This window comes from Rhynchophorus ferrugineus, unplaced genomic scaffold (assembly GCF_030347505.1).
Source record: "Rhynchophorus ferrugineus isolate W39M unplaced genomic scaffold, kcgeb_rfMv2 rfM9, whole genome shotgun sequence".
NCBI lineage: Eukaryota > Metazoa > Arthropoda > Insecta > Coleoptera > Curculionidae > Rhynchophorus > Rhynchophorus ferrugineus.
Window position 1 is genome coordinate 153,342 of NW_027472588.1, and position 122,518 is coordinate 275,859.

Consider the following 122,518-nt stretch of genomic DNA (forward strand, 5'->3'; position numbering starts at 1 on the left):
CAGATTTTCCAAGCAAATGGTCGGAAATTTTGCGATTTTTTGCCATTTTCAATGTTTTTATTCCCATTTCTGATCAAGTAATCTCAGGTTAATATAAATTACCAGGTTTATAAAGAATTTTACGCTGAATCGAATGGTGATATAATAAATTGTGCACAATGTTTAGTTTTAAGATATATGATAAAATAGAAGATGGATCTCGGTTTTTCTTACATATCTTTGAAACGGTCAGTTCTAAAGCAATATAACATGGATTTTCGTTTTTCTCACCCCAGAATACATATATTCTGAGAGTTTAATCTTTATCCGAGAGATTAAAAAATATCGCAGATTTTCCAAGCAAATGGTCGGAAATTTTGCGATTTTTTGCCATTTTCAATGTTTTTGTTCCCATTTCTGATCAAGTAATCTCAGGTTAATATAAATTACCAGGTTTATAAAGAATTTTACGCTGAATCGAATGGTGATATAATAAATTGTGCACAATGTTTAGTTTCTAAGATATATGATAAAATAGAAGATGGATCTCGGTTTTTCTTACATATCTTTGAAACGGTCAGTTCTAAAGCAATATAACATGGATTTTCGTTTTTCTCACCCCAGAATAAATATATTCTGAGAGTTTAATCTTTATCCGAGAGATTAAAAAGATATCGCAGATTTTCCAAGCAAATGGTCGGAAATTTTGCGATTTTTTGCCATTTTCAATGTTTTTGTTCCCATTTCTGATCAAGTAATCTCAGGTTAATATAAATTACCAGGTTTATAAAGAATTTTACGCTGAATCGAATGGTGATATAATAAATTGTGCATAATGTTTAGTTTCTAAGATATATGATAAAATAGAAGATGGATCTCGGTTTTTCTTACATATCTTTGAAACGGCCAGTTCTAAAGCAATATAACATGGATTTTCGTTTTCCTCACCCCAGAATACATATATTCTGAGAGTTTAATCTTTATCCGAGAGATTAAAAAATATCGCAGATTTTCCAAGCAAATGGTCGGAAATTTTGCGATTTTTTGCCATTTTCAATGATTTTGTTCCCATTTCTGATCAAGTAATCTCAGGTTAATATAAATTACCAGGTTTATAAAGAATTTTACGCTGAATCGAATGGTCGTATAATAAATTGTGCACAATGTTTAGTTTCTAAGATATATGATAAAATAGAAGAGGGATCTCGGTTTTTCTTACATATCTTTGAAACGGTTAGTTCTAAAGCAATATAACATGGATTTTCGTTTTTCTCACCCCAGAATACATATATTCTGAGAGTTTAATCTTTATCCGAGAGATTAAAAAATATCGCAGATTTTCCAAGCAAATGGTCGGAAATTTTGCGATTTTTTGCCATTTTCAATGTTTTTGTTCCCATTTCTGATCAAGTAATCTCAGGTTAATATAAATTACCAGGTTTATAAAGAATTTTACGCTGAATCGAATGGTGATATAATAAATTGTGCACAATGTTTAGTTTCTAAGATATATGATAAAATAGAAGATGGATCTCGGTTTTTCTTACATATCTTTGAAACGGCCAGTTCTAAAGCAATATAACATGGATTTTCGTTTTTCTCACCCCAGAATACATATATTCTGAGAGTTTAATCTTTATCCGAGAGATTAAAAAATATCGCAGATTCTCCAAGCAAATGGTCGGAAATTTTGCGATTTTTTGCCATTTTCAATGATATTGTTCCCATTTCTGATCAAGTAATCTCAGGTTAATATAAATTACCAGGTTTATAAAGAATTTTACGCTGAATCGAATGGTGATATAATAAATTGTGCACAATGTTTAGTTTCTAAGATATATGATAAAATAGAAGATGGATCTCGGTTTTTCTTACATATCTTTGAAACGGCCAGTTCTAAAGCAATTTAACATGGATTTTCGTTTTTCTCACCCCAGAATACATATATTCTGAGAGTTTAATCTTTATCCGAGAGATTAAAAAATATCGCAGATTTTCCAAGCAAATGGTCGGAAATTTTGCGATTTTTTGCCATTTTCAATGATATTGTTCCCATTTCTGATCAAGTAATCTCAGGTTAATATATATTACCAGGTTTATAAAGAATTTTACGCTGAATCGAATGGTGATATAATAAATTGTGCACAATGTTTAGTTTCTAAGATATATGATAAAATAGAAGATGCATCTCGGTTTTTCTTACATATCTTTGAAACGGCCAGTTCTAAAGCAATATAACATGGATTTTCGTTTTTCTCACCCCAGAATACATATATTCTGAGAGTTTAATCTTTATCCGAGATATTAAAAAATATCGCAGATTTTCCAAGCAAATGGTCGGAAATTTTGCGATTTTTTGCCATTTACAATGTTTTTGTTCCCATTTCTGATCAAATAATCTCAGGTTAATATAAATTACCAGGTTTATAAAGAATTTTACGCTGAATCGAATGGTGATATAACAAATTGTGCACAATGTTTAGTTTCTAAGATATATGATAAAATAGAAGATGGATCTTGGTTTTTCTTACATATCTTTGAAACGGTCAGTTCTAAAGCAATTTAACATGGATTTTCGTTTTTCTCACCCCAGAATACATATATTCTGAGAGTTTAATCTTTATCCGAGATATTAAAAAATATCGCAGATTTTCCAAGCAAATGGTCGGAAATTTTGCGATTTTTTGCCATTTTCATTGTTTTTGTTCCCTTTTCTGATCAAGTAATCACAGGTTAATATAAATTACCAGGTTTATAAAGAATTTTACGCTGAATCGAATGGTGATATAATAAATTGTGCACAATGTTTAGTTTCTAAGATATATGATAAAATAGCAGATGGATCTCGGTTTTTCTTACATATCTTTGAAACGGTCAGTTCTAAAGCAATTTAACATGGATTTTCGTTTTTCTCACCCCATAATACATATATTCTGAGAGTTTAATCTTTATCCGAGAGATTAAAAAATATCGCAGATTTTCCAAGCAAATGGTCGGAAATTTTGCGATTTTTTGCCATTTTCAATGTTTTTGTTCCCATTTCTGATCAAGTAATCTCAGGTTAATATAAATTACCAGGTTTATAAAGAATTTTACGCTGAATCGAATGGTGATATAATAAATTGTGCACAATGTTTAGTTTCTAAGATATATGATAAAATAGAAGATGGATCTCGGTTTTTCTTACATATCTTTGAAACGGTCAGTTCTAAAGCAATATAACATGGATTTTCGTTTTTCTCACCCCAGAATACATATATTCTGAGAGTTTAATCTTTATCCGAGAGATTAAAAAGATATCGCAGATTTTCCAAGCAAATGGTCGGAAATTTTGCGATTTTTTGCCATTTTCAATGTTTTTGTTCCCATTTCTGATCAAGTAATCTCAGGTTAATATAAATTACCAGGTTTATAAAGAATTTTACGCTGAATCGAATGGTGATATAATAAATTGTGCATAATGTTTAGTTTCTAAGATATATGATAAAATAGAAGATGGATCTCGGTTTTTCTTACATATCTTTGAAACGGCCAGTTCTAAAGCAATATAACATGGATTTTCGTTTTCCTCACCCCAGAATACATATATTCTGAGAGTTTAATCTTTATCCGAGAGATTAAAAAATATCGCAGATTTTCCAAGCAAATGGTCGGAAATTTTGCGATTTTTTGCCATTTTCAATGATTTTGTTCCCATTTCTGATCAAGTAATCTCAGGTTAATATAAATTACCAGGTTTATAAAGAATTTTACGCTGAATCGAATGGTCATATAATAAATTGTGCACAATGTTTAGTTTCTAAGATATATGATAAAATAGAAGAGGGATCTCGGTTTTTCTTACATATCTTTGAAACGGTTAGTTCTAAAGCAATATAACATGGATTTTCGTTTTTCTCACCCCAGAATACATATATTCTGAGAGTTTAATCTTTATCCGAGAGATTAAAAAATATCGCAGATTTTCCAAGCAAATGGTCGGAAATTTTGCGATTTTTTGCCATTTTCAATGTTTTTGTTCCCATTTCTGATCAAGTAATCTCAGGTTAATATAAATTACCAGGTTTATAAAGAATTTTACGCTGAATCGAATGGTGATATAATAAATTGTGCACAATGTTTAGTTTCTAAGATATATGATAAAATAGAAGATGGATCTCGGTTTTTCTTACATATCTTTGAAACGGCCAGTTCTAAAGCAATATAATATGGATTTTCGTTTTCCTCACCCCAGAATACATATATTCTGAGAGTTTAATCTTTATCCGAGAGATTAAAAAATATCGCAGATTTTCCAAGCAAATGGTCGGAAATTTTGCGATTTTTTGCCATTTTCAATGATTTTGTTCCCATTTCTGATCAAGTAATCTCAGGTTAATATAAATTACCAGGTTTATAAAGAATTTTACGCTGAATCGAATGGTCATATAATAAATTGTGCACAATGTTTAGTTTCTAAGATATATGATAAAATAGAAGAGGGATCTCGGTTTTTCTTACATATCTTTGAAACGGTTAGTTCTAAAGCAATATAACATGGATTTTCGTTTTTCTCACCCCAGAATACATATATTCTGAGAGTTTAATCTTTATCCGAGAGATTAAAAAATATCGCAGATTTTCCAAGCAAATGGTCGGAAATTTTGCGATTTTTTGCCATTTTCAATGTTTTTGTTCCCATTTCTGATCAAGTAATCTCAGGTTAATATAAATTACCAGGTTTATAAAGAATTTTACGCTGAATCGAATGGTGATATAATAAATTGTGCACAATGTTTAGTTTCTAAGATATATGATAAAATAGAAGATGGATCTCGGTTTTTCTTACATATCTTTGAAACGGCCAGTTCTAAAGCAATATAACATGGATTTTCGTTTTTCTCACCCCAGAATACATATATTCTGAGAGTTTAATCTTTATCCGAGAGATTAAAAAATATCGCAGATTCTCCAAGCAAATGGTCGGAAATTTTGCGATTTTTTGCCATTTTCAATGATATTGTTCCCATTTCTGATCAAGTAATCTCAGGTTAATATAAATTACCAGGTTTATAAAGAATTTTACGCTGAATCGAATGGTGATATAATAAATTGTGCACAATGTTTAGTTTCTAAGATATATGATAAAATAGAAGATGGATCTCGGTTTTTCTTACATATCTTTGAAACGGCCAGTTCTAAAGCAATTTAACATGGATTTTCGTTTTTCTCACCCCAGAATACATATATTCTGAGAGTTTAATCTTTATCCGAGAGATTAAAAAATATCGCAGATTTTCCAAGCAAATGGTCGGAAATTTTGCGATTTTTTGCCATTTTCAATGATATTGTTCCCATTTCTGATCAAGTAATCTCAGGTTAATATAAATTACCAGGTTTATAAAGAATTTTACGCTGAATCGAATGGTGATATAATAAATTGTGCACAATGTTTAGTTTCTAAGATATATGATAAAATAGAAGATGCATCTCGGTTTTTCTTACATATCTTTGAAACGGCCAGTTCTAAAGCAATATAACATGGATTTTCGTTTTTCTCACCCCAGAATACATATATTCTGAGAGTTTAATCTTTATCCGAGAGATTAAAAAATATCGCAGATTTTCCAAGCAAATGGTCGGAAATTTTGCGATTTTTTGCCATTTTCAATGATTTTGTTCCCATTTCTGATCAAGTAATCTCAGGTTAATATAAATTACCAGGTTTATAAAGAATTTTACGCTGAATCGAATGGTGATATAATAAATTGTGCACAATGTTTAGTTTCTAAGATATATGATAAAATAGAAGATGGATCTCGGTTTTTCTTACATATCTTTGAAACGGCAAGTTCTAAAGCAATATAACATGGATTTTAGTTTTTCTCACCCCAGAATACATATATTCTGAGAGTTTAATCTTTATCCGAGAGATTAAAAAATATCGCAGATTTTCCAAGCAAAAGGTCGGAAATTTTGCGATTTTTTGCCATTTTCAATGATTTTGTTCCCATTTCTGATCAAGTAATCTCAGGTTAATATAAATTACCAGGTTTATAAAGAATTTTACGCTGAATCGAATGGTGATATAATAAATTGTGCACAATGTTTAGTTTCTAAGATATATGATAAAATAGAAGATGGATCTCGGTTTTTCTTACATATCTTTGAAACGGCAAGTTCTAAAGCAACATAACATGGATTTTCGTTTTTCTCACCCCAGAATACATATATTCTGAGAGTTTAATCTTTATCCGAGAGATTAAAAAATATCGCAGATTTTCCAAGCAAATGGTCGGAAATTTTGCGATTTTTTGCCATTTTCAATGATTTTGTTCCCATTTCTGATCAAGTAATCTCAGGTTAATATAAATTACCAGGTTTATAAAGAATATTACGCTGAATCGAATGGTGATATAATAAATTGTGCACAATGTTTAGTTTCTAAGATATATGATAAAATAGAAGATGGATCTCGGTTTTTCTTACATATCTTTGAAACGGCAAGTTCTAAAGCAATATAACATGGATTTTCGTTTTTCTCACCCCAGAATACATATATTCTGAGAGTTTAAACTTTATACGAGAGATTAAAAAATATCGCAGATTTTCCAAGCAAATGGTCGGAAATTTTGCGATTTTTTGCCATTTTCAATGATTTTGTTCCCATTTCTGATCAAGTAATCTCAGGTTAATATAAATTACCAGGTTTATAAAGAATATTACGCTGAATCGAATGGTGGTATAATAAATTGTGCACAATGTTTAGTTTCTAAGATATATGATAAAATAGAAGATGGATCTCGGTTTTTCTTACATATCTTTGAAACGGCAAGTTCTAAAGCAATATAACATGGATTTTAGTTTTTCTCACCCCAGAATACATATATTCTGAGAGTTTAATCTTTATCCGAGAGATTAAAAAATATCGCAGATTTTCCAAGCAAAAGGTCGGAAATTTTGCGATTTTTTGCCATTTTCAATGTTTTTGTTCCCATTTCTGATCAAGTAATCTCAGGTTAATATAAATTACCAGGTTTATAAAGAATTTTACGCTGAATCGAATGGTGATATAATAAATTGTGCACAATGTTTAGTTTTAAGATATATGATAAAATAGAAGATGGATCTCGGTTTTTCTTACATATCTTTGAAACGGTCAGTTCTAAAGCAATTTAACATGGATTTTCGTTTTTCTCACCCCGGAATACATATATTCTGAGAGTTTAATTTTTATCCGAGATATTAAAAAATATCGCAAATTTTCCAAGCAAATGGTCGGAAATTTTGCGACCTTTTGCCATTTTCAATGTTTTTGTTCCCATTTCTGATCAAGTAATCTCAGGTTAATATAAATTAAAAGGTTTATAAAGAATTTCACGCTGAATTGAATGGTGATATAATAAATTGTACACAATGTTTAGTTTCAAAGATATATGATAAAATAGAAGATGGATCTCGGTTTTTCTTACATATCTTTGAAACGGTCAATTCTAAAGCAATTTAACATGGATTTTCGTTTTTCTCACATCAGAATACATATATTCTGAGAGTTTAATCTTTATCCGAGATATTAAAAAATATCGCAGATTTTCCAAGCAAATGGTCGGAAATTTTGCGATTTTTTGCCATTTTCAATATTTTTGTTCCCATTTCTGATCAAGTAATCTCAGGTTAATATAAATTACCAGGTTTATAAAGAATTTTACGCTGAATCGAACGGTGATATAATAAATTGTGCACAATGTTTAGTTTCTAAGATATATGATAAAATAGCAGATGGATCTCGGTTTTTCTTACATATCTTTGAAACGGTCAGTTCTAAAGCAATTTAACATGGATTTTCGTTTTTCTCACCCCAGAATACATATATTCTGAGAGTTTAATCTTTATCCGAGATATTAAAAAATATCGCAGATTTTCCAAGCAAATGGTCGGAAATTTTGCGATTTTTTGCCATTTTCAATGATTTTGTTCCCATTTCTGATCAAGTAATCTCAGGTTAATATAAATTACTATTATGAATTGTGCACAAATTTTGCGATTTTTTGCCATTTGCAATGATTTTGTTCCCATTTCGGATCAAGTAATCTCAGGTTAATATAAATTACCAGGTTTATAAAGAATTTTACGCTGAATCGAATGGTGATATAATAAATTGTGCACAATGTTTAGTTTCTAAGATATATCATAAAATAGCAGATGGATCTCGGTTTTTCTTACATATCTTTGAAACGGTCAGTTCTAAAGCAATTTAAAATGGATTTTCGTTTCTCTCACCCCAGAATACATATATTCTGAGAGTTTAATCTTTATCCGAGATATTAAAAAATATCGCAGATTTTCCAAGCAAATGGTCGGAAATTTTGCGATTTTTTGCCATTTACAATGTTTTTGTTCCCATTTCTGATCAAATAATCTCAGGTTAATATAAATTACCAGGTTTATAAAGAATTTTACGCTGAATCGAATGGTGATATAATAAATTGTGCACAATGTTTAGTTTCTAAGATATATGATAAAATAGAAGATGGATCTCGGTTTTTCTTACATATCTTTGAAACGGTCAGTTCTAAAGCAATTTAACATGGATTTTCGTTTTTCTCACCACAGAATACATATATTCTGAGAGTTTAATCTTTATCCGAGATATTAAAAAATATCGCAGATTTTCCAAGCAAATGGTCGGAAATTTTGCGATTTTTTGCCATTTTCAATGTTTTTGTTTCCATTTCTGATCAAGTAATCTCAGGTTAATATAAATTAAAAGGTTTATAAAGAATTTTACGCTGAATCGAATGGTGATATAATAAATTGTGCACAATGTTTAGTTTCTAAGATATATGATAAAATAGCAGATGGATCTCGGTTTTTCTTACATATCTTTGAAACGGTCAGTTCTAAAGCAATTTAACATGGATTTTCGTTTTTCTCGCCCCAGAATACATATATTCTGAGAGTTTAATCTTTATCCGAGATATTAAAAAATATCGCAGATTTTCCAAGCAAATGGTCGGAAATTTTGCGATTTTTTGCCATTTTCAATGTTTTTGTTTCCATTTCTGATCAAGTAATCTCAGGTTAATATAAATTAAAAGGTTTATAAAGAATTTTACGCTGAATCGAATGGTGATATAATAAATTGTGCACAATGTTTAGTTTCTAAGATATATGATAAAATAGCAGATGGATCTCGGTTTTTCTTACATATCTTTGAAACGGTCAGTTCTAAAGCAATTTAACATGGATTTTCGTTTTTCTCACCCCAGAATACATATATTCTGAGAGTTTAATTTTTATCCGAGATATTAAAAAATATCGCAGATTTTCCAAGCAAATGGTCGGAAATTTTGCGATTTTTTGCCATTTTCAATGTTTTTGTTCCCATTTCTGATCAAGTAATCTCAGGTTAATATAAATTTCCAGGTTTATAAAGAATTTTACGCTGAATCAAATGGTGATATAATAAATTGTGCACAATGTTTAGTTTCTAAGATATATGATAAAATAGCAGATGGATCTCGGTTTTTCTTACATATCTTTGAAACGGTCAGTTCTAAAGCAATTTAACATGGATTTTCGTTTTTCTCACCCCAGAATACATATATTCTGAGAGTTTAATCTTTATCCGAGATATTAAAAAATATCTCCAAGATCTCCAGATTTTCCAAGCAAATGGTCGGAAATTTTGCGATTTTTTGCCATTTTCAATGTTTTTGTTCCCATTTCTGATCAAGTAATCTCAGGTTAATATAAATTACCGGGTTTATAAAGAATTTTACGCTGAATCGAATGGTGATATAATAAATTGTGCACAATGTTTAGTTTCTAAGATATATGATAAAATAGCAGATGGATCTCGGTTTTTCTTACATATCTTTGAAACGGTCAGTTCTAAAGCAATTTAACATGGATTATCGTTTTTCTCACCCCAGAATACATATATTCTGAGAGTTTAATTTTTATCCGAGATATTAAAAAATATCGCAGATTTTCCAAGCAAATGGTCGGAAATTTTGCGATTTTTTGCCATTTTCAATGTTCTTGTTCCCATTTCTGATCAAGTAATCTCAGGTTAATATAAATTACCAAGTTTATAAAGAATTTTACGCTGAATCGAATGGTGATATAATAAATTGTGCACAATGTTTAGTTTCTAAGATATATGATAAAATAGCAGATGGATCTCGGTTTTTCTTACATATCTTAGAAACGGTCAGTTCTAAAGCAATTTAACATGGATTTTCGTCTTTCTCACACCAGAATACATATATTCTGAGAGTTTAATCTTTATCCGAGAGATTAAAAAATATCGCAGATTTTGCAAGCAAATGGTCGGAAATTTTGCGATTTTTTGCCATTTTCAATGATTTTGTTCCCATTTCTGATCAAGTAATCTCAGGTTAATATAAATTACCAGGTTTATAAAGAATTTTACGCTGAATCGAATGGCGATATAATAAATTGTGCACAATGTTTAGTTTCTAAGATATATGATAAAATAGAAGATGGATCTCGGTTTTTCTTACATATCTTTGAAACGGCAAGTTCTAAAGCAATATAACATGGATTTTCGTTTTTCTCACCCCAGAATACATATATTCTGAGAGTTTAAACTTTATACGAGAGATTAAAAAATATCGCAGATTTTCCAAGCAAATGGTCGGAAATTTTGCGATTTTTTGCCATTTTCAATGATTTTGTTCCCATTTCTGATCAAGTAATCTCAGGTTAATATAAATTACCAGGTTTATAAAGAATATTACGCTGAATCGAATGGTGATATAATAAATTGTGCACAATGTTTAGTTTCTAAGATATATGATAAAATAGAAGATGGATCTCGGTTTTTCTTACATATCTTTGAAACGGCAAGTTCTAAAGCAATATAACATGGATTTTAGTTTTTCTCACCCCAGAATACATATATTCTGAGAGTTTAATCTTTATCCGAGAGATTAAAAAATATCGCAGATTTTCCAAGCAAAAGGTCGGAAATTTTGCGATTTTTTGCCATTTTCAATGTTTTTGTTCCCATTTCTGATCAAGTAATCTCAGGTTAATATAAATTACCAGGTTTATAAAGAATTTTACGCTGAATCGAATGGTGATATAATAAATTGTGCACAATGTTTAGTTTTAAGATATATGATAAAATAGAAGATGGATCTCGGTTTTTCTTACATATCTTTGAAACGGTCAGTTCTAAAGCAATTTAACATGGATTTTCGTTTTTCTCACCCCAGAATACATATATTCTGAGAGTTTAATCTTTATCCGAGAGATTAAAAAATATCGCAGATTTTCCAAGCAAATGGTCGGAAATTTTGCGATTTTTTGCCATTTTCAATGTTTTTATTCCCATTTCTGATCAAGTAATCTCAGGTTAATATAAATTACCAGGTTTATAAAGAATTTTACGCTGAATCGAATGGTGATATAATAAATTGTGCACAATGTTTAGTTTTAAGATATATGATAAAATAGAAGATGGATCTCGGTTTTTCTTACATATCTTTGAAACGGTCAGTTCTAAAGCAATATAACATGGATTTTCGTTTTTCTCACCCCAGAATACATATATTCTGAGAGTTTAATCTTTATCCGAGAGATTAAAAAATATCGCAGATTTTCCAAGCAAATGGTCGGAAATTTTGCGATTTTTTGCCATTTTCAATGTTTTTGTTCCCATTTCTGATCAAGTAATCTCAGGTTAATATAAATTACCAGGTTTATAAAGAATTTTACGCTGAATCGAATGGTGATATAATAAATTGTGCACAATGTTTAGTTTCTAAGATATATGATAAAATAGAAGATGGATCTCGGTTTTTCTTACATATCTTTGAAACGGTCAGTTCTAAAGCAATATAACATGGATTTTCGTTTTTCTCACCCCAGAATACATATATTCTGAGAGTTTAATCTTTATCCGAGAGATTAAAAAGATATCGCAGATTTTCCAAGCAAATGGTCGGAAATTTTGCGATTTTTTGCCATTTTCAATGTTTTTGTTCCCATTTCTGATCAAGTAATCTCAGGTTAATATAAATTACCAGGTTTATAAAGAATTTTACGCTGAATCGAATGGTGATATAATAAATTGTGCATAATGTTTAGTTTCTAAGATATATGATAAAATAGAAGATGGATCTCGGTTTTTCTTACATATCTTTGAAACGGCCAGTTCTAAAGCAATATAACATGGATTTTCGTTTTCCTCACCCCAGAATACATATATTCTGAGAGTTTAATCTTTATCCGAGAGATTAAAAAATATCGCAGATTTTCCAAGCAAATGGTCGGAAATTTTGCGATTTTTTGCCATTTTCAATGATTTTGTTCCCATTTCTGATCAAGTAATCTCAGGTTAATATAAATTACCAGGTTTATAAAGAATTTTACGCTGAATCGAATGGTCGTATAATAAATTGTGCACAATGTTTAGTTTCTAAGATATATGATAAAATAGAAGAGGGATCTCGGTTTTTCTTACATATCTTTGAAACGGTTAGTTCTAAAGCAATATAACATGGATTTTCGTTTTTCTCACCCCAGAATACATATATTCTGAGAGTTTAATCTTTATCCGAGAGATTAAAAAATATCGCAGATTTTCCAAGCAAATGGTCGGAAATTTTGCGATTTTTTGCCATTTTCAATGTTTTTGTTCCCATTTCTGATCAAGTAATCTCAGGTTAATATAAATTACCAGGTTTATAAAGAATTTTACGCTGAATCGAATGGTGATATAATAAATTGTGCACAATGTTTAGTTTCTAAGATATATGATAAAATAGAAGATGGATCTCGGTTTTTCTTACATATCTTTGAAACGGCCAGTTCTAAAGCAATATAACATGGATTTTCGTTTTTCTCACACCAGAATACATATATTCTGAGAGTTTAATCTTTATCCGAGAGATTAAAAAATATCGCAGATTCTCCAAGCAAATGGTCGGAAATTTTGCGATTTTTTGCCATTTTCAATGATATTGTTCCCATTTCTGATCAAGTAATCTCAGGTTAATATAAATTACCAGGTTTATAAAGAATTTTACGCTGAATCGAATGGTGATATAATAAATTGTGCACAATGTTTAGTTTCTAAGATATATGATAAAATAGAAGATGGATCTCGGTTTTTCTTACATATCTTTGAAACGGCCAGTTCTAAAGCAATTTAACATGGATTTTCGTTTTTCTCACCCCAGAATACATATATTCTGAGAGTTTAATCTTTATCCGAGGGATTAAAAAATATCGCAGATTTTCCAAGCAAATGGTCGGAAATTTTGCGATTTTTTGCCATTTTCAATGATATTGTTCCCATTTCTGATCAAGTAATCTCAGGTTAATATATATTACCAGGTTTATAAAGAATTTTACGCTGAATCGAATGGTGATATAATAAATTGTGCACAATGTTTAGTTTCTAAGATATATGATAAAATAGAAGATGCATCTCGGTTTTTCTTACATATCTTTGAAACGGCCAGTTCTAAAGCAATATAACATGGATTTTCGTTTTTCTCACCCCAGAATACATATATTCTGAGAGTTTAATCTTTATCCGAGATATTGAAAAATATCGCAGATTTTCCAAGCAAATGGTCGGAAATTTTGCGATTTTTTGCCATTTACAATGTTTTTGTTCCCATTTCTGATCAAATAATCTCAGGTTAATATAAATTACCAGGTTTATAAAGAATTTTACGCTGAATCGAATGGTGATATAACAAATTGTGCACAATGTTTAGTTTCTAAGATATATGATAAAATAGAAGATGGATCTTGGTTTTTCTTACATATCTTTGAAACGGTCAGTTCTAAAGCAATTTAACATGGATTTTCGTTTTTCTCACCCCAGAATACATATATTCTGAGAGTTTAATCTTTATCCGAGATATTAAAAAATATCGCAGATTTTCCAAGCAAATGGTCGGAAATTTTGCGATTTTTTGCCATTTTCATTGTTTTTGTTCCCTTTTCTGATCAAGTAATTACAGGTTAATATAAATTACCAGGTTTATAAAGAATTTTACGCTGAATCGAATGGTGATATAATAAATTGTGCACAATGTTTAGTTTCTAAGATATATGATAAAATAGCAGATGGATCTCGGTTTTTCTTACATATCTTTGAAACGGTCAGTTCTAAAGCAATTTAACATGGATTTTCGTTTTTCTCACCACAGAATACATATATTCTGAGAGTTTAATCTTTATCCGAGATATTAAAAAATATCGCAGATTTTCCAAGCAAATGGTCGGAAATTTTGCGATTTTTTGCCATTTTCAATGTTTTTGTTTCCATTTCTGATCAAGTAATCTCAGGTTAATATAAATTAAAAGGTTTATAAAGAATTTTACGCTGAATCGAATGGTGATATAATAAATTGTGCACAATGTTTAGTTTCTAAGATATATGATAAAATAGCAGATGGATCTCGGTTCTTCTTACATATCTTTGAAACGGTCAGTTCTAAAGCAATTTAACATGGATTTTCGTTTTTCTCACCACAGAATACATATATTCTGATAGTTTAATCTTTATCCGAGATATTAAAAAATATCGCAGATTTTCCAAGCAAATGGTCGGAAATTTTGCGATTTTTTGCCATTTTCAATGTTTTTGTTTCCATTTCTGATCAAGTAATCTCAGGTTAATATAAATTAAAGGTTTATAGAGAATTTTACGCTGAATCGAATGGTGATATAATAAATTGTGCACAATGTTTAGTTTCTAAGATATATGATAAAATAGCAGATGGATCTCGGTTTTTCTTACATATCTTTGAAACGGTCAGTTCTAAAGCAATTTAACATGGATTTTCGTTTTTCTCACCACAGAATACATATATTCTGAGAGTTTAATCTTTATCCGAGATATTAAAAAATATCGCAGATTTTCCAAGCAAATGGTCGGAAATTTTGCGATTTTTTGCCATTTTCAATGTTTTTGTTTCCATTTCTGATCAAGTAATCTCAGGTTAATATAAATTAAAAGGTTTATAAAGAATTTTACGCTGAATCGAATGGTGATATAATAAATTGTGCACAATGTTTAGTTTCTAAGATATATGATAAAATAGCAGATGGATCTCGGTTTTTCTTACATATCTTTGAAACGGTCAGTTCTAAAGCAATTTAACATGGATTTTCGTTTTTCTCGCCCCAGAATACATATATTCTGAGAGTTTAATCTTTATCCGAGATATTAAAAAATATCGCAGATTTTCCAAGCAAATGGTCGGAAATTTTGCGATTTTTTGCCATTTTCAATGTTTTTGTTTCCATTTCTGATCAAGTAATCTCAGGTTAATATAAATTAAAAGGTTTATAAAGAATTTTACGCTGAATCGAATGGTGATATAATAAATTGTGCACAATGTTTAGTTTCTAAGATATATGATAAAATAGCAGATGGATCTCGGTTTTTCTTACATATCTTTGAAACGGTCAGTTCTAAAGCAATTTAACATGGATTTTCGTTTTTCTCACCACAGAATACATATATTCTGAGAGTTTAATCTTTATCCGAGATATTAAAAAATATCGCAGATTTTCCAAGCAAATGGTCGGAAATTTTGCGATTTTTTGCCATTTTCAATGTTTTGTTTCCATTTCTGATCAAGTAATCTCAGGTTAATATAAATTAAAAGGTTTATAAAGAATTTTACGCTGAATCGAATGGTGATATAATAAATTGTGCACAATGTTTAGTTTCTAAGATATATGATAAAATAGCAGATGGATCTCGGTTTTTCTTACATATCTTTGAAACGGTCAGTTCTAAAGCAATTTAACATGGATTTTCGTTTTCCTCGCCCCAGAATACATATATTCTGAGAGTTTAATCTTTATCCGAGATATTAAAAAATATCGCAGATTTTCCAAGCAAATGGTCGGAAATTTTGCGATTTTTTGCCATTTTCAATGTTCTTGTTCCCATTTCTGATCAAGTAATCTCAGGTTAATATAAATTTCCAGGTTTATAAAGAATTTTACGCTGAATCAAATGGTGATATAATAAATTGTGCACAATGTTTAGTTTCTAAGATATATGATAAAATAGCAGATGGATCTCAGTTTTTCTTACATATCTTTGAAACGGTCAGTTCTAAAGCAATTTAACATGGATTTTCGTTTTTCTCACCCCAGAATACATATATTCTGAGAGTTTAATCTTTATCCGAGATATTAAAAAATATCGCAGATTTTCCAAGCAAATGGTCGGAAATTTTGCGATTTTTTGCCATTTTCAATGTTTTTGTTCCCATTTCTGATCAAGTAATCACAGGTTAATATAAATTAAAAGGTTTATAAAGAATTTTACGCTGAATCGAATGGTGATATAATAAATTGTGCACAATGTTTAGTTTCTAAGATATATGATAAAATAGCAGATGGATCTCGGTTTTTCTTACATAACTTTGAAACGGTCAGTTCTAAAGCAATTTAACATGGATTTTCGTTTTTCTCACACCAGAATACATATATTCTGAGAGTTTAATCTTTATCCGAGATATTAAAAAATATCGCAGATTTTCCAAGCAAATGGTCGGAAATTTTGCGATTTTTTGCCATTTTCAATGTTTTTGTTCCCATTTCTGATCAAGTAATCACAGGTTAATATAAATTAAAAGGTTTATAAAGAATTTTACGCTGAATCGAATGGTGATATAATAAATTGTGCACAATGTTTAGTTTCTAAGATATATGATAAAATAGCAGATGGATCTCGGTTTTTCTTACATTTCTTTGAAACGGTCAGTTCTAAAGCAATTTAACATGGATTTTCGTTTTTCTCACCACAGAATACATATATTCTGAGAGTTTAATCTTTATCCGAGATATTAAAAAATATCGCAGATTTTCCAAGCAAATGGTCGGAAATTTTGCGATTTTTTGCCATTTTCAATGTTTTTGTTTCCATTTCTGATCAAGTAATCTCAGGTTAATATAAATTAAAAGGTTTATAAAGAATTTTACGCTGAATCGAATGGTGATATAATAAATTGTGCACAATGTTTAGTTTCTAAGATATATGATAAAATAGCAGATGGATCTCGGTTTTTCTTACATATCTTTGAAACGGTCAGTTCTAAAGCAATTTAACATGGATTTTCGTTTTTCTTACCACAGAATACATATATTCTGAGAGTTTAATCTTTATCCGAGATATTAAAAAATATCGCAGATTTTCCAAGCAAATGGTCGGAAATTTTGCGATTTTTTGCCATTTTCAATGTTTTTGTTTCCATTTCTGATCAAGTAATCTCAGGTTAATATAAATTACCGGGTTTATAAAGAATTTTACGCTGAATCGAATGGTGATATAATAAATTGTGCACAATGTTTAGTTTCTAAGATATATGATAAAATAGAAGATGGATCTCGGTTTTTCTTACATATCTTTGAAACGGTCAGTTCTAAAGCAATTTAACATGGATTTTCGTTTTTCTCACCCCAGAATACATATATTCTGAGAGTTTAATCTTTATCCGAGATATTAAAAAATATCTCCAAGATCTCCAGATTTTCCAAGCAAATGGTCGGAAATTTTGCGATTTTTTGCCATTTTCAATGTTTTTGTTCCCATTTCTGATCAAGTAATCTCAGGTTAATATAAATTACCGGGTTTATAAAGAATTTTACGCTGAATCGAATGGTGATATAATAAATTGTGCACAATGTTTAGTTTCTAAGATATATGATAAAATAGCAGATGGATCTCGGTTTTTCTTACATAACTTTGAAACGGTCAGTTCTAAAGCAATTTAACATGGATTTTCGTTTTTCTCACACCAGAATACATATATTCTGAGAGTTTAATCTTTATCCGAGATATTAAAAAATATCGCAGATTTTCCTAGCAAATGGTCGGAAATTTTGCGATTTTTTGCCATTTTCAATGTTTTTGTTCCCATTTCTGATCAAGTAATCACAGGTTAATATAAATTACCAGGCTTATAAAGAATTTTACGCTGAATCGAATGGTGATATAATAAATTGTGCACAATGTTTAGTTTCTAAGATATATGATAAAATAGCAGATGGATCTCGGTTTTTCTTACATATCTTTGAAACGGTCAGTTCTAAAGCAATTTAACATGGATTTCCGTTTTTCTCACCCCAGAATACATATATTCTGAGAGTTTAATCTTTATCCGAGATATTAAAAAATATCGCAGTTTTTCCAAGCAAATGGTCGGAAATTTTGCGATTTTTTGCCATTTTCAATGTTTTTGTTTCCATTTCTGATCAAGTAATCTCAGGTTAATATAAATTACCAGGTTTATAAAGAATTTTACGCTGAATCGAATGGTGATATAATAAATTGTGCACAATGTTTAGTTTCTAAGATATATGATAAAATAGAAGATGGATCTCGGTTTTTCTTACATATCTTTGAAACGGTCAGTTCTAAAGCAATTTAACATGGATTTTCGTTTTTCTCACCCCAGAATACATATATTCTGAGAGTTTAATCTTTATCCGAGATATTAAAAAATATCGCAGATTTTCCAAGCAAATGGTCGGAAATTTTGCGATTTTTTGCCATTTTCAATGTTTTTGTTCCCATTTCTGATCAAGTAATCTCAGGTTATTATAAATTACCAGGTTTATAAAGAATTTTACGCTGAATCGAATGGTGATATAATAAATTGTGCACAATGTTTAGTTTCTAAGATATATGATAAAATAGCAGATGGATCTCGGTTTTTCTTACATATCTTTGAAACGGTCAGTTCTAAAGCAATTTAACATGGATTTTCGTTTTTCTCACCCCAGAATACATATATTCTGAGAGTTTAATCTTTATCCGAGATATTAAAAAATATCGCAGATTTTCCAAGCAAATGGTCGGAAATTCTGCGATTTTTTGCAATTTTCAATGTTTTTGTTCCCATTTCTGTTAAAACAATGTCAGGTCAATATAAATTACTAGGGTTATAAAGAATTTTACGCTGAATCGAGTGGTGGTATATATATATATATATATATATATATATATATATATATATATATATATATATATATATGTATAATATATATAAAAGAAATGTTATCAAAGATACAGAATAAGTATAAATAAGTATAAATCCAGTTTAAAGCTCGATGGTGAAACTAAAAATGTCCAAGAACAATCTCAAGACGAAAAATGTGGCATGATTTCGCTCGATATCGAAGATTGATGGTCGGCTGTCGAGAATTGTGAAAACAATCATGTACCGGGCGTAATTGTAATAGTAGAGCCGTGAAGGCGAGAAAGAGTATTACGATGTGTAATAACCATATATAGTTACAGATTTATTGCATTTTTGACCAAGAGAGGCGTAATATCTGGTTTATTATGACCCGTGGTTGCATAAACACTTGTTCTTCCATAAATTTGCCACCTAACATATCGGTTGAACCTTCAACGAGCTCAATAATAGAAAATACCAGCTGTACCGGAGAGTCGTTACCGCTTTTTTCGAAAAAAACTTCATGATTTTCAAGAAAATTGAAAAAGGATTGCTCCAAACTATTGGTCATTTAATTATCAGGCTATTGTGGATGCTATCCAACAAAAAACTGTTTATACGTTGAGTAAAACCATTCATCGTGCTATTCTCTGACTTCTTCAATATTGACGAAGTGCTGTTCTGCAAGCGCGTGTCCCATTGATGCGAAAAGTGTATGGTCGAACGAGGCAAGGCCTGGAGAATACGGCGGATGCGGTAATATGTCCCATCCAATGCTTTCAACGCTTCCTTGGCCGGTTTTACTTTATAAAACTGTAAAATCACTTTACCGTGTCTTCCGTCCCATCCTGGACGTTTTTCGATCAATGCATGGTTAAAAGTGATCATTTGTTGTCGGTAGCGATCACTACTAACTCTTTCAACAGTTCGTAATACACCACGCCATTCTGGTCCCACTACACACAGAGCATTGTCTTGAGACCAACACAATTTGGTCTTGAAGACGATCGGCAAGCTTCGCCAGGTTATAACCATGTGTTTTAGTTCTTAGAATTTTCAAAATAAATCCACTTTTCATCGCCCGTCACTATTCGATGCAGATATTACTTCCGATCAAACCTTTAAGACACCATTTCACAGATGATTATTCGATTTTCCATCTGCCTATCATTCAATTGATGTGGCACACCTCTCCCCATCTTTTGGATTTTTCCTCATAATAGGTTGCTAACCATTTCTTCAGCCACATTTAACGCTTCTGCTAGTTGGTTTTTAGTTTGGATTAGGTTTTCAAAGAGATACAAATATATGACGGTGTTACTTTCGCAAAATATAAAATATTCACCAATAGTCTTTCAGAGTATGACTCGCAACACTTTATTCTGGAACCTCTGAATGATATCTGTGTTAGATTTGTTAGTAGTATCCCATAGTTCAATACCATAGATCCAAATGGGCCTAAGTATCGACTTATACAACAAAACCTTGTTATCTAAAGATTTACGCCCTGTCAGCCAGTATATTTGGTTGTTTTTTCCATGTCAAACGTCGATCGAAATACATCCCCAGATATTTGACGTTGTCTGCTTGCGGAAGTTCGTGATTATTCAATTTTACTGCGGGACATGTTCTTCTACAAAGGGTGAATGTCACATGGTTAGATTTTGTCTCATTTGCTTTGATACGCCACGTTTTCAACCACAATTGGACATTGTTAAGATGAAGTTGGAAGTTTCTTGTGGCTGATATTGGATCCTCGTGTAATGATAAAACCGCTGTATCGTCAGCATATATTGCGACAGTAGTGTTTCGAGGGGTCGGTAGGTCAGCTGTATGTAATAGACATAACAATGGACCAAAAACACTGTCCTGCGGAACACTCGAATATATTGGGTGTAGGTCAGTTTATTCGTCACCCTGACAATAAGATGTCTGTCTGTGAGGTACGATTTCAGCAGTTGATAGTGCGTATGGGGAAAAAGCTTTTTCAATTTAACGTGCAGTCCAGTGTGCCACACCTTGTCAAAGGCCTGAGAAATATCAAGAAATGCAGCAGAGCAATATTTTTTATCGTTCATTTCTTTATGTATTATATGTCAGCAGAATAAAAAGGCATATATGTCAAATCATAACATTGCATATTTCAGCCTATCGACATCTATTTAAAAAACCGGTAATTACTTGCCACAGTCTCTCGACCTCACTCTCATCGACTGTACGTCATTTGGATGATGTATAGTAGCCAGAAACGGTGTCCTTCTTCTCGCCGTTATGTCTATTGCGTTATTTTAAATATCATAGATATAGGTTAGTTCTAAGAATGTCTGTATATCACTCCAACGTAAATTACAATATAAATATGTTAAGAATCAAGTGAACGAAACAAATGAAAAAATACATATCCACGGCACTCTCTACGAAAGAAGGTAACATTCATAAAATAGCTTCGACAATGAGAACTAACGCCTACCGAAAATGTCACACGTTTTGCAATTATGACTGTTCAAAATTAATTTAAGAAAAAACTCGATGAATTTCAAGCGCCATATTTGGGTCAAATTTCTTCGACGACTTGATTGGGTCATTCTCACAGTCGACTGTTTCAAATCAACTTTGTTACAGTTCGGTGAGAATTCATCTTTGATGTTTTCTGGAAAAGGTTGCAGACAGAATATACATTATGCATCTAGGGAGTTAGCCTAGAGAGTAGGCATATTATGGCATCTGGCTCAGTATCTGAATGAAATTCCTCTCCACCTTCACTGTCTATCACTTCATCGTAGTTTTTCTTTGTTTTATTTTCATTTTTCAAGTCATTTTTATACGGACGTGATTTTATAATTTGGTTGTACATGGTTTCGTTCGTTTCATTCTTGTTTATTTGGCGCTAATTTGGTAAAGATATGTTCTGCTGATATGCAAGAGAATTTGGTATTTCTTCTTGCGTTCACAGTCATGATTCTGAACCTTTAAAACTACCTTGATGTCAGATTTTTATATTATATATCTGCTACAGGCTTAAATTTTCTTTTCAGCGACAAAAAAAAATGTAATCATAAACCAAATACATTAATTTATGCAATTAATAATATTCTAAAAAATAACGAAGATTATATTCATCTTAATAACAAAATTAAACGTTATATACCATTCGGAATCGAACGCTTTACAAAGAAGTAACCACGTTTCGTTCTAATAAAGCGCCAATATCGATTAATTGAATAAAAAATCGACAGACAATGGCTTTTAAACATCATGGTGCGTTAATATTCGCCGACCGAGACTGCTAACAAAACTGCGTCGTCAATCGCTTAATATATTCATTGCAAAACCGCTCTATGAACTTGTGATCACAATGGGACAGTTGAAAAAGTATGCAATACGACAACGGTGACGAAACCTATTATGTTCCGATGATCCACCGTCCCAAATTAGCAGAAACATCGTATAGCATATGTTGAAAAACTAATTAAATTGTTTCAATTGGCCGAAAATGCGTTTGCAATAGAAATTGGCGCCTTCGCCATGTACCTTCGCCAATTTCTCATTAGTTCATAAAATATCAGTAGATAGCGTTTTCTTCTCCCATATTACTTGTTCGTAAATCACACCCCTAATAATTGTAATGTTTCAACAACGATATACAACAAATGTATCTAAGGATGAAAATCGAATAATAGATATAAATAATGAAATAAATAATAAAATAGATATAAACGAATAGAAATAATAGAAAAACCCCATTAATTTATGATATAATTACAATTTAACGGTTAAAAATCCTTTAAAATAAATTAAGTCGTCCTTGAAAAAAATTAGTTTCAATAGAAGCGCATTCGCCATCTACCTTCACCAATTTACCATAAACCTTACTAAACACGCCCACTATTCTCACCATCGTTTCGTATGACACGGAAAACGTCGACTACGGTCCTGCACGTCTGGAAAACACAATGGTGCGTTCCGAAAACGGTGGAAAAGGCGACACTCAAAGAGCCTTTTGTACCGATTTCCCGTTTTCGTTGCAAAAAGCGCAACGAAGCTCGCGACGAGTCAGGTCAGTGCCGCTATTTCGGTGCGAAATTGCCGAATTAATTATCGCGAGACGGTCGAAAATAGCCGACCGGCCGGTCTTTTTCGTTTAGCTGGAAAAAGAGATTTTCTGTTTGTGGCACGGAATGCGATTAGTCTGGGAAAACTAACGGAAAAATACGTTTGGCCGGCTCGCTCATCTGACACTTGTCGTCGTCTGTAAAACTCACTTCGAAATACGAGGCCAGCAGACGCGTTCGCAAAGAATTAACAGCGACAAGAACTAACACCACCCAAATATTGTGTTAGCTTAATTTAAATAATTATCAAAACGTCAAAAGTAACATAAGTGTCCTAAAATAATAGGAAATTAATCAAACTGACTCTGACAACATCGTTATCACTTCTTAAAAACACATTAAAACTAGCTAAACCGATAAATTGAATGAACCGAAAAAACAGATTTAATAACATTTAAAATTACTCGATTTTGTTGAAACTATAAAATAAAGGAGCATATAAAAACTCTGTTCTGTTAATATTCAACGTTTTGAACAAATTTCAAGAAAATCTGTTAACTATTTTTTAAGTTTTGTGGGCACAAACCTACGGAAGTTAAATTTCTATGTAAATTTCTGTCACCAGTATTTTTTTTTATTTTAAGAATATAATTTTTAATGTAATACAAATATTTTTAAGTATATATATATACAGACTGCTTTTTTAGAATAATATACCTATTAGGTTTATTATAATGTAAACATGTTTATTGAAGTCATTTTGTTATATTTTATGTTCAATCAGCATGGATATAGTAAACCCCACTTACAGAGGACTTCATAGATTTTATCAACAATACTCAAAAAATTTTCTAGCCACTATTGCATCTTCAAAAACAATCTTTACTAGTATCGTTTGCATACTAAGGTATATGTAATCAGCCTATTTTTTAATATCAGCAAGAATTGCACAGAAAAGTCGCGCAAGAGCGCAAATATGCCAAAAATAATGTTCAGAACGCAAATGTTATAATCTGAATCTATTAAACAAAAAATATATTTAACTATAAACGAGATTAGCACGAGTTTCATTTTATAAAATACCTGTTAATGGTTTTAAATATAAACTATAATAATCCATAATAATATACTACACTACACACATATTATGACATTAACAACTTTGATTTTATTCATATTAAAGGAGGTTCATAATAAACTATATAGATTAGAATTAACGACGATTTGCAAATAACGAAAATCCGACCCTGCGCGCTCTATTTGTTGTCTCTAGTAATCCCAAAAAAGAATTCACTGAATCTCAATTTTTCCGATTTTTTAAAATACCCAAACCTATTTCTATCGATAGCAGACATCTTAATTGCATTCTCTTTCTTGTTCCCTTTGTCTTCTATGTGCCGACCTCTGGCAGACAATAGTTACCAACTATTTCGGACTAGAATGAAGGAAGTCGTAAAATCATCGAAACCAGATTGTTTCGCGAGACAAATGAGATTTCGTATTGACACCGAACGAAAAAAACGACCAGATTCTTCATTAAAGCGTTCCAACAGTTTATAGAACGATTTTTTTAAAGTGAAACCACCTAATGTTGACATCTCTTGACGTGTCATAGAACATTGTGCATTAAAATTAAAATTCACTGTACCGTAGAATGTGTATGCAACTGAACATACAGTTCATTAGAAGGCAGTGACATTTAATGAAAATATAAGTAACACTAAAAGATAACCTAAACAAGAAAACAACAACAAAAGCCTGCGAAATAATGAGCTGTGAAATGATTAATTTTGAAAAAATCTGCCGAACATGCCTCAGCGAAACCCCCGGATTTAAACCTCTCTCTTCATTCGAAACTGTCAGAGATGATTCTATGAAGTTGAGTGAAATGCTAAGAATCTGTACTACATTGGAGGTTGTCTTTTATCTGTTGTTATAACATAAGAACGCTAATTAATTTTATGTTTTTAGATTTCGGAAAATGATGATTTACCTGGACAAGTATGCTATAGATGTGCGGATCGAATTGTGGCTTCGTTTTCCTTCAGGCAGAGCTGCTTTAAGGCTGACTATGCCTTAAGGGGTTTGCTTCAGTCCAACCTAGTTGAATTAAAACCAGTAGATTCTCTGATAGGACAAACTCTGAGTCCATCCATGACAATACATGAACTTTGTGATAGTTTTGATAGTCCCGTAAGGCAAGACACAAGTCCTTTAAGCGGTATACCCAAAATTGGTAGTAATTTAGAATCAAAGAGTGATAATGTCAAAGGAAAAGGTGATTTAAGAGTAGCAGATGATACTATGACTGATGAAGATGAGACTGAGCAACCTTTATTTGCTTGTGAAAACATTGACTGTTTTGCATGTTTTACTACAGAAAAGGACCTAAAAGTAAGGTAGTATAGATAGTTAAAGGTGAGATATATTGTAGTTTTCATTATTTAGAAGCATCAAAAAACCCATGCACCATTACCCATAATTCATGTATGTAAAAAATGTAATCAGAAATTTTCAAGTGCAAGTACATTATCACGACATATGTCAACCGTACATCAGGAAGGAACCAAGCGCCATATGTGCAATGAATGTGGTAAAGGATTTGGAAGGTTGATATAGGATACATCATGTCTATGTACCTATAGTGTTTTGGTAATTTTCCTATTGTAGGTCGGATGATTTGAAAAGGCATTTACGGACTCACACTGGAGAGAAACCATTTCAGTGTAAGACTTGTGGAAAGGCTTTTGCCCAGTCATTTAGGTATAATTTAATAATCATGTATCTCTCCTATGCTGAATGATAATTTAATGTTTTTAGATTAGTAGAGCACACCAGAGCACATGCTAATGTAAAAGATTTCCTCTGTCTTGTCTGTGGTAAAGCATTTGCTAGATACACTAGCCTGATGGCCCACAATAAAACCCATAGCGGTGTTAAAACTCATGAATGTACAGAATGTGGAAAAAAGTAAGAACAATCAGTATCTTTTAATTGTTTTTTAATATTTGTGTCTATTAGATTATGTGGATCTGGGTCTTTACATATGCACATGAAGACTCACACAGGAGAAAGAGACTTTGTTTGCAATTTCTGTGATAAAGCTTTTACATCACAAAGTAATTTAACCATTCATATCAGGACTCATACTGGGGAGAAACCATATACTTGTAATACCTGCGGAAAAGCATTTCCAGATCATTCCAGGTTGAATGTTCACAAAAGGACCCACAGGTACGTTGAGATATAACCAGAAATCAGCGAGTCTCAACATACTCTTTGTCCTCAGTGGTGAGAAACCATATATCTGTCCGTACTGTAACAGGGGCTGTGTTAGTTCCTCCCAATTAAAGAAGCACGTTCGAATCCACACAGGTGAGAAACCATATGGCTGTAATTTATGTCCAAAAAAATTTAGCAGAGGAGAAGACTTGAAGATCCACCTCAAAATCCACAAAGGTAATTTCTTTCTCTTAAGATTGAAGCGAACTATTTATTGATTTTTTAGGTGAGAGGGATTTTGTGTGTTCATTTTGCAACAAGGGTTTCTACCAGTCCAACACTTTGAAAGTTCACATGAGAATTCATACTGGAGAGAAGCCCTATTCTTGCCAGATATGCCATAAGAGCTTCTCACAAACCGGCCCTCTGTCAACGCACATGAAGACCCAACACCAAACCAATTACGAATCATCACCAAATCTAGAAGACAAAGTGGTCCAGTATTTATGATGAATGAACAGTTGTTTTATTGATTTTCTATGTACATTTTAATATATTTACGTTCTAGTATGTATGAAGTGTACTTTTATTTATAGTTCTATTATACTTATATATTGAATAGATAAAAGAATCATAGGAAAAAATAATGTCAGAAACTGACTCACTTTTGTTTTTCCAAAATCGAATGATATACTTACTACAATTTCACATTTTAATATTTAAAAACAAATTAATAAAAATAGCTAGGGAAACAATATATTGCCATTTGTCAGCTATAATTTGATTATTACCAATTTTCAATCAAGACTCAACTGCAAGTTCCTTTTCCATTGAGATGCGAATTTTAATCAAGACTGTCTTTGTCTATTTTAATTACAATGTACAATTTGAATTTAGACCATAACATAAGAATTGTGTACTTTTAAAATCGAAGTATAAATTTATATACGTAGAAAAATCAAGATTTTACCAAGATAATAAATTTGAATCGTGATGAATTTCTTGGGTAACGGTTACCATGACAACGTAAGTACGACAATTTATAATTCAACTTAAAACATTCAGATTAGAAATTCCCTTTGAAGTTTGTAATAAAAAGTATATCGATAAAAAAGCCTGACCAGCTTAAACTCTATCACACTTTGCTATGACCCAATCTTATAATTAATTATAATGGGAATAAAAAAAACTCACTTTTATTCATTGAAAATCAGATAATTAATCAGTTTATAATTTGACAAATTTGAAAACAAATTAGAAACATCGTATGTATATAGCAAAGGGCTATATAGCCCTTTGACAGGTATTTTCTGTTTGATGCGAGTGAATTTATTTTAATCCTCCCAATCTTTTTAAGTACTTACCTTTCGAGGGTGTTGAGAATATGGAATCGTTTCTAATGGTTTTGTGTTTTCAAATGGTCTAACATTCCAAAAGAACTTTCCGTTTTTGTTAGAACCTTGAAATAAAAGGTATATAAAAATAGCTCTCTTTAAAATGTATAACATCGCACCAATCTATCAACCACTTTCTTAAATTTGTAGATACAAATATATGGAACAAATCCACTCACAGCATTCTTTCTTTAACTGCCGGTTGTTGTTTTCACCTTTTGTCAAGTAACGACATTTCACAACCAATTGTTAAGGATCAGCCACCCAAGATTTTAGAGCAAATAAATTATGAAAGGTTTGACTTCAGAATTTGCTAAATTAGATTGAAACATGACAATGAATAGTCGCATGGAGCATATATCTGGAATATATGGCGAATAACGTAAAACTTGCCAAACCGTTCTCATTTTTGGAAATGCAATGTTTCTTTGCCAAAATTTTTTATATGGAAAAAGTGTCAACATGTTTCACATCTCGTAAGAAGATAAACCTAATACTGTAATAACGTAATTAATAAGAAAAAATGTATTTTGAGGCAAAAGACACGAAAATCCATATTAAATTACTTTAGAATCTATAATTTTTAACATATGGGATAATAATCCTCATAGTTTTCATTAACCTGTAGTTGTTTGAATAGGAATGACAACAAAAAAAAAATACAAAAAACAAGAAAAATGTAAAATTTTCATTTCAAAAACACTTTTTAGTAAAGAACAAAGAAAAAAAACATTCAAAATATATATTTTGGGTAGAAAAAAAAAAGAAAACCTATGTTAAATTGAATTATAAGTGATAATTTTTAAAATATGTATTATATCCACTCATTTTTCGAACAATTGTACCTCTTCTTTGTTAAAACTAATGATATGATTGATAGTTTATTGCAAAAAGGCGATTATTTTTTCATATATATAAATAAAATCTGAATAACAATAACAAAATTGGAAAGATTGAGGAGATTGATCTGGGATTTAACAAAAAGCTTTAAGAAGCAGTTTCGTTCGCTTTCCTTATGTACTCTGGCTCTAGAAAGTCACATACTTTGGTCTCCAATTCGACCGTAGGTTAGAGTAGTCATCCCAAATTCAGCACGGCATCTGCAGAGCACACGTGTGGTACAGGTACGTCTCTGAGCTCCAAATTGTCCTAAACTAAAGACAAGGATAAAACAATATCAGCAAAATACCACTTGGTACTAGCTGGACAACCTGATTGAAAAAAATAACTTTTCTTCTGGTAAAGGCGGAAATCAAGTGGGTGCAAACATAAATCAAACAAAACCATCGTGTGTTAAATTTAAATATATTAATCATATAATATATATACAAATAGACAGTACATTTATATCAAGTCTGGTTGTTTCTCCATTTCCATTCAGTTTAAGATCGCGATAAAACAGACAGAGCACCCGGGACGGTAAAAGTTTCGTACCAGTCATCGTGATCATCACCATCAAAGTGGGTTTTCAGGCCATTTTCGAGCAATATTCGACTTTATTGTCGGCAAATGAACGAGGATCATTTCCACCCTGGGATTAAATGTTGGATTTTATCACAGTACAATTTGAATAATATCCCTGTTGATGTCGCGATGGCACCGACCTGGCACGGAGGGTACTTATTTCTGCGTTATCCATGTATGCGAGAAGGAAGCACGCTCCGCGGTCACCAGGAGATCGGTCCCGAGGACATCGGTTCAAGGTTTTGGTTTCTGGTAGCTTGTACAAGCGACGAAAAAAGGCCACAATTTCCGATAAGCTGATTATAATATAGTCTTCGTTAAGTGTATATATATATTTTTAATGTAATGAGTAATCCAAAATACATTTTTTATATCCGATACTTGCCTCTATGGCCTACAAATTAGTTTCAATGTAAATATATACAATTCTTGGATCCACCACTTCTAAAACAGTGAGGAAGTGCACGACAAACAGCGCGAAAGCGCGCGTGAACGACAGATTCATGTAAACCTTACGAATTAAATCATCCTCGTCTTACTCCTACAAACTCTAGAGAGGGCCTTCGAGCGACACGACGAAGAAATAAAACCGCGTAAAAAACCTTAACTAACGTTACAAGGATCCGAGATTCTTAATTAGTAATCGATTAATTAAATATACACAATCACTACCGGTAGATAACATCGTTAAAGAAGAAGATGCGAACAAAAAGGGAGACACTTAAACTGAATAACTTTGGTTAAAATTAATTGTTTTACTATTATGGCATATAATCATCATTCTCTCAACTCCTAACCCTTACCTAGTGCGACTTGATCCTTGTAACTTAACTAAAGACCACATCATCAGAGAGGGAACACTCCACAAAAATAAATATACATCAACATATAACAAAAAAAAACCAATAAGTTACATCTTAAATAAGCTAAGGGCCGGTCTCTTCCCTCCTTCTCCCGGTTAGTGGTCCACTGTGTCTTGAGCCTGGAGGAAGGCGGCCTTATACATGAAGCATCTTTGTTCTGGCGGGTTTAAAGCTAAACATAAGAGATAGAGAGAGAGAGATAGGGAGAAGGTATAAGAATCAGGATTATGTAGGTTTTTTTGTATTGTGTACAGTGCTCTACCGAATGGGTAGATTAAGATTAGGGGAATACGGCGTAAGAACCCTGCTTCATAAAAAGGGATTGTTGGCGTTCGATGATACTGTCCCCATCTGTAACAAAAAATCATTCGTTACCCACCAAACGTCTGAAAGAATCACGTCGGAGACGTACCTTAAACGGATTGCTACCCCACCCGCTACTGAATCCATTACTGGCCCCGTTAGTGGCGAGAATGGGCTGTAGGATAGTGGCGCCCTTGGTCTGTTCCCTGAACGGGTTAACGAAGGGCTGTTTCGGAGCCCACGGGTTCGAACCGAACGGGTTGTTCTCTTGGAACTGTGCGAAGGAGGTCATGAACTGGCCTGCGCAAATCGAATTGGTGAGAAATGCGGATCGGGGAGCCGCGGGGGGGACGTTCGAGTTGCTACCTTGACTAGGGGATCCGAACAGCGAGCTCTGGGGCGACGGGGAGCCGTACACCGAACCGGTGGTGGGGGTAGACGAACTGTAAAGGGATCCGGTGGATCCCGTGGTGGAGCTCGACCATGCGTCCTGAAAATTGACAGGAAAAAAAACGTGTTACTAACTGATAATTTCAAATAACAATGAGCTCATCCGCCATTATATAATCAATTTAAACGATGTGTGGTTTATAATCTTGGAATATTTATCGAATGTGGGGTAATTATACCCGGTGAAAGTAAAAAAACAGTATTTTAATGATGTTTCTTTTTACCAAATTAAGTAGTTTCATGCGATAGTAAAAGTATAAAACCGTCAGGACTGGATATTAATAATGTTCAGTGTAGCTTTATTGATAACATATTAACTGTACGTAATTTATTCAAACTTTCATATCAAATTTTAAACAAAAAATTGCATATTCAATACTCCGAACACAGTAAAACAATCATCCATATTTTTAGAATAAAAACAATATTATAATATAACGCGAATATAAATTTCTTGTTTTGGCTTAAATTTTATTCCCCGTATGTGGTTTTTGATCTATCACATATTGCCAAATTTGATGAATATTTTTTTTGTTATGTTTGAATTTCCTTTTTACCAACTAGAGTTTATCTGGACTAGACTCGGTCCTCGGCATCTGAAGCAATATCAGAAGACAGATCTTACCCAGCTTGATTACTGATTGCTGCTTGATTGCCAGTCAATTTTACATTCTTGACGCATTATAAATGCATTTGTTTTTGGACAATCATTCGTATCATTTTTTGTTCTTTCCCATAGGGCTAACCTAACCTTACTTTTACTAACAGTAAGACAGATACAGTAAATAAGTGACATTGTAATAAATACGGTTTTTGTGTTGTTTTTAGGAAGCTTGTTCTTCTTTTATTGGAGAATATCAAATTAGTATTTGAAATCCATAAAATTATGGTTGATAATTTAAGATTAACTTAATCTATTACTAATTTTTTGCAATGACTAACTTAGCGACAAGGTAATTAAATGATTGACATCGAATGAATTGACGTAATTAAACATAAGTGATATTAACGAAAATGGATCGGATTAAACTACAACTCGTTATTACAAGTATTTAGCAAAGTTAATGCGATAAAGTTTACTACAGGGAAGTGAACAAAATGTATTATGATTTCTTTGTTGCGCGCTCTATGCGCGTTCGACAACTTACTATATAACACTACAGTGTAAATTGTAAAATCGTTTTAAAATCAGTTTTCTTTCTCGTTTTATTGTAGTTATAAGAGATAGAGAGATATAAAGAGATATAATGCTTTCTGGTAGGTTCGAACATGTAACGGAATTAACCTACAAAATTCGCATGGTTGCCAAACGTCTGCAATATTCTTTATGATAACATCACTTTTCTTTTATTAGTATTTTGATATATGTCAAAGCAAAAATTCAAACTTGATGCCACAACATCGCGATAACATAATATATTTAGATGATGTGAGTTCACTGTTTTATTGAAATGACTACAGGTAAATTAATCTTATTTCTTAAAAATTACATAAACGGAGAAACTTAAAATATTTTGGAACAACTTCTACGTCCTTATACCACAAAAAAAATGGTTCTAATCAAAAAGGGTCTTTACCTGTTGTTGTAGCTGCTTCATTTCATTATCTAGATCCTTCAGGGCGGCGTATTTATCCTCGACAGGTGGCGGTGCGGAGTTCACCAACGGTACGGTGTTGTTCAGACCATTTAGGACCCCGTTCTGGGGACACAGTGGCGTCGTCCAGGCGTTTAGGGCCGCCGGGGTTGGCATACCTGAAAAAAAAACGGAGCGAAATTAGATGCCGAAATCGGTGCCGGTCGGGGTTCTGGGAAGCGCGAGCCGAGTGACTGTGGCGGTATAGAAGCCCTAGAGTAAGATACGATGCACAACTGTTACATGACGATGGTGATGGTCAGTGGTTGCTTGCACTGGTTGCCGGCTTGTTCGGTTAAAGCTTTTCGATTTGCTCTCAGTCGTTTGAAATTCGAACAAAAAAATTAATAGAAAAAAAAAGTTTAATGATTTATCAGGCCCGTAAATTAATTTTAAATGATTCAAGCAAAAACTCGCCAATTTTCATGACTATATATATGGAAAAAATTCCAAAAAAGTTTACCCCTCGGATAATTATAAAATTCTCAAAACATATGTATTTTGGGGTGGAAAAAACTAAAATCCATAATTTTTTTCAATGTATAACTCAAAAACTAAAGGTCCTACAAAAATTATTATACTACCATTCGATTGAGAATTAAATTCTTCATAATCACTGTCCTTCATTAACCTGCAATTATTTAAAAGAAAAATAACTACTAATAATTCACAACTAAATAATCAGAATTACATTTCAACTTATATAAAAGTACTACTATATGAAGTATATATAAAAAGGCAAAAGGAAAGTAAAATAAGAGTTTATTGACGACATATATTTATTATATATTATATATCACCCTACAAGATTTTTCTGTAGATATATAATGTATATTTAAATACAGATAAAGTTGTTAAATAGAAACGATGTGTAGACAGAGTTAATGTAAACTTATATGATAAAGTCGACAGTAAGATAAGGCTATGAATAAAGAGAAAAGCGAAAAGCAAAAAAAACAGAAAGACAAGATGAAATCTATCTGAAGATAAAGCATATGTAAACAGAATAGTTGTCAAACTGATATATTATAGATACACAGAAAAAGAGATGAAAAATAATTAGATCACAACACATATGGGATAAAATCAAACTGGAAGAAAGCTTGAATGTTACTTTTGTCATTATATTAGAACTTTGATCTGTTTCGAGAGTAAATTTTCGAATTTTTATGGTCAACGACCCGTCCACATCTCCGTTCATGTGAACAATTCACCGGTGCGCGAAATAATTGACTATCCTCGAATCATTTGTATCACATCAACAGCCAAAAACTGATAGTCGATATTCTAGACAAGAATTTTGTATTCAACTACAACGGGCATCGACTCAGACAAACTGATACAAGCTAGGTTCATTCAAAGTATTTCCCGATATTATCTACGATTTTCCATGTAAAAATAAATGAAAAATTCACGGTGCTCTACATTTTCTTCAAGTCACAAGTTGTCTAGCAACATAAGAACGAACTCATTAAATCTGTAAAAATCTATTACAAACCTCCGTATTAACAAGAGCTTAGTACTTCCGATTAGGGATGCCGAAAAAATAAAATATATTTCTTAAACATCATAAAAAATCATTTAATTACTTTTCAAATTGGTACTTATTTTAATATACGTACAATTTTCAACAACTGGCAACGTTGCAACTTCAAATTCTTGTGCGCATGCCAGAGTTTTCCAGAACTAAGCTCTTGTCAGAATTAGTAAATAATAAACACAATCATATGACATCTTGTTCGCATCCTCGTAGTCCATGGATGATAATAAAAATAACTGACAAAAATTAATTTCTCGTTCCAACAAGGTAAGACCTTAACTTAAATGAACAAATCGCGGTGCTCTGCGATTGTTATGAAGCAGCGTATGGAATTTAAAAAAGAACCACTACTGTAAGTCACTAGATCAAGTTAGTACACAAAACAAAAAAAACGATGAAGAACGAGAGAACGTAACCTACAAACAAAAACGAACGAACAAAACGTTAATCTAGCGGCATCAAGCACCACTTACTCCAACGATTCGAACGACACCTGGGGAACAGAGGCACCTGGTTCAGCGTGGGACCGTTGCTGGTGAACTGTAGGTCGAATATGCTGAAATCGTCGTCTGTAAAGGCGGTAAGGACGAGAGGGTACCACATTATAATTTTTTTCTTTCGGTCGGGTCAGAGGGAAAAACGCGCTCTCGCAAACGTTTTTTTACTGGGAGCGGTAAGATATAACCAATATTTCCTTCCCTGCGACCCGCTCAATGGGATCGGTTACTTTTTTTTTGAAATTTGAAAGTACCAGCTTTTCAAAAAATTATCTATCGGTGGGATTGACATTGAATTTCGGTGAATGTGTTTTTTTTTCGCAAACTATTACTAGTATTATATCGCAGTTCTTGATAGATAATAAATATTTTTCTACTATGTAACAAAACGAGTGAAAAGCCCCCAAAACATCCGGATTATGACTGATAATAACGAGTCATATAGTCTATCCGAAATAGCAGTGAGCTTACGTCAAGATGTACAATATATTGCCTATTGCAGTTTGTAAATTAGTTCTAATACCAGGTAATATTTTCCATTTTATTTTATTTAAGATAAAAATTTTCAAAGCATTTATTCCATTCCGAATGAAGTATCTTCAACACATGGTTTTTGAACGTTTCAATAGCTTCTTCGGGCGATGACCACAGTTTATTCTTCACGGATGGGAACAAAAAGAAGTCATTGGGTGCCAAATCAGGGCTGTACGGCGGATGATCTGTCAATTCGATGTTTTGAGTGCTCAAATAGTCTCTCGTTTGAGAGCTCGCATTGTCATGATGAAGAACAATCCGACGCCTCTTATTTGTTTTCTTTATTTCACCGAAGACTTCTGGCAAACAAAAAGTTGTGTACCAATTAGAATTTACTGTTCTACGATCCTCTAGAGGCACTATTGCAATAGGACTAGTTTTCCCGAAGAAACAGGCCACCATTTTCTTTGAAGTGCTTCGTGCGCGAACACCCATACAGTCGACTGCCATAGGTGGTTTAAAAAAGATTTCAATGTAAATATAATAAAATAACTCTAACCAAACTGCAGTGGCTGCTTAATTAACTGTAGTTTACGCTTCAAGCTTCAATAAATGTCCATTAGATGTACTAAAATGTTAAAATAAATTACAATTTATAACATTTCTATTTCATTATTTCATTAATATTAGAATGTTGTTATCTATCGAAGCTAAATGTGTAAAATGTCAATACTGCACCGTCATAAATTCAGAAGACGTGAGTTCACTGCTACTTTGGATAGACTATAAAAAATATCGTTCAAAATAACGAAAGGAAAATAAACGGGTTACGTGTTACCGCTCCCCCGTTCTGCTGAGCGCGTCACAGCTCGTCGGCCACAGAGGAATAAACGTTGTTCCGTATGACGGAACCAAAGGAAACAATACGGTGCTAATTAATCTTACATATATCGCGAACCGTCCTGTCTGTAAAAATGGGGATCACTGCCCCTATTATCGATCAGTAACTCACCGTTAGTCGTGTTGGTGGTGGCGGCACTGAACACCGCGTTGTGCTCGAAATCAGCAAATCCGTTCTGCTGCGACGAGTTCTGCGAGGAACCAGTATTGGAGGCACTGCTGGAACAAATCTCCAATTAATGATGCGACATCTTAAAACTAATATATAGGTCAAATGATTAACTTTAGTTCGTCTATACAACTCGTGATTGATGCTTGTCGATCTACAAAAGGTTTTTAGAACGTTTTCATGTTTTATACGAGGGTGGTTCAAATATGATCGACACAAATACTCTTGACACGTTTATTTACGACAATGGTTACGCATTTTGTCCACCTTTTCGGAAGTTTTTTGATGCCGGTATCGAAGAATTCCTTGGGCAACTCGGACAGCCATGTCCTCTACCTCGTCGTCGGTGCTGAATCTTTGACCTCAGAGGGATTATTTCAGTGGCCCAAACATGTGGTAGTCGCAGGGTGATAAATCCGGTCTATAGGGGGGGTGTGTTCCAGTACCTCCCACTATAATTTCGATATTGTATCGAGCGTGAGACGCGCGGTATGGGGGCGCGCGTTATCCTGGAGAAGAATCACACTTCGTGCTGGATTACCCCTCCGTTTCGAGCGATAGGTGGGTTTCACGTGTGTTTTCAGAAGGTTAGAGTAGTATGCAGCATTAATGGTACGTTGGGTGCACGGATCTGGTTGTCTTCGCTTTGACTGGCGCCCCTTCCTCCTTCTTCCTCCATTCTTTAGGCGACATCTTACTTCCGGAAGCGTAATAGTGTACCCATGTCTCGTCTGTAGTGAAGATTCGCGTTAAAAGACCGCCCCCCTCCGCCTCGTATCGTGTCAGCAAGCAGCGACAAGTTCAACAGTTTAGGAATCCATCGCGCGTTATTTTGTTATATTAAAGGTATTCGTGGATGATAGACCCTACGCTACCAATACTTATGCAGAGTTCAGCCGAAATGTCTCGAACATTCATCCTACGGTCCTTCAAAATGAGTTGTTCTACGCGGCGAATGTCATCTGGTGTGATGCTGGTTCGCAGTCGACGATCATGCGGCTCATTCTCGATGGTTTCGCGGCCATCCTTGAATTCTTTGGCCCATTTAAACACGGCAGCCCTACTCAGACAGTTACTACAGAACTGATTTCGCACACGTAGATTTAGACGGAAATTTTAACGTCTTCTCACACTAAAAAACCAATGACAATACGTTGCACTACGGCGGTCGGCACTTGACGTTCACTCATATACGCAGCACGCGTGTGAAACATACGCTCTCGACGACAACTATGCCACACTGTGAGGGTGGGTATGTGAGAGCTGGGACCCAGCTCTCACATACTCAAGCCACGACCTTCAAAACATACATGCGCGCCATCTACAGCGTTTGTCTCCATCATATTTGAACCACCCTCGTATGCAAATGCAAGCAAGGATTCAAAAAACAATGCCCAGTAAAAACAACCAGATCCAGAAGCAGAACACTTCACAAAAACTTTGTTTAAAGATGGTAATCATTGGTCAACATTGAAACATTTACATGCAGCTGTCTATAGGAATAATCTCAATGCATAGTATCCTCATGACTTGACAACAAATGTTATGGTGAACCGTTACATGTATTAATTAAACCAGAACTGACATCGAAACCATCCACAAGTTCACCTTCATAAATGTTAAAGCCGCAACTCACCTGAAGATATCGGCCTTGTCGAAGTCCGCGAACCCACCGACCAGATTGTTGTTGGTGGGCGTCGATCTGGGCTCGGGCCGACTCCTGGAGGTACCGTTCGTGAGGCCGCCGTTCACTAGGTTGTTGTTCGCGTTTCCATTACGACTGACTACTCCATTCCTGACGACGCTGGTTCCGTTCTGCGTAGGAGTGGGTGTCGATCTGGCGCTCGTCACGGGAGGATCGATTTTATTCGCCGCCTTCTCCATGTAATATCTGGAACGAACAATATTTGTTAGTAACAACCGCTGGGATTTCATCCGGTTACATGTCGAATAGATAACAACAAAAGGTTAATATAACTACACTCTTCACGTCAGCCAATTTCTAAAATCTCAAAGTCTTTTTGTTTTATCGACACTTACCGTTTCCTCTCGTACTTCTCCACCATGAAGTCTCTAATCTGTTGCTCGTCACTTGAATGCGTTGGCGGGACACCTTCGTACAATCCCAGCCACACCCTCTTACAGTGATCGTTCCCTTTACTTCTCACCACATCAATCTCGTCTGTCGTGAAGGTGGCCATAGAAATGGACTTGACCCGATGCGGCGGTGTCAGGCCTCTCCTGCAACAACGTTGATCAATTATTTCCTGATGCACGCCCTTCTAACTCGATGATACGAATGGTAATGAAACAAAAAAACTGATAAAAATCATGACCGTGATATTTAAAACACAATGAATAATGTGTACAACAAAAACAAACGAGTAAACTCAAGTCAGACATACGACGGAAACAGTTTGTTATCAAAGTAGATAGAAAAACCACAGTGTCAATATACTAGGTCGTTCAACAAGTTCGCAAAAATGAATAGTTTTTCATGTGAGATGAGCTTGAAGAGAGATATAATATTATATTTTTTGATATAATTATGAATTTATATTAACTGCTCACTAATATTCTAAATCTACACATAAGTAAGTAGTAAACATTGGTGAAATAATTGAAGATAGTCAATGAAAATTATCGGAAATCCCAAGGAAATGATGCCATGACCTCGTCACCCGCCAAAATGGTTTTCACGCTCCTTGGAGCTAATTCATCCGCTTCAGTCTAATGCTTCGATATTTTTTGTCTCAGGTGTTAAGTGATGGACCAACGTTTCGCGATAATTCTCGTTTTTTTTTTAAATTTAATTATCAACAATAACATAACTAGCACATTCGCATAAAAGTCAACATAGTCCAAGAGCAAAACGATGGTATGAGAGTTTTTTCATTTACTTAAAAAGCACGTGCACATTACGACTCGTTATTCAATCATTATTAAGCCGGCTTGGTGGCGCATTGGTAAAGGCGACAGGACGGTCCACCTACTGTTGCAATAGTCAGGGGTTCGAATCCCGCTGGTAAATTTGTTTGTGATTATCCTAGGCAAGAGTGCAAAATGTGACAATGAAAATGATCCCAATCACGCCAGTAACCAGGCTGGGTAAGACCGGATGTCTTGTGGGATAATTTCTAAGTTGGTTACTCGCCAGTCGGTAGGCTTAATGCCCAGGAGAGTGGTTCGGAGCCCACGTTAAACTGTAGGTCCAGTCCAGATAAACTCCTAGTGGTATATATATATATATATATATATATATATATATATATATATATATATATATATATATATATATATAATATATTCAGATCCAAACTTAATTAGCGTTTTGATGGATGTGCTCTCACTGGTGCACTCCCCAAAAGCATAAAAGACACAGTTTTCATACATAGCCCAACTGACTCAACACCATCTATTTCGAAATTAAGCTTTTTATTAAAATATCACATCAAATTATATGAACTTATCACACAATATATGAGCCGTATAAGTGTTACAAACCATATATTGCAACAAAGAAACATATCTTAATACCTCAGTACTTTTATGTGATAAAATAAAACATTTCTGTTGATTTTGTCTGACACAATTTAATTCGCACACCTTGAATTTTCGGAAAAAATCACGTAAAACCCATGTTAATTTATTAAAATCCCGATTAAAATTAAACGCACGAAATGTGTTATATCCCCCGATTATAAATAAACATTTCATTTTTTTCTAAATTGTATAAACACGAGCGAATTCGGTTTCTGTCGAAACGTCTGACGAAAAAATAGTCGAAAAAAATTACAGAATAAACATTCCTTAGTAAACGTTCTCCGACTGCTAAATATATCGTTATTATACAGGACAGTTCCTCGATGAACACTAGACATGCATCCTTATATCGATATATTCGTGGAATATTATTTTTTTAAATGCTACCTGGTATGAGTCACACGCGATGCATGTGATGACAACAACTGTCTAAACACGAGACTTATAAATATGACGAAGTTTATATTATGATAAGGAATTCAGTTCGTGAATAAATAAATACAGCTACGAGCAAACGAACACAATGAGCTACAATTAAATAAATCGCGCAGTTTATTACCAAAACACGTTAAAATTTATAAAATATATATTTTATTAAGACTGTTTCAGAGGCAAACAACCTTTTTCCCCAGATCTGGTTCATCAAAAAAACTGTGAAGATGAACTGAAAGCTCAAAATCAAATTACCTTCGATAGCAAGTGTACGAATACCCTAATGTCCCAAATACTCACACAAATGTATATATTAAATAATATTATTAGATCTAAAAGAATATAATCTAAAGATCCAAAACCATAAAATCTAAAGGTCTAAAAGCATAGAATATAAACATCTAAGAGCGTATAATCAAAAAGTATCCAAAAGCATGTAATTCTAAACATAAACAATTCACCAACTTACCAACAAACTTGAACAGGTCAATTGAAAAGTCCCTATGGTAGGCATAGTAAAGCACATTTTTTGGCAAAATTACTTTTTTTTTAAACAACATAATTCTCTTTAAGCGTGTTACACTGATTATAGCTACCCTCCAAGTTTTCGATACCATTTTTGTAGTACGATTTGTCCTTTGCTTCAAAATAGGCCTATCTATGTGTCAAGCCGAGGACTTTTCAATTGATCTGTTACAAACAATCAATATTCTTAGACCGGGAATATTAAAATATATTATTCCCCATGACAAATCCGGATATTTAACTATTAAATTTCTAATAACTATCTATATATAAAATAAAATATAAAAGAAAAATTGAACACACAAAACAAAATCGAGTAAAACGTCGATAGCCCGCCACATTCTTAGCGTCGCATCAAAATCGATACGCTCGATAGTCCACCGCGTTTCGTCCGGCGTGTGCCGGCCTGGTACGGCCCTGAACCACCATCGTGCCGCAAAATCTCCAGGAAGCGCCACAAGATAACGACTTGGTTTGCCTTTCAACGATACACAGTGGTTTCGGCTTATTATCACCAGCCACTGTTAATTGGGCGACTCGCAAATTCAAAACAAACCAAAATATAAATATTTAACAAAAACATATACAAGTACAGCGTATAGCACGTCGATAGTACTGAGAATACAAAATCGGCGATATCGCAGAAATAAAAACAGCGTCATGCAGTAATTCATTAAATACTAATTGTTATGCAATTATCAAACAAAGACATACATCGAATGTATGTGGATTTTAACCTCTTGGATTCTATCGTACCAGTCGGGAGACTGGCATTTTTTGTTCACCATGTATCCCAGCCAAAACAACCGCAAATATTTCAATAAAACTATCGCGTTGTCCGCGTGTTATTGGCATTTGTTTTTGGGAAACGATATTCGAACACTCTCGTAAACAAATGAAAAAAACCTTATTCTAGTCGGTCCGTTTCATTATCAGCGCCTAAAATGCGTTCTAAATTATTTATTGATTTTCTATGGTACTTTGAACCCGAAATCGAATGGAAAGTATCCGTCGCTTGACTGACACATATCTGACAAAATTTGGATTTACGATATTCGACAAAAATCAATTACATACACCGTGTTAAAATTAACGTTGGGAACTATCGACTGAAAACAGTCGAAACAGTCGATAGTCAAAAAACGAACGACTGAAAATAGTAATTATTACTGCACGATTCAACTGTTTTGGTCAATTCGCGATGTCAGACGAAGACGTACGAACCCTTTCCTGTATAAATTGTGAGAGAGGAAAAGACGGAGATAATTACTTGGAGCAGTTAATTTTATTTGTGCTTATATTTTCCAACGGTAATATAAGTGAGATGGAGATGTACATATTCCTTCACGTATTAACTTTAAAAAAGAAAAGGAAAAAAATAATTACTGAATACTATTAAGATGCAGTTAATAATATCATTTTAAACGAAGTAGAATTACTTTTATATTTGAATGTTCTGTGGATCTGTAAAAAGGATTGGAATATACAAAATATTGTTATTTACAAGCAAACTACCAAAACAATCATAAAATTATATATATTACAAATAAATCGATGTGAGCATAAATTGGGTACATTTTGTCAAGGTCGCGGCTAGGACGACAGAGTCAGAACATTAAAAATTAGTACAATAAAATTAGTAGAACCAAAAATAGTAACCGAAAGCATACGGCTGAAACAGTCGATAAAAAATTACTAAAAATTACTAAAATTAGTAATACATTACTATCAATTACTAAAAAGTCGATAGTCGATTTCAGTCGATAGTTCCCAATACTAGTTAAAATTGGAAAAAAAACATACAACCCTAGATATCTAAAATGCAAAACTCTAATTCAGAATCTATTTAAAAAAAATTAAAAATGACAATATACTTGCACAATAAGATAATAAAAAATTAATATTCAAGAAGAAAATGTCACGTCTTCACAACAAAAATTCAATATAAATATTATATGAAGACCATAAATTTAAAATGTCTAAATATGTTAAATCTAAAAAATGGGACTAAAATATAAAAGTCTAAATTGGACTAAAAACTAAAATTATAAAATCGACAATTTAACGACCAAAAAGAATCAAACAAATACATAAAAAGAACTTGAAAAATATTTAAATAGAATATATAATGCGCTAATAAAATATGGATTTAAGAGCCAGAAATCTAAAATCCCAGAATGTAAAAATCCAATAGACTGCTTGAGACTAAAATCTAACGGTATAATAATATTCTGATGACGTAAATTATATATGTTTAAAAATCTAAAAAATCTGCTGCATCTAAGTATCATATAATAAAATCTAAAGTTTAAAGATCTAAAAGATTAACATCTGAAACACTGGAACCTTGAAACTGCAAAAATATCAAATACGAATCTAAAAGCTAAAAACCTCAAGACAAAAATAAAATTGAAGAATCATCCAAGATTGGAAAATCAAATTGGAAAAAGTAAAAATTCTGAACGCGCCTAATCTAAATTGAAAATGACGTTCAAGAACAGATGAAATGATTTTAAAATCTTGTAAAAACCCACTAGTCTAATAACGAAGAATAAATAATCAAATTTAATTTACTATAGGTTAAGAATGTTGAAAATAATCCAAATCCTGTCCGATAAACAACGAACAATATTTTTTTTCAGGGAGCCTTCAAATTATATATATGTTGATATTCATAAACGAAATTTTCCTATCGGCACACAGCTACAGTGGGCGCTCATGCGTTTCTACTGTGTGTGTACACTTCCACGTTTTTTTCCTCTATTATTTGTCTTATCTTGTGACGATAATAAAAGAAACCCCTCTGATTACAGTTAACCAATTAGACGACGTAATCGGAAATGTTCCCAATATCGGTGACAGTTTTATTAACTAACTCTTATTTATGTCCCACAAATTGGATAAGTTTCCACGACAAAGGTTCTTTGTGTCTGTTCTCATATTGTTCTTTAGATGAACCAGAAAAAAAACATGATAACACACATTGAAACGAAATGATTTGGATTCCGGTTTACAGTGACACTTAAAGTACTTTAAATTACCATAGACTGTAATTCAAGGTTATTTTGTACATACGTCATCAATGTTGCCGCATCAACTTTCAGTGCATTGTGTAAAATTTTAATATAATTAAAGTAATTGAACAAAAATCTTATCATATATAATTTAATTTAACATTATAGTACATCTAAAAACTACAGTTTTACACAATAGTTTATAGGTTAGAGTTATAACCTCTTATCACTATTGCTTTCTCTCTATTTCTCATTTATTTACGCGTTCGAACTAATCACACAGCATGGTGTCTCTTTTTAGCTAGAATAAAATGAGAAGAAAAATATTGTCTGATTCGAATTTATCGCAATTTGTAAACAGGCAATATATTAAACATCTTGATGACGTATATGTGAATTCATTTTGAAGGATTTACAATAAGTTGTGTAACCCATGCTATATCAAATAGGACATTTCTCTAACCATATTGACTGTAAAGGGTTGTTATTTTAAAACAATTACAATCTGGCTGGTATAAAACTGACACAAAAGGGAAGGTAATGTGAAATACAATACATTAAAGCACACGTAGGGTATGAACATGACTTGTGTAAGTAATTTCTATTAAAAGCAGATAGAAATATGATTGCAGTGTGATATCATAGTGTGATTGTAAAGATAAATGGATAGTGGACTACGCCAAAGAGGGACAAAATAAAAAAAGTTCGCCTGGAACTCTACCTCATGGGTGGTGGGAAAAAAGAGATTATCGCATATTTTTATAGAAGTATAACTTTATATTTGTTATATATTGTTTTATTTTTTTTTTCCTTTTCAAATTATTTTAAAACTCAATATATTTATAGAAGGTTCTTCATATTACATTTATTATATTGCAGAGGGCGAAAATTGTACCAAAAAATATCAACTTGAGTTTCAAAATTTTAACTTAACATGTGAATTGAAGAAAAATAATTCTATTTATATTATATTCTTCGAATATACGTATAATTTACAATAACTGGCAACGTCGCGTGCCAGGCGTTTCAGGAATTAGACTCTTGTCGGAACATTGAGATCATAATGCGACACATGAGACAAATGGAAGGAATTATGATATGAATTAACATAAACGTTTGGTAATTATCCATTAATTTTTCCCTTTGACAAATAAAATATCTAAAAATATGTTTGAAACATAATTTTTCTTAAAAAAACTCCAATTGAGAATTAAACAGTCTCCCTATATTTGCTATAGAGCTTCGCAATTAGTACGTATTAAACAAAACAAACAACATGAATATATTTGGAACAAATCGTCCGAAAAAAAAACTAAAAATAGACGGCCTGTGGGCAGAATCATAAAAGCTTATCGTGATCGCATTTTTTGTGGTGATTCTCTGTCTCTCTCCCTCCCTCTCACACACATATACACTCAAACATCTTATTCCTCCAGAAATGTTAAACTGGAGATTCACAAACGTTATTTTGACCGCGTGGGAGAAATCTCTATAGATAATTGACAGGATCCCGCGATGATATATGGTCCGTCCGAAAAGTGACGCCGCGATTTTTTCGTTTCGCGCGAATCGAAGACGGCCGGAGCCCCGCAGAAACCTAGAAAATCAAACAGTAGGTCAGCATCGAAAAAAAAACCGGCCGGTTTAACGAATTCGAACGAAAGTGCTGCATTATCTCGATCCTAATTTAGAAAAACCCGACCAGAGTTGAACCATCACGAGCTTGTGCAATGGGTAATTGTGTCGCGCCTTTAGAATCTTAATTCTTGTCATTTTATTGTATTTAAAAAGAGATAGAATACTGTTAGAGAAGTTCGAACATGTAACGGAATGAGCCTGCAAACGTTGCCGGTTTGCCAAACGTCTGAAAATTCTTCAGAATATTATAATTACCGGTTATAAACCGGCAAACGTTGTTTTAACTCTTTGTTTGAATAAATTTGAAATCGCGGCTCGGTTTTTATTGAACATATTTTTTTTGCGCCTTGCAGCTGCACTGTATATTAGTACCGACACAGTCACTAACATATTTCAAAAAATAAAAAACAATATAACCTTAAATTCGCCAAAAAGAAACCGTACTTATGCAAAACAGGTGACGAATCAAGATCAGCTTGGTGTTTCAGAGATCAAATACACGAAATGTATAAAACAGTAAGTAGTTTTTTTAATCGAAACATAATTTTCAGAAAAAATTGTTAGTCTGGAAAGTATCCACAAAAATCCAAAATATATAAAGCTATTTGAGAGATGTAGAACATCCGTTCGTACATTGTTGGATAATATAGGATTTAAGTGGTGTGAAGATATCCCACGAAGGGTTTAATGGAACTTCCAGAGATTGCTTTTAAAAGAATACAATTTTTAAAAACTTACAACAAAATCAAGGAAGAAATATTTCGATTTATATATTTAAATGGGACATGAATATTTCAGAATGGTACATTGGGTTACTCATGGCAAGATGATAATAAATATTTTAAAGACAATGAAAGCTGATGGAAAAAGGTAAATGTTGGAATAACTATCCATTAGGTTTTGTTAGTCATAACAATTATTCATTGCGGACATATAGTTCTTCATGCTGTTACTTGGTAAATATAAATGAAATATTTAATTGTATTTTATGCAATTTACTTTTCTAGAAATAAGCCTGGGAAAAGATACATAGATCAGATTACTGAATGTGATGGCCACAGAGTATTATGTGTCTTCCTCCCTATCACTGCATTTTTAATCCAATTGAGTTGATACAGGGTATTGCAAAGAATTATTACAATATATAGAACTGTCTGGATTTATTGAAAGAGGCATTGTTGAAAATAGCATCTTCGGTTTGTGTGAGCTTGATCAGACACATTGAAAAAGAAATTAACAAATGGTAGAATATTGAACAAGTTTTTGATAGATCGGAAATAAACAGCTTAGTTATTCACTTGATTAGTGTTTCTGAATGTGAGAGTGATCGAATAAAACCTTATGAATATTGGTTTATGATTCAATGCTGACGATTACCAAGACAGGATGATGAAAGAGGAAACCACTAAAGGTCAGAATATAATTAATATACTTTAGTTGTAGGAAATTGTATTATAGCGTGTAAAAGCTTTATGAGCCTGTGTTGTTGTTCAGAATATATATGAACGTTTGGTTAACATGTATGAGGAGAGAAATACACTAACTGTTTTACAGACATGGCAAATGCATTAAGGAGAATGCAGTGATTAAAAGTAGTTTTATCAAGAATAATTTTATCAAGGATACATAGCATCGAAAGAAACAAGAACTAAGCGTAAAACATAAATATGCTCTTTAATGAAAGTAAAATACATTACTCAGATATACAATTGTTAATTATGTGGATTAGGACTTCGAGGGATAGCACTACATAAAAAACGCGCCTAGAACCCTATCTATACTAGTGTCGAAAAAAATTTAATGTATATATAATAAAACAAGTCTAACATATAAATTAATGCGGCTGTAAAATTAACTGTAGTTTTAAGTTCTTCGTTAATAAATGCATTTGATGTACTATGATGTTAAAATAAATTATATTTAATAAATATTTGTGCAATTATTTTATTTATATTAAAATGTTGTTATATGTCAGAGCCAAAATGTTCTAAAACTCAGAGTTGATGCGGCAACATTGCGACGTTTTGACAGTTCTCCCGTGTCACTGCTATTTTGAATATTTTGAATAACTACAGTTATGTTTTCGATTACTTCGATATTATCCCAGTGTCTGTTAATATACTGCATATTACTATAATAATGTAATTTGCAAAGCAAACTCATAATGACAGATAATGTAAAATGTAACTAGATTTATTTAAGTGAACATGCGGTCAAGTTGCCTGTCTTATTCTACATTTTGTTCACTTTCCCATAGTCTAAACTAGCGTTGGTAACTAGCGAATGAAAACAGTCGAAACAGTCGATAGTCGCAAAACAATCAACAATCACAACAAACGATAGTCACAAAAAAGATAATTACTGAATACTATTAATATACAATTAATAGTTTCCTTTTTTTTTTTCCTTTTTAAACGAAGTAGAATTACTTTTATATTTGAATGTTCCGTGGATCTGTAAAAAGGAATGATTTTTTTCTATGGAATGGAATAATACCCCACAAATGTTTTATCATATTTTAATATGTTAATTGCTATATTCAAATAATATACTATAATAAATATAGACAATACAATAGAACTTAAACAAAACCTAGAAACTAAAGATGTACAATAACCGTAGATACTAAATAAAGATTAAATATAGACCTAAACACAGAAAAAAAACTAATAGAGCTTTTTAAAATAAAGTAAATAGTTTATTTATTATCGGATGGAAACACTTTTTAACAAAAATCAAGAGAGTAGTCGAAATATTACCTACTATTGTCATAAAAACAGTCAAAAGTATTTTACTATTTATCATTCCCAATTTTCATCTTTTTACTTTATTAATTAATAATCTTGAAAAATATCGTTCCAAAATGCTGCTATATTAATATACAATATATCGTTACTTACAAACTATCAAAAAAAATCATAAAACTACATATATTACATTTAAATCAATGTAAGCGTAAATTGGGTACATTTTTCTCAAAGTTGCGGCTAGGACGACAGAGTCAGAACATTAAAAATCAGTCGAATGAAACTAGTAGAACCAAAAATAGTAGTTAAAAGTACGCGACTGAAACAGTCGATAGTAAATAGTAACAAAATCAGTCGGACCGAAAATAGCGACTAAAAAACAGTCACTGGTAAAAAGTAGTAAAATCAGTCGAATCAAAAATAGCGGATGAAACAGTCGATAGTAAAAAGGAATCAATTACTAAACAGTCGATAGTCTATTTTAGTCGATAGTTCCCAACGCTAGTCTAAACTATTGCCCATACTGCCGCCATTGCGACGCCACGACAAATAGGCAACCACACATTCACCAGCGGTTAACAATGCACTAGGATCGGTACAATGTGGTTAAATGGTTTAAAAGACCAAAACGACAATATCTATCTCTTTCTCTCTGCTTCCTGTTATAACCTTGACCTTGACCTATATTCTTCTTCATCCACTCGACGACCATCTTCAACTTTTGTAACTTGGTCGATAGAAGGAGGTCAGAAATATAAAAGCAACTAACAGTTCTGTTGCTGAAGCGGTAGTGGTAACAAATTAATAAGCATAGGAAGATTTGTTCTTTCCATTTTAGACCGGATGGCTATAGATCCAAACGTAGACGAGCATTGCTTAACCTGCGATTCCTAATTCTAATTTAAATAGTGAATGTCTCGGTACGGTCAGTGTACATAATTGAAATCAACTACATAACGTGTATTTATTCACAGATATTTATCGAAAAGGTAACTATGCCCGTAAGTTCGATACTGGAATATAAAAACTTAGAAATAGATCTGAAAAGATACACAGTAGATCAGATGGTTGAATAATATAGCTACAGACTGTAACGTCTTCCTTCCTATCACTGCATCGTATTGTAGAATGTGAAAGATTTATGTGCAGAGATATGTGTAATTGTTCAATACGAGGAGAGAAATAACACCAATTGTCTTGCAGATTTAGCATAAGCATTAAGAAACATTTCTAATTTCTATTTCTAATCTAATTTTATCAAGAAAAATGTACACAGATAGTAACAGAAGAAACTAATGCGAAATACAGTGATATCAATCAGAATATGTATACAAAAAAATAGCAAACAAGAACTAAATATAAAAAGGTAAATATGTTCTCTAATGAAAATAAAAAAATCATTACTTGGATATAAAATTAGGTGGATTAGGACTCCAGGGTAGAGCATAAGGGGTTTAGAAAAGAGTTATATTAAAATGTTATATAACGAAACTTCAATAAGGTAAAATGTCAACGTTAAATCCGGCAACATTGCAACATTTTGACTTCATAAATTGAGATGACGAGAGTTCAATGCTACTTTATATACACTATATTTAGTCTTTGTGTTATGTTTATATAATGTTATATATATATATATATATATATATATATATATATATATATATATGTATGTAAACCTCGAACCTAAAAAAATTCCTTAAAAATAAAAATAAATAAATAAATAAATAAACAAGATGTTGAACTGTTTTATTAAATATAATTTTTATTTTACGCCCTGGATTTAAAGTTAGCTCTATGTGGGAAATACTCATTGCCCATTGGACAGAATGTTCAACCACTAGGAGTAATAACAAAAAAACTTACAGAGTTTCAATAAACCAGAATCCACTGATCGTCTGGACCACTTTATCTGTGTTATCTGTAAAAACTATATGTCTCAGTTTAATAATCTTCATTCACCACGACTTCTCCGCCCAATTCCGCGAGCTCCCGTCCAGTGCAGTGTCATCCACTTCGGAGAACCGAGACACCATTCGCATCGAAAACATTAAAAGTCGCGCGACGTAGCTCTGACCCGTGTTTAACAGCGTTACTAACAAGTCGTGGCTGTGGCAGAGTAGTAGAACGACGGCATAGCCCCAAATTTACTGTTTCCCGTTAGGCCAGAACAATGAATCGAGGACCTGGGGGGGCCACCTCGGCGACGACGGTCAAAAGAAAGTGCATCCGTGACTGGGTTGGTGTCGGTTGGTCAAGGTAACGGCGGTTTCGTAGAGAACAGCAGGAAAAAAACCGATGTAGCATGGAAAACACTTCCACTTTGTGGGTTAAATGTGTCGCGAAGTAATTGTGGTGAAAAGTTGCTGACGCAAAAACCAAACTCGCGAAAAAAAATTAATTCGACAATTAGATATTGTTTTCGATTTCTTTGTCGATAAAAAAAAACGCGGTTTTGGTCCTGGTTATAACAAAATAACTCCAATTTCGACTGTTAAAAACCACATAATAGCCAGTTGAAAAGTTCGTGAACCTGGCAATAATTTGTTTTAATAACATTTTACAATAGATATGTTTAGTGTAATCCTAATTTGCAAATTAACTTATTCCTACTGTTATGGTTGTACTTGCATTAATGGACGAATGTGGAAGAGATACATCAGTATGAGGGTCACTGTTTCTATTTCGGGAATTGGCAACACTGTTGTCATGTGAGTCCATCTGACGGTTCCATCGTAAAGTTTGACATTTTTGACGATATACGTATTCAGAACATTTTGTCGCATGGACGCTATTTGTTTATTTTATATTTAGTTGAAAGTCTCGTCTCGGTGAAAAATTTAACTAAATCGTGAACAGTTTTGTGTGATTATTTTTTACGATTTTCGACGTAGATTATCACAACAAGAGTGTATCAATCAACTTAATTTTACTTTTGGCGATGAAGCTTCATCAAAAACCACCGTGTATCGCTGGTTTAGTGAATTCAAACGTGGTCGTAGTTCGCTGTCCGACGAGACGAGACATCCCTAAGCATCAGTTCCACCAGCATATATGCGATTTTACATGAACACTTAGCTGTGCGAAAGTTATGTTCACGTTGGATCCCACACAGTTTGACAATCGTTCAAAAAAAGGTTCGTGTCGATTGGTGCAAAACAAATCTATTCGTATGAGCCCGAAAGTAAGCAGCAGTCGACTTATATGGGTGTTCCAAGATGAACCAAATCCAACAAAAGTTGAATTATGGAATATTGCAACAATGCCTCTAGAGGATCGTAGAACAGTAAATTCTGATTGGTACGCAACCATTTGTTTGCCAGAAGTCTGCGGTGAAATATGACAATGTGGTGTGACAAATCATGACAATGCGAGCTCTCAAACAAGCACTCAAAACATTGAATTGATGGGTCATCCGCCGTACAGCCCTGATTTGGCACCCAATGACTTATTTTTGTTCCCATCTGTGAAGAATAAACTGTTAACGATTCTCATCGCCCGAAGAAGCTATTGAAGCCTTCAAAATTCATGTTTTGAAGATACCTCATTCGGAATGCAATAAATGCTTTGAAAATTGGTTTAAGCGTATGCAAAAGTGTATGGAGCATCGTGCCGAGTACTTTGAAAAACAATCGCAGTTTAACTATTTGTTTGTTTTCCTATTCCCGAAATATAAACAGTGACCCTCGTATCTATTGCAAAAATTATACTACTTAAGCTAAACTATACAAGTTCGTGTGATTTGGTACACTTCATCTTCTGATTTACTGCGTGTTGTCCAGTAGTCGTATTGCTTCCATATTGGTGTGACTTAGGTAATCACAATGGTAGCGGGACTTTTGCCCCACCTTTTATTAACTAGCGAACTCAAGATAATTTAATCCCTGTATATTATATTCTTCAAATCCTTGTACGCATGCCAGGATTCTCCAGAACTAGACTCTTTTCTGGAAATCATATAATTTCTTAAAGTCTCTCGAAAAGTGTCTTGTTGGCGTAGTTGGTAGACAAACGTTACTGTAATCACCATTGTAGTCCTTGTATATTGTCAAAATACTGACCACTATAATGTTTTGTTGAATGTTTGTATTTAAAATAAATTAATTTTATTATTAAACCCACGAATCTATAGCAGTTCCGAAAATGGAAAACTTGACACTTTCGTGGTGGTTAGAAAATCGCCAATCACTTTCCCCTCGACAAATGACGTGACGGGCGAAACATACAAAATGGAAAGTGACAAGCCACGAAAAGAGTTCGCTTTCGAAGCTGCATTGCCACCGTACATGGGTAGCAAAACCCCGATACGGACCCAGTAGAAATTGTTATGAGTCAGCTCGATGGCCGACCGTTGATTTTTTTCTTTCGGGGCATTGTTTAATGGCCTCTCGTCGTATCGCCTTTCGTACGCTCGACCGGTGAGTAACACGATTTAAACGAATTCCTGCTGCAGATCGATGAATTCCCTATACTGCGTTACTCATATGTACTGTTGCTTTTTTGTGTGATTCTTCTCTAACTTCATTCAACAAAGATCGACATTGATCACTGTTTAATAAACCAAGATTATTATCTCTACAGTACATGGCTAAAGCACAGTGAAGTACAGGACAGTACTCGTATTTATGTAATTTATAGTTTATATTTGTTTGAATAAACGATGTTTCTAAAGGGTTATTTTATCTTAAATAGGTACTGGTATCATGATTATTTTGTTGGTGTGCTTCTCATTAGGTCATTGTCCGTCAAAACGCAAACTTTGCAGTATTGTTGTATTGTCTATATATCTATTGATCCATATAATAAAACTTTTTCTATCTTTTGACTATAAATTTACATTATATTTCAGGATGGCCAAGTATTTGGATACGTCTCCAGGAAAATGTAGAGATACAAACGTTGTTATTGCACTCCACATATTTCCAGAGAGATAGCAGCTACCGCTGGAGTTTCAAAAGTCTGTCGTCTTTGAGTGAGTCAAACCGTATGGCAAACGTGGCAGAAAAAGAATCACCACACCTCGTAACGATCGAAAAATCAGAGCATCTGCGTCGAAAATCATAAAAAGAGCGTCGCTTATTTGACTACCGATGTTGTATTTTAAATACATATATTAAATATTTTAAATATTATTATTATAGTATAATAAAAATATGTAAATAAAGAGTGCAAAAAAAAACTTTTCATAACTTCACACTATCCACAAATATAAACGAAAAACTAATTACTATATTTACTACTAAAAAATAGTACTATTAATATTAATTAATCGCCATCTTTTCACTGTAGTGTATTATTGAATATTATTTAATACTCAATAAAAGCTTAAATTTACAAAAAAAGAATAATTATAATCCACCTTCATAATAAAAGTATCCACACCTTTTCAAATAACTACCAACCAGACTGAATATAATTCTTCTAGCCATTCATATTAAATGATTCAATATAATGCTGATGATGCAACTACTTTAAAAATAAATGTAAATATTTCCTCTACTAACTCGTAATATTTATTCGTAACCATCAATAAACATCCATTAATACAACTTAAATAAAACTAGCCAGTTATAATAACATAGAAATAAAAAATTTTACTTCCAAGGGATATTCTAGATTAACTTGCGAATTCAAGATAACATTCGTAAATATACGCATTTATTAAAAGAACTGGCAACATCTGGTGGGAGACGTTTCAAGAAGTGGAGCCTTTTTTACGAGATCGTTTTCTGGGAGCGCCCGTGGTTATTCCGAAAAGGTCCACTTCGATGAAATCGTCGTTTTCTTCTCGAGGTAACATAATACATAACCAAGCACCGGGGCAATAAGAAAGAACGCAGGTAACCCGCGAGTTCGTGGAAGAAATCCGTACTCTTGTGAAACCGTTCGTATTGTTAGGTAGTCGGGAACCCGGGTGGATCGATTTCATTCAAGATTTCGAGAGATACCGAAACCTCCGCGGGCCACCCAGCCTTCGGTATATCAGCTTTTTGTTGTTTATCACGTACTCTTTTGCGTTACTTAAATGTTACTCATCGATTTTCGTTCCTAAGTTGGCTACTTAGTACAGCAATTTATTCAAAATATTGATTTTAAATGTCTCTAATATTAAGTCACCAATAGGAGATCCAATACGAAGAAAAATTTAAACAATATGGCCCTAAACACAAAGCATCATTAGATTAGTTCTTGTAGCGTTTTGTATATATTTTAAACCACCACAAATGAAGAAAATAACTTTTAAAATACCACAATACACGACAACAAAGCAACTTGTCGCCTCAGAAGTTATCACTAAACATCTAGGATCCATCAAAAACAACGAAAAAACTATTATTAACACGATATGATTTAATAGTTCAAATATACATAAAAATTTTACTACCAAATATTTTTCACAAAATCAAAATATAAAAAAAAATATGAAAATGTTGATTAACCCAAACTATCATTAGTTTATTAATTCTTTATATCTCTACAGTAGTCAGATACACAAAATACTCAAAGGGTAACATTTTTTGAGAACAACTTTATTTAGATTTTAAAAATCGATGTAATAAGTACCAGATCACAACTGTCCGACAGATTTGAATTTCGATACAGATTGGGCAGTCACTCAATTTAGAGAAGATACAGGTTTGAGTCTTTCCCTAGGTTTGTTGGTAGTTTGAGGGCTCCCTAGTAGAGTATGTCGAAATGCTACAGTTTCCCAACAACAGTTGACTTGGAGGCAATAAAAACAATGTGGTGTAAGGGCAGTTACTCATATTTAGATATAAATAACACTTACTTAACTAAATTAGAGAGACCAACATAAACCATCACGTGAACTTCAACCAATTAACACGTCCATGATTATTGATTGTTTGAATAACTGGAAATTGTTTCTATACCTACCGGCTAATTGAAAATAAATTACATAATAAATCGGTTAGAGCGCAGCAATCCTTGCAAGATGAATATTCAAATACGATTTCAATGTTGCGATCGTCACTGATTACCACTCTCAGTGACGTTCCGTGTTCAATAACAATTCTGCGAAAAATCGTTCAATAACAACATGCCGAGAGGTGAGATGAAAAAAAAAAAGAATTTTACACTGAAAAGTAACGTCGTGAGACTCGGTCGTGTACCATTGTCGGTGCACAAAAGAATATAGAGTTTGATTTACAGTACAGAATATATGAACGATATAGTTGAGAAATCGGAATAAAACAGCGGCCTGGGAATGAATACGGGCACTAAATTCGTATAAAACCTCATATAAAAGAAAAAGCGTATATTTTTAACTATATTATAGGATTTTTTACTCCAAAACTTGATCATTAACGATTAGTAGATTCTAAAATATATATCCAACAAGACAGAACCACCAGACACAACTCAAAACATTTTATATCTATCGAGGCAAGGCAAGGTAATCTCAAAGACGTAACATTTAAAGAAAATAAGACTAAATGGAACAGCAGGAACTAATTTCGATAAGTCATACAATCAAACACTTTGTCCGCCGAAAATCCCGAAATATAAAAGGCAACCCTCATAATATTAACACGTTTATGAGCTATGTATTGGGAATTGGACCGAATTTACCTATCGCTTTCTTTCCTTTCAGATAAATACTGTTCAAATGACAAAGGTTTTCTTAAAAAACAAAATATTTCAATAGAAAAAATTGGAAGACAGGAAAATGTTCCTATTCTAGTTAGAAATTCAAGTGTAATAAATATTCAAGTTGTAATAAATAAAATAATAAAGTGAAGCGAGAAAAACTTACGTTAAAGTAAATTGTCTTAATTTTCTTTAGGTAGCGTAGATTCAATAATGCAAAAATTCGAAATTAAGCCCGTATTTTCATGTTAACAAATAAAACTACAGGAGTCCTCAACTAACACAGACAGAAAGAAACTTGTCCACAATTATTTTTGCTAAATTTACAATACGTGGAAATTTGAACTTTCCTTTACTGAACTAAAAGTTAAAAGAATAATGTGGATATGTAACGAGGTTGTATTACGTAAAAATATATATTCCAATAAAACAGACAATGGACGGTAATTCAACACCGTCAAATTCCTTTTAAACACAGAGCATTTTTTTAACCCACAGACTAATGTGGTTGTTTAATTAACTAACTATAAGTCTTTCTATAATGTTTAAATAAATTATATAGCCTTAATTTTGTTTGAATATTTTATTTACATTAGTATTTTCTTGGATAAAACAAACGAAAACTTAAATTTGATGCGGCAATGTTGAACTATATGCAACACCTGTTGTGTAGACATAACTCTTTATTAATATTAGTGAAGTTAGGTGTGATGTCCTTGACATGTTTAAATATAAGGTTTGATATGTTCGTGTGAAGTTAGGTTAAGTTAACAGCAGCAAACGTGATAAAGAAGTAAAATGCAGGAAATGGGCAAATAAAGTTCCTAATCTGTTTAACACAGACATAGACATGGTGATAATAGCATTAAATGAAATATTCTCCTGATGTGGTGCACGTTTATTACCAGAAAGATAGTAAACAATGGTGACCACTAATAAACCAATAAAATCTTGGATTTACGAAAAATTCCCTCAAAATTAACCCGCATCGCCTACATCTTCATTAGCGCGCCGAGATTACTTGAAATAAAACAAATTGGAGTTGTTATGCAACTAATTGAGCAAGTGGAACCTCGTGTACGTTCAACCGGTAGTGATTTTTATTATTAGAACAGGAAAAATCCGAATTCGGGTACCACTACGTTCGACGTGCTGCGTTAATTGGGAGCCAACTGTGACCGTCACACGAGGAGCAGCAACTAACGTTTATAACGCTCGACAGTCTGTAATCTTCATAAATATCATCGATTCATGGATAAAAATGGTCAAAATTTGTTAAAATTCGGTTCTGGATAAAAAAACAGTTCCATTGGAAACAAAATGCATAGTCATAGAGGGTCAGAAAAAACAAATATCCATATTAAAAATGTAAAAACAGCAATCGGAGGTAATGGAAGCCATGAGAAGAAAATGAAGGCTAGAATTGGAAAAGCCATGAATTTGTACTTTGTACCAAATCCAATGTTTGGTTGTAAGGTCTGGACAAGCAAGCTACCTACAACCCTTAGTGGTAGAAAAGGTATATTTTTACAATGATAAAGCACTATTTTAGTGGAATACTAGCGACCCGCCCCGGCTTCGCACGGGTGCAATGCCGATACTAAATTAAATACACTACAGAAAAAATATGAACGTTGTATATAAAAACATAGCGGCCCGCTCCGACTTTGCACGGGCATAAAATATATATGCCTATGTCACTCAATGAAAACATGATTAAAATCGATCCAGTATTTTTGGTTCATTCATTACTGCCCTTGGTCTGCACGCATTAAATTTGGAGTAAAACAATTCCTCTTTCCCTATACTTACTATGAAGATTTCCTGCTATCTTTGGAATATCTAAATTCATACAATTTTTATTACATTACACATTTTTAAACGCAAATTTTAAATTTGTAATATCTCAGAAAATATTTGTTTAATTTACATGCTGTAAGGAACCATATTGATCTATATTAATTGCACACTGTATTTAAGGTACTTAATTCGATAAGGATTAATGCCGTATTGCTTAAAATAGCTTCGTAAATAAGCCATTTTCTCACGTAAAAAGTAAACAATAAAAATGGTTAATGTGGGTTATCCCTAAAAGATAAACATATACCATCGCGGACTTTTTTGTAGACCTTTTTATGGTGTACAATACTGTAGTACATTAATTTGATCTAACTCGTAGGGTTAGGCAGCGTTTTTGCTAATTGCTAAATAAGCCTAAAAAAATAGGTTAATTTACGACATCACGTTAGAAACCTCTAAAATTAGCAATGTTGCCTTAGTATATTATGCATGTATTATACATATAAACCTTCCTCTTGAATCACTCTATCTATTGAAAAAAACCGCATCAAAATCCGTTGCGTAGTTTTAAAGATTTAAGCGCACATAGGGATATAGGGACAGAAAAGGCGACTTTGTTTTATACTATGTAGTGATATAGATATAGTAAACATAATTTTTCTAAAACACAAAAAAAGGAAAGTGTAGCTATCGATAAGTCCTATCGATTTACAACATAATTTCTACCAATCAATATAATACAGACTCTGAGCATAAACATCGTTCTAAATGGCAAAGTGAACAACTTCGTGGAAACATATGATTTCGATATTAAACAATATTGACACCAACAAAAGTTCTTCAGTCCACATTAGAATCTTCCGAAATAATTATAAGTAGAAATATTATTATCAAACTAATAGAGAAATAATAAATTGAGAGTTTCGAAAAATTGGAAAGTATAACATGTATTTGCCACAGATGCTTTTAAAACAGACGAATCTACGACCTCAACCTCAGGCATATAGGGAACAGACCGTACAACACCAAGAACTAAATGTATATGTGATAATAATAATTCCAATGTACGTCATCAACACTGTTGAAAGTATTGTCAAATTCTGTTTATAAAAACGTAAAATCCCTTTTAGACTCGTAGCTTTCTCTGTCCAGTTTTACTAATTAGCATTACTATAGTAAATCAGTGACAGAATGAAGTCTGATGTATCCAAATATATAACCAAATCGGACTACAAAGTTCCATTAGTACTAAACATTTATTAACATTTGTATTTTGTGGACACAGTAAAAAAAAAGTAAATAATAGAGTATATACTAAGCTTTAACCACTTTCATAGTTATAATCAAGATAACACTACAGAAATTGTTATTGATAAGGATTTCAGTCAATTTCCGATAAGTTTTAACTATTTTTATTTATTAATTACCAAAATTTCTATAATAAATATTTATTATTCTTGTATAATGTATTTTTAAATACTCGAAATGACAGAATGAACGAATATCAATCATATCCATTAGAAACTCATTATCGTTTTGTTTGACAATTAGTAATTGATTATTTTTATCTATATTATTTTGATTTGTAAAGATAACTAAATTTAAATGAGGCAATTGTCGTTTAGTTTACATATTTTTCTAGATGCACACTTTCGATTCGAACACTGTCTATGGGCTAGACGATATCCGTCATAGCGTCGCCCTCTCGTATTCATGGACTATTTTACGGTCGGTAACCGATACGAAATGCAAATTGATGTCACGTCCGAGTGTTGGCGGCGATGGAAACTGATCCGATACGGAGCTATCATCCCAGCGCTCGCCTCAAATCCAATTTCCTCGTCGGTATTAATGATCGGGCCGGGCCCATGTGGTCGCCACGCGATATGGAATTTTGGCAATCACTGACGCACGAGCTCTCCTAATTCCTTATCGATATCGATCCGTAGCGTTCATCTCCATCCCGTCGTATAATTATAATAACTACTAATGGGTTTCCAACAAAGGAGCGTTCGAATTTTCACAGAGTATAGCGGCCATGTCGGTAATATAGAAATGTTCATGATCCGAATTCTAAAATAGGGGGATGGAAGATCTTCCTATATATATCCGCACGAAAGTTTTCTCAAAACTTCAGCTAATTATATTGCATAACGTTATTTTTGACTCATTATTTTATTTACATTGATATTCTGTTGTCGGAATTTAAATAAACAAAAAGAAACTAGGCGCGGCAACGTTGCATTATAGAATTTGTTGACGTGCATTGGTCGTTTCATTGGAAGGACTATATAGCATATACAAATAAACTTTGAATAGTCTATAGACAATGATGAACGCAATGTTGTCATTGAAACTAAGTAAAGTAAAAGAAACTAAGCAGAGATCTAGTTTAAAAAGTAAAAGGATAATTTAATATGTTAAAACCCGTCTAAGCACAGATTTTGTAGTTTGTTGATATTTTTGTTTTGAACTTAATGAAGTTTTGCAGTTACGCTTTTGTAAATTTGTCACACTATTATTGTGACCACCGTGTATATATTATCGGGATTAGTCATAAGTAAAAATATTAATCAATATAATATAAAATCTGTTCCTCTGACAACTGTATCAGTATTATTCCCAATGAACAATCATAATAAAAAAATTGGTAGCGGATATTGACTAAAAGTTGATAAAAGGGTACAATAAATTTGGATGTATCATAAAAATAATCACCACTGATATCCATCTGCGGCTCTGACCGCGAAAACATTAAATTTTACTATCAGTTAAATATAAATTTTACCAGATAATTAATTTGCTAATTTTTAAAAATGAACCAATCCTTCATCAAAAATACCGGTAAATTAAAAATAATATTTTCGAAGTCATTGTCGATGATTCATAAACTTTTTGTTCTGGAACCTATTGGAATACTTTTTCTATGATTCATCTAAATTTTTAAAATAAAAAGTACCTTATGCAAAATCAATACACAAATAAAAAAAACTGATAATGTTTCTAAATGATACATCCTTAATAAGAATAATTAATTTAGTCACAGTCTATCAAAAATAGACTTTTAATAATATTTTTCTGAGTAAATATAACAATAAAAAAATAACGGTATACCTAAGAACCACTGAAGGGAAATAGTTATTGATAAATCTAAAAATATATATAATCAAAGAAATCCACCGACAAAAAGACCCGTTTCCAACTTCTCTGTTGTCCCGATGAGGGTGTACCCAAACATCCAAGAAACCAATTTTCCCAGAACATCAAATAAAGTCCCATGCACTTTCACATCCTGTCCTGGCAGGCCTTCCTCATACCTGATCAGGCTTTCGGTACCGTACCTACAATAGCTACAATTTATGAGGGACCAAGCAATAAAATTCGGACCCTTCCTGAAGGTCTAAAGATGTGGTGGAACGACAGTCGACTGTGCTTCATCGATTCTCACAATATCGACGAATATTGCGACGACTTTAGACTGGTAGGATATTTACTCAGAAATATAGACAAAAACAGACATGAAAATTATTGTAGGAAATATTCTAGTCGTAACGGATTTTCATTTTAATTCCTGGTAAAGTCGAAATATAACAATAGTTACAAACGAATAAAAAAACTATTTGTTATTAGTAAATATTTTCGAGTAGAAAAAGATATCTCAAACAGGTGGGTAACACCGTATTTGAAATTTCACAGTAAAGGTCAAATCTACCTAGGCAACCTGAAAGGATTTTCTATATAGTTGACAGGATGTATGACCTTTTCAAAGGCTTTTATCTCCTTACGCTACCCCAAAAACAATTGCTAGAGATTGTTTGGCTGGTTAGTCACCTTTCTCTGAACGGATATGGTTTAGCCCATATGAAATGTTCGAATAAAATGTTCACATCCAGAAAAATATGTAAACTAGCCAGTAATAAACTGACACAATAGTCTCATTCAAATTTACGAACCATTTCAATACAGTTTTATTTACAAAACGTATCGGTATTTCATCAAATTCGAAATAATAGATAAAAATAATCGACGCCTAATTGTCAAACAAAACGATAATGAGTTTTGAATCGATATCATATTGGTTCGATCTTTCTTATTTCAAATATTTAAAAAACATAATAATTGTAAATTAATTTTAAAAAAATAGTTAAAACTTATTGGAAATTGGAGAGTTCAGTCTTATCAATGATAACTTCTACAGTATTGATGAAAAATATAAAAATGGTAAAAACTGGTATACCCTTGAAGCACTATAATAGTAACATTATCTTCTTAACATTAACTTTAAAGAAAGCTTCTTGTACGATCTAGTTCATTAATGCTCAGACAGAATCAATAAATATGGCACAGATAAAATCAACAGAATGCCACTTCAGCATTGTTCTAATAGTGAAAACAATTAGTTCTTAATAAAAATATGATTAAGGCTTTTTGTTTCCTCGGTATTCGTAAGTTTTGTGTGACATAATCCGCCAGTCAGCAAATGCAAAATGCATCACTATACAATAAAACGAAAAACGTGTGAAGTTATAATGCTTAAAAGGCGAGTACATGACAATTTGGCGTTTGGTTTAAAAGATACTGGGGTTTTGCTGAAACAACATTTATTTTCCAGTCAAAGCATGGTCTAACGTCTCGATGTGCTTTACCACCTACCATATACTCCAGATCTGCACCCAATTTCGCTACACTCAACAGAATATTCCAGGGAAAGGGGTTGGAGTCAAGTGACGAACTCTATTTTGAACGCTAACAAAAAAAAAAGCTGACCGAATATCACTCTCGAAGTTAAATGCCAGTTATTTCAATGACAATAAACCCAACGTAACCAGGGCGGAATTAACAAAAAGAATATTTACTAATGTTGAACGATCACTACATATTGTCAGTCAATTTTATCAATAATTCAATACTATATTACTCATAAATATGGGGGTCTTTCCGAGTTAGATTGAAGATACCCGATAATAAACGTCATCCACTGATACTGACCGTCAGTCCTTACCACAAAAAATAATAAAAACAAAGTTTCCATGAAAATATCGCCAATAAGCACGTCATCAATTGAACATGTAAATAATGTGGATATCTAAGACAACAACCGCCATTGAGATATCGCTATTGAGGTAGTACCAGAGCACGAGTACAACAAAATATTGTTGTATTCTTATGAAAGAAGAAACGTCATTTGGCATTTCTCTGCATTCCAAGTCACTTTGTTAAGCAATAAAAACTGTATTTTATCTCGTCTTTGAAAAAATACGTAACAAGCTGAAAAATATCAGGGTTTCTCTTAAATTAGAAACTTAAAATGAACATAGCATATCGATAACAATATCCTAGCTCAAAAATTACAAAAAAAAGATGCACAAGACTGAGTTAACAATTTCCCGAGTACCATTGCTATCAGACCCGGGGATCGACGTAGGAAACAGGTTTTTGGTGACGCGTAGGCGTCGCGGTACGTCGGATAGGTGCGTTTTGTTTCGTCGAGTCTATTTTGTCCTTATTTATAGTCAGCCCACGCGAATTTCGGTCAGAGCACGTCAAAAAATATCGTTACGAGATGACATATCGTTGTAATCAATCGGATTTATTTAACAATCAATATAACTGGGCTTAATAGTGGTGGTTTATTTTGATTGGGTGCAAATTAATAGGAGAAGAAAAAGGTAATGATGATAAAGGTCCCTTTTCCTAAAGGTCTAAAACTCCAGAGAAAGCAAACAAGTCCCACTTTCGCAAATACGTCAAATAAATCAGGAACTTACAACATTTGTCTCGAAACAACCATAATGGGAATCTTAAACGTACAAAGTTTCCGTATAATTATTGTGCGATTTGTGTCTGCCCCTAAGTACACCTGATGAAAGTCATTTCGATTAACAAAATAGGGAGTATTGCAGTTCTGAAGTCATAGTCATGGACAAATGTTACATGTCATCAAGTAGACATTTAACTTTATAATTCAAAACAAAATCCTAATAAAAATTGTAAAATTACGAGTCTCGGTTTGATAAAAAAAATAAATAGTCCTAAAATCCAAATAAATATAATTATCTGACGTTATTATTATAACGACATATGCTTGGCGAAAAAAAAACTATTATAACAGCCGAGGACTTTTCGTCTAATATAGCATCAGAGAGCACTGCACATTTATAAATCCTACAAAAATATAACAAAACCTAACAATACCAATATGATAAGAAACCGTTATTGTTTCCTCAAAGCAAGCCGAGGAAGGAGATTATAGAAAACTCCACCTTATTAACGAAACAATGGAAAGCGTCGACATTTTTAACAGCACGAACAGTTTTTCGAAAGTGACTCGGCGAAACCTTGGACCGTTTTTTAAGGCCACATCACTGTTCCTAATTCTCGCTATTCGTCAAACGATATTTCGCACTTTCCGGGATTCCTATCGCCGAATTGCGTCTTAAAACACGTGTCGTGACCGATTGCGATCCACTTCGGGCCGCTGAATATTCATTCTCGGTCCGTGACGAATTTTCCGGGAGTGGAAAAGCCTCGCTAGACTTACAATCGAGAAAATATCCATCGAAACACATCTGAAATGGTAATTTCGCCGCGAACAACTTTCCAATCTCACGTAGACAGCTCCGATTCGCAATGACGGAATAGCAGAAAACCACATAATATTAGGTTATGTTTATTTTTCAATTCCGCAGCAATAACAAACGAATCTCGATCTTATGTCACCTCGGTTCTAAGCACGACGCCGTCTCTAATTAAGGCCGCCGAGGTTAGAAATGTCAACTTTCCAGGTATCTAGAGCGCCGACATTAAAACAATCATCGGAAATCTCGATCCCAGCACTAAAAATATCCCAACGAACAACAGGTAGTAACTACATTATCTACGGAATGTCTCGTTACTCACCTTTATTAAGTGAATCACGGTTTATTTAACGATAAACTTGAACTGTGACACCTGACAGCGACGGGGTGAAAGAAAAACGGCAAACAAATGAGCGACGACGGACTGCGAGCGTTACCTGGCGATTTGAAAATAAAAGAAAGCGGCCACAGGCGTAACGTTAAATAGTTGAAAATCCGCGGAAGAAAAAAAAGCGGAGACCTCGAGTGGTGGGTAGTGAAGGGTGAAGCGGCGAGAATTTTTAAAAGCTCGCACGGCCTGTCAAAATGCGCTTTGCTAGCGTTACGGCGACGGACGTTTTACGATCTCGTTCAAAACAAATAACAAACTTAAAAATAAAGTCTACTATTGTTGTTTAATATCCCATCTACGTATATCACAATAGAAGCGTTTAGTAACAAAGATTACCGTCGCCTTTTTACACGATGCATTTATACGGAGAGACACTCTTTTATCTTAACTGATTCTTTAAACGGTACTTACAGGATTCCTGAACACTTTGTGCACACGAACGATCCGATGGTTACGTTCACATAGGTAGGGCCTCTTTGCCCACAGTCGAAACAGAATTTGTTTTGCGGCAATCCTCCTAGCTCCCTGAGCGTTTTCATGTTACTCTCGTCTTGTTTCTTCCGTGACGCCATTTCACTACACTTTACGCACTAGCAAAAATGTTCCGTAAAAATGTGATTGAAAAAATTCAAAACCGAAAACAAACAAAACCACCCAACAGACGAAAACTGACTGAGGATCCCGGTTGTCAAGTTGTATCATATGAATTCGTTGGTTACCAGTCGGCGTTGCCAATGCCTCGAATATCTCTCAACAAAAGGAATTATTCATTTTTTTATAAATTATTCCGTATACAAATCCTTAATGGTTTTAACAAAATATAATGAGGACATATGAATTTACAATATCACAATTTATATCTTGAAATTAAAAATGTTCCTTTTAGGGCTAGAATCATGTAAATAATATTTCGTGAAACATTTCGATACTCATGTCAACACAACATATTATCAATTAAATGTTATTTTATTCATATTTAATTTGGACATTTTTTGTTCTAAAATATAATAGCAAATCTATAAGAAAATATTAAAAAATAAAATGTAAATAAATAATTAATGTATATTGCGACATCTAACGACTTACTTCAGAACATATAGAAACATCACAACAGGTGCCTTATAAATTAGGCATTGAGAGATTTGGCAACGACGCATTAATGTTCTGACAGTTATAGCCTTCAGTAGATCAAAAAGTCAGAAACCGCTTTTCGTCTAGTTCGGTTTGTAAATCAAGCTTGGAGGAGCTTCTTTTTCATATCGAAGGCGCTATTCTATGGTTCGTGTTTTGTGAAAGTGATAATATTGTTTAAGGTGTGTTTGTTACACGGAAAAAGGACTGATTAAATGATAAAATAAAGGTCAAATGGTGGCAAGAAAAAACTGTTCAGATGTCGTCGTCCAACTCTGCCATGGATGTTGATGGGGCCCCCGGCCCCTTGAAGAGGTCCTCCAGCGCCCCGATGATTAATGAAGCGTCCAGCTCGGCCATGGCATCGGCTAGTTCCAGTAATTCTACACCGAGGTAGGTTATTGAATTTCATCCATTTTTGTATCCTTTAACGTTATTATATCAGAAAAGCTGCTGTAAAGTAAAAATGTATAAATCAAACTTGAACGAAACGGGGTTATAATAATTCAGACATTTCTGCGATAAAGTGGAGTTCTTTAATTTGTTATTTCGTTTCCTTATCAGTGTATCTGAATAATGTGCTTTCTAGCATAATAAGCTCTGAATAATCTGTTGAAAAGTTTACATGCGCATAATTTTTTTACGTAATTCTTTAAAAGTAAATCTTTACACTCAAAATAAAAGTCGCTTCTGGGAATTAATGGAATTGATTAAAGAAAATTAATTTAAGGCATTTTTCATTTCAGTGGTCAAACATCATTCAATAATTTATTTGGACCAGTCAATCCCACGAGAACTAGACGTTTCAGTGCCAGTTTTAGTCAAGTTCCAGGCTCACCGGTATGTTACACAGCCAGTATTAGTTTTGGACAATGAATTATGACTGTTGTTGATAGGTTGCAGGGCCACGTACACCGCGAATCAATCAAATTCGCCAAGAGGAACACGAGGTGCTGTCAAATTCGAGGGAGTTGGCCCATGAAAAAGAAATCCACAATGCAATGCAAATATCTCAATCTTGGGAGGATCTTAGCTTAATTGAGTCATCCGGAGAACCCAAAAACAGTAGAATGGGACCAATCCATGTCTCCCTACCCAACAATAGCTTTATGACAAATTCACCATCACCTACAAGGTTTCTATTACAAAGTTTTGTGAGTGGATGAGAGATTTTAGTATAGCAGTTGCAGGGGTTATGGATTCCAGAGTCCTACCAGGTCGAGACAAACTTTCATAAGAAGAAGCGAGAGTCCTGTATTTCGTCCTAGCCCACTTGGAGTTAAGAGAAAATTGGAAGATAAAGATATTGATTTTCATACTAGTCCGAGGGCTAAGAGGGTATATAGTTACTCAGCGAGTGATAGCAGGGGGCTCTTAACTACAACATCCACATCTCTACCAGGTAGGTTTGAGATTTACTGTCCCCAGTTTAATATTAAGGCATCAGAAAGTTTGATGATACTGTACTTAAGCATGACTTAATTGATTTTTAAATATTTGATTGATATGTGAATGATAATTATGTTAATGTCCTAGTTTAGATAATACAAGTTTTCAAGCCAGTTCATTATCATGTTTTGTGAGGTCATAAAATAAGAATTTTGTCCTTTCACTAAAATGGTGGTTGATGCTTTAATCTATTTACATTTTATGACCAACTGATCCTTTTACCTGCCTTTACCAATATCTAACTTTCCAAGGAATTTTTATTATATAATTTGGGATGGGACTTATTTCAAACAGCAAGGATCATTAAGCTTATACCTGAGGCAGTAGAGTTGTAACATCACAATACCATGGATAATCCCAGGTAATGGTGTTGTTCCTTTAGTTTTATTTCTATATTTTTAAGGATTTTTGTTGAATAAGCGAGAGTCTTCCCATTTTTCTTATCATCAGTAAAAATTTTTTTTTTCCAGTTGTCATTCTTTATAAACTACAGTATTTTCAATCATTTTGTGTGTTCTAATTAAAGACACTAGCAATATTTGCCACATGCTAGTGAATTAAACTCTAAATATCAAAATTATATTGCTATTTTAACAAAAATATCTTTTGTTGGTATGTTAGAAAGATCAGATCAACTGCTCTTTGAACCAAACCATATATATATTGGCAGTTTTGTATATAAAAAATAATTGTGTGTAAAAGGTCTTGAAATGTTCAAAATGAGTTTAAAACAAATTACAGTTACAAAATAGTTTTTATGTGCATCTTTTTTTTGCTAATTAGGATCAAAGAGGGCGGTACAAATAATCTTAGCAAAATATAGCCACTTTTTTTTTAATAAGATGTGATTCTGATGAAGATAATTTTTAACAATATTAGTTACCATCCAATAATGTTTAGTTTCCTTTTGTAAAATTTGTAAAAAATGAAAACGGTACAAATAACCCACCATGGCCTACTTTAAGTAACACGTTATTTTGTTTTTTGTAATTATGTTTTTATACAAGCAATATCAATCTGATTTAGATCAAACAAGGTTTTATTTTTTCTTAAAGAACGGCCTTTCTTTATTTTTATATAAAATTAGTGATGGTACAAATTATCTACTTAAAACGGGGGTTGCAATTTTGGTGTCTAGTTTTCCAGAACTCAGGATAGTACAAATGGCTTACTGGAAAAATATGCAGTTGAAAAGAAGCTATAAAATATAAAGATTTTAATATAAGAGCAAAATGGTACAAATGACCTACTTTAAGAGACACGTTACTGTTTTGTTTAAAAAAAATATTGAACACTGCAATCAGCTCAGTAATGTTTAGCTTGTTTTTTCTTATTAATGTTTTCTATGACAATGAGCTGTGCCAATAATTTATTTAAGCAACATGTTGCTATTTTGTTTTAAAAATCTGTTTTTGAGCAAAAATTATTTTCAGACTAAAAATGTGGATGGCCTTTAAATATATTTAGTTTTTTTTTTCACAATTTGCAATAAATAATACGAATAATTATTTTAAGAAATACTTTGCAATATTTCTTTAAACATCTCATTATTAAAAAGAAGCCTAATTCAGCGTTATTAAGAATGATTAAATAATAACTTTTTTTCTTTTTACTTTACTAAAAAACCAAGTTGTAATATTGTTTTAAAAAGAAGCCAAAGCAATCTGGTGTAGGTTCCAGAGTTGACATCATTCATTTGTTAAATTAGCATCAATATAATTTTGATCTTAAGAAACCTGCTGTTGAGAAAGAAGCCAAAATAATCAGATATTTCTCGTTGGTCAACGTCAGGTTTGGTTTCTTTCTGAACCAGCACCCTCATTTGTTATAATCAAAGGTTCCGGTACAAACAACATCATTTGTACAGGGTCTTTGAGCTCCGTGGGTACTCCGGAGAGTCTTTCAAGTGCCGATTCTCCAGGTTCGGGATTTGCCTTCAGAAACGTGGACAGCCCGTCGCCGACCCTCCAAGCCGGACAGGGGGAGCCCATGATGGTGGGTAAGAACGACCATGACATGACCGAGGGCCCTAGTTAATAAGGGGCGGCCCTACCTCTCCGCTCGTTCGTAACCTCCACCCTTGACGTGTACAGGGGAGCACAGTGTATGTTATTTGTCCAAAACAGTTCTTGCCTTAATTAAAAAGAAGAGAGAGAGAGAGAGAGAGATATATATACGCCTTCGAATCTCATAAACGATTATGTTTTAGTGGTAGTTACCCCTACCAACCCCCTGTATACAGTGTTCGTTGTTAACTTTTTTTACAGATAAGATCAACAAAAAAAAAACCAAACCATGTGTAATATAATGAATTAGTGATAGGTGTTAGTTCGTAAAAACTCTAGGAAAATTTTTAGGAAGCTCAAAGTACAGGATGACTCGTGCATCGTTCATACCTAAACCGAGTTATTTCGTTTCTCTATTGTCCTGTACTTTGACGATTCTTGTTGCCATATTATCAATTATTTACTGTAACCTTAAGAAACTGATCACCGAAATCGCGGTGTGCTGCTGCGCTGTTTAAAAATCTTTTTGTTTTATATGTATATACTTCTATCCGTATCTGTCACGCCTCTTGAATTCTCATGATATTATAAACTGTTAAATACTTTCATGAAGTGTGATACTAATTAAAAGAAGAAACGCCAAAAAACCCTATATTACCATCGTCATACTCTGAACGTTATCATTGATTAACCATCATGTAACTTGTATCAGATGGACACCCTATATATATTTTTATATAAAGTTTTAATTGTGGATGGAGGAGAATGGCCTGCGTACGTTTCCCGCCTCACTATCAGGAAAACTACGGAGGCGCTCTCCGATTTTTTTTGTTTCTAGTCTTTAAATATATTCTACAAATTAAATGTAAAAAAGGAAAAAGACTTTGATAGGTGCTAGGTGGAACGTTCGACCTATTTCAGTTCTTTTTTTTTAACGTCGTCGTATGTTGTAAATAATTTTGTACATAACAGTTAGAGTGATAGTTTCTTATATCCAAATTAAGAATCACCATACAATACATTGTATAGTTTAGTAGGAATGAAATGGGTAAATAAACTGTAAGGTAAAATTGTATGAATCATTCGTCAAAGTTTGTTTTTTTTTCTAATTAATATATTACATTTATATATAATTGTGTAAAAAATCATAGAGACTGATAATTTTAAATAACCAAAATACCTGCTAGTTACTTGGGTCTTGTATGATACCGTAATGTTTTGTGTATTATCAATATTTATTTCTGAAATAAAACATCTCAAAACTGCCCCACTGCTTTTTATTTAAATAATCCATCTTAGCTCTGGTTGAGAGCAAGTTTATTTGAAAAAAATGTAGTATTGTTATCTACTGTAAGGAAAATGATCGAAATCGCGGTGTGCTGCGGTATTGAAAATTTTTCGTTTGTATATATATACTTCTATGTGCATCTCTCACCCTCCTTCAGTTCTCATCATATAAAACTCTTAAATACTTTCATGAAGTGTGATACTAATTAAAAGAAAAAACGCCAGAAAGCTATATATTACCATTATCATACTGTTAATGTTATTATTGATCAACCATCATGTCACTTATATCAAATGGACACCCTATATATATTTTTTATATAGTTTTAATTGTAGATTAACGAAAATGGCCTGGGTACCTTTCCCACTATCAGGAAAACTACAGAGGCGCTCTTCCATTTTTTTAAATTTCTAGTCTTTAAATATATTCTACAAATTAAATGTAAAAAAGGAAAAAGACTGATAGGTGCTAGGTGGAACGTTCGACCTATTTCAGTTCATTTTTTTTAACGTCGTCGTATGTTGTAAATAATTTTGTACATAACAGTTAGAGCGATAGTTTCTTATATCCAAATTAAGAATCACCATACAATACATTGTATAGTTTAGTAGGAATGAAATGGGTAAATAAACTGTAAGGTAAAATTGTATGAATCATTCGTCAAAGTTTGTTTTTTTTCTAATTAATATATTACATTTATATATAATTGTGTAAAAAATCATAGAGACTGATAATTTTAAATAACCAAAATACCTGCTAGTTACTTGGGTCTTGTATGATACCGTAATGTTTTGTGTATTATCAATATTTATTTCTGAAATAAAACATCTCAAAACTGCCCCACTGCTTTTTATTTAAATAATCCATCTTGTTAGCTCTGGTTGAGAGCAAGTTTATTTGAAAAAAATGTAGTATTGTTATCTACTGTAAGGAAAATGATCGAAATCGTGGTGTGCTGCGGTATTGAAAATTTTTCGTTTGTATATATATACTTCTATGTGCATCTCTCACCCTCCTTCAGTTCTCATCATATAAAACTCTTAAATACTTTCATGAAGTGTGATACTAATTAAAAGAAAAAACGCCAGAAAGCTATATATTACCATTATCATACTGTTAATGTTATTATTGATCAACCATCATGTCACTTATATCAAATGGACACCCTATATATATTTTTTATATAGTTTTAATTGTAGATTAACGAAAATGGCCTGGGTACCTTTCCCACTATCAGGAAAACTACAGAGGCGCTCTTCCATTTTTTTTAATTTCTAGTCTTTAAATATATTCTACAAATTAAATGTAAAAAAGGAAAAAGACTTTGATAGGTGCTAGGTGGAACGTCCGACCTATTTCAGTTCTTTTTTTTTAACGTCGTCGTATGTTGTAAATAATTTTGTACATAACAGTTAGAGCGATAGTTTCTTATATCCAAATTAAGAATCACCATACAATACATTGTATAGTTTAGTAGGAATGAAATGGGTAAATAAACTGTAAGGTAAAATTGTATGAATCATTCGTCAAAGTTTGTTTTTTTTCTAATTAATATATTACATTTATATATAATTGTGTAAAAAATCATAGAGACTGATAATTTTAAATAACCAAAATACCTGCTAGTTACTTGGGTCTTGTATGATACCGTAATGTTTTGTGTATTATCAATATTTATTTCTGAAATAAAACATCTCAAAACTGCCCCACTGCTTTTTATTTAAATAATCCATCTTGTTAGCTCTGGTTGAGAGCAAGTTTATTTGAAAAAAATGTAGTATTGTTATCTACTGTAAGGAAAATGATCGAAATCGCGGTGTGCTGCGGTATTGAAAATTTTTCGTTTGTATATATATACTTCTATGTGCATCTCTCACCCTCCTTCAGTTCTCATCATATAAAACTCTTAAATACTTTCATGAAGTGTGATACTAATTAAAAGAAAAAACGCCAGAAAGCTATATATTACCATTATCATACTGTTAATGTTATTATTGATCAACCATCATGTCACTTATATCAAATGGACACCCTATATATATTTTTTATATAGTTTTAATTGTAGATTAACGAAAATGGCCTGGGTACCTTTCCCACTATCAGGAAAACTACAGAGGCGCTCTTCCATTTTTTTTAATTTCTAGTCTTTAAATATATTCTACAAATTAAATGTAAAAAAGGAAAAAGACTGATAGGTGCTAGGTGGAACGTTCGACCTATTTCAGTTCATTTTTTTTAACGTCGTCGTATGTTGTAAATAATTTTGTACATAACAGTTAGAGCGATAGTTTCTTATATCCAAATTAAGAATCACCATACAATACATTGTATAGTTTAGTAGGAATGAAATGGGTAAATAAACTGTAAGGTAAAATTGTATGAATCATTCGTCAAAGTTTGTTTTTTTTCTAATTAATATATTACATTTATATATAATTGTGTAAAAAATCATAGAGACTGATAATTTTAAATAACCAAAATACCTGCTAGTTACTTGGGTCTTGTATGATACCGTAATGTTTTGTGTATTATCAATATTTATTTCTGAAATAAAACATCTCAAAACTGCCCCACTGCTTTTTATTTAAATAATCCATCTTGTTAGCTCTGGTTGAGAGCAAGTTTATTTGAAAAAAATGTAGTATTGTTATCTACTGTAAGGAAAATGGTCGAAATCGCGGTGTGCTGCGGTATTGAAAATCTTTCTTTTGTATGTATATACTTCTATCTGCATCTGTCACCCTCCTTCAGTTCTCGTGATATAAAACTCTTAAATACTTTCATGAAGTGTGATACTAATTAAAAGAAGAAACGCCAGAAAGCTATATATTACCATTGTCACACTGTGAATGTTATTATTGATCAACCATCATGTAACTTGTATCAAATGGACACCCTACTATATATATATATATATATATATATATATATATATATATATTGTATAGTTTTAATTGTAGATTAAGGAGATGGGTACGTTTCCCACCTCACTATCAGGAAAACTACAGAAGCGCTCTTCCATTTTTTTAATTTCTAGTCTTTAAATATATTCTACAAATTAAATGTAAAAAAGGAAAAAGACTGATAGGTGCTAGGTGGAACGTTCGACCTATTTAAGTCCTTTTTTTTTATTGTCGTCGTATGTTATAAATAATTACACAAGTTCACAATAGACTTTATTTTAACAATCCTTATTGTTTACTATGATTAACATTTAGAAAAGCTTCTTTTAAAGAAGTGTATAGTCTTTACTATCAATATATTAGTTTAGTCAATCTCGAAAAACTAAAAGTATTCATACACGTTTATTTGGGTTTTTGTTTTTGGAAGAGTTTTTGTGGACCACCAGGTTTATTTCCTCTACCGCCAAAGTTTCCTGAAATTGACCGTGTTATTAGTAATAAGTCAAAAAGAGACTTATCCACAGTATACCTCTAGCTGCAGGTCGGTTTCTTTGATTCTGGCCTCCTCGACCGCCCTTTTGATCCCTAGATTGTTTATTTTTGATCATAGTCTCCTCTTTGACCATGTCAATAACTTCATCAGGGATACGCAAATATTTAATGGTACTCCCTCTGATATAACATTCAGGCATCCTCCAGAACTTATCACCTTCCTAACACAAGGCAAAAAAATTAGTCTGCTGAAACTCTATCTCTGTATTACCCTTGAAGTGCAGATCACTTCCCTCAAGTTTATATTCATCCAATTATCGCAGCTAACCAAATGTCCGTTATAAGTCTCACCATTTTTTAACTCCACCAACTAAAACAAAAACTGAATACTAATTTTCACAAAGACATACCTTAAAATACCATTGGGTGATTTTGAGCGGTCCGTAAAAGCGACAATGGCAACTGTAAATTGAAAGAAACACATGAAAAAAAACGGATTTTAATACATTACAATGTATATTACCATTTTAAATTCCGAGATTACCCTTAACCAATGAATAACAAAATTACGCTAAACAGTTTGTAACTTATCTACCATAACCTCCAAGACTTCTTTTCTTGATATATGGCGCTTTATTCAAGTTGATTAAAGTTTTGTACAAATTGTATTATAACTAATTCGTAAGTGACTAAAGCGTTTGCCATCTATAAATAACTAGATAAAAACACGTATTATTTGTATTATTATTTATATACCGATAGAAGCAGTGAACGTCGTACTTTAAAAAAATTCATACCCGTTAATATCATAGTGCCTGATGAGGCGTGTAGTAAAAGCCTGTCAATCTAAAAGGATGTTAATTATTAGGGATATCGGTCGCGAAAAAAATCGATATATCGATATTAAAATAAAAAATATATCGAGATATATTTTTCGGCATACCTAGCCTGTTTTAATAGTTTTTTTATATCTTTACCTCACTGTTGTATATATCGGAAGGTACCGACACCAAGGCATCGATTATATTTTCGTTTTCTGTATGAACGGAACCGCCATAATGACACAACAAACTGACACGAGCTAACATCAACGTCAATTTAAAACATGACAGTATCCGTTTGAAATGTATTTCGTAAGTGTAGCTAACTGCAATGGCAACAAAGCTTTGTAGTAACAGATAAAACATGTTCAACAAGTAAGCCACGACTATAAGGAACCCCAGGGATGAGTTTAATAGTCGACAGAGGCGCGATAAGTTTGTGTAATCCTGTGTTATAGTGCGCCATACATGGATGTTATCGATCTGAAACTGAGAAATTAACCTCAAATAATTCAGAATGGATTTTCTTACTCTGACTTTGGACATGAAATTGATTCTCCTTCGAATCTGTCGAAGTCTAGCCGAAAAATATATGCTCACGAATATAATAGGCAACTCTTTGAAGGAGCACAAAAACAGTTTTTGCAAATAGGTCACCTTGAAGTCAAAGCCGTTATTAAATTAATAAAGTACGTCTTCGGTTAAAATTACAGCGATCACTACGTCAGAAATAACTTGTGGAAAGGACGATTTGGACCAGTTAAACAGGATTCCAGCGGTGTAGAATTGTATAATTGTTAAAATGAAATAAACTGTAAAAAACATTATTTATGTCTTAGGAAATTTTATAATAATTGCGTGAAAAGTTAAACCTTTTTTAATTAAATTCAAAATTTCAGTTCTTTCAAAGTTTCAGTAATATAAATTATTCGGTAATGTAATGAGAAACAGAAATAAAATAGTTGGACAACGATCAAAATATATAATAATTGCATGGAGCAATATCTGCACTGTATAGTGGATACGGTCTCTGACGCAGGTTCTTTTTGTGGTCGCTTTTTTTATTAGATGTAGTTTTTTGTCAGATAAGAAGCATGTCAAATAGTTGTAAATTTGTAAATTTAGAAACAAATAAAATGACAGATGACGTTTGATATCATCTGTACTAATAATTATTTTTAACAATATACATCAACCAAATAATCTTTGAAAAACGTGGATGACTTTTGGACGCACCACTTAAATTATTTTCTAAGTTCACGTAATGTATATCCCGTCCAATAAAACAGCCGACGCACGTCATCAAAATTTATGACGTCGACACGTCGCAATGTTGCCCCGTCAACTTTCACTTGGTTTATAACGTTTGGCGCTTTATAACATCTCATTTTTATCGCTAACGCTTTTAATGAATTTTATAGATATTTGACAACAGAGCCGACCAGTACCAACACAAATCGAATTTTATAATTAGGAGACTTTAATTAACAAAATGAGACAGAATATTTATATTAGTATTATGTCTAAATATATTTAAATTTGGCGCGGCAACATTGCGTTATACATTTCGATGGAAAGGCTATAGTTCGTCCAATAAAAAGCCATGAAAATGTTTGACGTGATCACGTCGCAATGTTGCCGCATCAATTTAGAGATTTTGTTCCAATGCTTCAATTACCACCGCTAATATTTTAAAGAATTTTATAGGAATTTGGCAACATGGCTCATGGCTCTTTTAGTATAAAATGACGAGCAGTAGAACATAACCTAAAATATAGAGAATCCCAGCTGTTATGAAAATATTGAATATGCGTTTGGGATAGAAATCGAGTTCTTCGTAGTTCTTCATAGTTCTGTCAATATAATCAAACTGCCGTGATATCAACGACCACTTTGATGCCAGATACATGAAATATGCCATCAGTATTAGACATTCGGTATTAATAAGAAAATAACCTAAAAATATTATTAACGAATATAACGTTTCTCCATAATCTTGTATGGTTACAATATCAAAACTCACCTATGTAAGTTGTAACAGTAAATGACCACCTGTAGAAAATATGGTAATGTATTTTAAATGATGCCACATACAGAAAAAAATTGAAGACAGCGCTCAGGAATTTTCCTGAAAGCATATCACTATGATGTCAACAATTTTTTTCCTATTTTTGTTTTCTTTTAGAGTGATCAAACTTGAATTAAATTAAAACTTACTTACTAAAGACGATCTGTCTTTACTATATATAGTATGACGTAAGTAAGCGACGTAGCAAAGTAAGCTAAACTTACGCAGCATTTTATCACTCTAAATAAACAGTTCTAATGTTTACCTCGTAATGGAAATATCCAAAAATACTCGAATAGAGTCATCAACAACTTCATATCATTACGAAACGAATTATGTCTATATCTAAACCTCAATTTCCGGGCTCCTTTAGTTTTACCCATTTCTGTTCGATATAAAACGAAACTGAATCTCTTACACCCCTTCCCGTACTCACCCAAAAAACGAAACCAAAACAAAGTAAGCGGGGGGAACGAACATACACCTGTCACGTAATTTTCGTTTGTTTATTATCTTTAGAAAGTGTCACATATATTCTATACAGAAGCTTATCGTAACAAAATAATATCGCTAAAACTATCACTACACGGTAACTGAACGATTATTTAATACATATAATCTCGGTGGTGGACGAGTTCGAAGGGTATTTGGACTTGATAGCCGGAGAGAACTGGAAAATCATTAGTTCGAATGTCACGACGGTGGCTGCGGCCTGAAACAAATGTTAAATTGGGAAACGTCAGTGTCAGACGTGATATTTTGGGGTTATGCAATTTTGTAAAACGATTTAAATTGGTTGTTGGAGAAGTGTGAACAAGCAATACATGTTTTTTATATTGTATTTTATTCTAAAAACCATCAATATGTAGTTTTTGTAAAGAATACGTGACGTTGCCACAAAATTGCTAATGTTTAATGATTATGACAGATGTTAAATAATAAAATATGACATTTCCGTTTACGTCTTCATTTTTTGAACGTAGAAGATTTACTTATACACTTAATATTGAGCTAAATTTCTATGGTTAGTTCAGTTTTGTTGGAAATTTATATTATTCAAGAATTTGTTATCTTAATTATATATTTATTTTGTAACGAATGTTGTTTATTATATTGCTATGTATAGATTAGAAATGGTATACAAATGAATCATTGTTCGAGTTTGCTTTACAAATTAGGATACAGTTGAATACAACAAGAGCTGTATGTAAAAATCCTTTGACTTTACAAGTAATAAGCAGGAAAACTAGGCTGTGTGAATATAAAAAATATATTAGGTGTTTATGAGGTTAGACAATGTCTCTTCTTCACCATTCATTGCTGGATTTAACTTTGATACAAAATATTAAAATGTGTTCTACTTAAAAAACCAAAGAATAATCACAGATGTATCCAAACAAGTCGAGAAAATTTGTTCTTCAGGCATCATTGGTTTAAGTTATAATTCTAACTGTTACATTCTTATCTTAGTTAATTAAATTAGAGGGATTATACAGAATGTTACACCTAATCAAAAGATAGGATAATAATGTTTGTACATCCTTTAGTTGTTAGGTTGTGTAATGAAAGCTGTATTTAAAAAAAAAATAAGTTAAATAAAGTTCTAAAGCAATTTAGCGTAGCCCTTGCTATTACTTTAAAATTCATATATAGTTTAACCAAAGTAGCAGTGAACTCACGTCATTATATCATTTATTGCATATGTATGGTTTATTGCCTATTGCACAGATACTTACAGAAGAAAATAGGAGAAATACAGTGATATCACTATGATTTGATAAGAAAACACAGCAATTAAGTTCCCTAATGAAAATAATATACATTAGTTAGATGTACAATTACTAATTAGGTGGGTTAAACCCCCAGGGGGTACCTTTACTTTTATTTCACTGTTTTATTTAGATTACGATTTTGCTGAGTTGATATGGCAACATTACGATGTTTCGACGTCATTAATTTAGATGGCGCGAGTTCGCTGCTACTTTAAATAGGCTATAGTCTATTGAAAGTTATTTTGTACCTACGTCATTTAAATTTGTGACGTCGAAACGTCGCAATGTTTCCGCATCAACTCTGAGGTTTTAGTTCAGTTGGGCTTTGATATAAAACAAAATTGTAATCTAAATAAAGTAATTGAACAAAAATGTTATCAAATATAATTTATTTTAACATTATAGTCCATCAAAAAACTACAGTTAATTATACAGCCACAATAGTTTATAGGTTAGATTTATAACCTCTTATCGCTATTGCCTTGAAGAATTTTGCATACGTCTGACAAATTGCGACAGGCAATACATTAAATAATATCTTGATGACGTATGTACAAGAAAACTTTGAATAGACTATAATACGTGGATTTGTTTTGAACACATCTAATTTTTTTTACCTGCAGTAAGAAATTTTTGGTAATTAGAAAGAATCCGTGTCCTGTTATACCATTAGGCAGGTAATTAATTTGAGTTATAAGTCGGCTAACCTGCGGAAAGAAAAGTTTTCGTAAGTTCGTCCTTGTTAATTCCTTATAACTAACAGAAAACTTACGTCGGTTGTGTAACTTTCAGTGGGCAACGAGTACAAATATTTCAAAGGCTTTCGGGCTGATTCGTTCAGGGTGGCCGAATACAGGGAAACGGCCACCACCCGAAACACAATAAATCCGAAAGAATAAAAGAAATAAATGCTGTCAATTATAGCCTGTCTTTCTCTAAAAAAGGAATACATTTTAATGGCTATTCTAAAAAGAAAGAAACAATACAAAATCATGTCCGGACGTGGTGTATTCATTTTTTAAACTACCTCTAAAAAGGCGAACTTAATGGAAATCAATAATGAACGTTTAATACTTACTTTATGCTGTTGTATAACTGAATACACAGGAAAAATATATTGTTTATGAACGATATAAGTACCAGTCCCGCTATTTGTACGTCCACTACTTTGGTTAAGTAAGAGACCTTGTAGTAATCCTCTCTAATTTCTTTCCAAAATTTCATCGGTGGATTCTAAATAACCACAATGTTTAAATATATATTAATTAATATTACAAACAGCTTAACAGTCTAGAACGTTCTGTTAGAAAAACTGAACTATTTTCTCGCTAATCATATAAGTCAAATTCCTCAAATTTTGAAGAAAAACATGCTAATTTCCCACAAATTAGGGAATTACTCACAAGTTGGCAACGCTGGCCATAACGTCTATTTTTGACATTCAGAATTATTTTGTTATTTAATAGGAAATTATTTTAAAGTTTATATAATAATGACAGTTCATGGGATAATTCATCATTGCATGACACAAGACGTAAACATTTTAGATTCCATCACGGATCGTTTTGTAACATATTGTAGCTCCATATTATAACCCTATTTTCTATTAAAAATAAATGTATAGCATTTCCATGAAATATAGATAACATACATTCTTTGTCAAGTTTTGCATCAAAATGTCCTAATTTGTTTCGTAAAAAAATTCTGAACATTTTTTGTACGCATTTAGTGACTTAGCTGATATCATTTCGTGTTAAGTACTCTAACAATTATATTTATTTCAAAGTTAAAGTCCGTCCAATGGAATAGCCAATGTACGACATCAAAGTGTATGATGTCAGTACGCTGCAGTGTTGCCACATCAAATTCGACTTTTTGTTTGTTACTTTTACCGGTTTCTAACTTCTCATTATTATTATTAATTTAACACATTTAACAACATGGCCCACCAGTACCGATCAAAATCAAATCAATGACATGAAATATGAACAACATATTTCTTCTTAACTACTGAAGATACCTGTCCACATAAGAACTTTGAAGAATAAAAATGTACCGAATTATGCATAAAAAAACCCTTTTAAGTACATAAATGTTGACTCACCTTATATTGTTTTATTCTATTAGATATCTGATTAAACTTCTCTCTCAAAGATAAACTGATCAGAATGATGAATAAGTCGGTGAAATTCCAAGTAAATGTACTAATACAGTTGGTGAACTAGAAGAAACATAAAAATAAACATGGAAAGATAACAATAATATTAACCAGACCTCTACTAACACTGCTGCCCAATGAGAATAATTAACAATGGTAAACCATTGGGGAAAGGCTGCCCCAAAATAGATCTCCACAGGATACTTATCGTAATTCTTACAGGATAAACTATGTTGAAGATTCGTCAATATAAAGAGGACATGTTCGACTAAAACACGTTAAGAGCAAAATGCGTAAAAATATTAGAAACTTGTTTATATTACTTACTCATACCAAAGAACATAAAAAATATTGCCGTTAGTATGTTAACTCTCTTGGCATTTTTGTTAGTGGCATAATCTCTCATCGACATCTCCACGTAGGAGAATTCCTTTAGTATTTTCTCCCATTTCTTTGCCAGATAAATAAAGTGAACAGCCGCGAAGGTATTGGATAGGTAAAAACACGTAATAGCTGAAAATAATTAACATAACTTAGGTTGTTATTAATTAAAAAAAAAACAAAGAATAGCTGCAGAAGAATCCAAGCAAGCCAACAAATAAGTGATAATTATTTGCAAGGTTACGTAATTAAAATAAGATAATAAAGTAATAAAGGTTTTTTGGCAGTTTTAGTCATGAAAATTTGTGACATTTTCAATATTCTTTCGTCGCCATTTCTGTTAAAATAATGGCGGGTAATGAAAATTGAACAGGTTATAAAGAATTTTACGTTGAATAAAATAGTAGCATAATAATTCTTATGTAACCTTCAGTATTTAAGCTATTCAATGAGAAGTGTATTTTCAAAAAATTAGTGAATTTCTGTGTAAGTCATATATCTTTAAAACAGTAAATTCTACGGTAATTTAACATGGATTTTCGGTTGTTTCAGGCCAACGTACATATATTCCGAGCGATTTATCTAAATCCATTCCATTCAAATCCGTTCAAATAATGACAGATTAGTGAAAATTACACGGATTGTACAAAATTTACGCCAAATAGTATGGTAGTACATAAAATACTAATTATCCAACTGAAATCTTAAATTCCTTGGATGTGCCTGGTTTACCACCGTACAATTTATAACTGATAGCAGGCTCGGTAGTCATCATGATTTGAAATGTAAACCAACTTAAACTATGCAGTGGAACGCGCTTTTTAGTCAGCTAGTTTTAAAATAAAATTACGTATTTCTTATCAAACAACAAAATCAAGTGAATAACAAAATAATCATTGTTAAAGGAAACAATAGTTTACTAATGAAAAATGACCAAAGTTTATATTTACCAGTTTCATCGATGACGAATCCATACACCGCCAACTTGACGATGCAAAAAACGCTCATAGACAGGATGCAGAGGACGTGGACCAGCGAGTACACCGTCTTCCAACTAATCCATTTGAACTTTACCTCCTGGATGTTAGTGGAGAGATTATGCAGGGGCATCACCCCGAAGACCTGGGACAGCATCAGCGCAAACCGTATGTTGTCGTAGAAATGGTACGGCTTGAACGGCACCACTCCGTTGACGTGGTTCTCGTCGATGGTCAGCGACGTTTCGGACTTGATCTTCCTGAGGACCCGCATCGCCGTTCGATAGAAACGCTCGAACAGTCGCCTCCGCATCGGCAATATCTCGTTTTTAATCGTCCATTCGATGGGGGTCCCCATTCGCCCGATCTTATCTCACGTTCTAATGGAAATCGGTCGGTTTGTGTAAATATTTTTCGCAAATATCATCACGGTACATTTTCTTGATCCGTTTTCCCGAAAAGAAAAACACTACTCGTCTGAATTAATTCATTTATATTTTCATATCGTAGGTCAATCCACATACCATTTACCCCGATAATGATCTGGTTTTTATTCTCGACTATAGGGTGTTATTTTAAACGAATATTACTGTGTTAGGCTGTAATTATAATTAAACGAAATGGAATATTGATTTGTTTTCTTATTAAATGATTGATACATTTAATTGTTAAATTTATAGGTAGAACTAATGGCAGCGAGTGCAAAAATGTTTCAGAAACGGTAAAACAACTTTAACTGTTAAATCTCTCTACTGGTGAACCAACATATTGACCATCAGATAAAAAAAAGCCGATACTATAGATTTTTGTCTTTAACAGTATCTTCAAAAAAATATCATCAAATATAAACTACCTTCTCTATGGAATAATATAAATAACTGGCCACTATTCAGGGAAGAGATGCATAGAATAATCTCTTTACATTTACCATTAAAAACATAAATTGATATAAAACAGCTGCAATAAACATTACAAAAATTATGCCCGAGCCAGCATGGCATGCGACTTCTAACAATGAAACATGCATACATCTACCAAAAAAAAGAAGAAAAATAGCAGAAAAAAGGGAAGCTTGTTAAGAACTGGCAACAAGTAAGTACTGCAGAAAATAGAAAAAATACTGAAGCAACTAAAAACTGAATAAGTTACGAGCGAAACCAGGGATTTCAAAAACTTGTAAAATTTGACGCCAACTGAAGTTTTAGATTATTCGTTATGGAAAACCGGATTCTAAAGATGAAGGAAATAAAATTACCAGCTTTTTAAATTTGCCATTTCACATACACTCAGTTAATTTAAACAAACAATAATGAAAGATATAAATTTTCTGCATTAAACGTGTATCATACTATTAGAAATTGTGCAAAATATTATTTTATAGGACACCTAGTAATTACAACTTTTCTTGCAGCTATAATACACAGTTTTCATCAAGAGCCATGATTAAATACACATTACTGCTGGAACGAAAATATAGTGATATTATTGAAATATAATGCAAAAACGAACTATTTTCAGCATTAATGGTGAATCATATTTTTATAAATTGTGTAAAATAACAATTTGAAGGGCATTTAGTAACTGCATCACTTTTCTTTCATGAATATTTGTTAATTTTTAAGAGCCTTTATTAAATACACCTTATTACTGAGATCAAAAAATACTAATACTATTGAAATATAATTCAAATGAATTATTACTTTTTTCGTTCCCTTCAAAGTTATCCCCCCTAATTCGTTGAAGTGGTTTTGTGAAAGTAATTAATAGTTGGAAATCAGGTGAATAAGACAATTAGGGAATGATTTCAGTTGAATTTTGTAACGAAATTTTTGTATTTGATAAAAATTACTTAATTTTCTTGTTGGGTTCAACCAAAATAATTTTCTGCATATTTTCCGAACTTTATGGCCACTTTCTATCCTATTCCATATATTTTCATCATTTTGGAAGCATGTATGAGGGAGATTAGTTGCGTGGATATCAAAATGTATATTACAAGCAGTAGGTATACTCAACTGAGTCTACGAAAGCGTCCAACTTGGGTTAAAGTATATGACCGTGGATACATATTTTGTATTTTTTTTTTGTTGAAACTTAAGTAATCGTTATTTAAATAATATTAAAACTAGATGTGAGAGCTGGGCTTTGTTGAAGTATCGCCAATTAGCTACAACTTCCACAATTCTACCTTGATTTCTTCAAATAAAGCAGAAATATAAGGAATATCGAATATCTACCAGAGAGCGAAAAGTTTCGAAAACCCCACTAATGATCTGAAAATGCTATTCTTGTTAGAGGAATGTCAAAATTATTGAATTTGACAGTATATATCATCGTTAAGTCAATATAAAGGACACAAATTCATTGATTCTAATAATAGAAACATCAGCCATTAACAAACTATATTTCTTGTCTATTCATTGTTTATCAATTAACACAATTTTCGTATTTAATCGTTTAACCATAAATAAATAATATTACTGCAAACACGGCCAACAAACGTGCGCGGTATCGAGAATAGAACAAATACAGAACGGCAAAAAATATCAATAATGTAATTAGTAAACAAAAACACAAACCGATCGCTTCAATCAAGTCCTTTCGGAGGTTTATTATTTTTGTTTATTGATTGCTATGATGTTTTGCGATCCGTGTTATCTAATAGCGCAAATATTTATCAACGACAACGTTATTATACAGATTTGTTGTTGCCCAAATGTTATGCACTCTAAGGAGAAATCGTGTTATTTTTGTCGTAATTAAACTGATAATGGTTTGGTCTCATTGACGATAATGCGACACTCCATTCATAGAGAAGCTGTTTTTGCTGTTTTCTGTAACATGTGTCATACCTTAAATTTTATTTTGCATATATTTTTCAAAATACAAATTAAAAAAAAAATTAAATCAGAGATTATTGGAAAGTAAAGATGTACCTACTTCATTAATACAAATGTGCAGACATTTGTTTCAATGCTTTATAAGTAATAATGCAATTTAAAAAACGTGCTTGTTTGAATATATCATTGAGATAATGTCATCAGTTTTGAATAATAATAATTCTTTAGTAAAGTCAAGAGAAACTGAACTCTTCTCCAATTGCCTTATATATTGTCCAATGCCATAGCATTAACTCAAAATAAAACATTACATTTTTAAAAACAAAATATATTTCAAAAATATACAACCAATTTATAATTTAGCTTCTAACAATTAAAAATATTTGGAACAAATTCTGTGAACCTCCATGGACATAAACGACCTCTATTGATGAATTCTAGGCGGTAGCTTCATATAGGTTTGCTTGACTGAACTGTATCAGTACCAATTCGTAAGTTACAATAGCACTGGCCACCTGTAAGATTAAAAATCAATAGAATTTTATTCGGAATAAGTTCTTGTAGTACTTACACTGAGAATAATGCCTCTTTTAACTGAGAACATCTTACAACCGGTGAGGGCGGTCTTGTCGAAGCTGATCTGGACGAGGAGACGTCTGATCTGAAACCAACCATTAACAAGAGACATTCTGGTAGATGTTAAGAGCTTACCTCGACGTTATATAAAGCTGAATCCACGGAATTAAGAACGTTGGTGGGTGCTTTGCTCTCGTCGTTTATCCATGCCGCGAACAGTGATACGGACGTGGTCTTAAAAATCAAGTACACAAAGGAAAACACGAAATACACCTTACGAGCTAACAACGATATTGACCTAGAACAGAACATTGTTGTGATATTTTCGATGGACTGGCATCAAATCTAATAGATCGGAGACTTATAAGTTAATACAGTACTTGAGGATAACTCACTCTAAACTGTTGTACAACTGGATTAATAGGAAAAAAATGTTGAGGAAGAATGACCATAAGACTATAGGAGATATGTGCGAGTCTAGTTCCCTGCAGAAACTGGCTAGTCTGTCGTAGTCTTCACGAATACCTTTCCAGAATAGTACTGGATTGATCTAAAAGTATAATGAATATAATCATGTCCATAATATACACTATATATAGAACGAGCCATCGTTAGTATGTTATTTTCGTTGTTATTCGATTGAAAACAACCAATAAAAACTAAAATACTGAGATTTTGTGCTGTATAAATAATTCTATAGTAATACTAATCAAAATAGCTGTGTTATTCTTGGTGGTTTAACAAATATTGCTTTTAAAATATGGGAAAAAGAAACTAAGAGCATAATGCAAAGTTATATTTCTAAAAGTTATTAAATAAATGAACAGCATGAATGTTATTTATGGTGGAAATGTAAGCTGCCAAATTTGTAACAAAACATTTCTAATGACATCACATGGGAAGCAACATATAGCAATTTCACATCAAAAACAGCAGATTTTAAAAGAATAAAACAATAAGCCGAGAGGAAAATTATTCTTGTACAAATAAAAAAATTGTAAAGGTTGTGGGAGAAATAATATACAATTGTACTAGAAGTAATACTAAAGGTAATTGCTATTTTTATATAAATTTTGTTGCAATTCCCCATTTATTCGATTTAGGCTGTAATGTAAATGTAAAACACATCACCCAATTCTACCAAAAGGTAGTCAATTCATTACTAAGGTTTGTCCATCAAGAATAGTAGCAAAAATTGTAGTAGGGGCCATACTTGATTATATTTGGAGATTTCTAGGACATTTTGATTTTGATTTTTGAACTATCCACGCATGGGTTAAATTCGAACTCATTCAACTAATTATGGCCTAACGCATTTAAAGAAATTATTTGTTAAATCATTCATAAAGTACAACCACCAAAAAATAACAATCTGTTGCAAAATTGGATTTGGCAGCCAATGTCAGCAACACTTTTTTCAACAAGTACCCTTTAAAAACATAGTTGCCGGTCAGTTTCAATAGAACTATAAAAAACTATAGATGGCTCACCCTGTATAATAATAATCATACCTTGAATCTTTCGTTGTTCAGTTTCTGGGATATCTGTTGAAACCTCAGGGCCAATGCGGTGCTCATTATTATTATAAACAAATCGTTCACGGCCCATGTTACGTTCGAGTGAATTGTGATGATCTGTGTTCGGTATAGACTCAACATTGTGAATTGGTATATAATTGCGGGCATCTAACTTACAGTGGAGAAGATAACCGACCACGGATTGTAAGGCAGATAATTGAACAGTTGCGGGAATGTCGTCCTGTAATACAGCTCGATGGTGAAGTTGTCCCCGTGATGGTAGCTGAGGTGCTCTGACCAGTTCCCCACGTTCAACAGGTAATCAGCTGACAAGAATATCCAAAATTACCGTTTATTTGATACCTGGATATCGATGGGGTCGACTTACTCAAGCCCAGGAAGATGAAAACGAATGACAACCAGCGGATCTTCTTGTCCAGGCTCTTTGGGTATCCGTAAGTGGAGTTCATGATGGTGTCGATGTCGCACCACGATTTTATCAGCTTCTTCCAGGACGCGGCCAGTTGAAGATGGAGGACCATGGCTCCAAGAGAACCTCCATAGAAGACGGCCACAGCTGTAAGTTAAAAATAATGTCACATAGCAATATAGAAGATTAAAGGGAATGGAATGTTTGGTGGGAGTGGAGAAGAATTATTCATCGTGAGGTACTCAGATATTAGTTCGGCACTTTGCTGTCAAAAGTATTTAACAAGAAAAGTGCAAGGAACTAACGATATAGATCAATAAAATAATATACGTAATATAGTACATTTTGTTGCACGTTGGCAATACCGCCTCTAGTGTTCTATTTCACTATTTTATACGCTTTATTATGCGATGGTTAAAATAAGAGATTGGTGAAGTATGTTTCACGAGTAATACGTTCCAAGGTATTGACAGCATACACAAAATATGGGAAAACATCATCTAACAACTGACAGAGACTGACGAACAATTAAAATAACTGTTTAGAAACTTAACACTAACTCTACAAGGCTATAATTCATGGAGGCTGGGAAAGAAGTGGTGCAGTGATCATAAAACGTTGATGATTAGAAGAATATGGTACGGTCCGGTGAATTATCATTTACATAGTTTCCTGCGAACAGCAGGATTTATGTATGGAGAACCTCGAAAAGACCTACGGTCCGGATTATATCGTGGTATTCAGCTGATCCTCTCATTAATCCCTGGATTACTGCCAATGAATATCTCAATGGCAAAGTTGTTACTATGATGTCACTAGAAGATTGGTGCCAGACACTGTCATATTTCCAAGATGATAATGCACCCATACACAGAGTGGCTTGAGAGATCGTATAATCGCTAGCAATATCTCAACATATTTGAAGCGTTAAAGCAAAAAGTAGATGTCAATGTACAACATCACTAAAGCAATTAGCGCATATTTTGGTACAGCCACTGGTCAACCCTTTGGAAACTATCTGAAATGAAGTCACTTTGTTAATGAATAAATAGTGAAAAATAACACACGAAAATAATCAAGAAACCACAAAAAAATGCAAAATATCTAAGAAAAGTCGAAAACTGAAAGAACAAACATCAACATCAACAGAGGCAAAACTAATAATGTCAACCAATGGTTCACAATTACTTACCAACATCTCCGATATTAGACCCGTTCATAACCCAAAAAATAAGGCAAGATACCACCGCCACCGTCAATGAGAAAATCATAACAATGGCGTAGAGTGTCTTGATGCTCAACAGTCTAAAATGCATCTCCTCTAAACTCTTCCTCACGTTCTCCTGCGGCAGCAACCCCAATAACTGGCAGAAGGTCATGAAAGACTTCAAAGACACGAAGATATTCTTCTCTCCCTCATCATCAATCTCCTCTCGCTTATCGTCGGTCTTCGCTGGCGCCACTTGGATAGTTTTCAACATGAACTGCGACAGGAACATCTTGCAGCAGGAACCTGCTGGAACTTTCGGTATTTTGTTGAGCTTTCCCGCCATTTAGATCGATAAAACTAGACGTGTACTTACAGTGGTGCAGCGTGAACAATCAATCGCTTTGGTATTGGGAAAACAGCGTTAACTCCATGAATAATGAAGTTGTTTCGGATTTCGAACGCCTGCCAATCATACAGGGTAAACAGTGTACCGATATGAGTTCGACATATATATTTTTTGTTGTTATCTTTGTGCTTAATGGATGTTTTGTATGCTGGGGAGCCGGGGAGCTAGGCGGGCAAGGGGAAGCGCGCCTGTAATGGATGTTAAAGAATTCATTATGTGTCATCCAAAAATAAATGAGGAATATAGTTTTTTCTTTTGTAATTATTGGATTCTTTAGATATCAAGTTATATTTGCTCTGTCATTCAGTACTTTAAAATCTTTCTAAATATTTTCAGTGTAGAACAGTTTTTCTCTTAAAATCTATTAAATGGAATTTTAAAATTAAACGCTGCTTTATAAACTCATTAGTAGTTGAGTTATATCATGTTATAAAATATTCTTATACAATCTTAGAATGTTTTATTATCAATTTTTTAAATTTTCTGTCTCTAACTCTTTTCTGTCAATTTTTAAATTTAATTTTTTTTAAATTGTGTTGATGATATAATGTACTCATCATTAAACATATACTCTACTGAAAAATACTCAATATAACCAAAGTTTTGGTACTCAAAAATCATTAAGCCATAATTAGAATTCCTTCCGGTATTACCAACTTTTGCTGATTTTATTTTAAAACCGCAACCATAATTCCCTATGACTCAATTTTGATGTCAAAAGCATTCACTTTGTTAGATCAATGTCGCTTTATTAACGCTAATGAAACCAATATTATTTTACAACTTTTTCATAAATAATTCAATTTATCATTTGCAACTGGACATTGGCCTGACATTAAGACTTACAATTTGTTAGTCACAGAAATGTATACGTAGTACTTCGTATTACTATCTTTTATATACTATTTTTATTAATTTTATCTGTGTTTAAATAAAATATACTAAAATCATAATTACAAAGATTGTGGATATATATTTTTCCACAATTTTATATCTTTGCAATATTATATTTTGGGAAGCCCTTCGCTATTATATTTTGCATATTGGTCACCATCACTTTAGATCATCCATCAACTCAGAAAGTGAAGATATAGAAATCTGATAAACAGAAGCTAACACAATTTACAATGTTAAACATTTCGTAACAGAAGTTTTCTCTGTGTTTAAATTTGGCTATAGCAAAGGCATTATATCAAAGTATATAACTTCAATATCTATTATATCAAGATATTAGATCAAAAGTCTTACAATTTATTGGCACAGAAATATATACGTAGTACTTCATATTACTATGTTTTATATACTATTTTATTCATTTTAGCTATGCTTAAGTTAAATATACTAAAATCATAATTTCAAGGGATATTTCTTTGTTTTGTTATATTTTGGCATGTTCTTTGCTATTATACTCTGCATATTCGTCACTATAACTTGATTTAGACATCTATCAACTCAGAAAGTGAAGATATAGAAATCTGATATACAACAGTTAACACAACTTACAAACCTAAACATTTTGTAACAGAAGTTTTCTCTGTGTTTAAATTTGATCGAAGGTCAAAATTTGAAAGGTTATGATTCCCATTTCCTACATCAAAGGCATTATATCGAAGTATATAACATCAATATCTATTATATCAAGATATTAGATCAAAAGTCTTACAATTTATTGGCACAGAAATATATACGTAGTACTTCATATTACTATGTTTTATATACTATTTTATTCATTTTAGCTATGTTTAAGTTAAATATACTAAAATCATAATTTCAAAGGATATGATTCTCATTTTCTACATAGATTTTTCCACAAATTTCTTTGTTTGGTTATATTTTGGCATGTTCTTTGCTATTGTACTCTGCATATTCGTTACCATCACTTGATTTAGACATCTATCAACTCAGAAAGTGAAGATATAGCAATCTGATACACAAAAGTTAACACAACTTACAATGCTAAACATTTTGTAACAGAAGTTTTCTCTGATTTTAAATAAAATATATGAAAGTCATCATTTCAAAGGTCTTGTACCTATTTTCTACATCAAATCTTCTAAAACTCTGGACCTATTTTTATATAATATTTCTGACGTTTATGATGCTCCCCTTACGTAATATTTTTTATATATTTTTCAACATATAATGAAAAAAGCTCTTCTTAAAGAATAAACATACCACTTAATATACTTACCATATATTTTCTGTTATAGTCAGCTCGCCTGGCTAGAAATAAACATACATTGCATTGATAAGACCATCGGAAAAACATATTTTTTTCCTTTTATATTCGATGGCATTATCTTTTACCACTCAATATGTATATAGGATTCGATCCATAATAATTTTGCAAGTGCTCTTTGCATAATGGCCATAACAACACGCGGGTCTTTTTCGTTTCTCGTCAAATTGGGACGAATTTTGTTCGTTTTTCCATTGGAATGTCGACAGTTTACAATAGTAAAACCCATACACACGTTTTCGATGATAGTTTCGGTTGTTCTCGCGCTTCTGTCAGCTTTACAAGTTGTTTTGTGCTTTTATTACTTGACTCAACAGGTCGACAAGTTTGCCTCGTCTAGTAAGTGGTTGGGATCTAAAATAGGACGCAATAATAAATATATAACCTCAATATTTGTAGCTGAATTTGTATATGTTACCACGGTGTTCGTATACAGAGTGTTCTTCCTGAGAATATCGATGAAATGGAGAGATTTTCTCAAGCCATGGGCAGAAATCGACTTAATGATGAGTAACTACCCAGTTTTGGAGAAATATCACAGGAAAATGAAGCTCATTGCTTTTGTGTTCATCTTTTTTGCTGTTGGTGAGTACTTTAGACATACATTTATTATGTGTGTTACAATGAGCGGAGTGGACAGCTTTTGTGCTGTTGAAGAGAATGACTGACTGAAAAAACTACTGACTATATTAATGTGAAACAATTTTATTTATTATAGGTGAACATATATTTTTCATGTTCTCCAAGGGGCTCTACAATCTTGACCAAAACTTCGTTGAGAATTTAGATTCCTATTTTCAAGCGATTTTTAATTTCATTTTCTTCATAATCCCATACAACAGATGCCTCGGGTGCATATTACAGGTGATAATTTTTACTTAACATTCAACAGACGAATATAAACTACCAGTAGAAAAATATTTTTAGGTCCTCAATTGGTTTTCTACATTAACATGGACGTTTGCTGATATTTATCTGGTGGTCGTGACAATCCCTTTGACTTTCAGACTTCGCCAGATTCACAAGAAACTCAAGTTCTTGATCAAGCATCAGGTAGGGGTTGCTACAGGCACTCTCTATTCGGTTTTTTAACGTATCGTTTCAGATAAAAGATGAGAACCAATGGCAGAACATTAGAGAGCACTTCTTCCAAGTGACTCAGATCTGTGAGCACACAGAAAACTATATGACGCATGTATTGACGGTATCATTCTGCAATAAATTGTACGTGGTCTTGTATCAGCTTCTTGGTTTTATCAGGTGAGTTAATTCCAACGCGTTATCTTTGAAATAATTAATATAAAATTGTATTTTAGAGAGCATCAAACTAAACTTTATTATTTTTACGATCCAAATTTCTTCAGTCGGTTGTATTTTGGGGTATCATTCGCCATTATCCTCTGCAGATTGGTCACCGTTACCTGGTTCAGCGCTTCGATCGACTCCGAAAGCCAGGATATAGCAAAATCTCTCTTTTCAGTACCCAGCGATATCTATAATACCGAGGTAGTACTAAACGGCACACTGTTTTTGTTTAATGTGAAATGTTAAGTTGGCAAGAAAATAATTTCGGTTTTCGTGTGATTTTAATGAGTGAATTTAACTTTACCTCTTTGTTCAAATAATTTCTAGTAATTCGTATCATGATAACAACTAACGTATGAACGTTGTGAACTTGTCACAGAGACAGAATTGTGAACAGAGACCTAGTGTTATCCGGATTAGTGTTACCAATGCAAATTACTAAGCTAAAAACTGAACTATGGTTTTTTTCTGAAATCCTATTTAATAAATATTAAATGTCAAACGCGACTATAAAGTATCGATTTCATTTTAATATTTATATATTTTTACTTTCTATATCTATTTCTGTTCTAGATTGAATGTCTGTCTACATATATTGAAAATATATTTTTGCCAACATAACAGTTACTCTATATATATATATATATATATATATATATATATATATATATATGTATAAGAAAAAATATAAGATATTAAACGTAAATAACCATGATTTACAGGTAGAGCGATTTGTACTGAACATAACAGTCAGTCCGCCCATTTTAAGCGGCTTCAAAATGTTCCACATGACAAAATCCCTCATTTTAAAGGTAAACAAGATGATTTATGGGTATAAACCGACAATATTGACGATAATGTTTCAGATTGCCACCTCCATCATTGTCTATGAATTGGTTCTAATAAAATTTCAAACGAAAGTCAATATTTGAAATAGATTGCGACTATAATAGATGACTTTCGAAGGTGGGAATTACTGGAATTAATTCAAAAACATGCTTGTATAGTTCAGCATACAAGAAATAATATTTGCTATAAAATTAAGGTTGTTTAAAATGGTTTTTTTAGCCGATAATGTTGTTATATATTCCTATTTTTTTTTAACAAAAATATAATTCTTCCAATGATATTCGTTGTAATATGGCTAGTTTTATTAACTCAACCCAACTAGGGTAATACTATCCATCTTTATTTGAATTAAAAATGTTTTCGAAAAGTAATACGATGAGAGTAATACCAAAAATAAAATGAGAATAAATAAGTAATTATCAGAAAGTAATTAAATATAATTTAATGCTTAGAATGATATATGTTAAAAAGGGATTGTATACAAAATATATACGCTGTAAGTTAAGTTAAATGACATGTTCGTCTTGACATAAGCACTATTTTAAAAGAAAAATAAATAAACTATTTAACAAGATTATTTTCTTAATTTCTAATGACAAGACAAATAAACAAGTATAACCTGAGTGGATTTAGTTTTTACTCATAGTATAGAGAGAAATACAAGATATTGCCGATTAGGCATTGTCTGTTTACACATTTATTTATTATGAATTAAAATGAAAGTGAAAAAATTACTGGCCTTTTAAAAACGAGTAGATAAAATAGATAGATAGCATATTCGTTGCGTTCTGAACCACAAAGTTAATCAATCAATCAAATTGTGTAACCATATTCACGAAAATTGACTTTAAACCAACGAAATTACGTATAAGTTAGTTTTAAACGAAAAAACCTAAAATACATCCTTGATAACTTAATATTTGGCAACTATAAATCAATATTGATCATGATTAATATATTTTGGTAATATAATGAACTATACCTTGGATATTTTATTCAATAAATAACAATATTAATATCTCGACCTTGTAGCCCCAAACATTAACTACCTATATATGTTTGTATTGTTTGTACTCATACATTCTGACGATACAACAACAAACGTATCTTTTTCTTGTTTATATAGATAATATATCGTATTTTCTTAGCAAATAAAAGCAAAGAAATGTTCCAGAGAAAGTACGTTTGTTTATGACATGAAGAATGATTATACAGACGTTAGAGCACCTTTAAATGCAGAGGTTGCAAATTTGACGTTTGGGTCTGCCGACGATTCAAAATGACATCATCAACGAAAGAAGCGTTCAGTTTCCTGATAACACTGGGCCAGTATTTGATGATTATACCAGTTGATGTGCCTCCAAGAATATCCAGATCGTGTTGGAGCATCCTCAACATATCTTGCACGATAATGTTGACTCTAATATCATTGATTCAAGTGATGTTATGCCTGGTATTCTTGATCAATCAAAAAGACAAGTTTATATCATCATGTAAAATGTGGAATCACCGATTTTGATACTTGTAAATCATTTGAGTTTTAGCTGAATTCGTGTACGTCCTGACAGTGGCTATATATAAAGTATGCTTCGTTTATATTGGAAAAAGATGGCACAATTTCCTGGAACCCTGGTACGAGATTGATGTCTGCATGAAAGGATACAGGATGGTGGAGAAGTTCGATAGAAAAATGAGGATAATCATCGTAGTTTTTGTGATTTTTGGTGTGGGTAGGTCCAGTTTAAGGGGGCCTTCTGGTCTAGAGCCAACGCGTGGTTTAAGTAATTATATCATTGTTGAAAAACCTTCAAGAAAAAACTTTACCAAAAAAAATTCAGACCAGAATGCCAAATTTTTAATAAAAATTAATATTAAATGGAAAAAAAATTTTGCTATACACCAATGAGTCCCATCATATCAATAGTACAATATCAGTACAAGTTATAGGTTGTTTTTCTCTTCGTTTTTCGTGGTTACTATACAATTTAATACTTAGTTGAAGTTATGATTCTTTAAAATGTGTAGGATATGTTAAGAATCTTATTATTTGATTTATATATCCAAGGTTATCACAACAAACTGTACAGTGAAAGAATAATCTATATGATTTCTTATAGTATTATAAAATTATTTTAGTTCCAGCCTAACATTTGTACCACAAAAAACTGTATAAACTTGTAGATCGTGATAGTTAAATCAATTTTTTTAACTAGGTGAACATATTCTCTTCATTTGTTCCCAAGATATCATGAAACCTGACCAAACCTTTGGACAGATCTTGGATGGATATTTCAAAATTATCTTTAATTACGTATTTTTTATTTTACCGTATAATCGATATGCTGCCATTATATTTCAGGTAAGCACCATAATTAATAGGAAAAAAACAGATTTAGTTAAACTAGAAATCATAGGAAAAAAGGAAAGTTGAGAAAAAGTATTTTAACTGAATTTTGAGTGACTACTGTATATATATGTATATATACGTATATATATATATATATATATATATATATGGACATTTTGCAGTTGCTAAGAAAGACCTATATACATAGAGTCTTTGTTTCCGTTAAATTATGACTTCACGCTCTTATTAATGCCAGATCTTTACTCGAAATTCTACTCTACCTAGATCAAACTACACAACTAGTAAAGATCCACCGTGTATGTACACACGTTGTAGAGAGAATTAATTTTATTGGCTAATCCTCAAACAGTGCTACATAATCCTGCACATGTTTAAGGTTCCTGTAATATAATACATTTGGTTGCATGTTGGCAACGCCGCTTCCATTTAAATTATGTAACAGATATGTCAAGTCTCATATTGCTGTCATATACTACCATAGTCCATGATGATAACGTACCCATATACACAGCTAAAAGTCTTGGTTTGAGGAACATCAGAACATCATCAAACATTTTCTTGACCAGCACAATCGCCAAACCTCAACATAACTAGCCGTTGTAGGGAGTTTTAAAACAGATAGGAGAAGTAGATTTTTCCACCAACATCATTGAAGCATTAGGCAAATGTTCTGGCACAAAAATTGTACAAGACTTCATAAGAAACCATTCAGATACTCTTTATTTTTATTAACAAATGTTACCTCAATACCTTATTAATAAATACGTATTGTGTGTAAGACAAGTGTTCATAACAGAAATGATAATGATAATATGACAAAATAATTTCATTCTCACACTCATCTTCTTCCTCTACTTCATCAAAGCAATAATATATTTTAGGTTATAAACTGGTTATCTACTCTCACGTGGACTTTTGCTGATATCTACTTGATAGTACTGGTAATACCATTGACATTTCGATTCAGACAGATCAGAGATAAAATCAATTACATGATGCAACACAAGGTACTACCACAGTAAGAATTTTAAACAACTTTACACCAACTTTCTTCTTCGATAGATCGGCGAGAAAAATGAATGGTCAATGATTCGAGATCACTTTCAGAAGATATCCGAGCTCTGCCAACATACCGAAGGTTTCATGGCTCCCGTCCTTGTCGTGTCCTTCGGGAATAAGCTCTACGTCGTTCTCTATCAACTCCTGGGATTTATTAAGTAAAACTATAGCAGTAAAATAGCGAGACATTATGGCTTTTCTTTTAGGGAGCACCAAAGTAACAAACAAATCGATGAGATCAGTTTGTTCAATCGTATCTACTTTGGACTATCTTTCGCTATAATCTTGGGTAGATTGGTGTCAGTGACTTGGTTTACTGCTTCGGTTGATACAGAGAGTCAGGAGATAGCGACTCTGTTGTTCTCTGTTCCCAGTCAGATTTACAACCATGAAGTTGGAAGTACGGTCATGAATGGTGGTCTAAACATAACAGGCTTGTTTTGTGTTTCAGGTTGAGCGATTCGTGATGAATTCAACGCTCACTCCACCCATACTGAGTGGTTTTAAGGTATTTTACCTAAGAAAGTCGCTGATCTTAAAGGTAATCTCAAAAAATAAAATCTTCGTGGTAACTGTTTTTATAAACCATCAAGAATGATTCATTGAAACACTAAATCACATGGTGATAAATACACATAATTTAATCATAACCAAAAAAGCACAAATAAGTATAAAAACTGGCAAAATTTTGCTCTAAAGGTAAAATATAATCATCAGAAAATGAAACTAGTTTATTTTGTAAATTATGTAAAAAGCAATCAATTGTAAACTTTTTTAAATTTATTGATATGTTATTACTAGCCGTTGCCAGTTCAGTGACTTATTTAGAAAGACCTTTACATAGTTTCTAATAAAATAAAAGTTTGCAGGAAGACGTCAATTGAAAAGTCCCCGGCCTAGCACATAGATGGCGCTACTACAATTAAATCCATATGCTTTTTAGTTAGCAATAATCCTCAAAAGATGCGTGTATAATTTTAGTCGGATTATTAGTTTGTGCATTTTGAGTGAAGCAAATTTTATTATTGTGAAGAAAATGGATGAAAACTGTGTGCAAAGTGAGTGCCGCGCGAACTCACTTCTGACCAAAAACAACGACGAGTTGATGTTTCGGAGCAGTGTTTGAAGACGATCAAGCGTAATAACCTCCGGGTTTTTGCGTCGATATGTGACAATAAATCGACAGTCATCCGAGTGGACTGCACACTATGAAGCCGCTCCAAAATGTAGCAAAACGCAACAGTCGGCTGCGAAGGTTATAGCGTCTGAATTTTGGAATGCACATGGAATAATCTTCATTGACTACCCTAAAAAAAGAAGCACTATCAACAGCAACTATTACATAGCGTTACTGGATCGTTTGAAGGACGAAATCGCCGAAAAACGGCCGCATTTGAAGAAAAAGGATGTGCTGCTTCACCAAAACAATGTACCGTATCACAAGTCACTGAAAACGATGTCAAAATCCATTAATTGGGCTTCAAATTGCTTCCTCATCCACCGTATTCTCCAGATCTGACACCTGGCGACTGTTTCTTGTTCTCAGATCTCAAAAGAACGCTCACTGGGAAGAAATTTTCGTCGAATGAAGAGGTGATCGCCGAAACTGAGGCCTATTTTGAAGCAAAGGACAAATCGTACTACAAAAATGGTATCGAGAAGTTGGAGGGTCGCTATAATCAGTGTATCACCCTTGAAGGGAATTATGTTGAATAAAAAAACTAATTTTTCCAAAAAAACGTGTTTTACTATGGTAGGCCGGCGAATTTTCAGTTGACTTGTTGCTTTTCAGTGTTTTTACAATGTACTGAAAATCTACCTTTTCTTCCAAATAACTAATACATTTTTTGTATTTTAATTAAAACTTTTCAGATCAAAAATCAAATCTTCGTTCAAATCGTCAAATTCTTTTCATTTGCTGTAACACCGTATGCACTAATAGTTTTATTCATATTTATATGAAATTATTCGTATGAACACTTTGGTTGAGGCTGAATTCAATATGCACCGACTTACTTTCGTTTACTTCTATTTCCCATGTCTAGGGCCATTTATTTATCTGTGTGTTGCAGTTTTTGGTTACATATATTAGATTTTTTCTATTCATGAATATGAAAAATGATAATATGTGTTTGATGCTGCATATTATGTGTGTAAATGTAACCATAGCATGAATCACTCAATCGTTTGCTTATTCTATTAATGATATTATACCTTTTTGTTACAGATAGCGACGTCTATCATCGTTTACGAGTTAGTACTACTGCAGTTTCAAAATAGGGTAACCTCAATAAATACTTAAATATAAATGTTCTTGATATATATAATAAAATTAGTGTAGTATATTAATAAATCACCAAAAATGATTTATATTTTTTTACCCATTAGTAGAGCACCCTGTATAAATACCGACAAAAAAATATCGTATCATTGTACACGGTTGAGAGGTAGCGTATTATGAAAACACCTATTAATAATAAACCATTGTTCTGACATTCCCCCAGCAAGTGTTAAAATCAATTTGAGCCCCATTCTCTCCACCCGGCTTAAGTGGAGACCTCTACCCCAAGCATGGCACACGAAATGGACATTAACCGCACTTTAAAGAAAGTGATATTATTGGGACAAGCCCTCGGGTATTTTCCTGTAATCGATCTAACCCGCAATCCCCATTTCTCCATGAAATCCTTCAGATTCGGCTACGCCGTCTTCACCATGATCGGGCCGTGCTTCATGTTCGCGATGCAGCTGGTGAAAGCGGTGACGGGAAGCTTCACGTTGTTCCAAGTGGAGAAATTGTCCGCCTACGCTGGGTCAGCTTACGCGTGTTTCGTTTTCATTGAACTGGCGACGAAATGGTCGAGATTAATGGAGGAATGGAGGTTCGTGGAGAATAATATGAAGAACTATGGATTCCCCAAGAAACTGAACAGGAATATCTATTTAATAGTGGTGTTCTTTGTCACAATGTTGTTAGGTATGATATCCTTTTATTTGTTATTAAAGACATAACGTTATTTATTTTAATTAGTCATATTTAAGCTATTATTAGTCACTTGAGAAGAGTGTTTTCGCTCGAAGGGTAGGAGTATTAGATTAGGCTAGATATTAATATCATATACACGTTAAAACCAGAAATTTTGATCCATTTTCAAGTTAATACTAATTATTTCAGTCGAATATATATTACATCAAACTAGCAGAATATATAGAGCCAAAGGATGTCACGAAGATCATAACAGGGCCATCAAATTTTTTCTCAGCAACCTTACATTATCGCATGTATTTCATCATATCCCCTATAATATACCAACTAGTTTCTTGATTCATGTAAGTACTGATTAAATTACTTTTCTTCTATTTGCAATAAGTGGTGCGTGATAATTCACCTTTCATAATTTATTGAATAATCCATTTTTAGTACTGGTTGTTTCAAATCCATTTTGCTTTTACATATGTCGACATCTTCGTAATGATCATGAGTATGTGCCTGGCCAGTAGATTGAAGCAAGTCTCCCACAAGATTCAAGAATCCGCCTCACGACAGGTACTTATTGTTAAAGTCGTCAGTCTCTTCTTAACATTAGGATGATAATTTTAGGTTATTGATCCCCTAGTGTGGCACCAGCTAAGAAAAGATTACACCCACTTAGTTAACTTATGTCACACGACAAACGAGAAAATATCCAACGCTATACTGGTGTCTTTCCTACCCAACATCTTCACCATACTGACTCAAGTCTACAACAGTCTGAAACCGCGACAAAATTACGTTGAGGCCATCTATTTTTACTTTTCCCTGGTGTTCCTCATCTCTCGCACAGCCATGGTGGTGATCTGTGGTGCCATGGTGAACGAGGAAAGCAGGACGCCCCTGAACATACTCAACTCGGTCCCGCCAAGGGTCTATAACAGAGAGGTTGCAGTAAAATTGTCCTCGGCAGCGACATATTTCAGAACTGTGTGTTTCAGATAGAAATCATGATAAAGCAGATATCTAATTTCGAGACGTCAATGAACGGGAAGAATTTCTTCAATATCAAGCGTCATATTATCTTGGAGGTGGGATATTCTTGAACATATAAAGCACTTAGGGTGATAGATTATTTAAAACAATAATATTAACTGTTTGAATATATTTCTTTGCAAATTATGAAAATGTATTTCTGTCATAAATATTTTATTTGCCAAACATATAGAGAAGTGACTAATTAAAGTTGGGACAATTGTACCAACTTAATTACAAACAACATTTTGAGCACTTCCAGTACTTTTTTGACAGAATGTCCTTTTTCGTTCTTCTTCGTTATAATTTTATCAACTATGATGCACGTTTCTTCAATATTCGTTGTAACATCTTTTAACAGTAAGGTTTATCTTTTAACTATATCTATTATCATATTATATAACTTTATTAGACGTTTTTACATCATTTTGACAACCCCCAGTACTTTTTGTCAGAATATATAGTTTTTTCTCCATTATAATTTTATGAACTATGATATAGCTTTTTTAATTTTTCGTTGCAATATTTTGAAAACCCTCAGTACTTTTTGAAAAAATTTTAAAAGCAAGATACACATACATATTCTAACTAAATTCACAATTTTTACGTCATTTTGACAACTCCTAGTACTTTTTATATTTTTATACAAATTATATATTTTTTGTCAGTTATAATTTTGTGAGCTATGATTCATCTTTTTTAATTATTCGTTGCAACATTTTGACAGCTCCCACTACTTTTGACAGAATAAATTCTTTTCACCGTTATAATTTTATGAACTATGATGCACGTTTCTTCATTATTAATTATAACCTTTTTAAAAGCAAGATACATATGATTTTAAATTTATTCAGTGTTTTAACAACATTCTGACAACTGCCAATAATTTTTGACAGAATATATCGATTACTTCTCCCTTATAATTTTATGAAATCTGATGCAAGTAAAAGATACATGAAATTAATGTATTTAACTTCATACATGTTTTAATTAACTTGACGGGTACAGTAACACTAGTACCTTTTGAAAGAATATATCTTATTTTCTCCGATATAATTTTACGAACTATAATGCACGTTTTTTCATTATTCGTTGTAACATTAAAAAAAATAATATGCACATTCATTGAGCTTTGTTTATTAATATTTATTGCAATTTTAAAAAGACAACCAATTCAATATTTTTCGACCTATAAACGCTTTGAGGTTATCCTACAATAAAAGACATAATTTTTATTGGGAATCAGTATTAATTTAAATGGATTTAAGGTTAATCTATCACTCTAAAATTACTGTTTCTTTGCTCTTGGATATATTTCAACTATTTCTCTTGATTTTAGATAGCCAGTGCTATTGTCACTTATGAATTGGTGTTGATTCAGTTCAACAACGAATACCTGAACTCTTGGTCAAAATCAAACCGATGTGAATAACATGAATAGTCCAATAATCAAATATATGACAGAATAAAATACACAGGCCATTTGAACATTTTTTTCTATATTTTCAACTTATTATTAGTTATTTGGGGTGCTCAATATGAAATCAAAAGTATCAATTACCAATGTATCAGATCAGGGAAATTAATGTATGAAAGTGTATTAAAATAATTTAATCATTTAATTGTTGATTTATCATTTGATTGTTTATTTATGTCACATATCTTGTACAAGCTTTAGTTTTTAAGTTATATAAGGAAAATAATATTTTCAACAAATCTGCGATTGTCTATTTTTGTCACATATCTTAAAATTCTATGGCAATTTAACATGGATTTTCGTTTATTTCGCCTCAAAATACATGCGTTTTGAAAGTTTCATCTTTATCCGAGACGTGAAATTTTTTTCCATATTTTCCATATATATAGTCGTGAAAATTTGCGATTTTCTGTAATTTTTAAGGTTTTTGCTTTCACTTCCGTTAAAATAGTCTCAGTTTGATGAAAATTGTAGGAGTTATACAGAATTTTACGCTGAATCGAATAGACCTATACAGATTTTTGTACAAGTTTTAGTTTTTAAGTTATATAATGAAAACAATATTTTCAAAAAATGTGCGATTGTCTATTTATGTCACATATCTTAAAAACTATCTATTCTATGGCAATTTAACATGGATTTTCGTTTATTTTACCTCAAAATACATGCGTTTTGTGAGTTTCATCTTTATCCGAGACGTGAAATTTTTTTCCATATTTTCCATATATCGTGAAAATTTGCGAATTTTTGCCCTTTTCAATATTTCTGTTGTCATTTTCGTTAAACTAATCGCAGATTAACAAAAACTACGGGGATTATAGAGAATTTTATGCTGAATCGAATGGACCTATACAGATTTTTGTACAAGCTTTAATTTTTTAAGTTATATAAAGAAAACAATATTTTCAAAAAATCTGCGATTGTCTATTTATGTCACATATCTTAAAAACTATCTTTTCTATGACAATTGAACATGGATTTTCGTTTATTTCACCTCAAAATACATGCATTTTGAGAGTTTCATCTTTATCCGAGACGTGAATTTTTTTTCCATATTTTCCATATATATAGTCGTGAAAATTTGCGATTTTCTGTCATTTTTAAGGTTTTTGCTTTCATTTCCGTTAAAATAGTCTCAGTTTGATGAAAATTGCAGGGGTTATAAAGAATTTTACGCTGAATCGAATAGACCTATACAGATTTTTGTACAAGCTTTAGTTTTTAAGTTATATAAGGAAAACAATATTTTCAAAAAATCTGCGATTGTCTATTTATGTCACATATCTTAAAAACTATCTTTTCTATGACAATTGAACATGGATTTTCGTTTATTTCACCTCAAAATACATGCATTTTGAGAGTTTCATCTTTATCCGAGACGTGAAATTTTTTTCCATATTTTCCATATATATAGTCGTGAAAATTTGCGATTTCCTGTCATTTTTAAGGTTTTTGCTTTCATTTCCGTTAAAATAGTCTCAGTTTGATGAAAATTGCAAGGATTATAAAGAAATTTATGCTGAATCGAATAGACCTATACACATTTTTGTACAAGCTTTAGTTTTTAAGTTGTATAAGGAAAATAATCTTTTAAAAAAATCTGCGATTGTCTATTTATGTCACATATCTTAAAAACTATCTATTCTATGGCAATTTAACATGGATTTTCGTTTATTTCACCTCAAAATACATGCGTTTTGAGAATTTCACCTTTATCCGAGACGTGAATTTTTTTTCCATATTTTCCATATATATAGTCGTGAAAATTCTATGTTTTTGATTATAACATTGAATTTATGGAAAATGTGAATTTATGTGTTTTTATTAATCCTTTTTCACGATTTTCTTGCTATATATGTGATATACAGAGTATATCTAGAGAATAAAATAGTACAGTTGGTGCAAAAATCTGTAATTAGGAGGAATGTTAATTATTTTTACGGTATAAGTGTAGTGATCCAATCATTATCACTTTCAAAATTAGAAAAATGTTATTATATTTCTATTCTAAACTTACGTAAGAAAGCGGAATTGAGTAAAACAAGTAGAAAAAATATACAAACGTAAAATAATAAGAAACAAATGATGGAATATAATTAATAAAATTTTTAAACGAAATTGTGATACAATATAAGATAAAATAGGATACAAGAAACACGAGAAGACCAAAGTGAATTGCTAATAGAAAGCTTTTAATATGTTATTTCTAATTATGCAACATTGAGCAAAGAATTCCTTAAAAAGTACTTAGTATTTATAAATATAAATCATATCTAATATGTACAAAAAGAAAGTGTTATGTTTCGGGAATGTAATGACAAAAAATCGGTTAAAACAATCTCAGTGCGTCCACGAAATACTAACAGAAAACATCGATTAGCCGAGTTGTTTGCGTACAGACCAATCCAATGCAAATGGAAACAACTGAAATTTTAATATTCCACCCCATTTAACAGAATAACCTGTCGCCCATCGATTGATTGAGATATTCAGCGATAAGTATTCGACAAACAATGGGACAATTGCCACGCATCCAGGATTTCTCGAACAGGAACGCCATGAAGCCTCCCCAGAAACTGCTTTTTCCCAACATCCCGAACCCGAATTCGTTTTACCATTCCATGAAATTGACCCTGTGCCTTTTACAACTGTTCGGATATCTACCACTGAAGGGTATTAACAAGACCAATCACAGGGACCTAAGGTTCACTTGGAGGTCGTGGAGAGTCCTCTACAACTTTTTATCGGAATGTGGGTTTATACTGAATTTCGTCATGCTGTGTAAGAATAAACGACTCAGCACCATGCTAGAAATCAGTAAGTATCACGTAGTTACTGTTTGAGTTGCTAGGATTGTATAAACAATGTGTAACTTAACAAACTCCTTAAAAGGCAAGAATAATTTAATACTTTATACAAACATGTATTTAAAAATAATTTAAAAAAACACTTGAGAAAAATTGAGAAAAAAAATACATTTAAAAAATATTACACCAAATAATGAAGAAACGTGCATCATAGTTCATGAAATTATAACAGAACGAAAATGTGAAAATGTTAAATAAAAACCTGGAAAAATTATGAAGTACTTTGAAATAAGTAAAACAGGTAGAACATAAACAATAGCCAAATAAAGGTCGGATACATTCATGAAGAACTAGAAAAAGAAACAATAATAAGTGACATAGAACGAAAAAACGGGAGAATCATATTAGACCGAGAACTTTTCAATCAAATCAAAAAATCGGAAAAAAAATCGTTATTTGCTTGACAAAATTTGTATCTGTTTCAGATGCTTTCATCTTTCAAATTGAGTGTATCCTACTGTCCATGATGTTCTTCCGCTTAGCAATGAAGTGGCCCAAATTCGTCAAAGAGTGGTACATCGTCGAGCAATCCATGAAGTCCTACGAGCTCGCTTTTAACTTAAAAAGGAAAATAATCATCATCATGATCGTCATAATGTTTGTGGCCCTTAGTAAGTATTAGCTTTTGGATCGTTTCGGTTTAGATCAATTTTATTAACAGGTCAATTGAAAAGTCCACGGCCTACCGTAGTAAAACACATTTTTTTCGCAAAATTAGTTTTTTTTATTCAACATAATTCGCTACAAGGGTGATACACTGATTATAGCAACCGTCCAACTTTTCGATACCATTTTTGTAGTACGATGTGCTCTTTGCTTCAAAATAGGCTTCAGTTTCGGCGATTACCACTTCAAGCGACGAAAATTTCTTCCCGGCGAGCATTCTTTTGAGATCTGAGGACAGGAAATAGTCGCTGGGGGCCAGATCTGGAGAATATAGTTGATGATAAAGCAATTCGTGACACGGTGCATTGTCTTGGTGAAGCAGCACTTTCTTTATCTTCAAATTCGGTCGTTTTCGAAGATTTCGTCCTTCAAACGGTCCAATAACGTTATGTAATAGTAATCAATGAAAATTATTCCATGCGCATCCCAAAATACACACGCCATAATCTTGCCAGCCGACTGTTGCGTTTTCCCACGCTTTGGAGCGGGCTCATCGTGTGCAGTTCACTCGGATGACTGTCGATTGGACTTCGGAGTGAAATGATGGAGCCATGTTCCGTCCATTGTCACATATCGACACAAAAACTCTGGTTTATTACGCTCGATCATCTTCAAACACTGCTCCGAATCATCAACTCGTCGTTGTTTTTGGTCAAAAGTGAGCTCGCGCGGCACAAAGTTTTCTCATACCCAAATATTCGTGAATGATATGATGTACACGTTCAGCTGATATCTTTAGAGTGCCTGCTATTTCATTCAATTTCAATTTACGATCATTCAATGATTCAAAATCATTTTGTCAATTTTTAAAAAAAATTTCGTCGGTAACAACTGCTTTGGGCGTCCACTGCTTTCACCGTCTTCGGTGCTCATTTCACCACGTCTTAACTTAGCATACCAATCCTAGATAGTTGATTTTCCTGGGGCAGTATCCGGAAACTCGGCATCAAGCCAAGTCTTTGCTTCAATTGTATTTTTTTCCTTCAAGCAGCAATATTTTATCTATACGCGAGATTCCTTTTTATCCATTTTTTTTTCACATTAACAAAAGTTGCTTCACTAAAAATGCTATAATTCACAAACTAATGATCCGACAGCTGTCAAATTTATACACGCATCTTTTGAAGGTTATGGCTAACTAAAAAACATAAGGATTTAATTCTAGTGGCGCCATCTATATGTCAGGCCGTAGACTTTTCAATTGACATGTTATTAGTATTTAATTATTCTTATTAAAGCATATATGTTGATTTAGTATCTTTTGATACTATAAAAACGACCTAATTTTAATGATAAATTAAGAAACCATTATAACATACTTGAAAAAATTTATGAATTATTTATATCAAATAAAAAACCCAAAAAATAACTAATTCACTTTAGTTTAGTAAATAACATTGTGAATGTATTCATTTTTTTCTTAAAGACTACGTTAATAATTATTCACTAGCCATCATGGAAAAACTCGATTACTGCCTCTTAATCCGCTTAAATATTTTTATTTGCCTCAGTTAAATAATAAGGTTTATTTGAACCTTTAATGGCTCTGAATATTTGATGACGAACAAAACGAAAAGGTTAAACCACGACATTGAAGAATAAACCGATTTTCTTACGACCAATTGCGAGGAAAAAATGTCGAACGACAAAAACATTCTAGATTTTCCGTACAAAATCATAGAAAAAAACAATCCCAGCAAGTTGTTATTCAAAGATAGCGCGAACCCCAATTCCTTTCATGACGCCATGAAACTACCTCTTACCATGTTGCAAGCGTTCAGTTATTTTCCCCTTAATGGAATCAATCGGAACGATTACAGGTACCTAAAGTTTAAATGGATACACTGGAAAGTGGGTTATAACCTACTGTGTCAGTTGGGATTCATACTGAACTTTATCTGGATATGTCAGCACAACGAATTCAATAATATTCTTCAAATAAGTAAGCATTATCACAAAACTAGATACCCAGAAAAACAAAAGAACGTTTCCGACAACCGAGTCGGCGAATTTCTAACCTAAAAATTCTCGATTGTCAAAAAATAACTTGACAAGTCCCACCTGCCTGATTTCTTTTTATTTAGAACATATGTAGAGCAAAATATATTTTAGATGCAGTTTGTTTTCAAGCTGAGTGCATTGTTTTATCTGTCCTTTTTCTTCATTTGGCGATGGTATGGCCGAGATTCGTGAAGGAATGGACGGTAGTGGAGCTGTCAATGAAAAAATATGAGCCCCCGACAAATTTAAAGAGAAAAATCGCTATTATCATTATAGTTCTAATGTGTATGGCTATATGTAAGTCATTTAAGAGATAAAAATCCTATACAGGCTCTATGAAATAAATATTGACATTACGATTTTGAGGTTAATTTGAGGTCTAACCTCACTTATTTTTATGTTAATATTATTACTGTAGTTTATTTATTGCTGTTTTTAAATAATAATGCCATGAGATATTTGTTCATTTGCTTTATTACAGTTGAACATTTGATGGTTACTTGTGACCGCTTGATGTTTGCTACAACTCTAGCACGCGAAAGCGGGCAAGGGATATTTTACGAGTATCTACATAACATCATGTTTCCTGAGGTTTTCAAATCGGTCCCGTACTCGACGTGGTTGGGTATAGTCCTTCAGGTAAGAGGGCGCCTTCGCCAAAACACGCGATACGAAAACCAGATGTTTTCTAGATTTTCGTCTTTCAAAGAACGTTTATGTGGACCTTCCTCGATGTATTTATAATAGTCGTGAGTACCTGCTTTCATTTCCGACTGAAGCAGATCTCCAAGAAGCTCCATTCACTCTCTAGGTTACAGGTACAGTGGCTTTTATTGAAATTTAGTTAGAACCAGGTACTATTGATACCATCTACTGGTCATAATTTTAGTATTAAGCCTAAAACAACTATTAAATATCAAAATATGTATGTATTTACCTCTAATAAAATTATTAGTGTAAGATGGTATTGCAAATTCACCATGGTTTCTTTGTTTATCAAGCAAAATAACTATTTTTTGAGAAAAAATAACTAGAATTCGAACAGCAAACTGTCAAGCAACCATCCACTGAATTATTTGATGACATAATTGCTGAAGAATTGCTAAAATACGTAGATGTATTTATGTATTGTATTTAAGAATTTCGTTTTATCAATTCAGTTTAGTTTTTTATCTGGTAAAATAATGATAGAAAATATTTCAATTTGCAATTGACGCAAATAGTACTGATTCTAACACATTAAAAAATAATGATGAGTTTTAGGTACTAGATCAAAAGGTATGGAGGTCAGTTCGTGAAGACTATGTGAGACTGTCGAAGCTATGCGACGTGATTAACAAACGTCTCTGTTGGTTTATCATCATTTCCTACCTGACCAACATCTATCACATCCTCTCCCAACTGTTCAGCAGCTTAAAACCGATGGACGACACCTTTCAGAAGGTTTATTTCTACATATCCTTTTTCTTGCTGATTCTCCGAGTGACGTTGGTTTGTTTTTTCGGAGGATGCATTTATGACGAGCACAACGAAATAGTTAAGGTTCTCACATCGGTTCCGTCGTCGGTTTACAATGTCGAGGTAGGCGGTGATAGAAAACGAAACAAATGAAACTAATTCTGGTGATATTTTAAGGTAGAGCGGTTCATATCGCATTTGTCCACTTCTGAGGTTGTTTTAACTGGGAAACATTTCTTTAACATCACAAGGAACTTAATTTTAAAGGTACGAATTGGTACCGGTACCGTAATTATAGTTGAGACTGAGACAAAAATTGTTTTGAAGGTTGCTAGTGCTGTGGTCACGTACGAATTGGTTCTGATCCAGTTCAACACGCAGGAGTTCAAAAGGAAAGATCCCTGAGTCCCAGGAGATGATACCAAATAGATCTGAATGTTACTTAGATGAAAATTAAAACACTTCAATTAAAAATACGAGTTTTATTTTTTTAAAAAACACTCTTATAATTATCAGTTACAGTTCTCTAAAATAAAATAAACTATATTTTTTTTCTTAAAATAGAAAATTAGTAATACCCCAGAAACAGAAAACATATATTTGTTTAAATTTTATTTACACGATCATACTGAATAAAAAAAAAACAATAGAATCACCTCTATATCACAAAATTTACAATAATCGGGGTTATACTACTTTCTCGTTCAACAGCAAATTGTCATTGTTCATCATCAATCATACACCTAAGTGTCGTCTACAGATGGGAGCCAAAACGCCATATTTGTACAGGCGGATGCTAACATCATATACTTTGGGTTAAATTGGACGCATTGGACAGGACCAGGATGATCCGCATTTAAAACACACACCTTATAACCTGTGTCGGCATTCCAAACATGAACCCTACCATCAGTAGAACCACTGAATATGAACTGGGAATCGGGACTGAAAGAAGCTTCTATCGGTATTCCTTTATTGTTTAAATGACCTGTGAAAGTCTGTAAAGGAGTACCGTGGAAAGCATCCACCAAACGAATTATAGACCCATTAGTACTAATAAGTATAGTCTTTCCATCTCTTGAAAACTTGAGACCGGTCCAATCACATTCCTTCTCTTGGGTGAGCTTAAAATTAATGAAGGGACCTTTATCAAATGATCTTAGATCGTACAGCTTGATGAGCTCTGAATTAACACCAGCAGCAAATATCAATCCCTCTGGGTCGTAGGCGGCCACAGGTCGGCCAGATAGATGCATTAGACCTTGACAGTTTGGTGATCTCAGATCCCACAAGCGCAGAGTCTTATCTAATGAACCAGAGAGAAAACTATCCTCAACTGGAGAAAGACAAAGCGAAACCACTTTTTTTGTATGTCCCGGAAAATATCTACGAAAAAATAGATTTATATCGTCCAAAAGGTCCGTGTACAAGAAAACGCCTTACCTTATATATTTATTGTCGTGTAAAGACAAATATCTGATAGTATCATCAACTTTAGTTGAACTGTGTATAGCCGTATTTTTTGCATGTGTAAAATGTATTAAATCCACCCCATATTTCTTACTATTTACTGTACGCACTTGCGTACCCTTCTCGCAGTCATAAATAACAATCTGATCGTCTTCACTACAGGAAATTAGCGTCTCTCCGTTAGGAGAAAAATCTATGCTATTAATTTTGTCAGTATTTTCTCGGAAGACTTTCGCCACGCGAAAGCTACGAACGACTTGGTCAACCAATTTCATTTTCATATTTGTGTCGAACTCAGATACGTCTTAAAATCACTCTTACCGCGCTAAACGAAAATATTTTATCTAACCATAATCCCAATCAGAAACAAAACATGGCGGTAACGCCATGTCTTCTTTTTTTTGCAGTATAATTAAGAGTGAAAATTAAATATTGAAAAATGTAATGGATGTTATTTATAATTTTTTAAAATAGATAGAATTAGAAACAGATACATATAATTTTATTTAAAAGTGAGAACATAAATATAGGATCTAAATCGACCAATTTATCCAGGCATTATTTTGTAATGCGATGTTGCCAACTTTGCTATCTAAATTACCGAACTAAAAGAAGTACAATTATTAAATTTATATATATATATATATATATATATATATATATATAATTTGTTTATAGTTTTGTAATTATGTATTTACCACATTTTATGAGGAAATGTATATTGGTAATAGTGACAACTGAAATTAAACCTTAATAAAGTTAAAATATTAGCATAAAATAAATAAAGACATATAAGCGTTAACATAAAAATGGTAAGGATTATGCCCAACACTGATTTAATATTGTTACCATATATAAATACAAATTTTACATACTGGCAACGCTGCAATGGGACAGACGTCATTTTAATCTTAAGCGCTTGGGGATAAATGGTAACTATATCTGCTATTAATTGTTCAGTCCAACAGTTCAGCCGATGAATAAGACATTAACCTTAAAATGTTTCGTGTACAAATCGTCAACAAAGAATAACACACACGAGAATGGCTAATATTAAGACACCATTGATTTTTGAAATAATAGGAGAATGTAAAACAACAAAAGCGAGAGTTGGAAGAATGACATTGCCTCATGGCCCTGTAGATACCCCTGTTTTCATGCCAGTTGGTACTCAAGTAATATTTCTCAAATTTAAGCAGAAATCATTATATCTTATAAACTATTTCGTGATTTTAGGGTACATTAAAAGGCATGCTACCAGAACAATTGAAAGCTATGAACTTACAAATAATGCTCTCAAATACCTATCATTTAGGAACCAGACCGGTGAATATTTATATATACTCTTATATATTATGTATATATCTTAAACAAATAGTTCTAGGGACCAGAGGTTTTAAAAAAGGCAGGAGGGCTGCACAAATTCATGAACTGGGATAGGAACCTGCTGACTGATTCTGGAGGATTTCAGATGGTGTCCCTTTTAAAATTGGCTGAAATCACTGAGGAAGGAGTTAAATTCCAATCCTTGAATGAGCATAAGAATGAAGTTATGTTAACTCCTGAGCATTCTATTGAAATTCAAAATGCTATTGGTGCTGACATTATTATGCAGCTGGATGATGTGGTGAAAACTACAGTGCCAGATAAAGAAAGAATAGAAGAATCAGTTCATAGGACTACCAGGTGGTTGGATAGGTGTATTAAAGCTCATGAAAACCCCGAAACTCAAAATATATTTCCTATAGTGCAGGGAACACTGTTTGAGGATTTAAGAAGGATTAGTGTTAGTGAGCATATTAAAAGAGATGTTAATGGATTTGCTATAGGTGGTTTGAGGTATGGCATAATTAGTTATTGAGAGGTTTGAGGTGGTATAGATGATTGTTTCAGTGGTGGAGAGAGTAAGGATGACTTTTGGAAAATGGTGAATATTTGTACAGATTTATTACCCAAAAATAAACCCATATATCTGATGGGTGTGGGATTTGCAGTTGATTTGGTGGTGTGTTCAGCTTTGGGGGTAGATATGTTCGATTGTGTGTTTCCCACAAGAACAGCTGTAAGCCTTAAGGTAAGAGCTAAAGAAAAAAAATGTTTAAACAGATATTTTTAGAGATTTGGATGTGCTCTTCTGATGACTGGTCAAATAAACTTGAGAAAGAAGGAATATGCTATGGACTTTAATCCGATTGATAAAGATTGTACATGTAATACTTGTAGAAACTATACCAGGGCTTATCTTAATGGAATAGTCACAGACTTGACAGTAGCTTGTCATTTACTTACTGAACATAACTTGGCATTCCAATTAAGGTGAGTACAATTATATATTTCTCTAAATATGTGTTATTTTGTCTTCTTTTAGGTTAATGAGAACAATCAGAGAAAACATTTTAAATGGAACCTTTAAGGAATTTGTACAGGACTTTATGGCTAACTTGTACCCAGATAAAGACTATCCGAGTTGGATACAGGACTCTTTATCCACCGTTAATATTAACTTGACATAGCTTGATTTTTATTTCACCTTTTATACACAATTTTTAAATAAAATATTTGTAAATGTCTTTGTTTTATTGAAAAATAGGACCTATTTAAATTAAACAGAGTAAGGAGGGTGTATATACAGCTGTGTAGGAAAATCACATGAAATCATCTGAATCATTACCATCATCATATTTATTCATATTCTCCTGGCTCATCAGGGAATTGTAGCTTTTCAGTTCTGCCTCATCCTTTCTCCTTTTTGCCTCCTCTTCCTCCTTCTTCTTTTGTTCCCGGATCACTTTCTTTTTATCTTCCCTCTCCAATCGATCTCTCTTTTCCCTTTCTGCTCTGAAGTCTACAAATTTAGCCTCTTATTAACAAAACTGAAGAAGACAATTAATTGAAATTATCAGTACCTGGGTGTTCTTCCCTTTTGGTTTTGTTCAATCTGTTAACAATGTCATTTATTCTCTTTGCCACTTTGACTTTCCGAACTTCACTCTCTTTGTGAAATCCTACTTGACCAACATCCATGCTGGGTGTTTTCTTGAGATTAGCCCACATTGTATACACAACTGATATGTCATTCATCTTATTTCCCATAATACTGTTGGCTTTTACTAACTGTACAGCATCTTCTATCACTGCTGATGGAATGTCATCAATGGTTTGTCCCTACAATGTTCATATTAAAGCAAATTATTATTAAGGATATTAATGAAGTTGTACAGGTCGTAAACGTAGATAGACATGAGCCGACGATACTTGGTCCACGTGAAACCACACGTCCTCTGGCCAGCCCCATTTTATTAGGTCTTCGTCTAAAATTGGTAAAATAAATCAGGTTTTATAACCTCTGGTAGTTGTCGCAATATTTACCCACTTTCATATTTATCAATACCCATAAACAAAAGGGCAGGCGGTGATACCACGGTACTTTCGAAGTAAAAGACCATCGTTTTTGATTATATTTACCCGAATACTCGAAAAAGACTCGCACTCAAACAAGAGTCGGTAGAACCTAACCTTAAATTATGTTTTCGTCTTCTTCAATTACCTTACTTCAATTACAAGGTTTAAATCTGTAGGATTAATAGCATTTTTATCAATGACGCCATAATAAAATGCTATATTTCGCCGGCATGTCGTAGTACTCATTGTCGACCGAAAAGAAATTCTGTTGACTAATTTTTATTGTACTTAAGAAGCCAACCGACTTTCTATTCTGAAAAAAGAATACGTGCGATATATGGGTGTGTTCGGTAAATGGAAATTAATCAATTACCGTTATACCGAACGGACGGACAACAATTTCCATTTTGCCCATATCCGCTTGACATCTCAAACAAAATACCTACATCTGAATTACTTTTGTTTGACAATTTCGTTTTCCTTATTGTTCTCCACCCGATGACAGTTTAAACCTTGATCTCCTGACATCATTTACGTAATTTCCGCGGCCCACACGGATTGGCGGAATTTATTTTATTTTTCGCCTTTTCCCAATTTTTTAGCCATAGGAATACACGAAAAAATCGATCCATTTATATCTAGGCGATTCCGTTGCAAAACAATCAAAATCGTGTCGTAAATAAGTTATACAATCAGATAAACATCAGCAAATATATCAAAGTAGAAAGTAAATTAAGATGGGACACAAAAAAATGCATCTTGTATTAAATATTTCTGGTCATACGGAAGTTTATATACCAATGATTAATTTTATCTATTATTTTTATATCTATTAGTTCTAATGAAAAAAACTATGGAATTTAGAAATCGTTAAAAATATGTTTTAGAATTATATTTAATTTCAATTAAATTTTTTTTTATTTGATTTTGTAAACGAATAGATATATATTCATCTTAATATCTTAATATTTCCTATTAATCCATATAAATAAAAATGTTTTCTACATTCGCTTGAATGCACATTGTCAATGAATTACAGAAGTTTACAACGACAATGTTTTGACATTTTGATAGAAATTTGTATTCAAATATGAGTGTATTTTTATAGGTGTAAAAAATTGCTTCTTTAATTTTGTAAGATTATTAATTTACAAAATGTTATAATATTCAAAAACTATATGTCACTGTCATTTTCAAAATAATTTCCATGTTGCCGTATTTTATTGCCAATATGACTTTTCTTTATTTAATAATTAACTGTCAACACTACAACTAGCAGATTTTTTAAATGTTTTCCGACTTTATATATCTTTGTTAAATTTTTATTAAGTTTTCAGCATTCATCGAGCGTTCTAATTGACCTACTGACGTCTATTCGTTCAAAATTCGACTTAACATGAATTATATTTTTACCGAAACGTTATATATATCGTGGGTTTAATCTCAATGAATCCAACAGATCACTAGATGTAATTACCTATGTCATAAACGTTATTGGTTCAACAGATAAACATCAATAAACGTCTAGAAAGGAAAGTAATTCAAGATACTCCTTAAAAAGCGAATTCTTGAGAAGAAACCGTCAATAGAGCCCACCAAGAAAACAGCAATTTTACTATAAGCTTCGTAAAAAAAACGACAGTAAAGCAATACGATATCTGACCGCCTTTTTCTTGTTCAAATATTTTCACAAGCCCAGGACCGCGAATTATTACAGGAAAATAGCTTTCACTGTGCCATCCTCGCGTGAAAATATCCGCGCTGGGCTTGGAATCGACCAGCTTCGGCACGTGACCCAGAAGATGTTACGCAAGGTCTCCGAAACAACTTTGATCCTCGAAAAGAGACCTATCTTCATGCGTATGTGTGTGTTTTCGTACGTATTCAGCCTCAGGTGGAGGAAAAGTGAAGTGATTCACATACAGAGGCGGCCTTGGTCATTTTATGAACGGTAGCGATATGCATTTGTCTATGTTTACTCCATATATTATTCATTCGGGATTATTAAAAACATTATTTGTTCGTTAAAACAAACAAACTTCTCTCGCTTTCTTCTGTTGTTATTTTTACGTATTCAGGTTAATATTTCTATTTATTTTTTTCTAAGGCTATTTTATCACTCTGCCTCGTATATAAACAGTCCATGGAAATTTATTTAAATTTTTGTTTTTTACATTCTCATTTTCTGAGAGTGACAGTGACAGATGACAAGTGCATGTGGAATTTTAATTATTTTGCAGTACAATAATAGCATTTGCTTGGTTTATACCAGTTATATATAGAGTCGTCCATATATAGAAAATTGAATCATTATAAAAATAACAAATAACTACTTCCTTTTTTTGTTGTCGTTTTTATTTAATTTTGGAATTTATAGAAAGACAACTGTGCAGTATTTAATCTAAATTTTACAAAGAGAGGTTAGTTTGTAATTCTTTTTCTTTCGCTGTATATCGTCTTTTCAATAAAATAGCCAATACACACAATCAAATAATTTTATAATGCAACGTTGTGGCACCAAATTTAAGTTTTCGTTCATTTTTACCCTGACAATAAACTACTAATTTAAATAATACAATGAAACAAAAATAATGTTATAAAATAAAATTTATTTGAACATGTACTTCTAATGCATATTTATTGATTGACTTAAACTACATTTAATTAAACCGTAACAATAGTTTGTAGGTTAGAGTTGCTTTACTATATATACATTGACATATGACAACGGTGTCGACTAGTACCAACACAAATCGGATTTTATAGAGCGATTTTGTCATTCTCTCACTTTTTAACTAGAGTAATGCCATTTAGTAAAATGAGAAAGAAAAATGTTGCAAGTTTAAAGAGGTTAGGCTTTTATAAACTGAATTTGCCAATTCGTTAGATGGTGTTGATGACGTGTATTGGCTGTTTTATTTGAAAGGTTATACTTCTTTTTGTTTTTGTTAATTATTTAGGTATGTTAAGTATTTAGGATACAAATACAACATTATTATACTTAATTTCGATTTTGCAAAAAATTTAAAATTACTTTCTCACTATACTTCTTATCCAATAATACTTATTTTAATGTTTTTTACTATTTTTAATTTTAATTTTAGTTAATATTGTTTTTGATCAAGAATCTTTATGAGTTTATCTTTTAAATTACGAACTAATAATTAATCTTAATTAAAAAAAAATCGAGAATACCTTATAAACGATAAATAATTTCGGTAATTATCTTAGATGGATCTTTATTAGCCATCAGGGTTAGATTTATGAATGGGACGTTGTTAGACTACTCATTATTTAGAAAGTTTGCATATTGAATATATTAACAAACATATTCAAAGAATTTTTTCTCTTTACATATTAACAGTATATGTCACTTACGTAGTTTCAGCTTTATAATTTTCGAGTAATTAATATTTTAATTTTAGTTATAATGGGTGTGCAATAAAATATCATCTTATGTAATTATTACAAAAGTTATTTAATGTTTTATATTTTTATTCACTTGTCATCGATGACAGAGTACAGATGATTGTATGTGACAGATGACAGCTGCAATCAATTTTGAATTATTAAAAAATTTTAATTTAACATAATGGTGTTATATTATGTTAAATTGTTTGTAGCATATATTGTTTCAGTAGCATTGGGAACTATCGACTAAAAACAGTCGAAACAGTCGCAAAAGAGTCGATAGTCAAAAAACTGGCGATTGAAAATATTAACTACTATTTTCGGTGATAAGGTGCATTGTCTTGGTGAAGCAGCACTTACTTTTTCTTCAAATGCGGCCGCTTCTCGGCGATTTCGTCCTTCAAACATCAGGTAGTCAATGAAAATTATTCCATGCGCATTCCAAAATACAGGCGCCGTAAACTTGCCAGTCGATTGTTGCGTTTTCCCACGCTTTGGAGCGTGTTCATCGTGTGCAGTCCATTCGAATGACAGTGGATTGGACTTCGGAGTGAAATGATGGAGCCATGTTTCATCCATTGTCACATATCGATGCAAAAACTCGTGTTTATTACGCTTCATCATCTTCAAACACTGCCCCGTATCATCAACTCGTCGATGTCTTTCGTCAAAAGTAAGCTCGCGCGGCACCTACTTTGTACAGAGCTTTCTCATACGCAAATATTCATGAATGATATAAGGTACACGTTTAGTTGATATTTTTAGAGTGTCTGCTATTTCATTCAATTCCAATTTACGGCCATTCAAAATCATTTTGTGGATTTTTGAAATGTTTTCGTCGGTAACAACCTCTTTTGGGCATCCACTGCGTTCACCACACCTAAACTTAGCATACCAATCCTTGATGGTTGATTTTCCTGGGGCAGTGTCCTGAAACTCGACATCAGACCAATTTTTTGCTTCAACTGTATTTTTTCCTTCAAAAAGCAATATTTTATGATCACGTAAAATTCCTTTTTATCAATTTTTTTCACAATAACAAAAGTTGCTTCACTCAAAATGCTATTATTCACAAACTAATCATCCGACAGCTGTCAAATTTATACACGCAACTTTTGAGGGTTAGGGATAATTAAACAACACAGGAATTAATTCTAGTAGCGCCATCTATGTGTCAGACCGTTGACTTTCCAATTGATGTGTTACTATATATGATAATTGTCAGTGATTATTAGTGTTTTTTGTATAAAATATTATATAAATTAACCGAATCTTGATAAATTCTGAAAGTAAACGTAAACACATTACTCGAGAGCCAAAACAGACGTTTCAACCTTCTATTAATTTGAGATTGATGCTGAGGATATCTACTTTTAGACAGTTTATTGTTCGGTGAACGGACAGGATCTCAAGACCTATGACCGGCGCCCGTCCGATCGGGCGACGAGGACACGTGAACGTAGCTCCGATTCTTTGGCAACCGTTTATTATTTACATTCGAGCCAAACTTTGCAAAACAGCATTTGCATGGCCCCATGTGATCGGAGAGGTTTCGCAAAATTCATTGAAATTCGCGCCAAGATTCGGGCAAACGAAGATTTATGGATTTCTCTAGTTTTTAAAACAAATTCAAAGTCGTCACGTTACGCCATGTCGCATTGGCCGGGAATGTGGGACTGTCAGGGTGATTGCCGGGCATTCTTCAAATAATTGAGTATTAAAACTATATTCACCCGTAATAAAACCGAAACGTTGCGTTGAAATTATGCAAGAAGTCCAAATAAATAACAGATCAATTGAAAAGTCTCCGGCCTGCCATAGTAAAACAAATTTTTTTGGTAAAATTAGTTTTTTTTATTCAACATAATTCCCTTCAAGGATGATATACTGATTATAGCGACCACCCAACTTTTCGATACCATTTTTGTAGTACGTCCTTTGCTTCAAAATAGCCCTCAATTTCGGCGATCACCTTTCATTCGACGAAAATTTCTTCCCAGTGAGCATTCTATTGAAATCAGAGAACAGGAAATAGTCGCTGCGGGCCAGATCTGAAGAATACAGTAGATGGATGGATTTTTGCCATCGTTTTCACTGACTTGTGACACGGTGCATTGCCTTGGTGAAGCAGCACTTTCTTTTTCTTCAAATGCGGCCGTTTTTTCGACGATTTCGTCCTTCAAACGCTCCAATAACGCTATGTAATAATCGCTGTTGATGGTCCTTCCTTTTTCAAGGTAGTTAATGAAAATTATTCTATGCGCATCCCAAATTCCAGACGCCATAATCTTGCCAGCCGACATGGAGAGGGTTCCTCGTGTGCAGTCTACTCGGATGACTGTCGATTGACCTTCGTAGTGAAATGAGGGAGTCATGTTTCATCCATTATGACATATCGACGCAAAAACTCGGGTTTATTACGCTTGATCATCTTCAAACACTGCACTGCTGCTCCGAATTATCAAAAGTGAACTCTTGCGGCACCCACTTTGCACAGAGCTTTCTCATACCCAAATATTCGTGAATGATATGATGTACACGTTCAGTTGATATCTCTAGAGCATCTGCTATTTCATTCATTTTCAATTTGCGGTCATTCAAAATCATTTTGTGGATTTTTAAATGATTTTTGTCGGTAACAACCTCTTTTATGCGTCTACTGCGTTCACCGTCTTCGGTGCTCATTTCACCACGCCTGAACTTAGCATACCAATCCTTGATGTTTGATTTTCATGGGGCAGTGTCCGGAAATTCAGCATCTAGCCAAGTTGTCAAGTATTTTTCCCTTCAATAAGCAATATTTTATCAACACGTGAAATTCCTTTTTATCTATTTTTTCACAATAACAAAAATTACTTCACTTAAAATGCTATAATTCACAATCTAACGATCCGACAGCTGTTAAATTTATACACGCATCTTTTGAGGGTTTGGGCTAACTAAAAAATATAAGGATTTAATTCTAGTAGCGCCATCTATATGTCAGGACGGGGATTTTCAATTGACCTGTTAGTAACTAAAAGTAAACGACTGAAACAGTCGATAGTAAATAGTAACAAAATCAGTCGCACCGAAAATAGCCACTGAAACAGTCGATAGTAAGAGTAGTCAATTACTAAATAGTCGATAGTCGTTTTCAGTCGATAGTTCTCAACGCTAATTAAAACTAATTACTTCCCAAAATAATATTTAAAAGACAAGAAAGTCGGAAATTCTGCGAAAAAAAAAACACGATCGACACTTGTGTAATGACCCATGTGCAAACGACTCATACACATTTCTATTGCAGGAAAGCTGTCGTAACGAACCAAAAGTGTTTTGAAGCCCATTCGAAATGGTTAAACGTACGCATACGCGGGTCTACGTATTAAATAATTATTAATAATATCGCGTACGATGATATTTAGCATTGTGCAACTAACGCTGTACAATTGCAGCGCGAAAAATTTCTAAACCGTTGCGCAAAACGAAGAACCAAGAAGAATGGGAAAATAATAACGTTCTCTCATAGTCGCCACGTCTCATAGCTGCGATCGTAAACAATATACATGCAAAATTAGGTGAATTCCACTTCCGTGTTCACTTGAAGATCAGGCCGAGGTGATGCAAGACCCTCGGCGCAGATAACATCGGGTTTTTTTCGCGTAATTTGTCGATTTATGGGGTTGAACGCTCTTATCCGGGTTTATTCCGACGTTATGCAACATTAAATGTGCTAAATGATGTCTGTTACTGTCCAACTGATCTCTTGACATTCACTACTTGATATAATCAGAAAATAACATTTATAATGGTTAAAATTAACATCTTTTTATCCTGTTTCTGTCATTCTGACAGTAAAAACAAATATTAGTAAAACAACACAGTGTTATATAAATAAACTGATAAGTTATTTAACCCCATTTCTTGATTTTGTCACTGTCACTGTTGTTACACAAAAATTATTATAAAATATCATTTATCAAAACTAATATATAATCTATTGAAAGTCTTTTTGTACATACGTCATCAAGATGTTTAATGTATTGCCTACCACAATTTGTAAATTTGTTTTAGAATCAGAATGTCTGATTAGTTTGAACACGTGAACAAATGAGCCTGCCAAAGTCGTACTGTTGTCAGACGTATGAGGGAGTAACTATAACCTATAAACTATTGTGGCTGTATAATTAATTGTACTTTTTAGATGTACTATAATGTTAATATAAATTATATTTGATAACATATTTATTCAATTATTTTATTTAGGTTAGAATTTTGTTATATGCCAAAGCCAAACTAAACTAAAACTCAGAGTTGATGCGGCAACATTGCGAAGTTTTGATGTCACAAATTTAAATGACGTATGTACAAAATAACTTTGAACAGACTATAAGTAAACGAAAAGAAGAAGAAAAGAAGGAACATCTTCTTTCTGTCAATCTGACAGTGAAAATAATTGTTAAAATGTTGTTACTGTCACTGTCATGTAAGTATAATTTATTTAAACTAACATAACCTGATTTTGTGTCAGTATGACAGTAATAACTGTGTAAAAACGAATTATTAAAACTTTGGCGCTGTCATATGTTATGAACTAAGATAAAACGTCATTTAGAGAGACTAAAATCAATAAATATAAATTGTAAGGTTATATATTATCTTTTTTGTTTCACTTCAATACTGTCTATTTAAGAGGACGCTTAAATTTAAATCCAGATTTATTTCATCCAGTACATATACAACATTAAGTACCTTTATTGACGATAACTGTCACTGTCACATTGATTTACTATAATAAAATTGTTAATTATACCAAATTAATTATGAGGTTAGGACCTGTTCTCCTTTAACTGTCATTTTCATAAAAAATGTACAGTCACATATATTCTTTCCAATAAAACAGCCATTGCACGTCATAGATGACGTCGAATATAGTGCGAAATACAATTTGAAAAAATATAAATTTGGTTTTAGAAGCAGATTTTTTCTTCTCAGTTTACCGTAGTATGCTTTTATATCTAACCGATTGAATCTATAAAATTCGATTTTCTCTTTGGTACTAGTCGACACTGTTGTCACAAGTCTACAAAATTCTCCAAAACGTTAATCAAAAGTAGTATTTGATGTGGCAACATTCTGACTTGCTGACGTGAAAATGTATGGGAACCAAATCCCTCTGGTGTCGTTCGCTTCCTTTAATTGGCCAAGTAGTAATGGCCAGTTAAGGAAATCATAAATATATATAAGAAAATAATGTATGTTTTATTATTTAAGTTAAAAGCGATAGCCAGCGATAAAAGCGATAAACATAAAATTTAATAATGTTGCCATTATATATTCACTCAAACATTTTCGAACCG

The 122,518-nt window shown here is 32.8% G+C and overlaps 12 protein-coding genes and 1 long non-coding RNA gene across 38 annotated transcripts; 6 read left to right on the plus strand and 7 right to left on the minus strand.

Annotated features, from left to right (window-relative positions):
• Positions 1-24,683: 24,683 nt before the first annotated feature.
• On the plus strand, positions 24,684-26,780 carry LOC143203223 (uncharacterized). Its single transcript, XM_076415368.1, has 8 exons — positions 24,684-24,899; positions 24,956-25,378; positions 25,433-25,593; positions 25,655-25,747; positions 25,805-25,954; positions 26,006-26,218; positions 26,274-26,443; positions 26,493-26,780. The coding sequence occupies exons 1-8, from the start codon at positions 24,753-24,755 to the stop codon at positions 26,714-26,716; spliced, it is 1,581 nt and encodes a 526-aa protein (XP_076271483.1). The 5' UTR covers positions 24,684-24,752; the 3' UTR covers positions 26,717-26,780.
• A 2,106-nt stretch (positions 26,781-28,886) lies between these two features.
• Positions 28,887-64,878, minus strand: drongo (Arf GTPase activating protein drongo). 14 transcript variants are annotated; one of them, XM_076413880.1, is made up of 9 exons: positions 64,585-64,851; positions 37,935-38,135; positions 37,531-37,785; positions 35,838-35,941; positions 34,328-34,423; positions 32,258-32,433; positions 30,597-30,720; positions 30,340-30,530; positions 28,887-30,278 (listed from the first exon to the last, which is right to left on the minus strand). In XM_076413880.1, the coding sequence occupies exons 1-9, from the start codon at positions 64,743-64,745 to the stop codon at positions 30,237-30,239; spliced, it is 1,350 nt and encodes a 449-aa protein (XP_076269995.1). In that variant the 5' UTR covers positions 64,746-64,851; the 3' UTR covers positions 28,887-30,236. The 14 variants fall into 14 exon arrangements, with proteins under 14 accessions (XP_076269995.1, XP_076269994.1, XP_076270000.1 ...); XM_076413879.1 differs by having other exon boundaries at positions 35,838-35,944; XM_076413885.1 differs by lacking the exon at positions 34,328-34,423 and having other exon boundaries at positions 64,585-64,872.
• Positions 49,967-52,847, plus strand: LOC143202416 (uncharacterized). Its single transcript, XR_013007161.1, has 2 exons — positions 49,967-50,052; positions 52,643-52,847. It is a non-coding gene; the product is annotated as an uncharacterized LOC143202416 (long non-coding RNA).
• Positions 64,879-65,346: 468 nt separating the features above from the next.
• On the plus strand, positions 65,347-70,024 carry LOC143202407 (uncharacterized). 4 transcript variants are annotated; one of them, XM_076413910.1, is made up of 5 exons: positions 65,347-65,697; positions 66,051-66,144; positions 66,201-66,439; positions 66,486-66,706; positions 68,621-70,024. In XM_076413910.1, the coding sequence occupies exons 1-5, from the start codon at positions 65,564-65,566 to the stop codon at positions 68,788-68,790; spliced, it is 858 nt and encodes a 285-aa protein (XP_076270025.1). In that variant the 5' UTR covers positions 65,347-65,563; the 3' UTR covers positions 68,791-70,024. The 4 variants fall into 4 exon arrangements, with proteins under 4 accessions (XP_076270025.1, XP_076270028.1, XP_076270026.1 ...); XM_076413913.1 differs by having other exon boundaries at positions 68,675-70,024; XM_076413911.1 differs by having other exon boundaries at positions 66,489-66,706.
• A 3,186-nt stretch (positions 70,025-73,210) lies between these two features.
• On the minus strand, positions 73,211-74,951 carry LOC143202412 (U6 snRNA-associated Sm-like protein LSm4). Of its 6 annotated transcripts, none has more exons than XM_076413925.1 (5): positions 73,966-74,107; positions 73,863-73,904; positions 73,714-73,812; positions 73,480-73,663; positions 73,211-73,423 (listed from the first exon to the last, which is right to left on the minus strand). In XM_076413925.1, the coding sequence occupies exons 1-5, from the start codon at positions 73,966-73,968 to the stop codon at positions 73,353-73,355; spliced, it is 399 nt and encodes a 132-aa protein (XP_076270040.1). In that variant the 5' UTR covers positions 73,969-74,107; the 3' UTR covers positions 73,211-73,352. The 6 variants fall into 6 exon arrangements, 3 of the variants coding, with proteins under 3 accessions (XP_076270040.1, XP_076270038.1, XP_076270039.1); XR_013007159.1 differs by lacking the exons at positions 73,211-73,423; positions 73,480-73,663; positions 73,714-73,812 and adding exons at positions 74,199-74,288; positions 74,420-74,746; positions 74,795-74,951 and having other exon boundaries at positions 73,966-74,147; XR_013007160.1 differs by lacking the exons at positions 73,211-73,423; positions 73,480-73,663; positions 73,714-73,812 and adding exons at positions 74,240-74,288; positions 74,420-74,951 and having other exon boundaries at positions 74,034-74,157.
• Positions 74,952-75,896: 945 nt separating this feature from the next.
• LOC143202415 (uncharacterized) lies at positions 75,897-76,444 on the minus strand. Its single transcript, XM_076413928.1, has 2 exons — positions 76,287-76,444; positions 75,897-76,219 (listed from the first exon to the last, which is right to left on the minus strand). The coding sequence occupies exons 1-2, from the start codon at positions 76,399-76,401 to the stop codon at positions 75,999-76,001; spliced, it is 336 nt and encodes a 111-aa protein (XP_076270043.1). The 5' UTR covers positions 76,402-76,444; the 3' UTR covers positions 75,897-75,998.
• A 384-nt stretch (positions 76,445-76,828) lies between these two features.
• Positions 76,829-81,912, minus strand: LOC143202397 (gustatory receptor for sugar taste 64e). Of its 2 annotated transcripts, none has more exons than XM_076413896.1 (8): positions 81,593-81,912; positions 80,589-80,774; positions 80,378-80,529; positions 80,208-80,324; positions 79,182-79,336; positions 78,876-79,038; positions 78,721-78,810; positions 76,829-77,043 (listed from the first exon to the last, which is right to left on the minus strand). In XM_076413896.1, the coding sequence occupies exons 1-8, from the start codon at positions 81,891-81,893 to the stop codon at positions 76,933-76,935; spliced, it is 1,275 nt and encodes a 424-aa protein (XP_076270011.1). In that variant the 5' UTR covers positions 81,894-81,912; the 3' UTR covers positions 76,829-76,932. The 2 variants fall into 2 exon arrangements, with proteins under 2 accessions (XP_076270011.1, XP_076270010.1); XM_076413895.1 differs by having other exon boundaries at positions 78,876-79,068.
• Positions 81,913-84,823: 2,911 nt separating this feature from the next.
• LOC143202396 (gustatory receptor for sugar taste 64e-like) lies at positions 84,824-88,696 on the minus strand. 3 transcript variants are annotated; one of them, XM_076413893.1, is made up of 9 exons: positions 88,566-88,696; positions 88,175-88,504; positions 86,941-87,129; positions 86,730-86,878; positions 86,547-86,669; positions 85,431-85,585; positions 85,171-85,333; positions 85,031-85,120; positions 84,824-84,974 (listed from the first exon to the last, which is right to left on the minus strand). In XM_076413893.1, exons 2-9 carry the CDS (start codon positions 88,479-88,481, stop codon positions 84,897-84,899), a joined length of 1,254 nt encoding a protein of 417 aa, XP_076270008.1. In that variant the 5' UTR covers positions 88,482-88,504; positions 88,566-88,696; the 3' UTR covers positions 84,824-84,896. The 3 variants fall into 3 exon arrangements, with proteins under 3 accessions (XP_076270008.1, XP_076270009.1, XP_076270007.1); XM_076413894.1 differs by having other exon boundaries at positions 88,175-88,481; positions 88,566-88,664; XM_076413892.1 differs by having other exon boundaries at positions 88,175-88,664.
• Positions 88,697-91,028: 2,332 nt separating this feature from the next.
• LOC143202670 (uncharacterized) lies at positions 91,029-101,856 on the plus strand. The gene is made up of 21 exons (XM_076414326.1): positions 91,029-91,176; positions 91,237-91,422; positions 91,556-91,701; positions 91,765-91,890; positions 91,943-92,097; positions 92,154-92,343; positions 92,865-92,954; positions 93,009-93,038; positions 94,118-94,170; positions 94,231-94,484; positions 94,536-94,721; positions 95,205-95,350; positions 96,241-96,366; positions 96,422-96,576; positions 96,625-96,659; positions 98,970-99,395; positions 99,594-99,748; positions 99,840-99,965; positions 100,020-100,337; positions 100,391-100,480; positions 101,764-101,856. The coding sequence occupies exons 1-21, from the start codon at positions 91,080-91,082 to the stop codon at positions 101,854-101,856; spliced, it is 3,183 nt and encodes a 1,060-aa protein (XP_076270441.1). The 5' UTR covers positions 91,029-91,079.
• A 2,541-nt stretch (positions 101,857-104,397) lies between these two features.
• LOC143202671 (gustatory receptor 5a for trehalose) lies at positions 104,398-109,367 on the plus strand. The gene is made up of 10 exons (XM_076414327.1): positions 104,398-104,718; positions 105,194-105,383; positions 106,885-106,957; positions 107,064-107,376; positions 107,547-107,732; positions 107,917-108,074; positions 108,128-108,253; positions 108,699-109,016; positions 109,071-109,160; positions 109,221-109,367. Exons 1-10 carry the CDS (start codon positions 104,415-104,417, stop codon positions 109,296-109,298), a joined length of 1,836 nt encoding a protein of 611 aa, XP_076270442.1. The 5' UTR covers positions 104,398-104,414; the 3' UTR covers positions 109,299-109,367.
• Wdr82 (WD repeat domain 82) lies at positions 109,361-110,756 on the minus strand. The gene is made up of 2 exons (XM_076413909.1): positions 110,337-110,756; positions 109,361-110,279 (listed from the first exon to the last, which is right to left on the minus strand). The coding sequence occupies exons 1-2, from the start codon at positions 110,642-110,644 to the stop codon at positions 109,637-109,639; spliced, it is 951 nt and encodes a 316-aa protein (XP_076270024.1). The 5' UTR covers positions 110,645-110,756; the 3' UTR covers positions 109,361-109,636.
• A 580-nt stretch (positions 110,757-111,336) lies between these two features.
• Tgt (tRNA-guanine transglycosylase) lies at positions 111,337-112,929 on the plus strand. The gene is made up of 6 exons (XM_076413906.1): positions 111,337-111,538; positions 111,600-111,689; positions 111,748-112,202; positions 112,257-112,425; positions 112,480-112,679; positions 112,732-112,929. Exons 1-6 carry the CDS (start codon positions 111,407-111,409, stop codon positions 112,874-112,876), a joined length of 1,191 nt encoding a protein of 396 aa, XP_076270021.1. The 5' UTR covers positions 111,337-111,406; the 3' UTR covers positions 112,877-112,929.
• Positions 112,922-113,893, minus strand: LOC143202410 (coiled-coil domain-containing protein 25). Of its 2 annotated transcripts, none has more exons than XM_076413918.1 (4): positions 113,737-113,893; positions 113,583-113,674; positions 113,270-113,528; positions 112,922-113,208 (listed from the first exon to the last, which is right to left on the minus strand). In XM_076413918.1, exons 1-4 carry the CDS (start codon positions 113,807-113,809, stop codon positions 113,009-113,011), a joined length of 624 nt encoding a protein of 207 aa, XP_076270033.1. In that variant the 5' UTR covers positions 113,810-113,893; the 3' UTR covers positions 112,922-113,008. The 2 variants fall into 2 exon arrangements, with proteins under 2 accessions (XP_076270033.1, XP_076270034.1); XM_076413919.1 differs by having other exon boundaries at positions 113,733-113,873.
• Between the last annotated feature and the right edge of the window lie 8,625 nt (positions 113,894-122,518).

Coding starts and splice junctions, on each gene's coding strand:
- LOC143203223 (XM_076415368.1), top strand. CDS start 24,753: ATGAGCTGTGAAATGATTAATTTTGAAAAAATCTGCCGAACATGCCTC. Junction 25,594..25,654: donor TGTGGTAAAGGATTTGGAAG/GTTGATATAGGA, acceptor TTCCTATTGTAG/GTCGGATGATTTGAAAAGGC. Junction 26,444..26,492: donor CCACCTCAAAATCCACAAAG/GTAATTTCTTTC, acceptor TTGATTTTTTAG/GTGAGAGGGATTTTGTGTGT.
- drongo (XM_076413877.1), bottom strand. CDS start 64,745: ATGGCGTCACGGAAGAAACAAGACGAGAGTAACATGAAAACGCTCAGG. Junction 30,721..32,257: donor TGAAGCAGCTACAACAACAG/GTAAAGACCCTT, acceptor GTCAATTTTCAG/GACGCATGGTCGAGCTCCAC. Junction 30,279..30,339: donor GGGGTAGCAATCCGTTTAAG/GTACGTCTCCGA, acceptor TTTTTGTTACAG/ATGGGGACAGTATCATCGAA.
- LOC143202407 (XM_076413910.1), top strand. CDS start 65,564: ATGTCGTCGTCCAACTCTGCCATGGATGTTGATGGGGCCCCCGGCCCC. Junction 65,698..66,050: donor TCCAGTAATTCTACACCGAG/GTAGGTTATTGA, acceptor TTTTCATTTCAG/TGGTCAAACATCATTCAATA. Junction 66,440..66,485: donor AATTCACCATCACCTACAAG/GTTTCTATTACA, acceptor ATTTTAGTATAG/CAGTTGCAGGGGTTATGGAT.
- LOC143202412 (XM_076413923.1), bottom strand. CDS start 74,809: ATGTCCAAAGTCAGAGTAAGAAAATCCATTCTGAATTATTTGAGGTTA. Junction 74,289..74,419: donor CCGATATATACAACAGTGAG/GTAAAGATATAA, acceptor ACATCCTTTTAG/ATTGACAGGCTTTTACTACA. Junction 74,148..74,198: donor GACGTTCACTGCTTCTATCG/GTATATAAATAA, acceptor AGTTATTTATAG/ATGGCAAACGCTTTAGTCAC.
- LOC143202415 (XM_076413928.1), bottom strand. CDS start 76,401: ATGCTTTCAGGAAAATTCCTGAGCGCTGTCTTCAATTTTTTTCTGTAT. Junction 76,220..76,286: donor TACTGTTACAACTTACATAG/GTGAGTTTTGAT, acceptor TAATATTTTTAG/GTTATTTTCTTATTAATACC.
- LOC143202397 (XM_076413895.1), bottom strand. CDS start 81,893: ATGCGGGTCCTCAGGAAGATCAAGTCCGAAACGTCGCTGACCATCGAC. Junction 80,530..80,588: donor TTTTATGTTCTTTGGTATGA/GTAAGTAATATA, acceptor AACGTGTTTTAG/TCGAACATGTCCTCTTTATA. Junction 79,069..79,181: donor CAGTTATACAACAGCATAAA/GTAAGTATTAAA, acceptor CTTTCTTTTTAG/AATAGCCATTAAAATGTATT.
- LOC143202396 (XM_076413892.1), bottom strand. CDS start 88,535: ATGGCGGGAAAGCTCAACAAAATACCGAAAGTTCCAGCAGGTTCCTGC. Junction 87,130..88,174: donor GTCTAATATCGGAGATGTTG/GTAAGTAATTGT, acceptor TTTAACTTACAG/CTGTGGCCGTCTTCTATGGA. Junction 85,586..86,546: donor TGAACAACGAAAGATTCAAG/GTATGATTATTA, acceptor TTATACTTTTAG/ATCAATCCAGTACTATTCTG.
- LOC143202670 (XM_076414326.1), top strand. CDS start 91,080: ATGATAGTTTCGGTTGTTCTCGCGCTTCTGTCAGCTTTACAAGTTGTT. Junction 91,423..91,555: donor GTTCATCTTTTTTGCTGTTG/GTGAGTACTTTA, acceptor TATTTATTATAG/GTGAACATATATTTTTCATG. Junction 99,749..99,839: donor CAACTAGTTTCTTGATTCAT/GTAAGTACTGAT, acceptor ATCCATTTTTAG/TACTGGTTGTTTCAAATCCA.
- LOC143202671 (XM_076414327.1), top strand. CDS start 104,415: ATGGGACAATTGCCACGCATCCAGGATTTCTCGAACAGGAACGCCATG. Junction 107,377..107,546: donor CAATAATATTCTTCAAATAA/GTAAGCATTATC, acceptor AATATATTTTAG/ATGCAGTTTGTTTTCAAGCT. Junction 109,017..109,070: donor CGTCGGTTTACAATGTCGAG/GTAGGCGGTGAT, acceptor TGATATTTTAAG/GTAGAGCGGTTCATATCGCA.
- Wdr82 (XM_076413909.1), bottom strand. CDS start 110,644: ATGAAAATGAAATTGGTTGACCAAGTCGTTCGTAGCTTTCGCGTGGCG. Junction 110,280..110,336: donor CACGACAATAAATATATAAG/GTAAGGCGTTTT, acceptor ATTTTTTCGTAG/ATATTTTCCGGGACATACAA.
- Tgt (XM_076413906.1), top strand. CDS start 111,407: ATGGCTAATATTAAGACACCATTGATTTTTGAAATAATAGGAGAATGT. Junction 111,690..111,747: donor ATCATTTAGGAACCAGACCG/GTGAATATTTAT, acceptor AAATAGTTCTAG/GGACCAGAGGTTTTAAAAAA. Junction 112,426..112,479: donor TGTTTCCCACAAGAACAGCT/GTAAGCCTTAAG, acceptor AGATATTTTTAG/AGATTTGGATGTGCTCTTCT.
- LOC143202410 (XM_076413918.1), bottom strand. CDS start 113,809: ATGGTCTTTTACTTCGAAAGTACCGTGGTATCACCGCCTGCCCTTTTG. Junction 113,529..113,582: donor TCTATCTACGTTTACGACCT/GTACAACTTCAT, acceptor TGAACATTGTAG/GGACAAACCATTGATGACAT. Junction 113,209..113,269: donor CAAAAGGGAAGAACACCCAG/GTACTGATAATT, acceptor CTAAATTTGTAG/ACTTCAGAGCAGAAAGGGAA.